Below are 123,894 nucleotides of genomic sequence, written 5' to 3'. Positions count from 1 at the left end.
TATCGGTCGGCGGGTGGTGAGCAATTGCATTGTGCATCACTTGCTTCGTGTATCATTATTATTATTATCATTATTATACTGCTACTATTAGCATTACTATTTTACTTTATTTCAATTATTAAACTGTTCTTATCTCAACCCAGGAGTGTTTCTCACTCTTACTCCTCCGATTCTCTCCCCCATCCCATCGGGGTAGGGGGAGTGAGCGAGCGGCTGCGTGGTGCTGAGTTGCTGGCTGGGGCTAAACCACGACACCGTGATAGTTGTCGTTGAACGCAACCACACGCTTTAAGTGTGGCCGTGGTAGTTCATGCAGCACGACTAGACGAAAGGTGCCTACGTTATTTGTGCATCCGTAATCGTGATAGTTCAGCGCACTGAGTGGGACCGGACTTGTAATGACAAATTAGGTACCTTCCAAAGCCCTCTTGACACAACAGGCCACAAAAATGATCCGAGGGCTGGAGCGCCTCTCCTACGGGGCCGGGCTGAGGGAGTCGGGGTTGTTCAGCCTGGAGAAGAGAAGGCTGCGAGGAGACCTTATTGTGGCCTTTCAGTACTTAAAGGGGGCCTACGGAAAGGATGGGGAGAATCTTTTTAGCAAGGCCTGTTGTGACAGGACAAGGAATAATGGATTTAAACTAAAGGCGGGTAGATTCAGGCTGGATATAAGGAAGAAATTTTTTACAATGAGGGTGGTCAAGCACTGGAACAGGTTGCCCAGAGAGGTCGTGGGGGCCCCATCCCTGGAAACATTCCAGGTCAGGTTGGACGGGGCTCTGAGCAACCTGGTCTGGTTAAAGCTGTCCCTGCTCACTGCAGGGGGTTGGGCTGGGTGGCCTCTAAAGGTCCCTTCCAACCCAAAGTATTCCGTGATTCTATGCAAGGAGGCCAGTCAGACAAATCTTGCCTGCTGGATTTTTCCCTCAAGATTCAGTAATTTGCAGATTCGTCAAAATCCACTGTGGTTCCACTAGTGTGATCTTTGGATGGCCTTGGTATTCTGATTTCTGAGAGAAAGAATCTGTATTCAATAGCCAACTGTAAAAGCCTTTATGTGAACAAATAGAAAAGAACCTTGCAGGTTAGCTTTCACTGTGCACAGCCCTTTGAATCTTCGGATAAAAGGACATTTAAGAGTTTGCACTTCAAAGTTAGATCATGAAGGGGGAAAAAAATAGAGGGTTTGTGCCTTAAATGAAAAAAAATCATTCATTCTGTCATATTAAAGGGAAAGTGCTATTTGTTAAGGTCACTTAGTGAAATTAGCTTCAATTAAGCATCCTTACTGAATGCAGTGGTGACTGCTTATTGTCAGAGCCACTCATCTTGTGGTAATGCCTGACCTACAGAGTTTGTTACGATTATTAATCTTTGTAAAAAAACAATTACACAGATAATAACCTGTTTAAAAGAGCCTCACCACCATACATGATTATTTGTTTTGTGCTCGCAAAAGTGTAACTGTGGGTACAGAGCATTTGTTTAACAGCTCCAGTGCTGAATGACTGTGCTAAGGAAGTAAAGTATTTCCTCTGTAGCAATAAAACAGCGGAGGATGCTCAGGGCTGCGTGCTGTGCTCCTTTGCCGTGGGACTGAGAGTACGGCGCAAAAAATGGGGCAGCGGAAAGAATCGCAAGCTGCCAGAGTGCCTCTGTCCTGTTCAAGGAGCATGATCGATGGAGGAAAACGCAGGTGGAGGGTAGCAGTGAGTGCTCAGCCTTTTCCGTTGCTGAAATCTCTCCAAATGCTCATCTGAAATTTGCAGACTAAATTTCTAAACTACCTTTCTTCCCATTATACGTATTCCTATAAAATGTCTGTGTAGGATATAAACGACCACTGTCATGTATTCCTGTGCTCAGGTTCACGCAGGGTAAAACCAACTCATTCATCAGCTGGCGCTTCCATTTCAGTTTTCTCTGGGTGTAGGTGACCCAGCTGTGCAGCACGATGACAGTAGCTGCTCTTCCTCCCCGCAGGGCTGGGATTCCTCCTCTGCCTTCAGAGGCAGCAGGAACATGAGGCTGATGCTCTCCATCAGCGTGTAGACACTAGGCAATGCTCAACGCACCAGTACAGCGAGTGCTTATGCTGTAATTGGAAGTTTTGGAGAAAATATGGCATGAGTGAGCCTGCAAAATGCGTGTTCCGGTGTTCACATTCATATGCCATCCTTACCTCATTGCAGAGTGAAATAGAGCAGCAATCACAGGCAGATCTCAATGACGTTTATGAATAATTATAAAAATTATACTTCATAAGAGCTTAATTCTGCAAATTCTCAGATGCGTTGGTAAGACGTGAAGTGCTGCCCTTTCACAGTCGGTGGCAGAGGACAGCGCTCAGTGCCCCTGCGGGTGTTCACCAGGATCAGCGTGGAACGGCGCTTGCCTATGCTTTGTGCTTTCATGCTAGCGCTGCTGTGATTTCATATACGTGTAAAAAATGACTGTAGGGGAAGGAAAGGGTGCTGTGCACACTGGGTTTCATTTCATGTGGGAAGCAATTGGATTTAAAAGTTTGCTATTGCATAAATGTTTTTAATATTTATGATGATCTGCAGCAAACAAATAAATGACGGGTCTCAGGGATTGGGAGGGGAGGATGACTTGCTGCAAGACTGGAAGCTTCATGTTCAAGTTGTGCCTCCCAGATAAGATGCCATTGTACTGGGGGATATCCAGGCATGTGGTGTAATGCTATTAGATAAGGAAAGGCCTGTCAGGCTCGAGTGAAGGGCTGTGACATGGTCACAGGGACTTTTCCCTGCCGCGGGCTGGCTACGAGCGCCTTTGCATGTGGCTGCTTCCCCCAGCCCCGCAGCCTGCCCGGCCACCTTGCTCTACCCCCTGCTCCCCTCTGGAGCTGTGTTTGAGCTCAGTTCCTTGCCGTTGGTCCCTGTTTACGCTACGGAGTAGGTGCATGACCATGCCTGGCCTCTGTGTTGATCCTGGCCAGGTCTTACTGATGTGATTTACTCACTCAGCCTCGGTCCTGCCTTGTCTAGCGATTTCTGGCTGTGGCTAACCCTGGCTACTGTTGCTGGACCCGGTTCGGGTGCTGCAGGCCTGCACCCTTGCTGGTGATGGCACGCTCTTGGCTTGCCTTGCAGAGCTGCCACTTCTGCTGCTCCTGGGCGTTGAGCAGCTCAACCTGCCTTGATAACCGTGTGTGCTGGGGGAAGGCGGTGGCTCTGCTACGGATGGAGCTCTGGGCTGATGGGTCCATTCCTGCAACTGTCACAAGGCTACGGACAATCAGACCTCATTTTTTTTTTACCTGCCATGAGCACTTTTTCACCAGGCAAGTGAAGTATTGCTTGGCGTTCATGACTGGGCTCAGGGAAGGGGTTCCCAGCTATAACCTGGGAACTGCTTAGGCAGTTTTATGCACCCCAGTCCAAACTCGGGGGGGAAAAAGTCTCATTCTGCTTTCCAACACCAGCTCACCCCCACCGTGGGTCTGGATTTACTGCAGGATCAAAGCAAAAGATTTCAGTCTGTGAGGGAGCCAGAGGCTGTAGCTACATGTGGCCAGGCGAGGTCAGTAACAAGCCAGGTGAGACACACAGGTGAGCGCTTAAATATGTAGAAGGAAAACAAGGGGATTATTTTTCATATTTAGGAAACTCTGAGTTACAAAATGATGGTATGTTGATAAATAGCGAAAACAAGGGATCAGCAAAGCTCGGGTTCTGATTGTCCATGAAGATGAACCTGCGGGCCAGGCTTGTGCAGAGCACAGAAAGAGCGCTCTGCGTCTGTCTTCCCTGGCTTTTCAACCCGCAGCATGAGGTGCTGTGGTTTGGTTTTACTGTGTGTGTACATGTATCACTTTGAGAGGAATTGAAGGGTCACGTTGCCCTATTAAAAATTAATCTTCTTTTCAAATGGTGATGAAGTCTTAAGGTGGTGGGGGCTTAGGCTACAGAGAAAAGGAGCAGGAATACCCAGGTAAGTACTAAGCAGCTGGAAGAGCAGTTTGGTCAATATTTTCATGAGAGGCTATGTTTAGCAAGAATGATAATGTTCCTGGGTCACTGACTGAAACTTTCAAATGAACTTGTTTGTCTCTGGTGGAATTAAAGGCTTAGGATATCGATAATACTTAGATGTGGAGACTGCTCAATATTTTCTACTGCAAAGTACTGCTGTGAAATACTTGATTTGTTTTTCCTCTGCTACTAAATTCCTCCCCCAAAAAAATTTCATGCAGGAGATAAATATTGCAAAACAGGAGAATTTTGAAACAGAAAGTGAAGTGGTATGCCTAAGGCGACAGGCATCCTCGGTGGTGGAGCTGGGATTAGCAGTTGGTTGCTCCCAGCTAATCCAGTTTGCAAATCCCCAGGGAGCGCTGCTGTCCTGGGAGCTGCTTGTAGCTGTAAACAGCTCTTCCCCCACCTCCCAGGATGTAAAATACTTTCCAAAAACACAAACCTTCCTGCCCGAGGGTTGAGAGGTGGGAAGAGTTACATCTTTATGGGATGATGAACAGGCAGGTTGCAAGTGCTCGAGGGACTCGCTGGTTTGTGAAGCTGTTGAAGGACCTGCAGCAGCGGAGCCTGGGGGAGACGCCAGCTCATCCCTGACTCTCATCCTAGTTTTTTTGGGCTGACTGCTGGTGACAAAGGTGGGCTGATGACAAGGGTGGGCATTCGGCCTGAGCAGAAGAATCTATGCAGTTGGGGGGAGCAGAGGGAAATGGACTGTGTCTGCTCTGCGTTTGGTAGTGCTGTGCAAAAACCTCTGCAGAGAAACACCTTGAAATGGGCTTCTGTGTCCAGGTGCTACGAGACAGAACTTTGGGTCTTGCTGCCTTGACACAGGCTCTCCCAGTGCCGGGTCTGTACGCAAGCGGTGCGTTGCCCTCCAATGCACCCTGCAGAAGGCTTGGGGCACGCCGAGTGCGAAGCAAACGGGCTGGATCCGAGTTAACAGGCAGGAGCTGAGGGAAGCAGCCCAGGGCTCTCTGACCCGAACTCTCCAAATCCAGGGCCTGGCTCTCTGCTCGCACGGCTCCTGTCCACCCCAGCTGCCCCTGTCCTGGCCGCTCTGTGCGGAGCCTCCCCAAGGTGCCCTTCCCAATCTTTCACTCCCAGCGCCAGCAACTGGCTTTCAATTAAATCCAGCTCAGGTCAGCTCTTGACAAGCAGCCTTCCTTGTAACTGGAGGAGGTTACCAGCCAGCAGATTCTTGAAATGCATCTTAAAAAGAGAAAGGCTTAGGCTGGGAGCCAAGGTAATTTTATTTCTTTTTTTTTTTTTCTTTTTTTCCCCCCTTCCTTCTCTGTAGCAACTTTTTCTGCAGAGCTCTGGCTTGGACGGGAGGTTGTGGGCACCAAGAGGTGATAGGATGTGCATGATGCTAACTACCTGTTGTACCTGCAGCAGCATGTAAAATCCTGATAGACCCAGTTGTCGTAATTAATGACCACAGAAATAGCAGAAGGGCTCTTAGACCTTGTGCTGAGGGATTTAAGCCAATTTCTAAGTACCGAAAACCAGGAACAGGCTTGAGTAAGGGCAGGTTGTCCTGTGTGTTTGCAGAAGGTTTTTTGCATCCTCCTGAAGCAGCCAGAACATGATGCTCTGTGGTTCAGGATGTGGGATACAGCTGCTCTCAAATATGAGCTCTTCTGATGGTGTTTCTGTATTCATCTCTGTGTCAATAATTACAATTGTCCTCCATTAACAAGAAGGTGCTCGGTGCTGTACAGCCAAGATGGAAGATGTGGGTTTTTATTTTATAATTGAGGCTTCTGGAGCGTATTCTGTATGGAGCAAAAGGAAAGGAATGATGATGTTTGCTTTGAGGTGCTAAATGTGGGCAGCCCCGATCTCCTGTTGTCACAGGGTGTAAACCAGGAACCACTGATGGGATGGGAGAGGAGCTGGGCCCCCTGTGATGAGCAAACTGGGAATTTTAGTTGCATCAGCACCCAGGTCTAAAGGTAACTCTTTGTTCCAGCTAAGAGTTAGCAGGAGCTGCTGTCCCTGCTTGAAGGCTGTGGAGGCTGCAGGTCCTGTGTTCGGGGTCAGCTCAGCTGGGAAACCGAAGGAGGAACTGGGAGAGGTGTGGGGCTGACCTGTCTACTGGGAAGGCCTGGATTTTGGAGCAAATCCTCCTAGCTGTGGAGGAGAGAGGTTTGGAGAGGCAGGAGGGCAAAAGGGACACAAGAAGGGATAGGGAGATGTTGTGGTATTGGTGGGAAATTCATGGCTGGCTGGTACAGGACTGGTGGATAGGATGCTGGTCTGGATGTTTATTTGAGGATGAGGTTGATCCCTGCTCTTTGTGGGGTGGCAGCTTCATCCTGTTGGTTCAGGAAGGTGATTATGGGCCTCTGAGTATTATCCTCCGAGGATATTGTGTGGAATGGGAGGCAGTTTGTGACACTTTTGCATTTAACGTGATTCGTCAGAAGCCTGGCTGGGGTAGGGGGTTTGTGCATGACTTCAGCAGCGCCTTCACCCTCTCGCTGTGACTGCACAGGCGGCCAGGCTTGGAGCAATGAAGCTGCAGGGTCTGTGCTGGGCCTCGGATGCAGGAGGTGAAGACCCACCTACCTGCCCCACTTTGGGGTGGGGATGTGTCACAACTACACAGTGGGAATCGGTCCTGTGCCTGTGGCTGCTGGCTGACTGTGGGGCACGGTGCCTCTGCAGAGCTCCTAATCTTTGCAAAGCACCTGCAGATGAGTGGGTGGAAATAAGCAGCTGCAAAGAGCCCAAGAGGAGTGGAGGAAGCCTTTTCTAGCTGGCTATAGCTGGCAATAAAGTTCTGAACGTGGCAGCATCTCTCCTCCCCAAGGCATATTCCACCCACCAAGCTGACCTATAGCTGGGGCAGCCCACGGCCGGGGTTAGCTGAGCATGTGGCACTCCTGTCATTCCCTGCTAGGGCTGGTTTGTAGCAGCACTTGCTGGCAGAGTTTATTGCTCTGTTGGGCACGTACAGCTGCTGACCTGCATTTGGCTTCCCCCTTATCTAGTAGAGAGACAATTCCAGCCTCTGTAATTAATGAGTCTCTCCTGCCAGGGTCTTGGGTGAAGCATCAACACAGGAAATTGGCCAGGCTAAGTGGTGTCTGTGCTTGGATCCCGGCTGTAAAGGCAGACCTTAGCCAGCTGAGATGAATTGTGGCTTGGTTGCTGACTTCATTTTTCATCCTTGGGTCTAAAGGCAGATAGGGGAACAGCTCCTGTGCGATCTGAGCTGTGTACTTACCACGCTCCTCCTCTGCCTGGGGTCTTATCTGCTGCAAATATCCCATGTGCAACGTGGATAAGAAAAGAAAGAATAAGGCTTGTTGGTCTGTATCCCTGGAGGTTACCTGTGCTTTGGTTTTGCAATGGCATTCGGGCACCAGACAGTCCAACACCGCTTCCTGGGGAGATGAAGTTACAACATAAGGGGTTAATTCTTGGGGAGCAAGCGGGCTGCTAAAAGACAACAGGACAACAGCTCTCATCTGACCTGGGGTTTGGTTAATCTCCACAGCTCACCCTAGATGTTGGTTTTGAGATGCTGTCAGGCTCCCAGGCACAGTGACGGTGTGCACAGTGGCCATCGTTTCAGAAAAAGCCAATTTATTTAGCTCGTAGTGAAGCATAAGATTAAACATGCAGCAGGCTGCTTATTGTTTAAGGAAGTCTCCTGTTCCTCTACTCCTGTGCTCACTTACTGCATCTTTTTGTATGAATCTAGGTTCTGGCTGAATCCTCACTGCTGCTGTTGGCGTCAACTGTGAAACCCTTCTCCGGGGCTGGCTGCCGCTGTGCAGCGCAGATGTATGGCGCGAGCACCAGGGAGAGATGAATAAATGAGCACTGACTTGAATTGCCAGTTCTTCGGAGCAGTGTCCATACAACCTGGGCCTAGGCTTTCTGAATGCCGTTGCAGTACAAATAATTATGTCAATGTGAAATGGCACGTCCTGTTGTGCAGAGCTGTACTGTGGATCAGTGGGTGGTTTTGTTGGGGAAAATGAATGTGCCCTTTAATGGAAGGGGGAGTTCTACACTCTTCGCTAGCCAAGGGTTTGTAGGTCAGCAGCAAGGTCCAAAAGCATGGAGAAATTGCAGCTGGCACAGAAAATTCAGAATCCATCCAGGTGGGGTGTCTGCTTTATTTTCACCTGTTGTGTTTGCTTTGGAAGGGAGTAGGGGTAAACTGTGCTGGCTGGGATGGGACACATCGGGTAGCAGCAGGCAGCTCAGGACATGGCTCTTAGGCAGAGCAGATGCATGGCCAGTGCTACCTTCCCCTTCCTGCTGCTGCTCCAGGAGGTGCTCTGGGAGATCCTGAGGTTGGGAGTGGGAGGGGGCTAGTTTTGGCCTGCTCTTTTCTCCCCAAAGCCAAATACTCTCCAAAATGCTGTGCACAGTCCAGCCCGAGGTCAGACTCTAGCCTGACTGGCAGCACGGGTTGTGTGTGGCTGCACCGCTCTGCTTGGGTGCGACACCGGTACCAACAGGGCAACCCTGTTCCCTAGCAGCAGAAAGCAGCAGTAAAGACTTGTGCCTGGAGAGAAAACAAGCAAAAACTCCCATGGTGGGCTTGGGGTGAAGAATATGTGGGTTACCTCCCTGCTTTCCTCTCTCTCCTTTACTTTCCCTGCTTCTCACCTGCCTCCCCCATCACTTCATCTCTTTTTTTTCCTTGCTCCTTCCTTCCCCTGTAGCTACTGCTTGGTAGGTAGCTGTGGTCACAGCTATCTCAAAGTTTCAGCAGTGCCACCTCGTGCCATGTCCATGTGTGGTACAAATGAGGCAGTTTAGTGAGCTGAGCTTTGAGCTCTGAATTTCTAATCCTGGCTCCTTTGCTGGCCTTAGGCAAGGTGCCTTAGAGCAGGTCTTGGCTTCCTCAGCTGCAGGATGGGACTGTTGCTAAAATAGCCCACTTCTGGAGCAGCATGAGGTGTGCTTGGTGGATCACATGGAAGGAAAAAAAAACTTGAAAATGAATTGTTCAGACTTGCTGGCCAGCAACACGCAGCTTCAGTAGCTAGCTCTTCCCAGGGCTGCGAGCGATCACTGTAGGAACAGCCCTGCTTCAGGGCTGCAGTCGGACACGCTGGGGGCAGGCAGGGCTTCCATATGTGATGCCTGCCTTCAGGCAGCTCAAATAAGCCACCTTGCCCCCAGGAAGGGACTGGGTGTCTGCTACTTCCTTACAGCTCAAGGGGCAGCCGGGAGCAGGCAATGCTGCTGAAAGCTCTCGGTTATTTTTGGAGGCTGCGTAAGGTAAGTGGGGAGCATCTGCCTTCTCTGCAGAAGCTGAGCTGAGGCTGGCCTGCCAGTCAGACCCTGGTCCTGAAAACCCATGGGTGTTAAAACCAATCCTTCACCTCACTGGGACATCTTTGGAGGTGCTGCCTGTTTCCCCAGCCTGGGGAACAGCTGGGCTCCCACATCCTGTTGCAAGAGCGGTTGAGAGGAGTTTGGCCCCAAGGAAAGTCTGTGACTGTGCTGGGGACACAGGGACACAGCTGCCTCTACCTACAGTTTCTTCTGCCCTGGGTGCCTAACTTTTAAGGTGCTTTCATTTGCCATTGTTGGCAAATAAGGACTTTTTGGAGGCTGTTGGATGGCTGGGCAAGGACTACAGCAGCTTCCCATTGCATCGATGAACCTCTGCCAGCCCACTGCGAGGGAAGGAGCAGATCTGCTAGAGTCCCCCGAGGAGGAAAGATGCTGAGTGCGTTCAAACCGGCGGCGGGTTTAAGCCTGTGCATGCGTGAGAAGGAAAGTGCATTTTGCAGAAGTAGCTTTTCCTGGCATTGCAGTTCATCTTGTTAATAAATCTCTTGTAACACCTCCCTGCAGAGCCCCTCAAGAAATCAGCTAACCAGGAGAAAGTTGAGATCAGAGATAAGCCTCCTAATCCATTATCAGCAAATGCAATCAAACTCTCCATCTGCTATCCAAGGCCCCTGCAACCCAACAACTGGGAGCCAGCCATCCGCTGCCTGCCTGCACAGATGCTTGGTCACCACCGCGCCTTCGCTTGCCTCTCTCTAGATTCAGCCTGGTGTCGTCTTAGATTAGTGGGCTGTCTCTGCCTGCTCTCGGAAGGAGCCAGATAGAGCTGACGGGCTGAAGCACATGCACGCACCTTGGCTGAAAAACAAGCGCCGGGTGGTTTATAGAGCCATGTTCAATTTAGTGCTGTGTGCTCCTGTACAGAAATAAGAGCCCTCTCTTGGCCAGGATTGCTTTGGCGAGCATCTGTGGAAGGAGGAGACAGAGAGAAATTCTTATGATGGGGATTTATTGATGACATGGGTGGGTAGTGCTTGGTTGCCTTTCCCCCTCCCTCTGTGTTTGAGCTCAGACCTGTTCGGCGGGGAGCATGGGCAGTCTGGCAGCGTCTGGGCAGCCCTGCGTTTGTGGCTGCAGCACGCCAGGTCTCTGTAGATGCTCACCAACGGGGACAGTCCTGCCTCGGAGGAATTTGTGGTCTAAGCTGAGGACACTATTTTGCAGGTAGGGCACAAAGATGTTACAGTCCCCTGTCTTGGTGGCGTCTGAGCGCGGAGCTGAGATTTGCAGGTAGGGCTGTGGTGTGCAGCGTTGCCTTTCCTACAAGACGATCTTTCCTGCCCTCCTGCTCCTTGGGTTGGTCATCACAGAATCCCACGCTGCCTGAGGTTGGAAAGGACCTCTGGAGGTCATCTGGTCCAACCCCCTGCTCAAGCAGGGCCACCCACAGCAGGTTGTCCAGGACTATGTCCAGCTGGCTTTTGGATATCTCCAAGGATGGAGACTCCACCGCCTCTCTCAGGTCATCAGCATAGTCTATGGCTGGCTCCATGAACAACATGGCAATCTTGCTCACAGGGCTGACCCACCCTTTGTGCCTGAGCTGCGGAGGCTTTGCCTCCTCTGGTGGTCCTCATTTGTCTCGGTGGTAGTGACAGAGCAGTAGTGGGTCGGTTTGCTGGAGATCTGTCGTCAGTGCACCAGGTGTACGGCCAGGTGGGCACATTTCGGTCCGTTGCAACCACATCACACTTTTCCCACCAGCCACATATTAAGGTTTGGGGACCCACTAATGGTTCCTACTTTTCTTCTTTCTCTATTCCTCTTTCGTTTGAAAGATTCATTATTCAGAATAAAAATCTCTCCCAGGTAATTTCAGGATTCAACTTGCTGCACAAAATGAGCAAGAGAGCAAAAATAACAGTGGGTAAAGAATGGTTTAATTTAGTAACTGATTTTCTATAAAGTAATTATTTCTTTAAAAACCTGGGATTTACTAAAAGTATCACAATTATTTTTTTCATTATGGCTACAGAATGAAGCACTTGTTTAATTAGTAAACATTTGGCATGCCTTTAAATAGGTTTTTAATTACATTAAAAGGACACTGTCAAGGTGTCTTTCATCATTTTAATAGACTGGGATTTTTTTTTTCCCCTCACAGTCAGATGCAACTCTTTGGGTTTGATTGGCTGCTCCAGACAAAAATGGGAGAAGCTTTTTCCCTAAAAAATATTTTTTAAAAAAAAAAAAAGCTCATTTATAGGTTTGGAGTGGAGATGATGTTTCCTGGCCTCCTCTGTTTCTCGACTTGTTGGTAGCAGGGCTCGTAACCTGCTTTGCATCATGCTGCCGGCTGGGCTGTGGGGAGGTGGGGGTGGCCCCGTCCCTAAGCACTGCCACCCATGCCTCATCACCCGGGGACCCTTTCGGCTTGGTGGCAGCTCTCCTGCCCCAGCCAGCCCCAAGGGTCACCCCGTGCTGTACACCCTGTCCTAAACCAGCAGCTTTTTGCCCCATAAATCACCCCACGTTGTTCATGACCCCTCCCTGGTGAAGCAGATGCCTGTACTACAGCCTTACAGCTCGCAGCTGCTCCAAGGAGCAGCTCTCCTAATAAATCACTAGGGCTGTAACTGAGCTTGATGGGAGCTCCTGGAGGAAATTCAGCTGTGGGTGAGTCCTCGGGCTCCTGCTTGCCTTTGGATACGCAGCATGCTCCTTCCTCGGGCTGCAAGATGTGGTTGGCAGGGGCCAAACCTGATTAACCCCTGCCGGTGACGGGGTGCTGCTCGTCCCCTGCCTGGTGCACGGGAGGCTGGGCATGGCCGTGTTGTTGGCGAATGATAAATGAGGCTCTGAGCAGCGGACCCAGGCGTGGCAGAGGCCGTTTGTCTGCGTCTCCCTGCTCTGCCTCACAGGAGCTGAGGTTTCTGGCCCCTTTTCGGGGCAGGCTCTCTAACTGAAATAGATGGAAGTTGCTGCAGGCGGAGGCAGCCTGGCTTGAGTGAAGGCTTCCTGGGGTGCCCCTGAAGGGAGGGAAATAACAGCAGAAATCGGAGCGTGGCGGTGGGGAGGCAGTGCCAGTGGCACCTCCCAGGGATGTATGGCACGGGGGTGGCACTGGGGCCGGCCGGGGACACGTGCCAGTCCGTCCTGCCCACCTCTGACCCGGGTCTCTACTGTGCTCCTCATGCATTTTACAGGCTGAACAACCAGACCGAGATGCCTCTTGTTTAATTTCTGCTTGCGTTTCAGTCATTATTGCTGTCCTCTGAGGAGCAGGAGCCGCAGGGAACTAAAACATCCAGTGTCTTTGCTTTAGTATCATTGACTTTCTGCTCTGCTGGGTGCGGGCAGGCTTCCCCGCAGCCATGTCCTCCTCCAGCATGGTCTGAGCACCTCCCCTTGGGTTCCTCAAGTTTTCCCCTTAATCCCATTATTCTCCTCCACCCCATCCACCACCTGCACCTTCCTCCTCCTGCTCTCTCGGCTCCCCACAAAGTCCTTTGCTTGTCCTGCAGCGACCGTCACCGCCCCATGTGGCCTTGAGTCAAGGCACTGAGTATTCCTGACCCCAAAGCAGATGGAGATGTGGAGCAATAGGGAGATGTGTGAGGATGGCTCATGCCTTCCACAGCCTCGGGGAGCCCCGGGCAGCAGAGGAGCCATGGCCTTTCATCCACCCCCTCGCTGGAAGGAATTGCTGCGCAGCTCCACCGCCTTTCTTTCCTAAAGGGAAGTGATGCCCCTTCCTGCCTCCTGCCTCGGCACTGGCTCCAGTTTCTAGGGAGACAGCCGCTGGGAGAGCAGTGGAAGCACTGGAGCTGGCAGATTGCACAGCTCAACGTATCGGGTACTGGGTGCCCTGGGGTCCCCTCCGCCCCAGCCTGTATCCCACCCACTGGGGGACCGAGGGACCCGCTCCTCCGGGAGCAGCTCCCATCTGTTTGTATTGCTCAGCATCGCTGGGTGGCAGCTTCCTGGGCAGAGGGGACGGTGCTGCAGGATCTGTCCCTTTCCTGGGTCCCTCCTCGGGGTCACAGAGCTTCTTTGCTTCACAGGACCAGGGCCAGAGAGGGCTGCGAGGCGATGGGTGTAGGAGTGGGGTCGTGGGGGGAGCGGTACTGCTGTGCTGTGCCCGTGACTCAGTGTCTCCCGTCCGCTTTGCCCTGGGGTGCATGTCCCCTGGAGGTACGGGGGGGTGGATGCTAGGATGGAGGGGTAAAACCCACCCAGTGCCCCAGGAACGTGGCTGCCCCGGTGCGGTGGGGAGCCGAGGTCCCTGAGGTGTAACCTGCACACCGGCTTCATCCCCGCACCCGCCACTGGTGGATATTTCTGGAAGGGAGCAAATGGTTGTGAATAACCATGATCACGGCTTTGCAAGACTTCCATAAAATATGAATGTATGATAACATCTGCATAAATTATTCAAGATAATCAGCACGGGGGATATTTTGCCGGCAATTTCATACAGGCTCCTGGAGCTTGATTGTCCCACCTGCTGGGTGTGCAGCAGAAAGGAAAGGTCCTCGGAATCCCAGGTCTCCAGCTCCTCCCATCACTCTCCTTAGATTGCAAACTGTTCTCCCTCCTGCCTCGATGTGCTTTCCCCCAGCTCCCAGCACTATTAACACCTCTAATTAGAGCTGCTTATTGATGTACTGCTGTTTGTCTAAGTGCAGCTGATCAAGGCAGAGAAGCCATTGAGCCGAAGTGAATCGCACCTCCCTGCCTTGCAGCAGCCTGCACGCCCAACACGGTGCTTCTCAGCCCCAGGTCTGGCAGAACAAGAAGAAAAGCCAGACAGGAAAGACAGAGGCGAACAAGCGTGTGCTGCCAGCCAGCCACAGACATGCCCTGTCTCTGTGCAAGCAGCTCCAGGTAATAATGGCATTTTCCTCTCTGGCAGTCGTTACACCAGCGTGCTGTGCGTGCAGTATCCCTCCAGAGAAAGGTATCCCTTGAGTGTACGCCTGTATTCAGTGTTGCCCCATCAGGACTGCCTTGTGTCAGGGAAAAACCCATCGGTGAGGTGGGTGCTCCAAGGAGGAGGGGTTTTCCTCTGCGCATTTACAGAAACACCCTCCCCACGGGGTCACCCAGAAAGCACGCCCAGCGCCTGGGGATGGATGGATGGGTGCTCGCTGCAGGAGGGCTATGAGCACAGGGGGCTCATGAGCATGACCATGGGGGCAGGATCCAAACGCCCAAACGCAGTTGGGCATGGGATCTCCCCCCACAGCTGGGGTGCTGGGGGACACAGTCCTGCTCTCTTCTCCCAGCGTAGGTACCTGGGAGTGCCTGCGTGTTTGCGTCTCTGCAATGCCACCCCTAGGGCGAGAGCAATTCCTGGTGCCGAGGCAGTGCTTTGAGGACGTGGTTGCTACTGGTGTAACTGGTGTAGTGAGAGAGAAAGGAAGGATGAACGTAGCGCCATGCAAATGTGCGTTTGGGCTCTGCCTCCTGCCAGCTGCTAGCCAAGAGTCTGTGCAATGACCTGCACGTGCTGAGGCAGCTTTCCTGATCTCATCTTGCTTTGAACCCAGCAATTCCTCCTGGACCGCGTGCGCTGCCGGTGGCACTTGGCTGCAGGGCCAAGCTAACCGGGTGCTGCAGGAGGCAGGATGCTGGCTGCCCCTGAAGCATGGCAACCCCCCGGCATCTCTAACCATCGGCCATCCTGGGGACAAGGCGGATAGGGTGGTGCCCTATAGAAGGAGCGTTTCCCTTCCTTCCTGCCGTCGTGTTTTATTAATTCTTCACGCGGTAAAGTCTTTATTAATAACGGCTCTAGGATCTGGCTGGTAAGCTGGGTAATGAGATTCTCTACCTGCTGTTCCTGTGCTGCTGTGATTGTGTTTGGAGGACAAAATTCTATGTGGATTAATTAAAATGAAAAACAAAAGTAAAAAAAGGAGTTTGTTTGAATTATTTACTAGTTTCCAAGAGACAAAGCAGTAATTGGAAGTGTCTTATTGCAGGTGTTTGGATGGGGGACGCTCGCTCCTCTGAGCAAGGAGTGAAGTCTGGTTATTTACTGGTGTTGGAGGAGATTTATCAATCCTCACGAATGCCAAGGGCAGCTCCAATTGCTCCTCAATTTGCTGATTCTGATTTTCTCCTCTTGGTTTTGGAAATTCAGCAGAGACAGGCTCTGAGACAGCTTTGCCATGGGTAAATGTGGGAACACACACTGCCAGCAGCGCATTCTTCCCTCGGGTGTAAGCAAATACAAGGGAAAAAACCCAAACCATCGTGCCCTGAGGGACTGCCGGTTCTTGGTCGGCTTTCCATCCCTGCTGGGGCCTCTGTAGGTCACGCAAATGCCACAGTGTGTTCCTCGCGGTGTCCCTTTCTGGATCCCTGTTGTGTCGGGAGGATCCTGAGCCTGAAGCAAGGGAATCCCCCCAGGATGGGGATAAGTGCCCTCCGGGGCTGGCTGAGGTCTCGTCCTGAACGGACACGTCTGGGTCCCTAACCCACGGCTGGCTCCAACCCCAGGGAAAAGCCACCGTGTGCTGTGTCACAGCTGTCCCACTGCACTGGGGTCCTGCGGTTGGGGTGGCTTCGGCAGCACGCCCTGGCCAGGCTCTGTCAGCAGGGGGATGGAGGGCTGGTATAAAATCAGGTGTCAAGATCCTTCTTCCTTCACAGACCCTCTCAGCTGATGGATCAGCAGCATTTCAGGGAATTGCTATGTGCTTTTACTGCTCTTTTACTCAACTGCTTCTCCCCCTGATTGCCTCTGTCCGCTTCCTCTCAACCAAGGTCCTTGGGAGCTGCATAATTGACTTCAAAGGGAACAGGACTTGCTTGAAATTGAGTTTTGCATTCCTCTCAGCCTCTGTGACAGAGCGCCTGGTGACCCCATCTCCGTCTTCTGCAGCAGTTCACCTTCATTGGTTTGTCTATAGGAAAAGAATGATAAGAAAGAAAGAAAAATGAAAGAAAAAGGTGCAAAAAATTCCATTTAGCAATATATGGCGTGATCAATATTCCTTTGTCTCCATATTCAAATTGTGAATCCTGCTGAGAAGAAACAAGTGGAGCTGCCTCGTTGGAGATGAGAAGTTAATCTTTAAAACCAATAAAGATTTAGGACGGTGTAATTGCTTTAAGATTTGATACTTTAGACTATTCAAACTTTCAATTTTTAACGCAACGACCTAGATCCTTGGCAATGGAGATGATTCAAGATGAGGAGCAATGACACCTTGGCGTCTGCCCACATTCTGGAGAGAACGCGCGGTGATGCTGTGAGCCCTGGGATGCGGACCCTCGGGGCTGCTCGCGGCTCGGTGGTGGCAGGGGGCACACGGGGGAGATGCAAGAGCTGGATGCTGTCCGTCCCCAAAAGTGTGAGCAGTGAATAGAGAAGGTGAAGAAGAGTAGCATGGGGAAGAATATATGGGGAGCTGAAGGAAAATGCACAACCGGTGTGGCAGGATTTGGCCAGGAGTTGGTGTTCATGAGGATGGTTTTTGGCAGGTCCAGGCTGCAGCTGTGAGGCAGGTGTGGGCAGCTTCGGGACCTCCCCTTGGCCTCTCTCCCGAGCTGGGATGCTGCCCATCCACTGCCCTGTGCATCTGCGCCTGCTGAGCACCCCCGGCTTCGGACCCCGCAATTACGGGTGGTGGGAGCGCGGAGGGTCCTCTCCTCTCGCAGCCTCCATCCGTGACAGCCAGATCCTCCCCAGGGCGTCGAGGCTAGAGGAGCCAGAAACACCCTTCTCTCTTCTCCGTTGTCCCCGCTGGGGCGAAGGGGCAGGAGGCCGTCCTGAAAGCAAGCCACACACCGAAGCAAAGCAAAGGAAGCAGCAAATTGCAGGTGGTTATTCGCCAAGGAGATTGCTGGGCTGGGAGCTTGGGGAGAGGGCTGCAACGGCTCCACGTCCCTCACGGGAAGCTCAGCCCAAGCTCCTGGACATGTGCAAGGACTGGTCCCCTCGGGTGGCAGGGGGAGAGGCGTGCCGGGAGACGTCCCGGCGGATTAGATATCCTCTCCCAACAGCTGTTACCTCCTGGGAACGCAAGCCCTGCCAGGTTGCTGTCTGTGTTGCTGCCCACGGTCCAGGCAGCTGGCGGGGAGGCAGGAGCAGCCCGGCGTGGAGGGCACCCTGTGCCTCCCTGGTCATGCCCACGAGGAGGTTTTTTTGTGACAGGCACCCCCAGATGCTCAGCAGGGGTGAAATCCACCCTGTTTTCAGCCCCGACTGAGGCAGGCATGCTCTTGCTGCCGACGCGAAGGCCTGGATCTTGCTCCAGGCGCTCTCCAGGAGAAGGCGGACCAGCCCTAAGGGGGGTTGGCAAAGCACAGCACCCCTTTCCCTTCCCTGCTCGAGGGGGGCAGAATTACATCCCAATCTTTTCTGCTGTTGTGATTTTACAGTGTTTATATGGGCAGGGAGCACATTAGCAATGAGGTAGATCATTATGTGCTTATATTATCAGCAGTAAAGCAAAGTTGCTTTTAATTCCTAATTCCACCATTGTCTGACACATTTCTCTGTGAGTTTTCTATTCACCCATATTTTTTTTTTCCCTGGGTCTCCACTAATAGAAATTGCTTTGTTGTTAAACTCAATTTCACTCTTGACTGGATTGAAATATGCTTATTTCCCTTCTAAAATAATAATAATAAAAATCTAAAATGATTTCTACTCACTGTATATGAAAAGTGAATATTTTTCTTCATATGGCCTATCAGATTTAAATGTCTGAGAGTTTCAGAGGTTTATTTTTTAATGGTCTAATTGCATGATCTCAGCCCATAGCTGGGGGCTTTCCAATTGTTGCCTTATGAATTTGAACAAGTCAGGACAATATGTGAGTTCTTGGGTGATTTTTGAAGTATTTTGGCAGAGATGGGGCTGCAAAATGAGACTTCTCCCAGTTTCTGCCTCCTGATGTAGCAGCCTTCAGCATAGCTAGGGCTGGTGTGCTCCCAAAGAAATCATCTTAAGCATCCCCCCCGTGCTGGCTGGAGAAGTCTGTGGGTTGATGCCTCCTCCTCAGCCCCCAGCTGCTCCGTGCTCGGATAATCCCTAGCACCAGCAGCTCCTGGGGCTGTGCCTGGAGCTGACCTCACTTTCTGGATGGGGCTGAGAGGGTGAGGAAGGTGCTGGTGGCTCCCAGGGTCTACCAGGTGCTTTGTGTTGAGAGGCTTGGTAACAAAAGCTGCCCGTGGCCAGTATCTGTGTCTGCCTCCACCAGTGCTGGGCTGCTGTGCCTGGTGTGATCCTGCTGCTGTGAGTTTTGGGGCTCTTGGGGTGCAGTAGCTTGGCTGAGCCCCGTGAGAGATGGGTCTGGGCAGCATCCAGAGCCTGGGAGGGGGTCTGTCCCTCTGGTTACTGAAGAGGTGACTGGAAGGAAATCCCAGCAGCAGGTAGGGACTCCCAAACCCAGCTGGAGGCTCCCAATGTCCTTGCTGCAATGGGGGCACCCCAGGAAGCCTCAGCCCACGCTGGGCTCTCCTGCTCTCCCTCTTCCACCAGCCGTGTCCAAAAGAGGACAGCGGAGGACCCTGTTTGGGGTCTGATCCTGCCATGCCCAGACCGCAGTACAGAGGCATCCCAAGCATCCCCAAAATGCAGCTCCCCCAGTGAGATGGGGCTCAGCTCATTACCAGAGTGAAGAACCGGCATTCCTGCCTGGCTCTGGCGTGGTTGGACTGTCATCTCCTCCATCTCCTCCTACCTGCCCCTGGGGACCAAAAGCAGCAGCGGCTGAGCCCTTTTCCCCATTATCTGTGAGAAATGTGAGATAAGGGGAGCGAGATGCCGGGGTCAGTGTTGCAGAGACGCCATGCATGAATGCTCGGTTTGTGGATAATGGACATACATTAATAAGCAACACAGGAGCCTGCGGAGCCCCGGCTGCTGGCAGGGCTGTATCACCTCCCTGGTTATAATGGCTTTGTACGCTCCCAGGCTTCCTCCCTGGGGACAGCCAGGGTGAGAGGAATGGGAGCTGGTGTGGGGCATCCCAGCACTGCATCCCCCGCAGCCTGCTCCGGGGCGCAGCAGCCGAGGCAGCGCTGGTGGAGAGCTGGGGCTTCGTTAGCCAAGGCATAAGCGTGGGAGCAGGACGGGTTTATGAGATATGAAAAGAAGACGTATGGCTGTCATCGCAGAGGGATGCGTTCGCTGCCCTGCTGCAGAGCTGCGCTTGTGTGTCAGCAGGAGAAACGTTTTGCCTGGGGTACGGCAGCATTTGGGGGGCTGCCTTGGCTGAGAAAATGGCGCTTCTCTCCCCTCTGGTGGGATGCAAGGGATGGGGCGCAGGGACACATCCCTGCAGCTCCCCTTTGGGTGCTTGGGGACACCATGCGCATGGGGCAGAGGCAGCAAACTCCTTACAAACCCCAGCAGGAAGGGCTGAGAGTGCCGCTCAGCAGCAGCAACTCTCCTGCAGTAATTAAAAGGCTGGAGAGTTCTTGCTCTCCTAACCCCCGGCTTTATTTTCTTTAATTACACCTGAAGCTTGATATGCCTTGTCCCTCTTAATTTGGCTAATGCTTAGCCTTCCTTGCCAGTGCAGGCCACCGCTAACTGGTGACTCCCACCCAGCTCTGGCACTCCCCAGTTGCATTGCAGGGGCTGTGAGTGTCCTGCCCAGGCTCCCTGGGCTCGCTTTGGGCTGTCAATATGAGCCCTGGGCCCCCGCCTAAGTCCATGCACATGTGGGAGGCTGTTGTGAGGGGGGTGATAAGCTCTCCCTTCTGCCCAGCCCCTTGGTGCACCATTTTGCATCCTCCTTCTTTCCTGAGCTCAAACACCTCTCCAAATTGTGCATGTTGATGCCACCAGGTCAGCAAGCTTGTTTGGCTGAGCCTTGGGGCCATGGGGGATACAAAATCCTCAGCGGGATGGCTGGGGGGGCACTGGTGGCCCCTGGAAACCCCCCATCTGGGGAGGCAGCACCTGCTGCAGGGGCTTGGTGTAACATGCTGATAAGCCCGGGAAGCTCCTCCAGCCTATTTTTCTTGCGGTCTCCCCTGCGCGATGTCCTTTCGATGCTAAGTCAATGGCTGAGCAATGGAGTGTCCTCCCGGGACCGTGCCGGGCTGGAAAACGCTGCTCAGCCAAGTGTGACAGCAAGGCAGAGCGGGAGGCAAACCTGAACTGGCAGCTCTGAGAAGTCTGCCCGGCCAAGGGACAGATCCAGCCCTCAGGTCTGAATTTTTTTTGGAGGTGTCTGGGTCCAACCCACAATGTGCTGCCTTGTCCCCTTCCTCTCTGGAGGGGCTCTCTGGGGGGGGTTAGCCTCAAATAACCTCACCCAGAGGGAGGATGCTCTCTTCCCCTCGGCAGCTGTGGTTCAGCATCTCCTGCCCATTCTCCCCCGATGCTCTCATTTACCCCCGGCTTGGTCCCTTCTTTGTTTCCCCTTCCCTGCCTGGACTTGAGCTGGGCAGAGCTGCCCACTGCTGTCACGACTGCAGGCGTCTCTGTTCCCCGTGGGTGTCAGGAGTTGCCCCGGGGGAACTGCAGCCCTGTTAATGCACTGCAGAGATACAAATACATCTCAGTAATCTGCTGTACAGCTCTCCCTCTCTCTTTAATTTTTAATTGCTGCTTTCGTTTCCTCTGGGCATCTCCCTTTGCAGCAAGGCAGTCAGGAAACCTTTCTGACCGATAAAGCTGGTTCAGGCTTTCCTTTTACCTTTCGCATTTTCTTCTTGGTGGTCAGGGTCATTGCTGGTTTTAATTAACGCTGTAAGAAAAATGCACTAATTTCTTTCTCCAAGAAGAGAAAGGGAAGTTCAGCTTCCCTTCTGCTCTCAAAACACATAATCCTATTGGGAGCTGAGGAGTGATCCTTACCTATATTTTCCTCTGCTGTAAGTGAATTAGCAGCTAATGGAAGTGAAGGATTCACAGCACTGACAGGCTTGCAAGGGCAGAAGCTTCCCAAATTCCCCATACAAGGCTATGCTGATGGGAGCTGTAGCATCCCATATTTTACACCTGACCTGGCTGTGCACCTCCAGCAGGTACCTGAGCACCAGAGCTGTAGGTCCTGTGCTGTGCAACCAGCACCGCGGGCTGCAGCACTCCTTGGCAATTGCAGCCGCAGCCCACTGAGGGTTGCAATGCTCATCCTGCTCCCCAACCAGCACGGAGCAATCTGGTGAGCTGGGAGAGCCCGGCCTGACTGCTGAGGGCTGCAACCAGCCTCTAACCCTGCCTGATCTGTCCCCAGGGGATGCTGCTGGCTCTGATCTTTGAGCAGTGCAGAAGTGCTGTACTTCACCACTGGGCCCCCAGCTGCTGTCCCAGGGAAGGAGGGGGCAGAGATCAGCATCTGCCTGGGGTTACGCTGCACCCCACCGAGACCTCAGCCATGCAGATAGCTCGGGGACTGGCGAACAGCCCTAGGGACCCTCGCAGCGGGTAAAACACCCTCCCAGGGTAGCCAGGGTAGTGTCAGGTGCCCTCTTGCAGCTGCCTTTCAGCTGAGCAGTGCTTCTGGTTTTCAAGCCTTGAAGGGAAACGTTGCATCTTCTGGAGGCTGCAGTCACAGGGACTCTAAGCCAGTGGATGAGTCTTCAACACCTGCGGCTTTGGTGCTCTGGCAGCAGCAAGGCCATCCATGCTGCTTGCTGCTGGAGATGTCCCATCAGCCACGGTCCTTTCCAGTTTCTCTTGGTCCCTTTGAGCAGTCTTGGGGACCTGTGTGGCTTCTGAGCGTCCTGTGCATGAGGATGCAAAGGTGGCTTTAGGACACTGCCATCCCACCCTGCCTGGTGCCCCCTCCAAACACTGACATATAAGCAAATTTGGGGCTGTTTTTGCTGCCCCTGGGAGTAGGCAGAAAGCCTGGATGCACTGCAGGGGTGGAGCAGGGCTGCCTGTACGGGCATCGCAGCCCTACAGTGCCTGCAGGAGCCCCCGGTACAGCGAGAGCACATTGCGGTGCTGGCAGGCAGCTCTGCGCCGGCTGGGCGGCTGGTGATGCTTGCCGGCGCAGGAGATCAGTACCAGGCTCGAAGCCTTTCCGCCTTGTTGCTACAGAGATGGACAGAGGCGTGAATGCAGTAATTGAGGCCAAGCCAGTGATGGAACTAAGTTGTTTTATACCAATAAAGAGTGCCTTGTACCCAGCAGTGTCTCTTGAGGGGGATGGAGAAGTTACTGTGACTAAGTGATCTTATGTCCAAAGCATTTGGGCATTGCAGCTCCTGCAATCAAATTATATTTCTTATCTCAAGGGCAAAATTGTGTGAGGGGAGAACTTGAGAAAGTAGCTTGTCATAGCACATTACTGCTCGGTGGTTTGCTGTGATTCTCCTTCTCTGTGATCATTATTTTTCCATGAAGAGCCAGTAGTTTGAGGCTCGAGAGGAGGCTCCAAGAAAAAACATGGGCAGAGTCTGAGCCCCAGGCTTTGGAAAGCATTGAAGAAGGGTCTTGGGCTGGAACGGGGACTCTCTGGAGGGTCCTGGGGTACCTTTGGAGCCCGAGCAGCACTCAGGCATTGCTCACCAAAAGCTAATATAAACGCTGTCACTGTGACTTGTCTGGAGCTGCCCATGGCTGTGCTGCCCACAGCTGAGCAGCTATGACTGTCAGTCTGCACCCTTTACAATGATATGATATTTTAAACTTTGTCTATGGTGGTTTACAGCCCACCTCACATTTATAACCCCTTTTCTCCAGTTGTGGTGATCTAAACCATCATGTTCTGCCCAGTGATGGCTGGATTAGGGAGCTTTGGGGCTCATGGTAACATGGCTGCTCAAGATCAGTTGAAAATTCCTGAGGTCTTTTGCTGGGCCAGTCCTGGCTGCTGGAGGATGCTCTGGTGTCGGAGCTGGAACCGCGGCTCTGCCCCAGGTTACAGGCAGGGCTGCGGAGGTGGCTGTCTGGAGCCCGTACTGGTGATGCTCCATGTCTACCTCTGGCTGGGCGGGGGCTCTAACTGGTGGAAGACTGGTTTCTTTCGTACCAGCCAGCTGCTGAGCTGGTTCTCTCCATTCTCTGCTGCTGTCTGATTCATAATAATAACAAACATACGTGTGTGTGTGTGTGTGTGTGTGTACGTATAACTTCAGCATATTGATTTTTGGGGCCATTGCTTCTCAGCTGCCAAAGAAGATAATTCACCGCTTTATTACCATCCTTGGATTTTAGATTTATCCCTCTAAACTGGTAGTTAATTAAGCTTTTGTTTCAAGCAGCAGCACAGGGAAGGGACCATCTGCTGCAGCACTTCTCCTCGGGGACAAGGGCCCTGCGGGGCCAGTGAGCGCCACGTTTCTATCCGCAGGGCGAGGAATCCTGCACACGACGGCGCTGGCAGGAGTTGAGAGTGGCAGAGGTAGCTCTGCCTGGCTCCCCGGCCAGCACCGTGCGTGCAATGGCTGCTCCCTGCCAACCCCAGCACCCTCCCAGGCTGCGTGTGTGGGATATGCCTTTCCCCATCTCCGGACAATCCCTCTCCCACACGGACCTGTGGACTCGGGGTGTGGCTGGATGTTCTGCAGCGGGAGGCAGGAGACCTGCAGCAAGGAGAGCAGCGGGCTCTGGTGGCCTCCCTCCCTCCCTCGCCTGGCCGCGGACGTGTCCCTGCACGTCGGGTTTCCCCCGGTAATCGCTGGGTTTATGGGGTTTGGCACGTTGCTAATAGGGCTGTTACAACATCGCTAATGCCTTTGTGCTGCCGTGCAGGGTAATGGACGGTTGCCGTCTAATGTGCTGGTAAAATAAAAGCTTGTTGAATGGGGATTGCCAAGAGCAGGTTTTTGCATTTTATTTTATTTTTTATTTTCCGCTGGCTGGTGCTGCAGCAGGCATCTGGAGGAAGCCAAGGCGGCTGAGCTGCCTTCTGCCTTCCCGAGAAACGGCCAGGCCCTTGGGGGGCTGATGGGGGTCTTATCCAGCCTGGGGTCAGCTCCGGAGGGAGGCATGGGGGGGGGCACCATCTTGTCCCCGGTCCCTTCTCCCCCTCACGACCCTCACCCCTAAGCCTAACAAAATGAATGTGTCATGCCTTATCATACCCCGGCCTTTTCCTGCTGGGATGCTGCTGCCATTGGCCTCAGGGAAGAGATGCCGCTTGGCACGACCCGGAGCTTGTGGGATGCACGGAGGGACCTTGGCACTAACCTTATGGAAGTGAGAGGGGGATCCTATCCCACAGCAAAATTTACCCCACACTGGAACTCTCGTACCCCCTGCTCTGCATGTCCCAGGACAGCGTTTCCTCCCAATCTCTCGGGAAGGCGCAGCCAGCTCCCGGCACGCGGGAGGCAGCGATTTGGCTGCTCCGTTGACCACTTCATGTTGTGTGTTTATGTGCATTAGGAAGGATTCCAGCCCCATCATGCTGAGCTGGGCTCAGAACGAAAGACTCTGCCTCCCGCTGCTGGAACAGCGCTCTCGAGAGCAGCAAGTGGGGAAACACCAAGTTTTCAGGTGGTTTTACAGCTCAGGTGGGGATGGAGGGTCTCCTGTCAGAGATGCAGGGGCTGGGAATGGAGGGAGCAGGCAGGAGCAAGGAGATCAGGGGTGGTAGGATGCCCACAGCACTTTCATTAGTCTGCTGCTTCCCTCCTTTCCCAAAGGCCAGGTTAAGAAAACCAGGTGGTTTTTCCAGAGAAGGCCAGATGCACCAGAAGACTCCCAACTGCACCTAAAATGGCAAGCACTGAGGCACCCCAGCTGGAGTAAGGTGTCTGTCCAGCCCAGTGGGTCTGCGTGGTCATGTCCATAAGGTCCCCACAGGACAGGCTTCGGGGTGGGATGTCCTTACCAAGATGTTGGGCTGCTGGTACTGAAGATCAGGGAGAGCTGACCTAAGGGTTTGAATTTGGCTTGACAGGGCTGACTGCTGCTTCTAAGCTGCCTTTTCTGCAAATCCTCAGCATGTCTGTGTGTCCATCTGCCTCAGCCCAGTATTAACCTGCTCAGACCCAGTGTGGCAATGACTCTTTCCCCATCCCCTGCCCATGAAAAGGGTGGATGAACACAAAAAGCCTTTCGTATTTATGAAACCCTAACAGATATGCTTTTTCTTCTCACTTCTCCGTGGCAAAAAGTGCTGTTTCATGGGGAGAAAGTGCTGTTTTGTGGAAAATTTCCAGCTGTCTTCAGTCTCTGAGCTCGCCTGTGGCTGATGCTGTTGCAGCATATGCTACCTGGAGCTCTGCTGACTGAAGGCACCCCTAGTTTACAGCACGGAGAAGGAAGCAGAGCGAGCGCCTGGGATCCCTATGGAAATCGGAGTTACGGTGCCACAACAGTCATAATATGGCATTTCCTCTTCATCAACCTCATGGGAAAACACTGGGATTCTGCACAAGCAAAGGAGTCCACAATTAGTTTATAAAAGAGGGGGGGGTTGGCTGCTTGGTGCCGGGAGGGCGTTGTAACTGCACAGCACTCGCAGGGTAGATGGTTGAGCGGTGCCGGGTTGTTGGGGTTGGAGGAACATTTCTTGCCCGGGAAGCAAGCAGGATGGAGAAGGGCTGGGAAAGACCATGGGAGGAGAGCGTCCCACCATGGGGAAGGCAAAGGGGCAGCTGTTCCCACATGTCACCCTATGGTTTATGGTGCCCATGGTGGTATCAAGGGCAGAGAGGGATGGCCGGCCACGGGGCCAGCGCAGCACGAGGGGGCCCTGTTTGCACCACAGCCCCCCCAGACAAGAGCCTGGTCCTGTCCCGGAGCCTGGCCAAACACGCACACTGCGGACAACGGTCTCCTTTCAGCTCTCTGTAATTTTGTGCTCACCCTGCGGGGCGATGCATCCCCTCCCTCACCGCTGGTGGGGTGCACCCATGCCAGCTGGGTGCCCTCGAGTCGGGGGCTGGAAACGGTGCCTCCGGGCTCCGTGCACATTCGGCTCCTTTAAGTCCCAAGCTTTGGGAGGGTTTTTGTGCCTGTCACCTTTCACACCTGAGCTGGGAACACCTCTGCTGAGCTCAGCAGCTGCTTCTCCCGCCTCAGCTCTCACGGCCCCTTCTTTGTCTTCCCAAGGACGCTTCTCTGCCTCCCTGCCCCGGCCCCTCCACGCCACCCTGGTCCTTTCGGCAGCACCCAGGGGTGCCCGGGGACATTGGGAAGCCACGTCCCGGGCTGTGACTGTGACCCCCAGACAGACAACAGGGCGATGGGGAAGCAAAGCCGCAGGCCGGTGCTGTCAGAGCTTGACTCCAGCCCCCCATTTTCCCCAGAAGGGGGGCTTGCCCTGCTCCTCGCATCCCCCAAACGCAAACAGCACCCGCGGGGGCTGCAGGGTGGCGTTTCTGATCTGCCCCCCCCCCCCCCCCCCCCGCGCTGCTCCCAGCCAAGGGCCACCCCCTGCTCCCGCAGTCCCCACGCCTGGGCTGCCGCCCTCCCCCCAAAATGCCTCCCCCCCCCAGGAACCCCCCCCCCCGCACCCCCGCACCCGCGCTGCGGGGCCGGGCTGCCGCTAGATGGCAGGCGGTGCCCGGCGCAGCCTGCGCGGGGCGGAGCCGCCTGCGCGGGGCGGCGCGGAGCGGCGCGGAGCGGGGCAGGGCAGGGCAGGGCGCGGCGCCCCGCACGGGCTGCGCGGAGCGGAGCGGAGCGGCCCCGCCATGGGCTCGGCCGGCCGCGGGCAGGGCTAGGGCGGGCGGGGAGTGCTCCGCGCCCGCTCCGCGCCCCGCCATGCGCCCCCGCGGAGCCCCGCGCTCCGCCCGCTGAGCCCCGCTCGCTGCCTCGGTGGGGGGGGGGGGGTGCGGGGGCCGGTCCCTCCCCGCTCCCCCCGCAACTTTGAACGATGATCACAGTCAACGCGGATGGGAAGATAATGGTCAGAAGATGCCTCGTCACCTTGAGACCCTTTAGGTAAAGTTGTTATTTTTCTCGTCCCTCCGCCCGGCTCGGCCCCTGCGGGGTGGGAAGCCGCTGTCGGAACGCATTTTGCGTGGGGGGGGGGCTGCGGCTCGGCGCGGAGGGGGATTGAGCCCAGATTGGGGTGTCAGGGATCCAGGCAAGTTTGCCCGCAGGTCAGCGTGCCGGTCCTGCAGCACTCGCTGTCTGGCGGCTCTCAATTCACCCGTCACGCCGGTGTCTTTTGGGGTTAATTATAGGGCTGTTGGCCGCTGTCTTTTTTAATACATTTCTCGGAGATGTTGGTGCGCACGAGGGAATCGGTTCCTCTGGTTTAAATCTGCTGGTGCTCGTGGGGATTTGGAAACCCACCCTGAACTGGCAGCGGGGCGGGGGTTGATATCCAAGCCTGAAACCCTCTGGCTCCAGCACGCCCGTGCCCACCTATTCCTTTTTTCCTCTTGGTGTAACTCTCCCCATTTTTGCCTCCGTGCATTTGCTTCCCCTCTCCAGCCCTCGCTCTCCAGCTTCCTTGTTTCACCGGAGATGCGCTTTGGTTGCTCCCAGGCTTGAGACACATGGGAGACACTGGTAATTGCTTGGTTTTCCTATGGGGAGAGGAACCAAAAACCCACAGAAGGGGAAAGTGCTGGGGGGCGAAGCACGGGGTGGGGTGAGCCTAGCGCAGCCACCTGCCAGCGCTCCTCGCTGTGTTTTGGGGCTGGGAATCACCTGGGATCACCGGGGGGATCTGCTTGCTGCCTTTTTGCTTAGCCCAGGGTCACTGCCTGGAGCTGGGAAGAGGATGGGGCTGCGCTTGCGCCGCTTGCTTATGCTCAGGTTTGGAGATGTTGTCTGCCTCTCCCCTGGAGTTGCCTGGCTCTGCACTGCTTGCCTGGAGGGATTCCTGCGGCTGGATCCCGCAGCAGTGCCCTGGGGCTGGGGGGTTGGCGAAGGTGATGTCGGAAAGTGGTGGCAGAGCAGGGGCACGAAGGGCCCCCACGGCTCGGGCTTGCTCCAAGCGTGGGGTGGGGAATGACTGTGAGAGAGGTGGGAAGGATACACGCACCCCAGGGGTATGCTCTTTGCTTGGCTCTTTGCTTTCTTAAGTAGGTTTCAAGTCTGTAGCGAGGAATTGACTGGCCTGAGCATCGCTCTCCCCTGTGCCCTGGGCATCGCTCCTGCGGTAGGGGAAGCCCATTTTCAGCAGACCTGGGCTCAGGCTGGGGGAGTGCAGGGAGTGAGTCGCAGGTGGTTACAAAATCCCATTGGAGATGAGGATGTGTGCAGATGAGGGATTTGTGATGGCAGGAGAGCACCTGCACGGTCCTGTCTGTGTGCCCTGGGCTGGCTTCTGCTCTCAAACCAGTGCAGACCAGTATGGGTGCCACAGGAACCAGCAGGGTTAGCCTGTTGTTAACCAGTCAGGCTTTCCTTGTGTAAGAGGAGAAATTCCCAAGACCCTCTCCTGGCTGTCCTGCATTGTCCAGTTCTGCGCCTCCTCCACGTTGGTGTCATGCTGAGCCTGACCCTTCCACGTCACCGTCCTGTGTCATCTTGCCCCCAGCCCAGCGCGAGCAAGCGTTGGCACTGCCCCACTCCAGCTGTAACCCAGTGCAAATCACCACTGCTCCCCTAAAATCAGCACCCCACATTCTCAGCTGATGTGAATCAGGGACGACTTGCAGGAGTGGGAGAAGATACTGGCAATCAGGATGGGTCCTGTAAATCAGGTGCTCATTGCTGGCTGGGCAAAGTCTCGCTGCTCTGTGGAAGCCCATCGTGCGATCCTCTGCCTGGTGTAGACTCCTGGCAGCGGTGCCATCGGCAAACAGCGAACGGGAAACCTGACCCTTTGCACCAAAACATTTCATAAATCATGCTCCAGTCATGCTTAGCAAAGTAATGCAAAGCCCTGATCTGTGAAAGTGCCTGCAGCAAATGGGAAGGGGAGAGAGAGCAAATCAGTGCAGAAACCATTTGTAGAAATGTCGAAGGATGGCTCTGACTTTATCGCGGCACCAAAAGGTGTTTCATTTGTGACAGTGCTGGATTCAGGCAAGAATTCACCGTGGGGCTGGGAGAGCCCTGATCCACCTCACCCAGCTCTTGGTTTTGCAGAACACGGGGAGTTCAGCCAAGTTTGTCAGCTGGAAACCAAAGCCACGCTTTTCATGTGTCTATAACATTGGCCAGTAAGAGAATTCACTCTGGTTCCCTTTGTGGAGGAAGATTCCCGTGGCCGAGCATCATTTTGACAGCGCCGCGATGGTGTTGGGCTCTGAGCGAAACAAGGTTTGCGGGAGAGGGAGCATCTTTTATTAGCCTGGCTGCTGCTGTTAGAAATTGTGGCTCAGCTTTTGGGTTCAAGAGACTCGGGTGTTGAAAACTTGTCTAATAAAAGATATTACCTTTCCCTGTAGCCCTTGGGTTCCTGGTGCACCTGCATAATATTCTCCCTGTAGGTCCCAGCTGGGTGATGCAGGACTGTGGACAGACAGTCCCAGTGTCACAGCCCCGTCCCCCTGGGTGCTGCTGGCCTTCCTCCCCCCATCGCCTCCCAGCTCATCACTCAGACCCTCCTGGCCGCATCCAGCTTTCAGTTCCATGGGCCAAAATCTGCAATGACTGGGGCATCACTTCAGTTTTCACTAAAGACTCAGAGAATTTGGCTTCCTTCTCTTTTGGGCACCAAGCCAGAATCCAGGATTGTGAACCTTTCAGTTTGGGTAGGATGTGGAGAGGGACTTGGCGCCAGAACCATGCCCAGGCGATGAATTAAACGTGATGTGTGATGACAGGGAAAGCCAGCGTGCAGAGTAGATGTTACTTGGTCATTGGAGCTCCATAGTCTTCAGTAAGCGAGACTTGATTTTGGCAGCAGAGGGCCCAGTGCGTTTGATGGTCAGTCTGGAAGATCTGGGCTCTGGTATGTTTTACCTACTTCATGGTATTTGTTTTCTGCGCAAGGAGTTTCCATGAAGTTAAGGCTGAGCCAAGCATTTTTGTTCACCTGGAGAAGATCAACATAAAGTAAAAGACACGGTGTCCTCAGGCTGAGCCCACCTCTGCAGCCTCCTTGCTCCCTGGTGCACTGACTGCTGCTGGGCTAGATCCGCTTCTCTCCTAGGCACATTAATTCTGGTTAGGCTCTGATCCCTCTTTTCTTAGGAAAAAAGCATCCTGCATCTCCCCCATTCTTTCTGTACTCCAGTCAAAATCAAAAAGATTTTGTCTCCTAATGAGATGCTAGAGCACAGATCACTTTTGAATCTTTTTCTTTCCTTCCTCTTTTTTTTTCTTTCCTTCCTCTTTTTTTTTTCTTTCCTTCCTCTTTTTTTTTCCTCTCTCTGTTTCGCTCCTTGCCAGAGTATAATTATGAAGATTAAAATGTGTAAACAAGGTCTTGCATAATGATGAAGATATTGTCAATAGGAGGGGTGAGAATGAAGAGCAGGATCAGCTCTGATTATTTAATCAGGTGATGCTTTGTTAAAATGTCCCTTGGGGGAGGAGGCAGCTGGCAGCAGGATGGGGCCTTTGGGTGGGTTTTGTACCATGACGTGCTCCCAAGGAGGACCCTCGGTTGTGGGACACAGCTGGGCTTTGACCTCCTCCACCTCCTTCAGCTTGTGCCTTCTCCACTGTGCTGTTGTCCTCTCCTGCCAGGGACGTGCCACAGCAGACAGCTTTCCCCCTCTCCTGCTCTAAGGACAAATTCATCCCTCCGAGGCTGAGATGGGTGCTGCAATCCCCTCCGTCATGTTGCTGAGAGCTTCTTCCAGACCCAGCGCTGTGCCACATGGCTGGGCACAGGGTGTGCTAATGGGGATGGACTAATGTCCCCAAATCACCCCTTCCCCGAGCAATTTATGGGACGCTACTTTGCTTTGCAGCATCAGGGATGCTCTGCTGCCTCCGCAATCGCCTCCCTGCTGGAGCTGGACCACGGCTCTCTGGAAACCCTTCTCCGAGGTCTGCTTTGGGAGAGGGGCTGAGGTCTGTAGTCACCTCCACGTGCAAACGCTGCAGCTGGATGGTTCATCAGCCAGGGAGGGGATGGCTGTGCTCTGCTGGCGGCTGCTTGGAGGGCATGGGAGCTGTGCCTGTAGACAGGCCTGCAGGGACAGGAGTCTGGATTAGCTGAGTGCACGATGCTTTTTATAGCTTGTTTAAACTGCTTTCCCCCTGCCAGGGCAGGCTCATTTAGAAATAAAACGGGCTTGAGCTGCTTCGCTCCTGGAGTGCCTGCACAGGGATGTCGGGCAGTTTTACCGATGCACTTGAGCGTCCCCTTTCCCAGGTGGGTCGGCTGTCCCGGCGCCTGGCTGCAGGGCTCCAAAAGGGTTGGTGGGTGCTTGTGTTGGGTTGAGGCTGCTGCTCATAGGGCTTGGCAATGCTAATGAGCCCAGGGTGTTGCTTTTTCTCTTGATTAGGAGGGAGCTAAGAAGGGGATTGGGAGCTGCAGGGTGTTGCTTGTCCAGAGCCTGTGGCCAGGTGACCTGGATCTGCTGGGACCTGGCTGGGGATGGGGCAGGGCTGATCTGTGGGAGTGGGGGGATGGACGGGGGTTAGATGCCTGTCTGCAGTGAACAGGGCTGATCCTCTTTGGAGCAGGCAGAGGAAACCCTTTGCTCTTGAGCTGCCTGATGCTGAGAGCAAAAGCAAAGCTGCCCTGGGTCTGAGATGTGTGTTGGCCGTGTAAGAGCATCATTGGAGCTGGCAGGATGGAGGTAGGGAGCCTGTGGGGTCCCATGAAGGCCCAGTGTCTTGCCCAGGAGCCTCTCCAGGCAGGGGAAGCCTGGCTGTGTATGGCAGTAGGGACCTACCGTGGGAGCTCCTCCAGCAGATCTTGCTGGGGAAGCCCAGCTCTTGAGCTGCTTGACGCTGTACTTCAGCTCTCCACAACATCTCCTGTAGCTAATGAGTGCTTTGAAGCAAGTTACTTTATTTGGTAGCCCGTTCCAGCACCAGATAATTGTAATGCTGGCATGTTGTAGCCCAGACTTAACGGCTAGCTCCTAATTCTCTGCCTTTTAACTACACAATAACGACTAGGTGGAGGGCTGTGGCATTCCTTTGCAAGCCTTTCTCTGGAAAAGCCTGGTTTCGGTGTTGGGTGGCTGCTCTGCGTTTCTGTGTGTGGCTCCTGAGCCCTGCAGATAATGCTGTGAACTTGTAAAGGAGAGTTACTGGTTCCTGTCCTCAGTGATTTGCTTCCCTTCGGCTCAGGGATGCTGAGAGGAGAAATGCCATCGGGCACCCCCAAGGGCTTGCTCAGCTCCCTGTCTCACATAGGATTTATCTATTTGAGGACAAACCCATTGTTTCACAAGGCTGGCTGGCAGTTGTCTTTTCTCCTCCTCCTTGAGATTTTCCTTGGGTTTGGTCAGATGAGATCCCCAGTCGCTGCGGCTCTGGATGCTGTCGTACGCGGTGCCTGGCAGCAGCTCTGCCGGGGCTTTGCCCGTCTGTCTGTTGGAGGATGCTGCACCTCCACGGAGACTCAGAGGTGGCGGCAGCATCTCTGAGCGATGGAAAGAGGCCAGGCGTCCGTCCCTCGGTGCAGTGTGCTCTGCTTGCACGGCGGGGAGACGGGAAGGCTTGGCTTTACGCTCCCTGGTGCACAGTAACCCTCCTTCTTGCACAGAGCTCCTGCCTGCAGCCTTTTCACCCCCCAAAAAAGTTACTGGCCTGAATAGGAGCAGCGCTGAGAGCTCCTGCCTCTCTTGCAGCTGGAGGTGACCACGAGCTCAGCTGGGAGCGACGTGCGGGTCGGCATCCTGCCCGGTGCGTCCCCATGGGAGCCGCTTTCCTGCCAGCACGGGCGAACAAAGTGGTGATGGGATGGTCCCAGGCCACCATGTGTGCCGCCAGCGTGGTCCCTCCTCGTCCTGCTGTGCACAAGGCTGCCGGCGCTGCACAGGCCATGCCGGACACAATGGCAAATGCCGGTGGCCTAGTTACAGGGGGAACAAAAGACCTTTAAAAAAAAAAAAAAAAAAAAAAAAAGGGTTGGTTTTCAGATTCTTTGGGAGGAAGGGAAGGTACAAGGTCTCTCTTTTCTCTGGACTCTCCCGGGAGGAAAATCAGTATTGTTTATTGTAGCAGTTCCTGCAGTCTGGGTTATTGGGCTGGATCTAGTAGAGCATCATAAGGGCAGTCATGGTCTGAGGCAGCTTTCCCACCTAAGGTGCAAGTCCTCTGCTCCCTCTTGAGGGACCTGCCCGTCAGAACAGGCTGCAGGGATTTTGAAGGGTGTTCTCAGGCAAAACCCGCCTGCTCAGTGCCAGTGTTTGGGCAGAAGCATCTTAGGGCTCTTCATGAAGCGTGTGTGGGGCTGGCCATGGTTGGGGTGAGGTACTGGTGTGCTCTGGTGGGGCTGGGGCTGCAGAGATGCTCCTTGCCTGGGCTGGATGGGATGAGCCACAGGGATGGAGCAGTTGGGAAGGAGGCAGGGATTGTCCCGGCTGCCTCTTCCAGACACCCCAAAACAAAGCTGCTGCTGTGCAGAGGGGTCACCCCAGGGGTGTGAAGGGTGGTGGGGCTGTCCCAGGAGTGAGCCGGTTCCTCATCCCACCTTGCTACAGCTCTGCTTTCCCTCCCGCAGGATATTCGTGCTGGGCATTGGATTTTTCACCCTGTGCTTCCTAATGACGTCGCTGGGAGGGCAGTTCTCAGCCAAGCGCCTGGGGGACTCGCCCTTCACCATCCGGACCGAAGGTAAGCACGGGTCTGTGCCTGTCCCGTCCCGCGTGATGCTTGATGACACCCACGTGCATGGTCCAGCCAAGCTGATGAGTGCCGGGGATGCAGGGAGGATGGTGCTTGGATGCCTCCATTCCCAAGGCTCCCTCCTGACCTGTTTCAGGGACTTCAGGACAGCTCAGGGTCCTTTTGGCCCTTCTTGCTGTGGCGTGGGGCACTTTGCAGCCATGTGGCTGAAACCTGGCGGTGTTCGCATCCAGAGGTGTACAGGCACGGTGGGGACCTGTGTGTGCTGGAGTGTGGATGCTGACCCTGGCTCGCAGCAGAGGGATGGGAAAACCCCGGTGACTGGGGCTGATGGGATTAGACCTTCAACTGCTGGCGGTGGTGTGCGTTGCATGGGCTGCACCCAGTCTGATGTGCTGAGGATTTGGCTCAGGTGCTTGGAGGGCTCAGTGGTTTTGGTCGGTTTTGGTCTGCAGTGACTGGAAATTGTTCCCATCTAGCGATGGGAAAATAAAAGGCCTTTTGCAGTTTTGTGGAGGTACTGAAATGTAGAAGAGAATATTCTGATTTTTAGCAAGTGTGCTTTCTGTGACATTTTCTAAAAGATTTATTTTGGCAAGATGTGCAGTCAGCTCAGGAGACAGCTTCCATGGTGGGACAGTTGTGTCCTGCCCTTGCTCTGGGAGGATGCTGCTGCACTGAATTGAGCTTCACCCTGACTTTTCCTCTGTGGTCCCAGCCTGGAATAGCACGACTGAATTGTGCAGAGGGAAGTGCCCAGCTTGGACTCCGGTGAGCAGGGTGAGATAGGCTTGGTCAGGCCACTGTGGTCTTCTCCTCCATACCAAAGGCATGGAAGGATTTGAGCTCCCCAGCCTCACCTGGAATGTGATTTTTGGGCATTAAATCCTTTCCTTGCAGTGCTGGAAGAAGTGCTGGTTGCTTTCCTTCAGAAGGAGAGGACTAAAGCAGTGGTTTCTGGAAGTCGGATGGTGTTTGTAAACTGCTTAGCTGACTTCCAGGGAGATTAATGTGCAGCCTGCAGCAGCTGGCTTTGTTTTCTCCCCCACGGACGGAGCACACAGCGGCTGGCGTTTCTCCCCCTGTGCTCCCCTAATTGCTCCCATCACCAGCTCCATTAAGCACCTTCTCCAAGGGATTGATGTTTGCCTGGCTGACCTCAGCCTGAGCCAGAGCAGGTTGCAGGATCAGTGCTTTTTTGGTATTTTCTGCATGTTTTACCATGATCAGGATACCTGCCCCTGCAAGCAGGGTAGGCGCTGTGTTCATGCCCCTGTCCCCATGCCAAGTGCAGCTCCCAGCACAGCTGGTGAGTGAAGCCTGGTTATAGGGGATTTCTTCCTCCTCAGGATGAGAAGCAGCATGTGAGGAGGGTGGGCAGAAGCCCCTGGACCACCACCTTCTCCAAACTTGGCTTTTGAGGGGATGGGTCCTGAAAAGATTCCCAAGTTTGGAATAAAAGGTGTCACTTATTACAGCTGCCATCTGTCCCAGGAGAGCCCCAGCATCCCCAGGGAGCATGCAGAGAACTGGAAGAAAGGCAAAGAGGGACTGGTGAACTGTGGGACCAGCCTAAGCTGAGGGGTGGCACAGGTTGTGCTGCAAACAGCAGCAGAGGTTTCCAGAAACCTGCAGAAGCCCCTGGTCCCACCCCAGAGGACTCTAAAGTTGTGGTGAAATGATGGCAAAAAGACAATTATTCAGCTTCTTTATCCCCTTTCTGGATACCTTGGAGGGGAATAGCTTTTCCCATCCTTATTCTTGTTATCAATTTAACCCAGATCTTTTGAGTCCACTGAGTCCCATCCTTGCGTGTCTCTTGTTTACTGGGTGCAATGTCAGCACAGTCCTGGAGCGGATCAAAAGAAACCTCCTTTTTCAGGCTGTCACACCTCTGAGTCCTCCACGCTTGCTACTTTAGATGATTAAATTCAGGTGTGTAAATGGGTTCACCTTCTTGCATCTGAGCTCCTGGTTGCAGTGGGCCCCCTTGGCTCTGCTAAGGGATGTGCTACAAGCACCTGCCTTGCCAGCTGGGGGAGATGCCCGCTGCTTTGCTCCGAGGCTGCGTGGGTCTGGATGTCACTTCTGGTAATGGCAGGTTGATCTCATTTAAAGAAGAAGAAAACCAAAAAAAATTATGACCTAGGTCCTCTAATTTTTTTAAAGCTTTTGGTCTCAGGTCTGTAACTGGCTAAGGCAAGTCCTGCTTTGTTAGGAAGCTCAGAAATTCAATGTAAAGCCACTTTTTTTTCCTTTATGATGGATTTGCCCAGCAAGGTATTGCTTCCAGATGAATTGCTGCAAACGTGGCTGTTGCTGTGTTTCTTGTTGGGGAAGATTTGGTTCATTCATGGTCTTGCACACTGTTTTGAAACACTAAGCATCCGTCGTGTCTCTGGAGGAAGGATGCCGTTTTGGAAGAGGACTACATTCTTTGTCCCCAGGACGTGGCAGGCAAAACCTGAGAGGCTTTTTCTGGCTCTTCAACACTGGGTTCAGGCTGTTGGGGTTCGGCCTTCCCTGTGATACTGGTATGCAGGGACTGGCCATCCCACATGGTGATGTAGCTGTTCTCAGCACGGCTCCCTGCACGCAGCTACACAGGGTGAGGAACCCTGAAGGCAGAGTGGGACCAAGACCTCAGGGCATGTGCAAGACTGGAGCTGGACAGGAGCCAGCCGATGCCACTGCAGACCCCTCTCTGTCGCCTTTGAAAGGTTGTGGCTGTTGGGGGAGGCTCTGATGGCTGGAAAAAACAACTATTGCACCCATGGAAAAAGGCAGGAGGGACGATGCACACTGGGCAACCTCATCAGTGCCACTGGGAAATGGGGAGTCAAAGCCTCTGGGAAGCTGGTGAGGTGGGGAAACTCCATCCTTGGAGGACTTTCAAAAGACATCTGGCTGATGTGAGGCTGTGGGCAACTCGGTCTGACCTCCAGGTCTGCTCTGCTTGGAGCAGGAGGTCAGGGAAGGGACTCCAGAGGTCCCTCGCGGCTGGGGTGATGCTGAGCTCATGTAGAGGAGCGCTGAATGCACGTCGAAGTCACTGCGGGTTGGTGGGAGTAGAAATGGATATGCTTCTTATTAGTGCTGCGTAGTCTCAATAGCTCCGTTTGAATAATAAACTGGCATTTAATTAACATGCGTTACGGATCCCAAGGAAACCAAAGAAATAGTGCTGGTTGTTGTCATTGCTGTTAAGCGCACGGTGCTGGTCTGAAAACGAGCTCAAAGGGGCAGGTTGATTTTGCTGGGCTGATTAGCCCTGGCTGTGAATAATGGTAGGAATCGGGCCAGTATTCGCACAAACCTCGACAGGTTCAGGGCTGCTGGCTTTGGAGGAGTTACTGGGTGCGTGGCATCAGGTCTGCCATGTGTCAAAGCCCGGGCTTGAGTATTTCCCAGGACTGGGCTCCCAGTTTGAAACCCTCTGGAATGCACTGGTTGCCCTGCCTGGGGAAGGAGCCTGATCCCTGCTGCTGCTCTCCTCTCCACACAGGCTCATCGAAACGTTGGATTTAACAGGCCTTTTTGAGCATTATTGATTAATTTTGCATTGCAAGCTGGCAGCATCCCCTCCCCGTATGCTCTGGGTGTGGGCTGCTTTACCAGCATAGCTGGTGTATTTAGTTGGGTGTGTTTGTAGCTAGCAAGTGTCTGCTCCTGCGGTCCTTCCTGGGGCCGATCCTGGCTTTTGTGGCTGTTCTGGTCCTTGTTTCCACATGTCCTGCCAGGCTCAGCAGCAATGCTCTGCAAGTGAAGCTGCCCATGCGCGTAAATCCCCGCAGGGTTGGGGTGGCTGCAAAGAGCCACGGGGTCAAGCCCAGCACCTGAGCACTTAATCATTTGCATTGGAGAAATCCTCTTTGGTTGTGGATAAGTGGTAAAATCCATGGATCATGGTCCAAGCTAGGCTGGGGCTGTTCCTGTTTTCTCCCTGAGTGTCCTGACCAGCCCAGCACTGAACCTTGGATATTGCAATCCAAGAGGAAGCTTGTGAAAATGCCCCAGGCTTGCCCACACCTTTCTTGGCTTCTGAACTGTGCGAGCAGCCGATCAAAACTAAAATGAAGATAGATGTGAGGCAGGAACATGAAAAGGAGAAATGGATAATGTCACAGTCCAAAAGTTAATCCCATTTTTAATTTTATTTTTATACGTGAATCCCCTTCTTGGAGGCTCTCTCCAAAAGCCAAGTTTCTCGGTGTGTGCCAGAAATCGTTCCTCAGATGGATTCTCTGCCTGGTGATTCGATGCAGCAGAGGCTTTGTGTCTTAATAATAAATAAAAACTCCTTCTGAAATACAAGTTATTTTATCCTAATCCGCTGCTGTCAAGTAAACACAGACAAAGGTTCCTTTGTTTTGAAATGGCCACCGAGAGAATTTGTTCTACAAACAAAGATCTAGATAAAAAAAGAGAACAGACAAGTCTATAAATTTTGAATGTGCGAGATGCTTTGGGAACGACTCTAGACTTGAGAGATTGAGTTTTCTGTGCCCTCTTTTCTCCTCCTCTTTAGAATTTAAAATGTTTGGGTTGTTTTTTTTTCCGAGTGTCTATCTTTTGAGCTGTCTTGGGGCAGGGGACTGGTCCTGAAAATGCACCAAAATCTTTAATTGTGGTGCTTGTGGTGCAGCTGGGGAGGGATTTGGCGATAGTCCCTCTGCCCATGGCTATGCCCCACTCTGGTTTTGGCGGTGATGCACATCCCACTGGTGGACCTTGCTGCTGCAGGGGATTAGCTGAGGAAAATAGGTTAAATAGGTTATTAAGTGTTAAAACGTGATTAGATGTGGCTGGAATATTGCCTGCAACTGCTGTAGCTAGTTTAAAAAATGGAAAGACTTCTGATTTCTCCTGCTGTTGATTCCTGTATGGTAGGGTACAAGGTGCTACAGGAATTTGCTGCAGGCCCAGGGGATGTGTACAACAGGTCCTGATGTCCTGAAATGGCCGGAGCTGAGCTCTGCCCTCACTGTGGGCTGCTGGCTCTTGCAAGAGGGCACTGATTTAATTTCAGCTGACCTTGGTGGTACTTTGATACAAGTGCTTTGCGTGGTTCATATATCTATAGCTGTCTCGGTGCTTGGGGTCTGTGCGGTGCAACGGCAGTTCTCGTACTGACTGAGGTCCTTGAATCTCGATGCCTTTGGGAAGTGGTAGTTTGCTGAGCACTGGAGTTGTGTGTTTACTGTTCCCATAAGTGCCTTTTCAACCCTTTTTCAAGTGTTTCCTGTCTGGATTGGTGCTCAGCTTGAGAGCTCAACACCTGCCTTTTTCTACCCCAAAACGAGCTCCCAGCAGCATCTCCAGGTGGTTTCCTGTTGGTGACCACAATCGGGCTCCTGTGTTGTGTTTCCTCAACCACTTTGGGAACAGGATCAGTGGGGACAGGGGATGAAGGAAGGACAGGGTGGGGAAGAGCTGATTTTAGAGTGCAAGCTGGAAAATGCAAGTGAGCAGGGGTGAAGCATATCCTCTGCAAGGCTGTTGCACCTTGTCCTAGGTTGCCAAGATGTGCTTTGGGGTGTGATCTCCTCGGGACTGCAGGATACGGACCCTGATGGGATATTAAACAGCTTGTGGACTGGGGCAGGGGGTTTCCCAGTCCTACACCACTGGGACTTTCTGCAGCTGGGCGATGCTAACTTCCTTGGCCTGCAAATCTGTCTGGAGGTGGGCAGTGCACCAGCACCTGTGGGGACTTTCCCTGGTCTGTGGCACAGCAGAAGTGCAGGTGGCCAGAGAACAGCTTCTGCTGCAAGAGCCTCTGAGATTTGGTCATTCACTTTCATTTTGCAGGGAAAGAAAAATAAATGTGGAAAAGCTATGGAGAAAGCCTGCTGGGGAGGCCCCCCTTGCTGGGTTGGGGCATCCTGTCCTGGATGCAGGCTGTGGGTGATGCTGAGCTGTGCTGCTTTCTTGGGACATCAGAATGGCTCTGGCTTGCTGTGTTGGAGTATGGGACTCTTGGGAGAGGTCCAGCAGACGACAGCCAAGGCATGTTGCACTGGAAATGGTGTTTAACATCACTTGGCAGAAATCCTGCCTTGCTCTCCCCAAACCCAGTACCCCTCCTGTGTTCTAGCTACTGGAGTGCTCTGCCTCTCCCGCGGCTGTCGCTTGCTCCAGTTCCTGGAGTCTCACCTGCTTAAAGCAATTTCTTCCATCAATGAACACAGAAGAGGAGAGAGAGGGAGATTGTTTTGGGCTGTGTAGCACAGCTGAATACTTTGGTGTTTGTGGCTTCTGTTTCTCTCCAGAGCAGGGATGACGGTGGAGGGGGGTAGAAGAGTGGGAATTGTGCTGCAGAAGATAATGTTGAAGGTTGCTCGGGGTTTTGTAGGGCATCTTCACTATTCCAGAGTCATAATTCCGTGAAGTGGTGGGATCTCGTGTTAGTTCAATCCCTTGAATGGCTGCCTGAAGAGCGGCGCAAAGAGGTCAAATAGAAATGTGAGAACCTACATGATCTCCTTGGAGGGGTCCTTTGCTCCTGCTCCTGTCTCTGCTGGGTTTCCTTCTGCTCCAGCAGCATCCCAGCTGGGCTAGTGTGGCCGGGTACCATCGCTCTTTGTTCTCACGGAGGATGCAGAAAGGTCAAGCTCAGATTTGCTAACGATCAGAGTGAGCTTGAATAACTCTGTCGTCCTCCCTTGCAGTCGGCCGTGCTGGGAGGGGAGGAGGAGGTCTGTGTGCATGATCCTGACCTACCAGGTACCCTCTGCATACAGCTGATAGCAAGGGAGGACAGCAGAGGAGCGGACGGCTGGGCTCTGCCTGCAAGGTCCTGGCTGCAGTGAGATGCTGCTCAGCCCAAAGGAGCTTTAAAGCAAAACGCAGATGTGTTCATCCTTCCATCCCAGTTCCCTCTCTCTTGGGAAAGGTAATTTCTGGACCCATTTGCAAACTTGGGTTGCTGCCACTTGTGACAGATCCCAATCTGGTCCTCAGCTATTTCTCCTTGGCAGAGCACACAGTTCTTCTGACGGGAGCCTGAGTTGGGCAAAATACCCAAAAGTTGCTTTATGGCTTTGACAGCTGCTTTTCTTACCTGAACTTGCTGGAGAGAGCACCCGGGAGCGAGAGCTGCTGCCTCCTTGAGATGTCATGCACAGATGTGCGGTTCTGGGGATGCTTGCGTTCCCTTTGCTCGCAAAAAGTCATGCGAGTTATAAATTTATCTTGTTGCCTTCAATGCACGGTGAAGGCAACAGGAGAACCAGTTGCAAAGTCTTGTGTAACCAAGTGACAGTGATGGGGGGGAGCCAGGCAGACTCTGCTGTGCAAACTCAGCACTAATTATTCACGGTTTCTTCCCAAGTGAGTTATAACCCTCTCCCAGGCTGCTTGTGTTTATGTTTTGATGTTGTCTGCTGAGCAGCTCTGGATAACTGTCTGCAGCGACTTGCAAGCCGCTTGTCAGGATCCGCTGCTTGAGTGTGTCTCGCTGGATGGTGCAGGCAGCGTCTGGGATGCTGGTCCAGGTGGAGGGATGGGGCTGTTCTCACGCTCTGAATCCAGAATTTGCTTATGCAAAACACTCTCAAAAGACAGCGGGAGTTTTCTCTCTTGATCCCCCTCTTTCCGCAGCGCCTGTGGGGCTGTTAGCCGGAGTGTTTCCCCAGGTCCCCATGGAGGGGGTGTGGGTAAGCGGGCGCGTGTCACCTCCTTGGCACCAGCTGGGATGTGCAGATCCTGCACGTCCCCAACACTTAATTTTTCTGCTGCTGCATCCAGAGCTGGGTTTGAGTCTCCTGGAGCCTGTGGGCCGCTGGAGGGGTGCCAGTCAGGGGAGACCTGTGGGGAGGAGCGTGCTGTGCAGCTCTTCAGTGCCTGGGGCTCGTTTCCAGCCTCACTGCATCTGTCCCATCCAGAGCTGCTCCAAGCGGCCTCGAGGGCTGGAGCAGCCAGCTGATGCTGTAAGAAGTTGCCTGGTCGGTGCCAAGCCGAGCTGGCCGGTACTGGGAGCACCTCCTTGGTGAGGAGCTGTGCTGGGGAAGATGGGCTTTTGCTTTTTCCTCCTCCAGAAAAATGCTGGGGCAGTGCGGTGGGCTGTCTGGCTTGCCCAGAGATGCTGTGCTCTGGCAGCTCCTGCAGCTCGGGGCTGTTCTCTCTCTTCCTCCTTGTCCGAGCGTTGGTGGGGAGAAGGGAGTTAATGGAGACCCCAAAGCAAGGCAGAGCCCAGCTGCAGGGTGGGGGCTCTCCACCTCAAACAGTGCCTCCCCCCTGCCCCGCTCCCTGCCGGCTCCTGCCAGGTGCTGGGTTGCTCCAGGGGCCCTTTTAAGCGGATAACGCTGCACACGGCAGCAGTAACAACTTACTCAGCTCTTCCTGTTGAGTATGGGGAGGCTTCTTTAATTACGGGTTAAAGCGGTGCTCTGTGCTGAGGAATGGCTGTTGACAACGGTGATGGGTGCTGCTGGGATGGCTGCGGGTGTCAGCTGCCCCCCTGCACCCTGCGCAGCACCCTGGGGTGCGAATGCCATCAGCTGCGCTGCAGTGAGAGGCTGCTGCTGGGGTCGCACCCCCATGGGCAACAGGGGGGTGTCCTTAATCTGCATGTTTTTTGAGCAGACCAGTGCTTTGCCCGGGTGGAGAAAGTGGTGGTTTATTAAAAGCACATGTCCTCTCCTGTGCCTGCTCCCCATGGCCGTCCTGCTTCAGTCCCGGAGCGCTGCATCCCCCATTGGGTTTGTGAACGTGCACCCGTCTCCAACCCACGTTTGGAAAAGGAGTTTAAAGTGGAAGTGTAAAACTTGACTGCTCTTACTAAATTGCTATTGCAGGCAGGGAAACAAGTGCTGTTAAAATGAGGCAAATAAAGGAGTCTGTGGGGGCTCCATGTGACACCAGGGGTTACTGCCCACTTTGGTGGGATGTGCTGGGGGAGTGAAATGCAAATTGGTGCTTTGCAGGGCAAAGAGGGGTAATAAGAATTATAAGGGCTACCATAGTAGTGGTTAAGGCTTAATCCACCCTGGGGACACGTCTCGTACTGAAGAAGTGCCCGTTTGATACAGTTGCTGTTCAGAATTGGATGTCTGCAGGCTTAAAAAACCCAAAAAGCCACCAAACTTACTGGAAGATGGAAGTGTGAATTCATGGGTCTTAAACTGGTGGAGCAGAGATGAAGATCTGGTGCAGTGACCGTGCTGGCCCCGTCCCTGCTGCTGCCGTGTAGGAGGAGGGAAGAGCAGCATCCCGCTGGCCCTGGTACTGTTAACTCCGTAAGCAGCAACTCCCAGGGAATGATTAAATCAATTAATTGATTTTCTATAGCTCATAAGGAAGTCAAATGGCATTTCTATCAACCTGTGATGAGCAAACACCCCACCATGGCCAGGAGGAACGTTAATGGCTCTTTATGCTTTTATTACCCCTTTTCACTCCTAAATCAAAATTCATCCTGAGCCTGGGAGGCAGCAGGTACTTCAGAAAATAAAACTAGCACAGTGGGAATCATAGCAGCTTCTGTAAAAGCTAGTTTTTCCCACTGATTTATTTGTTGCTTTGGCCTAAACGAGAGACCAGGGCTCGGTTCAGCTCAGGCAGAGATTAGCTGAGGCTCGTGCCGCGGCTCTGCCAATGCCCCCAGCTCCTGTGGGCTCCGCTTTGGGCTGCTGCCCCACGCTGCTGCTGCTGCTGGAAGGATCTGGCCGCCGGGCTTGGCAGAGACTGATGGTTTTGGAGGAAGGGGATGATTTATTCACCCCTGGAAACAGAGTGGCAGGATGCCCGGCACTGTTTGGCCAATATTTTTGGCTGAAGGAAACATGGTAATCATTTTGGAAATGTTAAATTAGTGAGTTCTGCTGTTCCTGAAACATAACGTTTTGGGGCAGCTGTAAATAAGGCTGCAAGCTCGAGCGCTGGATGTGCGGGGCCGGAGGAGTGATGGTGGTGCCGAGCCTCCCGAAGCCTTCCTCCGGCTGATCTTGGGGTGTGCAAATGCTGGCTCAAATCCTTGCTCTGCCCGAGGGGTTTGCACTGATTTTCTGCAATCCTTGGGGCATCCTGATAATACAGTTTTCCCCAGGTCAGCAACAGGGGCCGTTAGGAGAAGAACTACTTGAGTGAAATGCCGATGTCCTTGGAGCGATGCCTCTCTTGTAAAGACCAAGAACTGAAGCGAGGGTTGGTGATGGAGGGGGGTCCCTGGCTCCCCGGGTCTGTGGAGCCGTTCTGGGGCTGCCCCTCCACTGTGGGACCTGTGTGTGCTGCTCATTGCTCGGAGCTGGGGGTCCCGGCTGCAAAACAAGGGCCCAGCTTCGCCCCCGGTGCCGACAGCATCCAGCCTGGCATGGGGTGCGGCCGTGCCCGGGAGCCCCCGTGTCCTCTGGGCTTTGCGACTGGCAACTGCCCTTGAGCGTGCCCTGCACTGGAGCCCTTATGTTTTAGGAAGCAATTTAAAATCGATGTTAATCTTGTAGTTTGAAAGCCTCACCTGCAGCATGAGGTGTTTGGAGCACTGCAGAACAGCTTAAAATGCAATTTAAAATAGTGCTGGCTGGCAATAGAGGAGCAGCTAAAAATACCCTGCTGGTACTTTTTAAAAAAAAGTGAAAGGGGGATGGATGAGAAGGGGGAAAAAGATGGGGTTACAAAAATAAAATAAATAAAAGCTGAACTGCAGCTTGTGCTGGAGTTGTGCATATTAGTCTCCTCTTCCCCAGCTACTCGCCTCCCCCAGCCCATCTCCTGGGGCTGCTGGGGAGAGGAGACAACGGAGCTCTTTTTGCCTGGGGAGTGATGGCTTGTGGCAGGACTTGTGGGACTGTCCCCATGTCTCACAGGGACCATCAGGTCTCTGGAGTGTGTTTTTGGGGTAAGGAGTAAGAAAAGTTTGGGGGAACAGCCCTGCACTCTCCCTTGTGGTAATGAAATGCTCCTGTCTGTGAATGCAAGTGTCTATTTGTATTGCTCAGCTTCCTGCCTTTTCTTATTTATATGGAAATAGGGAGCAAACACGTGTTAGGGTGGAGATGCAGAGCTGTAGTCTGCTCTTACAGGTGTTTCCTTTTGGGTGAGGGGACAGGGGGAGCTGGATGGGGTGGAGAAGTGGCAGGAGCCCCTTCTGCAGGCTTAGCTCGGGGTTCTGCAGCCGAAGGGCTGCCCTGAGGGAGGGAGGGAGGGAGGGAGCGAGACCCTGGAGCCGGTGGGGTTGGTACGGGGACACCGGGCTGGCCCCCCCGCCATGCTGAGTGCAGCAGCAGGCTGGAGGAGGACGGCTGGGACCTTGGCTGGAGGCTGAAGTTTGCTCAGGACCTCTCTGTGGCCTCTCTCTAACCATCCTCCGCTGTGAAACCTAGTGCAGCATCACCCTCCCGGAGGGGCATCACCCTCCCGGGGGAGGACCTGCAGCCTGCTGGGGTGCGGGGCTGCAGAAGGAAAGCAGCAGTACGGCTCATCGCTCGGGAGACCCTTGGCAGCGTGGGAGAGCGGAGCCCAGGGATGTGGCTTTGCCATGGCTGTCCAGGAGCGGGGTGGGCAGAGCGGTGCCTGGCTGTAGAGGTGGCATGGTACTTGTGGAAGCAATTTATGGGGCTGAATGGGGTTGCTTCCCGTCTGCGGGTGCTGTTTCGGGCAACATGCGTGCCACGGCACGGCCGGCTCTCACTGTCAGCCGGGTAACTTCCGCAGCGCATCAGTCCCCCCACTGTGGTGTCTTGCCCCCAGGCAGCACCAGCGTGCAGGGGGCTGTAGGAAAGCTGGGGGCTCTCCTGAGCCTGCGGCAGGGTTGCGGTCGCTGCTATCACACAGCTACGTTAGCAGAGCCCCGGGGCGGCTCCTGCCTGGCTCGGTCATGGTATGTGGGTGCCAGTCCCGCAGTGCCGGAGCCAGCTGCGCAGGGTGTAGCGGGGCCTGATGGGCTCTGCCTGCCTATGAATGCGGTGAGAGGGAGTGAAAGCATCCCTGAGGCTGCACATTTGCCGCTGATTGCACAGCACTGGACGAGGGGATGGATAAATCCAGGGGGTAGATGATAGCAGGCAGGCAGGACATAATCTACTTTACCAGCCTGTGACTTAAGGCTGCTTAATTTGGCTGATTACCAGGGAACCACTTCGTTGCCGGCTGTTTCCAGCAGCTTAGCAGCAGATCGATAGTGCAGCCGGAGCCATACCGAAGCGTCCGCTTCACTGGCAGCCCTCAAGCTGCTTCATGGGCACCTCCAGGTGCAAATTGCTGCTGCTGGCATGGAGCTCCCTCTGCGGCTCCTTGTGCTTTTTGCTTGGGGCACTGGCTAAGCAGGTCCATATTTTCTCTGTATAACTCAAAATAATAAATCCGTAGCAGTTTAATGGCAAATGTGGGTGGGTTTGCTGGAGGCGACAACTGGCTGGGTGCCCATGCTGGTGAGTGGGTGCCCTCGAGGCGTGCAGCCACCCAGCGGGACCTCATCCATCCCTGGAGCAGCTTCCCCCCGGGGTGGGTGCCGAAGGGATGGAGACAGGAGGTGGCCATTGCTGCCAGCCTGAGCCCAGCCTTGGGCTTTCTTGTTGCCAGTCAGTGTAACAGGGTCTCTGGGCTGTGACTGTAATGGATTATGTGTCAGCGTTAGCTGGAGCCCTTGGCTAGTCGCCTCTTTGGTCTTTTAATCTGCTTGAGTCAAAATCAACAGTGAAAGTAAATAGAGGAGCGTGGGAGAAGGAGAAAAGCGAAGGGCTGGTGCTTTGCTCCCTGGGAATCAGGGAGGTGCTAGGGTGGGTGCCCTCCTGGGAGGATGGGGTCCCCCGGACAGCCCAGGGGCACCAGCCACCCAGAGAGCCAGGCGGTGAGGTCTGGGTCCGGCTGCACCACGGTGGGGATCCTCTGGCTGCTTCTCCAAGAAATCCTTCAAGAGCTCGTTGTCCTTTTGAGGGGTTTAAGAAGCCTGGAGTTGTCCTTTAAAGGAGAAAAACAAAGCAAAGCAAATGATGCTTTAGCTTGAAATTAATTCAGCTGGTATTTTCAATGGACGTAAGTAATATCTTGCCATCTCTGAGCAAATTCCCTTCTTGTACTGGAGCTTTCAGCTGTTGTGAGACAGCCAGGCAGGGATATGACTTATGCCTGAGAAGGGGTGGGGGGAAATCAACAACAAATCAGCCATGTTATGAACAGCAGAGATATATTGTGGAATTGCGTTTTAAATGTCAGGGGGATGTTTTGGCGCCGTTCTCACTGGTCTGTGGAGACGGGGGTTGAGGCTGGTCTTCCCCCAGCATGGTTGGGGCTGGGCTCTTGTGGCCACTGGTTGAGGGAGGCTTTTGCTGCCCTTGAAACTGGACTGGGTTTTGGGTGGAAAAGCTCCCTGTAAGTGACAGAGGTGGGTGCCACCTCGGCACCCGTGGGGTGGCACCAGGGTGCTGCACCCACTAGGAGGAAAACACAAGGGATGCATTGGACTGGGCACCAGTGTGCAGCTCAAACACCATTTCCCCTGCGTGTTTCTCTTTCCCCATCTTTGTAGCATGAAGCTGATGCTGAGCAGTGTGAGACTGCCCCGAGCAGGATGGGGCCAAGTGACCCAGGGGTAGGGAGATGTCATCTGGATCCAGGAGCTATGCAGGGCAAGGAAGTTTTGAATGAGTCCGAGTGGCTAAAGGGAATGTGCCCCCCAAATGCAAATTTTTTCTCCCAAAGGGTTTCAGCTCCTTTTGAAAACCTCAGCCCAAGCGTCGCAGAGCCACACGCAAACCCATGTGATGGGGTGACAGCCCACACATTCCCTCTATGCTTGTGAAGTGCTGGGTGGAGACGGCTCCCAGCGTGAGCAGCGGTGTGGTGGCATGGGGAGGATGCTCAGGACCCCTAAACGTGATGCCTGAGCAAGGAAACTCCTTCCCATCTGCTCCTTCCCCTGTGGCACAACCTGGGCTTTGCCAGCACCTCTCCACATCATCGCCACTGGTCCCAGCCCTGCACTGGACTGCCTGGCAGGGAGTCCCCTGCACCATGGCAGCGCTGGAGATGCTCCGTGAAATGCTGCTTTCTCAGCTGCTCTCCACTCTTGCGTGGTGGCCCCAAGGCATCTGGCGTTGAACTTCACCCTTGCATCCAGGGCAGTCTGCACACACAGCAAAACTCACCCACACGTCCGTCCTGGCTCCCGTTCCTGGAGGTTTCGGTGGCAGGTAATAGCACGGGATGGGACACCTGCCCAGGGATGTATTCACTCCAAGAAGGTATTTTAAAGACAAGTGTATCATTAGTGAATTCCCCAGGGTTTCGACCCATCCAAATTTGAGCATATTGGCTGTTGGCTATTCCACTGGTTTCGCAGAGAAACTATTTCTTTTTTTCACTAGCCATCACCCTTAGGGGATGCTTTCTTTTTTTTTCCCCTGATTTCATCCAATTACTTAGCTGTATGCTCTTCTGAAGCACCATAAATAATTCTCCTCCCTCTGCTGTGTTTACCAGCATGTCTCATGAAATCCAGTAAGATATGATTGATTGCAATCATTATTTCCTAGTGCTGCTATGAAAACCTCTGTCAGGTTCAGTGATTGCCTTTAAAGAGTGGCTGCCGCTCAGGAAAACTGTCAAAAACCTGTCATACTTTAGCAAACTCCAGTTAATCTGTTGAGTAGTTTTACTTGTGTTTTCTTTCCCATCATTGCTGATTATCAAGGGTAATTAGAATATTTCTCCTTTGTAATTAGCAGCTTGCTTGCTTTTTTAAAAAGAAAGTGGCTTGTAGGACTATTTTACTGGGGTTTTGTGCTATCAAGTTGGGTTTCAGTTTGTCCTGTCTGCCTGCAGTGCTGTTTGCAAGTCTCCTGGGGATCTTCATCACTGGCTTAAGGGGAGAAGCTGGGGGTACCGGCCGGGCTCACCTCTGTCCTCCAAATCCCCATCACTGGCACGCGCTGTCAGGCAGCCGAGCAGCCGTTCGGCGGGTGTCTGGGTCTCTGCTTCAGGTTAACAAATTAATCCTGGCTCTTGCATTTTTAAAAGAGTCACTTCAGCACTTTTCCTCCTTTCTTTTGGTTTTAATGAGACACACTTTCCAAGAGATGTAATAATCATTGCCAAAAATGTCAAATCGTTCTTGTTATCCTCCTTAAGCTTCTGGAACAACAACAACAACAACAAAAGACCAAGAACAGAAAAAGAGAGGTGCTGATGAGGAAGGACTTCGACTTCATCTCCAAGAGCCAGCAGAGGGCTGGGGGGAGATGTGGCCCACGACAACACTGCTTTCTGGCAGGGTGCCTGAAAAGATAACCCAGTGAAGGCTGAGAATGTTTGGTTTTTTTTTTTATTACTATTTTTACTTGGGATTTGGGGTGGTTTCTATTTATTTATTGGAGGAGGAATAGCTCTGCTCACTGTTGACAGCAAAGAGCTTTGCTGTTGAAAAGCGTCTTGGAATCGCTCAAAACCAGCTGGGAAATTGGATGGTGGCAGCAACACGAGGGGAAATTGCAGCGAAGCCAGCGGGAGAGGCGGCACGGCCGGGCTGGCGCTGGGGGCTCAGCTGCCAGGCCAGGGCTTGCGGCTCCACTTGCTGCCGGCTTCTCTGGGATCTAGGGGGAAACAGTTTCATTCCCCAGTGGGAATATCCTCGTCCCTCCGTAGCGATTTGGGAGTGGAGCTCTCTTGTCAGCTGTGCTCCTGCAGTGAGGACTCAGAGCAGGCATCCTCGGCTGGATTGCCTGGCCTGTGGATGTAGCCCGAGCAGCAGGACATCTCCAGCTCCTGCTCCTGCTTGAGCATGGGGCAATCCCTGGGGAGCTTTGCCCAGGCGGCAGGGACATGGTGCTGAGCACCCCTGGGTGCCCGGCACGGACATCAGCGCGCTGCTGCCTGCTGGAATCACGAGCCCTGTGTAGCTCCGTGCCTCAGTTTCCCTTGTTCCCCTGCCCAGGGCAGGATTAGGCTCCCTTAGCGGGGCTCGAGAGGCTTCCGGGACCCACCCCAAACCCCTCGGGAAAGGGCTTTTCCCACGTCTCTTCTGCGGCGACAACTCTGTGTGCGTGTCTGGGTTTTAGTCAGGGGCCAGAGCTGTTTCTCTGCCCCGGCTTTGCGAGCAGCCATTTACATTTCAAATGAGCTGCACCACTAAACAGGCCTTCGTAATTAAATGAATGCAGTCTGGCTACAAATTGGGGCAGCAGCCCAGCCCTGAGAGGCAAAGGCAGCAGTGGCTCTCGGTCATCTCCGTTGCCTTCCCAGACATGATCCTTGCATCTTCCTGGTGAACCAGCACGACCTGACCCCCCCAAAACAAGCTGGGATCCAAATCCTTGGGCCAGGGGTACCACTCCATCCATGGAAATGTGGTGGTTGTGGTTTAAGCCCTTCTGGCCAGCTGCAGGGGTCGTATTGGATCCTTTTCCTGAGCTCCAGACTCACCCGTCGGCACAGGAGCATGCAAGAAGGATGCCCAGTCTCTGCCTCACTCAAAAACTGAGTTTGTTAGGTTAATGGTTGGACTGGATGGTCTTAAAGGTCTTTTTCAACCTAAACAATTCTATGATTCAAGGTCTAAGCTCTGACCTGCTGGCAGTGCCGGGATGTCGGAGCAGGAGCAAATCCTGATCAGAAATCCCCGTCAGGGGGGCAGTCGGTCCTGGAAGCTGCCTGGGGCAGGCGGGTGGAGAGTGCCGGGGGCTGCGAGCCGTGAACACAGCCCAGCCATGGTAGGGATGTCACCAGAGCGGGCTCAGTCCTGTGGGGAAATAACTAATGTGGATTTTCTGACTTAAGCCTATCTCAAAGCTTTTCTATTTTTCTTGGCCGTGTCTTTGGCCAGCGTGCTCAGCTGTGTTTGGGGAGGCCCCTGTACAAACTGAGGTCCAGGGTCCAAGTTTCTACTTTTTTCCCCCATAGTGTCTTTTAATTGTGAGCTCGTTAGCACTTCTGCCCTTTAATGGGACAGGCTGTGACTTGTGTCCCACCCAGGGGATCGGGAGACCTTCCTGGTGGGATGGGCAAAGGTGGCTCCTGTGCTCCCAGACCCATTCAGGGAGGTCTGGGGCTGCACAGGACCTTGGGCACCCACTGATTCAAGCAGAAGTCACCAACTTCTTGCCATAGGGGTGCCAGGAGTGTTTGGGGAAGAGCCTGGTTTCAATCTCCATGCGTGGTTTGGGGTTTTTTGGGGTTTGGGGTGTTTTTTTTTTTTTTTTGAGGAATTGCTTTTGCTCTAAATTTTTCTCCCTTTTTGTTAGATAGCGTCAGGAAAAGTAATGTGTTGCTGATAATCTCAGCCAAGCCTGGAAGACAGCCTTTGGCGAGGTCTGGCTGCCCCAGTGTCAGCTTCTTGGAGGGGTTAAGGCTTGTACCCCTGTGTTCGTGTGCCGTGTGTCTGACAGCGGCAGGCAGCCGCAGCGATGTGGCGCTTTCACAGCGCTCGCTGGGGCGAGAGCCTGGCAGTGGGGTGTTCGAAAGCTGAAGCCCCTGGTTCCGTGGCGGCACCGATGCAGCCCTCCTCCGTCAGAGCTGCAGAACTGACCCCTGGCCCCCACCGCTCCAGTGCCACAGCATCTGGAGCTGGAGTTAGCAGGTGATTTACTGAGGGAGTGGGGAGGGAGCCCGGGCTGCACCTCTGCAGCAGCAGCAGCCATCGCGGTGAGCCGGTTCCCACCACGGCCATATGCACCGCTCTCATCTGAATACCAAAACAATCTAGACCTTGCGTTCAGGCCGGCCTCTGTGCTGTTTGACATGCGCAGTGGCTTGAGTCAGCTCCTGCGGCAAGGAGAAGCCCGTGCCGGGGCTGTCCCCAGCACACGATGCCATTGGGACGCCCCACTCCATCCCACCCCCGGGGCTGAGCTGGGTGCAGGGTGCTGTGCTGGGGTGGGGGAGCCAGGTATGCACCAGCACAGCCACCCTCCAGCGTTGCAAGACCTGGTTTTACATCTGTTCAGAGATGCATGAAATGTCCGTAAGTCCTGATAGCCACCCAGGGGGTCCGGCAGCCGCTCGCCTGGCTCCTGCTGCTCCCTAAATTAAATATGTGCTGCCTCTTGAAAAGCACATGTGAGTGGAACGGAGGAGATAAGCTAAACAGGAGAAGTTCAGGGGATTATGCACTGATTAAGTTATTACTAACGTGAAATGAGCCGCGCTGAGATGAAACAGGAGCTTTATTTTCTGTTCCCTGGCTTCGGGCTCAGGGCTGCCTGTCACTAGACAGCAGATCAAACTGGGAGCCAGGAGCTTGTGTATCCCCCGGCGCTTTCAACACAGCAGCAGGTCGGTGCTGTGCGAACCCGTAGGAAGCAGAATGTTAAACGGGGCTGGGAATTGGGGGCCTTCCCTGCTCGGGGGGGTTGCTGAGATGCAGCGCTTGAGACAGAGCTATTTCCAGTGCTGGGGCACCCACCCTGTAACAAATTTGGGTAGAAAAGAAATTCTTCTCTGCAACAGGAAAATCTGGTGCTGCTGGGAGGATATGCTGGGGGAGGACCACGTTTCCCATGCTTTTTCTTAAGCATCCGCTGTAGGCTGCTGTCAAAGGCAGGATGCTGGGCTAGGTGGGTCTTGGAGAGTGAATAATAGAAGTGCAAAATGAAAGGCCATTTGGTTTGTGTTTGAGAATAAAGCTGGTTTCCCGTAAGCACTCAGGACAGGCTGGATTGGGTGGACAAGGCAGGACTTTATGCCCAGAGAGGCAGGCAAGGAGGCTGGATGCAGGGCTGGTGTAACTGCCGGCTGTCGGAGCTGCAGCAGCCCAGCTGGATTTGGGCACAGGCAGGGATTAGCCCATGCTCAGGCAGGACGATGTGTATGCGGCTGTGGGTCTGTTGGCAAAGGCAGGGAGGGTGATATCCAGGGATAGCGCGGCACCGAGACGGTCCATAAACCACCAAGCCCATCAGCGGGGCTGGGGAGCACAGGACCGCGGGCAGCTTTGGGGTTGAAGCCGTGGGGAGGGGGATTTTCTCGGTCCGACACGGCAGCACCCAGCCCATGACCGTGTCTTGCTTGCTCTTTGTGTGCCTGCAGTGATGGGCGCGCTGGAGTCCCGAGGGGTGCTGCGGCGAATGAGCGACATGCTGGAGATGCTGATGAAGAGGATGGACATCCTGGCCAGGCTGGAGAATAGCACTGACTTCCACAAAGGGGATGAAGCACGATTCCCCCTAGACAGGTCAGTTGGCTGTGCCGATGCCCCGTGCAGACCCTGTGGAGTGGCACCGGGCTCGGGGGGTTTGCGGGAGCAAAAAACCCCAACACGCTCTGTGGTGTCGGGCTGAGCTGCTGCCTGGGGATGGTGGAGCCCACCAGGGCATGGGGCTTGGGCAGGTCTTTTGCAGTCTTATCGTTTGCCGTTTCTGGAAACCTTTTGGGATTTCTGAAATGACTGTGAATTTGGGGGTTACCTGTAGCACCTGTCCCAGCTGCTCGTGTTGCTGTGTGGGAGGGTGTCTCTTCACTGCCATGCTCTGGTGGAGCTCGAGGTGGGACTCGCCGACGGCTGGAGCAGTACCTGGTGCGTGGGCTGTGCTCCCTCTGCCATTAAATTCCGGAGCGAGCTTAGGCCGGTTTCTTTGTGCCCATGTTCCTCAGGCAGCTGTGGAAGTGATTGTTGTTTGAAATCCCGGGCAGATATATTCAACCTTGGAATTGAGCAAGGCTTAAAATGAAAGAGGAGGAAACTGTTGGGCTCCAAAACGCTTGCTGCACAGAGCTGGCATCCTGGCTCCCCATGATGCACGCGCTGTATCCATCCTGGCTGGCAGCTTGAGTGATGCCATCAGACCTTCCCATCATGACATACTGATTTGCTAGAGAGACATTTGCCTTTGCTTCGAGAGCCTTTAAACATTTATTAATACTAATTTGGCTGTCATGCCAAGGCCTGCAAAAATCGTAACTAAAGCGACTTGAATGTGGAGGGGCAGAGATGAAAAAACTGAGGGGGCAGCACTTGGGACAAACTTTGCAATGCAAAAAAAATGCCAGCATAGATTTTTCTCAGGTGGAGTCACAGGTGACACGTGAGTGGTGGGTGGCAGGGATGTGACATGCAACAGGCTCCTCTGCCCTGTGCTGTGCCACCGGAGCTGGCACGGGAGCTGTGGTGCATCCCGGTGGCTCCTGCCTGGCATTCCCACCTCTGCCTCCTGCCGTGGCCATGCTTGAGAGCCGGCAGGGGTTCCTGTGCCTCCCTGTTTCCATCTTCGTTTCCATTTCTCCCCCCTGGCTTTCCTTATGAGTCTCTTTTGCGCCTATAATGGAAAATAGAGTAAGTGAGCCTGTAATTAAAGGCTGTGCTGTGCCGTACTGCGTGCACACATGAATTAAAGCTACACAGGCAGCCTTGGAGTGCACGGTCTTGCCTTTTAAGTAACATAATTTCAACCACTGAAAAATGTAATTTACCTCGGTAATGGCAGGTGCTGGGGATTTTGTCGTTACGAGGCTGGCTGGTACCCAAGCATACAAGGAGGACAACAGTAATCCTGGAGAGGAATGGACAGGACTATTACAGCCAGCGACTGGAAGGTGCTCGCTCACATTTGATGATTTTCTTGGCCAATCTCGTTTTAAAAGAACCAATAATTTCAGGCGATGGTAATTTCTGTACACCAGCAGCCAAGAGATAAACTTAAAAGCATTTAATGTGAACTGGCAGCAATCGCTGCAGATGGGGATCTTGCATTTCGGATTTGCTGTGCGGCTGGTGACTCTGGGGCCATCACTTAGAGAGACCAGAGAGGATGGGAGCTTGTGGACCCAGCGCATCAAAACAGCCTCGGGTTTTGCGTATGCGCTGGGATGGGCTTGAGCAGTTGAGATTACAGATGTCTTAATTTGCACAAATAGAAAATCAGGGACAACTAGTTTAGTACCTTTTGCTCCTTATAAATTACCCTTTAAGTGCATTCAAGTCCCCTCACTTGATCCTGCATCAAGACCGATCTGTGTCATCTCTTTGTTCTCACCTAGCCTCTGAAAATCGGGTTTTGGTCATGGGGCAGAACATCCCTAGATGAAGCAACCATCGTGGGGGGGATTTCTTGTGGATGGATTTTTGCTGTGGTGGTCTGTAACGAAGGACTGGCAGCATTTGCAAACACTTGTGAAGCATTTCCTGAGCGCTACCCTCCTTTCCTGCAGCCCCCACGTCTCACTGAGGTCTGTGGTCAGAGGAGATGTGTTGGAAGTGTCACAGCTGTGCTGGGTCTCAGCAGGTTTGAGCAGCTCTGTCTCTGCTGCCAGACGTGCTCCCTCGTCCGTAATGACCTTTCTTGGCTTGTCCCGGTCCCTGCCCTCCTTTGTAGGGTGCATGAGGCAGCTGGAAGGGTGCAGAGCCAATGCACCCTGTCTGCTGCCCTGCTCTGGGCTGACCTCGCTGCTCTGATGTTCTCCAGAGCTACGTGGAGCATCTTGGGGGGAATCGAATAGCAGCTGGTGCAAAACCTGGGCTGAGACCCCACAGAGCTGGGGAGAGGTGTGCTGAGATCCCCGTCCCTTGGGGGGTAACTGGTTGCAGCCCCCAGGGACCCCCTGTGCCAAGGAGGAATGGGCACCACCAACCGCGCTGGGACCCAGCTGTGTCTCCTGAACCCAGGTCCGCCCCGGGGCCGCGGACATGCCCTGGTGCCGTTCATTGTTAGGACTCCTGGATTCCATGCAGGGTTTGTTTCTGCCCTCCCTCTCTGTCTCTGTCTCTTTGATCACCAGTGACTGACTAGAAGCTGTCAGCGAAAGATAATGCAATTAAAGGGTGCTAATTTCAAAGGGATTTTATTCTTTAAAGTGTCTCTAGTTAACACGGTGGCCGCCTTCGTCTCCTTCCCTGCTCAGCAAAGCCGTGAGCACAGGCTTTGCAATTCCACCTGTGCAAAAGCGGATTAATTCTTGTTTTTACAAAGCGCTTTCCTGCTTAACGCTGGATCTCTGATGAAATCGGGAGCCCAGATGAAGAGGTGAAGGCTTTGGTGGGCTTTATGGAATAGCCCATGAGCATGGCTCCAGCAGAGGGCAGGGGTAGCTTTTCCATTTGGAAAATACAAGGAGGAATTTAAATATACAGAGTGTAATTAATGATCTTCTTTGGAAAGCCTGTCAGCTGCCAGGGCAGGCAGCTTTACTCGGCTGGAAGTTACTCCAAGCTCTTTCACGGCAAAAGTCATCTGAAGCTTTTGCGGTTGCTCTGTAGGTGCTGTCTGATTGAATACTCCATAGGTGCCTCTATGTGTAGCCCACCAGCCTCTTGCAATGCTTTACGTAAAGCTCTTAGAAGACCCAAATATCCAACATCCTCCTTAGAAGAGCTGCCCAGGGGTTTTGTGGGATGTCACGCTGGGGTAAGGGAACACGGGCTGTGCCCGTGAACCAGCCTGCTGTGCCCCCGGGCATTGCTGGATCCCTTCTCCTGCCTTCCCCAGGCTCCCCCCTGCCTGCACCCTGCCCGTGCTGGAAGGTAAGTGATGGGTTCCCTAACAAGGGCGAGCAGCCTGCCAGTCAGCTGCAGAAAAATCAATACTGCTGTTAATTGAAAGCAGCCCTCGTAAATCATCAGAGGGGAAGGAAATTAGAAGTACTTATGGAAGCCTCCTGGAGAGCTATTTACTGGGCAAGGGAAATATTAGTTTGCAGTGGAAGCGTTGGTCCCCTGCTAGAAAGCACTTGGGAGGGAAGGAAGGAGTCTGAAACGGCTGACCCAAGCCAGCACCATAACCCAACGGTGCTGGGGCTCAGAGAAGCCCTTCTCCTGTGGCCGGGCTGCCCCCGACCTGCCCCACGCCCATGGGGAGGTGGCAGTGGGGAAGACTGGGGTCTGCAGCGCCGGCATCCCTGGTTGTCCCTCTCCCCCACATAGTGGTTAGCCTGTAAAGTGTGTTATTTGCTAACGACTGATTCATCTTCAAGCTTAATTACTGCCAAGGCTCAGTTAATTTCCACACACTTTAAGTATTTGTTCTTGTAATCATTACATGACTCCATATTCCCCCAGTAATTAAAAGTCTCACAATATGACACTAAATGGGTGATGTTCCTGCATCCTGCCAGCCTGGCTCTATTAATTCCTGAATTGTTGCTGTTGATAAGCTGGCTTTAGAGAAATTGCTGCCAGATGCCACGGTCCCCTGCTATCCAGGTGAGCTCGGAGGGGTCTTTGACCCCTCCATGCATCGTCTCCCCATCTCCTCGGCGTGCTGTGGGGCTTGGCGAGGGCATCTGCAAGGCGAGGCTGGTGCTACGTGGTGTGAAAGCTGTCCAGAGCGCACAGAGCCCTGAAGCAGCCCCGAGGGAAGGTAAGACCTGTCTTGCAATCCAGCCCAGCTTTACTGGGTTGTAGTTTTTCTGAGCAGAGCTTGGCCACGGGAGCAGCATCTTGTCTTTGATGCTCCCGTGGGTGGGAATGGGAGGGGGCTACTGCTGGCAGGGGAGCCTGGCAGCCAGTGTCACGGGAGCCTTCCTCCCCAGTGCTCTCCTTCCTCATGGGTTCTGCAACCTGTTTCATCCTGGCTGAGGCAGCAAGTTCTTTCTTGCCAGCTCCTGAGGATGTTTGCAGCCCAGTCCTGGATGCTTTCGGTGTTAGCTTGGAGAGGATGGGCACAGCGCAGGGGGTCATGAGGACCCCTCGCTTCTGGGGTCTTCATCAGGGTCAGGGGAGAAGATGCATGGGGAGATTCTTGCCTCGCAGCTGAGATAAATTGCTTTTCCCTCTAAGGCAGAGTGGGGAGGTGGCTGTGTACCACTAGCAGGGCAGCCAGGGGAGCAGGATCTGTCCGTGTCCCCTCACCTTGCCCGAGGGGCTCCGGGCTCGTTGGGAGAGACCTGCAGCCAGAGGGTGATGGGCATCGCCCGTGCAGCCGGGGTATAGGTGCCCATGTGTGCCCAGGTCACGCACACCCTCCCCTCCTGCTCCCAGGCTTGCACCTCCCCCCGCACCTCCAGCTCAATTTGCTGAACCTAATTCCACGACAGACTTTGCTTTCTGTTTATTTTCTGCCTTTCCAGCCCAAAGTATTGATATGCCAGGGGCTGCTTTATCGCAGAGCTTTGCAAATGAGTCGTCTTGATCCGTTAACACGTGGCGGCAAAGTGCTGTCGCTGGTGTGTTTGTGCCGCGGTTGCTTGTGTTGTCTCAGGTGGCTTGCGCAGGGAAAGCCCTCGGCACCCGGTGCCCTGGGGCAAGCAGAGCCCAGGGCTTTGGGGGGCTGGGCTGGTGATGGCGCTGTGGGGTGGGCAGGAGCATGACACCAGCGTGCCTTTGCCTGGGCTGTGCGTCTGATTTACCCTACAAGGAAAATCAGATCCCGTTAACCCTCCGTCAGATGTCCCTGATTTGGGAGCAGCCAGGAGCAAGCAGCTCCCTCCGGAGGGATGGGCTTGGGGGCTTCCCAGCTGGGGGGCACGGGTGCAATGGAGGGGGCCATCTGGGGAGGCTGTAGTACTGATGGTGGAAACACAGGCTGCCAAAATAACCCTTCCAAAATGAAGTGGAGCGTGCCCACAAACACCCAGCCGGCAAAGACAACGTGAGGCTGAGGGCTGTAGAAAAGCACAGGCTTGGGAGAGCATCTCGTCCAGGGGATTGCCTGCCCCAGGGATTGTGGTCAAAACTGGGTATTTTTGGCCTAAATTTTTTGGCATGTCTCTCTTAGTCGAGACTGCTGAGGCTGGCAATGTCTTCACAGCTCACTGAAGGCAGTGTCTCGCAGCCTGCATCAGGCGACTCAAGTACATAGGCAAATATATCTGATTTATGCCCCAATTAAGCAAAGATTAACATACATCAAAGTCACGATCCCATAACTCTTCTGTCTGTGACCCTTCATGTTCACATAAATAAAACCCACTGCTGCCCGGGCATACGGGTTGGCTCAATGCTGCTCTGGGAGTCAGGAGGAAAGCAAAGGTTTGGGCTTGTGGCTTCAGCTTCGTGTTCTGCTTGGGAAGGATCTCAGAGCACTTTGGTAGCATTCATAAAATATTTTAATTACTGATCTTGGTTATACTTTGCTGGTGAGTTGTCCCTATGTTGGTGAGATCTTGGCTTTGATTGGAAAGTTGGTTTTCATCTTTTTTTTCATGAAATTTCTTGCCAGCTTGCTCAAATGGCAGCGTCCTCCCCTGGGGTGTGCAGCTGTGGGGTTTGGGTTAGCTCAGTGTCTGGTCCTCTAAATGCATTTGTGTGAGAAACTTCACCCCCAGTAGACTGAAATTAAAATAAATGGAAATACTTTAGTGAGTAAAATGCTCTCATATTTATTATGTGATTTATTACATAATTTGGAGCTGGAGGAGTTCGGGCAGGGCTCTGCCCGTGCATCATCCGATATTTGCTTCAGTTGAGTTTCCAAGGAATGTTCCTGTCCCGAAACATGTTCTCTGGGATATTTGCCCACGATGAATTCCCAGTGAGCGCAAACGTGACCAGAGTGAACTCAGGCCTTTATTCAGGTGTTCCCGGAGGGGAGACCAAGCTGTTTGTCTCAGCCCTGAGATGTAATGGAAAAGATTGCAGTATACAGAGATACCAGAAATTGTATTGGAAGCATATGCTGTTGTAGGATTTTTATAATATTTTAATTTATTTTTAAATTTTTATCCAGTTGACTGGCTGGAGCTTCCTGTGAGGCATAAACCCACTTATCAGTGGTATGGGCCTTCTTGTATGTGGCTCTTGGGGAGGTTGCAAAGCCGGGTGCAGCATCCCTGTCCTTGTTTGATGTCAGGAAAGGCACGGAGGAGCTGAACGACCTGGCAGAGCCCGTGCTGGGGGTAGCAAAGCAGCGAGTCCCATGCCTCAGCCCCAGCACCTTTTTTTTTTTTTTTTTTCCTCCCCTAATGTTGCTATAATTTTCTGTCAAGCTGATAGCAACCAGGGCTTTGGGCTTTTGCTCTGCTCCCTGGGGGTCTGAGCCTTTCCCAAGTGGAGCAGGGCACGGGACCCTCCCCGCACTCCCCATCACTGCACCCTGGGGGGCTCGGCTGTTCTCCTGCCTCCCCACCACTGCGCAGACCATGAGCTCAAACCAAGCCAAGATTATTTATCCAGGCTCAGGGTAATAGTTTTGGCACCAGAGTTATGGGGATTAAAACCAGGATTACAAGTCAAATAAACGCAAAGCATGCAGCTGAGCCTGATGAACAGGGCACCCGCCCGGCCACCGCTGTCTCAACTGCTACACCCCCCGTGGGAGCATCAGTGTCAGGGGACCGTGACCCAAATTTTAGGGAGAGCATCAGCCACCTGGTAACCCCCTTGTGTCCGTGTTCCTGTCCTTGCTCTCTCCCCCGTGGGCAGCCCTGGCTCCCAGCCTTTTGGGTGCAAGCCACCTTGGAGACAGTGCAGAGATGCGCACAAGGACATGGATCCCCGAAAAAAAGTTTTGCCTCCAGCATTGATGAGGTTTACTTGGATTCTCTTATGCCAGAGGAGCAAAGCTTGTAATTGCTCCATCTTCTTGGAGATTTAAATCACCTTTTTTAGTTATCCAGTGCTTGGATGAGGGCTTTTCCCCGCATCCCTGGGGACCCCTCAGTTTTCCTCGGCTTGTCCCCCACCGGCTGTTGGGTGACTCTGAGCTTGCCCCACTGGGGTGGATGGGGAGAGGAGCCTGAGCCCATGGGGTGACCTGCTGGAGATGCCCTAGGGGTTCATTTCTTCAGGAGCTACCCCAGCTATTTTAACGGGCAGCACCTTGAATGTTGCGGCAGGAGCCAGGAGGATGGGAAGGCCCTTTTCCCCTTGCCGGGAAGGGTTATCCATCAGTTCCAAATCCAGGATTTTGTCTCCCTGTCCTGGAGAGCGAGGCTGTCATGGGGCTAGACGTTGGGGGATGATTTGTGTCCCTGGAGTGGGCAAGCAGCAAGAGCCTGGCACCAGCCCTGGGCACCCTTCCCAGCTGCTTTCTGCTCTGCTTTGGGTCTTTGGGAATAAAAAAAATACCTTTAAAGAGGCAAACAGAACTGCAGACATGGTAATGAGCAAGTTGAAATCCTTTGGTAAACTGCTCTGTGCGAATGTTGCATTTGTCGATGTATTATCTTCAAAACATCTGCTTTTCTCTGTCTGTATTGGTCTTCCCAAAGTCACTGCTTTCAGCAGTTAATAGCAAGAAATATCAGATGAGCAAGCAAATATGTTTAGGACTTGTATTATGAAGACAACACACAAATAGAAAGAGATTCATCTTTTCATAATGCCACTTTTATAAAAGGCAATAAAAATACAGTGCCTTGTAAAGGGATAAACAGGCTGAATCTGAGCTGCTGCTGCAGGGTGGGACAAGAGACAATGTGAAGGGAACCAAATTAATGCATGAAAAAGTAAAGGAAAACTCAACCTCCGGCTATATTATATGGCAAATGATCTGCCAGTGGGGAAAGATACATCTTAATAGCAGTTTTTGAAACAAGATGAATACTGTATACAGTGCATTATAAGGCATAGTGTGATCTGAATCTTAATCAACGTGGGGAAATATAAATCTGAAAATAATAAAGATGAAATCAATATTGATGGTTAGAAGTAAAAGTACTGTATTTGCTGTAGTAAACGGTTTTAAGGTCCCAGGGAAAAATTTGTTCTAGAAAAACCATAGTAATTTACTATAGTTTCAATAGCTGGCACAGCCCCAGCGCATTTTGGTGGCATTTATATTGTCACTCTAGAAAAATTTTAAAAGCAACAAGGAAAAAAAAAAGTCTGTTGCTGCTCCCTGTGCAGTGGTAGTGCTGGAAGTGAGCTCTTTCTGCTGGGCTGGCAGAGGCTGTGTTGGCATCCCAGCTCAGATGGAGACATGTGGTGGGATATTCCCCTTCTGCTTAGCTGCCACTGAGCAGAATAAGCCACTTTACCTTGTCCTTCCCAGTGTCTCCAGTTACTAAGAATAAAGAAAGCATCAAATTCTGATGACCTACAGAAAACCTTTTTGCATTTAAGGTTTTGCTTTAAATGTCTTATTTTCTTGTCCTCTGCCCAGGTGACAAATCACTGTAATGATAGGTGATGCAACTTATGTTTAACCTTCTTGTCATCTCTTTAATACGTTAAATGAAATTTGCTGCTCAAGTGATAGCCTTCTTGCTCAGCAGATAAAAACACTGAGGTGGCTGACCCGGTGCTGCCCGTGTTAGTGCTAACACCGAGGCCCATCAGCGCTCTTGATGTGGGAGCACGGCTCTTCACCCCAAGCATGAAATCCCACACTCAAAGTCATGGGGATTTAGAGAAAACTGGTCTGACAAATAAGGGTGATGAGTGTGCAAGTGGTGGGAGATTTGAGCCTGGTTGCTTGTTTTGCAGGGATGTTTTCTGCAGTTTTTCTGTCTTCTTAATATAAGCCAAGAACCGTGGTGGACACTGAACCGTGTGTCACTTTTCAGTAACCCTCTGCGTTTTGGGGAAAGCCTCACAGAGCCCATGCGACGCAGCTGTCTTGTTTGCGAGAACTGGAAGTGCTGTCTGAGTGTCGTGATCAAACATACATTTTACATCAAAGGGCTCCGAGTTGAAATCTTTGTCTTTGGGGAGCAGCTGTAGCTTACAAGAGATGGGTAAGCTGGCATAGATGACGGGCCAGATCCATCACCAGGTGGAAAAAGCCACCATGGCCAGAGCTCTGGCAGAACTTAGGCTGGCTGCGAGGCTGAGCCTGGAAGACAGCCATTTATTTAGGATAACGATCCTGGTCTTTGTTTGAATGTGTTCATGGGTGCCCAGTGCTCAGTCCTGGCTGAGCTGAGGTCTGGAGGTCATCAGAGAGGAGATGGGGACCGAGGTTGCTGTTGACTTTTAAGATTCACCTAATTACTTGGGTGTTTGGGAGCAGGTTCAGACCCAAGTGAGAATTGGGATAGCTTCTGGGAGGAGGCAGAAGTTGGACTGTGGGCTAATCTAGGTGCTCTGAAGCACAGGAGCAGGGCTGCCATGGCTGTGCTCATCCTCTCTCTTTTCCATGAGTGGTGGAGAAACCCGAGGAGCATCTCCACCAAGCTGATGTCCCTCTTCTCTTGTTGGAGCAGGAGGTTGGGCTCGCTGGCTCTAAATTCACTGCATTCTTGGGACGTTTGCTCCTAAACCGCCCATCCCAGCTATTCCCTGCTTACTGAGTGCATGTGCATCACCTGCATGGTCTGATGGCTGCTTGCTGGTGGAAAAAGGGGTGCAGAAACAGGGTCAGTTGGGGGCTTTTAGGGCTGGCTGAGCTGTGCAGTCCTCTGACCAGGAGCATGTTATCTCCTCGGAGCCACTCTCACAAGCAGAGCTCATCGCAGGTCATTTTTGTGCCTGTATTTTGCCAGAGCCTCATGAGCAACCTCCCTGTTGCAGCGGTTACAGTAGCTGGCAGGAGACCTGGGGTTTATTCTCTGCAAAAGGTTGGAAGTTACTTGGGGGCAATGGTGTCCTCTGCGTTTAATTATTATTTCTTAAAAGCCTAAGATATGTGGCTCCCTGTGGAGGTATGTGGGTTGAGTATTGATGGTCATAAACCACGCCAGAAGGAAAAATGTGGGCTGCTCACTGCTAGCGAATGGACTTTAAATCAACAACCGAAGCAGTATCGGTTCATAAAACCAGGATTTTTTTAGCCTTGAGGATAGAGGTACTTTAAATCCCGGCCTTCAGGTTCACTGATCTGCTGGAGAACAAACATAAAACTTCACTGAGAAGGACCTGACATCAGCACATATTTTTTGTGCCAAGAGTATTCAAGGTTGCCCTTTTGGTTTTGCTCACTGCTTATGGCATTTCCTTGTATTATAATGATCTCAGCGGCAGCAGGAGGAAAAACTTATGACCCAGATGCTGCAGAAGGGGAAATTATTTATTGCGATAACCATGCTCATCAAGATGTGGTTGTTGTTTGTGGTGGAAATGGCAGGCGAGGTGTTGGAGGTGAAGAGCTTGCTCCTTGTCAAGCCTGGCAGGACACCGCTGCTGATGGATTGAGTTCTCTTGACCTTTTATATATTATACCAGTTTTTAATTGACACACGGCCTCTTTACAGTGCTCTGTCGCTCTGTCTACACAATGTGTTATGTAGATGAGTTTAATGGTGCTGTTTACCCAGGATGGTATTGATTGCGAGGTTTAATTCACTAGACGGCATATGCAGCTATTCAAACCAGTGGAATCTGATCTCAAGCCTTGGTGGGAAGGTGCCTGCACGCTTTGCTGGAGCTGCAACACCCAGCTCAACCCTGGCTCCTGCTGTGCTGCCGACGCTCACCCTGGTACCCTGTCCCTGCACAGCCCTTACCACTGCTTCTTGACGGGGGACCTGGAAATTCACTCACCTAAATCTTTGGTGGACGGGCTGGCTCAGGCCATCCATGTGTCCTGCGTGTTTTGCATCTGTCTGCAGTCCGCTCCAGGCCTGCAAGCTTCCTCAACACCCCTCCAGTTTTCCCTTCCTTTCTCTGTATTTTTGGTTTTTTTCTCCCTTTTTTTCCCAGCATGGCTTCCTACATGCTCCGCCAGGCCAATAATCACAGCAGAGGATTTTCAAACATAGCACATCTGAAATAAGAAAGACAATTTTTTCCAGCCTAGTTAATATTTCCCCATGTAAAATGCACAGATGTATCCATGTTTATCAGCACACTGCAAAAAATGGCAGAATACTGATTTACATAGGTTTTTAATCAAACCTCTTGGAAGGCAATCAACTCTTTGCCCAGTACACACTGGACCAGGCGTTCTCATGTTGCAACCTGGAGCTGAGTTCAACCTGTTGGCAGCTTCTAAGGATGGCAAGTTTGCTGTAAGCACCCCTGGGTGCCACCACTGGGAGACATCAAGTTTTCCGGGTTTATCTGGTTTTTTTCCAGGTTCCAGCCAGCAGCCGGGTTGATGGAGAGGATCCAAGCTATAGCTCAAAATGTCTCCGACATCGCAATAAAAGTAGATCAGATTCTCCGAAACAGCCTCCTGAATGGGAAGGGTGAGTGTCCCCAGGGGTCTCCATGCTCCAAACCTCCTACGTGTTATGCAGTTGCAATACAGAGATCCAGCCAAGCCTAGCATGAAAAGTTTGGTAAAAATGCAGGGGAATGGATGCTGATCTGAGGTTACCCAACTCACTGCTGTCTGCAGGACTAAGTAGGGCACCTGAAGCTCTTCAGCAGACTTCCTAGGGCTGTTTGTGTCCACCTCTGTGCAGACGCAGCATATGGTCAGACCATCTCTTTGAGGGAGAGGAGGTGCTGAGTATGGTCTGAGCCTTCTCAGGGTTTTCTAGGGTTCTCACCTTGCTGTTACAGCCAGGAAGAGGAGGCTGCGTAGAGAACCACCCTCTGTGGCCTCTGACAGCAGTAATCTTCTCTTAAAAGTGTTGCCTCACTTGGCCCAGGAGGGCTTGAGAGCAGGAGAGATCAATCTGCAGAGCAGCAAGACCTGGGAAACTCATGTCTGCAAGGGGGAGGAATGGTGACAAATCTGAATTGCTGTCAGAAATAAATGCTACAGAATTAAATGCAGAATTAAAGACCAGGAGCAGTGCCAGCACAAACACCTGCATAGAAGAATGTGATGGTTTGGATCCAAAGCCCAGGGGCTGGGATCCAGCACCAGGAGAGGTGTTCCCATCCCAATCCCACAGTGCTGTGAGGGCAGCTGGGCTTTCCAGATGTTTCTCCACACGCTGCGTGTTTCCTGAGGTTTGTGCTGGCATCATCAGGTAGAAGATGCTTCTGTTGCCTTTTCCACCTCGTGCTTTTTCGGTTATAGGCAAAGGAGGACTTATAGGAGGAGTGTTGTCTTTTATTAATCCAACCACAGAGGAAGAAAAGATCCTGTTACCATTTCTAGCGACTTTTGTGCCTTATTCTGGGGCTGGCCCTGGGGGCTGAGTCTTCCCTCGACAGCTCAGCAGGACAATTTTTTTTGCAAGTTTACGGCGTAAAGGCTGTCAAGGGCTTCCTTAGATACTGTAGCCTGCTTATGGATGAGTGTGGATAGGTGGGACCTGGGGTCTGGACCAGGCTGAGAGCAACAGGGATGTGCTATGAAGAGACCTGCTGAGATTTAGGAAAGGGGAAAGCTCTCTCGGTGTTGAAGCAGGGCTGGGGGGTTTTCTTCTGTTTCCTCCCTGACCTTGGGGAAGATGCTTCACATCTTGGTGTCCTGCTCCATCAAGTGGGATGGGGCTGTCTGCTGGCCCAGCTGCGGTGCCGATGAATGTGCTCGGGAGCTGGCAGCCCCCTCCCCTCCCCTCCCATCCCATCCCCTCCCAGCATTTCCAGCTGCTCTGCTGGCACATCCCAGATCTCCCCATGCCCAAATTGTCTTTCTGCAGTGGTGGAAGGCCGGAGGGACCAGTGTGAGGTGCCCAGGGACCCCAAGTACCCTGACTGTGCTGGGAAAGTGGAGGTGAGTTGGGGTTCCCTGTCTGGGAGAGGGTCTTGACCTGGGGTGGAAGCTGCTGGGAAAGGCACAAAGCAACAACCCCAGGGATTAAACTGGGAAGGACAGTGGGGAGGGGGATGCTTTCCAGAATAAAACTGTTTCCTTTAAAATGGGAAAAGTGCAGCCTGTTGCAGAAGGAGGAGCAGAGCCAAAGATGTGGAAAGCAACACGTGGCTGTGCTGTGAGGAGAAAACACAAGGGAGGTGTCTGACCTCCTCTGGGAGCCTTTGCTATAAGAATGAAACTGTTTTCCCCCAGTAATAAGGCATATACCTTCAGTTTTAGTCATACAAAGCACTGAAGCCATGGTACCCAGAGATGTGCATGCAGCAGCAGAATCAGCTCTGTGAGACCACCTCTGCCTGCAGCCCTCCCTGCCTGTAGTTTCTGTGTTTAATGACAGAAGCACAGTGAGGAGAAAGCATTGTCACATCATCTTTAAATATCTGGAGCGTTAGCTAGCGTCTGGGGAATAACCTCAGCGTTGCACAGAAGAGCATCTCGTTAAGGTGGCCGGGACCTCCATCTCAAATAGGATGTCCTGCCTGACCCAACCTGCTCTTTACACCTGAATGCAGCCTGGCATTTGGCCCGGAGCATGATTGCTTTGTCAGAGAGCATATTTACATGAACTAATTAAAAGCATCTCCCTCTTCCCTCCCCTTCCCAACCTCCTGCTACAATCTCAGGCTTCTGCAGGGCTGAGTCTCCCTGAAAAGATGCTGAAGGATATATTAAAATGATACCGGGGGGTTGTATTTTCCTCTTTCCCGGGTGCTAGGCATCCTTTTCTTCCATGATTTGAATAAATTTGGAATGTAATTTAATTGCGGAAGCCTGTAATTCGATCTCCTGTCCGGGTGATTGCTGTGTTTTACATACTGGGCGCAGCGACTTGTCTCTCGAGTAGATTTGTTTTTGTAGTTGAATTAGGAAGAGGCTTGCAGGAGCCTTTGCGGGGGCTGATAAATGGCTGCTCTGGTCGCTGGTTATTCTCCTTCATGTGAAATCATCGTCGGGGGCCACCGGTGGATCTGTCTCCTTGCCTCACTGCACCCAGGGCGATGAGATCAGCAGCTCCGCTTGCTCCCCAGCGGAGCTAATGAGAAGAAAACCCTGTGGTGTATTATTTCCTAGGGATTAATGGCTGTGCCCCTAGGGAAGGCACATGTTGGTGCTGGAACCAGCGCTAGAAACCCAGGGGGCCCCCAGCAAACCCTCTTGGCTCTTCCTCTGCCCCGTGTGCCCTGGAGGCACCGGGCAGGCAAATGTCGCCACCGCAGCACTGGTGCTGGGTGCGTGCTGGTTTGCAGCCCTTTATCCACCCTCTGCCCTTCATTTCTAGCTCCCAGCTAGAGAAAGGTGACAGAGAATAGAGGTTGCCCATAGCAGGGGCAGCTTGCAGAGCGGCTGCGTCCCCTCCCAGCTGGAGGATCAGCCCCATGTGTTTCTTTGCCCCCCTGCAGTGGATGAGGGCCAGGTGGACCTCCGACCCCTGCTATGCGTTTTTTGGCGTGGACGGCACCGAATGCTCATTCCTCATCTACCTCAGTGAAGTCGAGTGGTTCTGCCCTCCCCTGCCGTGGCGAAACCGGACGGCGGCTTTGCCTTCCCCCCCGCCGCTGCCCCGGGTGCAGGTAAGGTGGGGGCAGCCTGGGTCCTGCTGGTCCTGGGGGGCTGAGGGGAGACAACAGCTTCGAGGCTGCTGGAGATAAATATTCCCAGAGTCAGTGGCGTCAGCAGGGCCACGATGCCGTGTGTGGGTTTTCGTAGAATGACAGAATGGTTTGGGTTGGGAGGGACCTTTAAAGGTCATCTAGTCCAGCCCCCACCCTGCAGTGAGCAGGGGCATCTTCAACCAGACCAGGTTGCTCAGAGCCCCGTCCAACCTGACCTTGAATGTTTCCAGGGTTGGGGCATCTACCACCTCCCTGGGCAACCTGTGTCGGTGTCTCACCACCCTCATTGTAACAAATTTCTTCCTTATATCTAGTCTGAACCTACCCTCTTTTAGTAAAAAACCATTACCCCTTGTCCTGTTGCTACAGGCCCTACTAAAAAAAGCCTGTCCCCGTCTTTCTTATCAACCCCCTTTAAGAACTGCAAGGCCGCAATAAAATCTGCCCAGGGCCTTCTCTTCTCCAGGCTGAACAACCCCAACTCTCTCAGCCTGGCCTCACAGGAGAGGTTCCAGAGGGTTCCATCCCTCTGACCATCTTTGTGGCCCTCCTCTGGACCCGCTCCAACAGGTCCATGTCTTTCCTGTGCTGAGGAATCTGGGATGTCACAAGATGCTGTGGGTGCAACAGGGCCCCTGGGATTTGGTGTGTTAAGTGGAGGAGCGCTGGTGTCAGGTGTGGTGGCTCCAGGGGAAGCTGTCCATCCGGGAAGGACCCACGGCACCTCAGCCGTGATGGGCAAACCTCCACCAGTCCCCATGGCAGCCCAGGGGCTTCTCTCATGGCTGCGTTCCCTACACTCCAAACGCAAAGCGTGCTCCTTTCCTAGGCAGCTTTCCGGAGCGACCTGGCTCACCTCCTGGAGCTGATCGGCACGGGCAAGGAGTCCCTCAGCTTCATGAAGAAGAGGATCCGGCACTTGGCCCAGCAGTGGCTGCGGGCGGCTCGGCGCCTCAAGCAGAAGCTGAAGGGCCGGCAAAGGGACCAGAAACATGTACGAGCAAATTGCATGGGGGGGCTGATGGGGGGGCGGTGGAAAAGCTGAGCCCTTGGGGACAGGGGGGAGTGGAGACAGCTGGGATGTGAGTGGGCTAGGAGGAAAACTCATCTATGGAAGCACATGGGTCTGCAGGGTTGGGTCTGCGGTCCATGGGCACTACTCTGCACGCGTTCAGGACATTGCAGGACCAGCGTTGCTGAGCGATGGGGTGAATTGTGGAGACGGGTCCTGGTGGGTGGGAGACCATGTCCAGCCAGCAGACTGCTGTCGGCAGCGGGCAGGGAGGTTGGCAGATCTCTTCCACAGAGGTGCCGAGGCTGCTGGCCTTCCTGTTTGTGTTTTTGTGGTGCCCTGCCCTTCGGTCCCTGTGTGCCGGGAGATCTGGCTGCAGTCTGTGGGATGGACTGTGATGTACATCAGGAACATGGGCCTGGTCCCAAGATAAAGAGTGCCAGTCGATGGGAGCTGGTAGCCTCTGACTATTGAGTCTTTGCTAATTGGACATAGATCACTTGTCTTTACACCCAAATGATTTCCTTGAGTAATTACAGCCTGCAAAAGCAGCTGGAGGGAATCAGGGACCATAAGTCATTTTGGGCTGGAAAACCCAACTTGTCCCTTTCCTTAGCACCATGCCTTCCAACACTGACCCCTCTCCTTGTTTCTGCAGATCTTGATCCATATTGGTTTCCTGACAGAGGAGTCGGGGGATGTTTTCAGTCCACGGGTGCTGAAGGGGGGCCCGCTGGGCGAGATGGTGCAGTGGGCTGATATCCTGGCTGCCCTCTTCCTCCTGGGACACAGCCTGAGGGTCACAGTCTCCCTGAAGGAGCTGCAGAGGTGGGTGCTGTGGTGCTGCGGGTGCACGGTTCCCCCCAAGAGGGTCTGCCTCCCACACGTGTGTGGGTTGCATCGAGGTTTTGTGTGAAAGCACGAGGTCTACAGAGGCTTGGGGGTGGCTTTTCCCCACCTGCATCTCAGGCAGCGCTGGTGCTGTGCTGGTGCAGGTGTTGGGTGGGTGCAAACCCATGGGATTGATCCCATCCCTTCTGCATCCCAGGAAAGTGAGGAGGACTGGTGTGAACTAAGGCTTTGCAGCAGGGCTTTGCATGGGGCTGATGTGGAGATGTCTGGGGCAGGGCTCTGCCCTGTGGTCCTGGCACTGGATCTGAGCAGCGTTAATCCCTTGCTGTCAGCACCCAGCATTGCTCGTGTCCCCTGATGCCTGCCTAGGGCTGGGTGTGGGAAAGGCTCCCTTTTACCCCTCTGTCACCCAGGGATGCTCTCTGCAGGGCTGGTGGTTGTGTGACTGCAGGATGCAGGTGTCCTGCAGGTTGCTGGCTTTTCCTACCGTGCATGGCTGCGCTCAACCCCTGTGGCTTTGCCAGCGTGGTTTGAGCAGTGACTGTGCTCTCTTCCTTCCTTCCTTCCCTCCCTCCCTTCCTGCTCTGCTGTGAGGCGGGCAGCTGGGGTGGCTGCCAAAAATAACCTGCATCCCTTGCAGGGGGATGGCAGCCACCAAGGAGTCCCTCCTCAGGAGATGCTGATGGTGGCTTTGAGACCTGCAGGGGAATTTGCCACTGCTCGGGCACTTCCCGCAGAGGGATGGGCTTTTTCTGCCATGGGATATGGGGCGATGCAGGGAGAGAGTGTGCAAACAGCTGCACTGGGCCACCCTACAAGTGTCTCTAGACAGCACCCTGTCTCCAAGAGGGACCAATATTAGGTGGAAAAGGTAAGAGGGAGAAGATAACCATGTGCTGTGTTCCTCTCTGCTGATGCAGTTCTATTATTACCGGGCTGATGCTGTTGCCTCCTGTAACCTCGCAAGGTTTCCTCGCCTCCTGTGAGACATCTTGAGTGGAGGGCAAGTGCCAGGGAAAATGCAAATTAGGATGGGTTATAAATCAAGAAAAGCCTGAAGCTGCCTCGGGGACTGGGCAGGTTTTGGGCGACGCTAAGCCAGCATTGGCCGCATAATGAGCCATGCTGAAAAGGGAGTGAAAAAACCCAACAATCCTGGAAAAAAAACAAGAAAAAATCCAACCCAGCCCCTGCGGCATTCAGAATTAATGAATGGAATTAGCTCCCAACCAATTAACTAAAAAAAAAAAAATCCTGGTCCTAGTGCAAAAGGCAGCAGCTTCTCAAAGAGGCGGGCATGCATCATGGTGATCTCCGTGTGGCGTGCTGAGCTAAATTGACGTGCTAAATAATATCCGTGTACTCAAGGATGAAAGAAGTTAATGGCTGGGAGGGTTGTGTTGTTGTGTGGTTCTTGTTTGTGTTTTTTAATGAAGAGCCTCGCGGTGGTTGTTTAACGAGGGGAAGGAGCTGGCTGAGTTTTACGGGGGTTTTGCAGCATCCGTTTCCCTCTGTGAGTGACTCTGGAGAGAGCTGCATTGCTGCTTGTAGTATTTCACCTTTCTCAGAAGCACAGGAGCTTTGATATTGGTTGGCGCTGATGAGACCTCTTCTGAGGTGGATTTGGACATGTCCCATGGGATGCCTGGGAACAGCAGCTCTGTCTCTCCCCCTTCGTAGCTGTGATGGGGAGCCAGCGAGCTGGGCTGGGACTGCACATCTTGCACTTCTGTCTGTCCCAGTAATAGAAACCATCCCCACCTCCCCAAGTGTGTGTCCTGTGCCTGGCTTCGATGACATTTTAAGTGCCAGACACCTCCGTTGTGGGTCCACCCCCATGTTGATGAGTGAGTGGAGGCAGGACCTGGGGCTGTAGCCAGGTCCCTTCTGTCCCTTTGGAGACTGAGCCCAGTGTTCTCTGGGACCCTCCTGCAGCCCATCAAGAGATGGGTAATGCATGTGTCAGAGGGGGAGCAGAGGTCCCCCCCGAGGGGAGGACTGAGCGGTGCCAGCAATCCTGCTCCATGCTTGCAGACCTCTCAGCAACATCCCTGCTATCGGGCTGGTACAGCATTAGCGGTGGCTCTGAGGAGTGCGGAGATGAGCCTTCACCCGACCACAAGCAAGTGGTGCGCTTAGCAGAACACGTGTAATTAATCCTGAGCTGTGCTAATAGTTAATCTTGGGTACTTCATTAAAGCCTGGAGGGGACTTTACCTGTAGCCGCAGCTTTGGGCAGGGGTTGGTACACAGAGAACCGGGGGATGCGCGAGGGGCTGGAGTTGGAGTGCGGGGATGAAGCAAAGCTAAAGCCGTGTCGCTGTGGAAGGGTCAGCCCAAGTGATTTCTTATCCCTCCTGCCCCCATGTAACCTCCTGAAGCAGCAAAGCTTTGCTCCGCTGTAGACCGCAACTAAATTTGTCCTCTCCCATCCCAGGTATCTCTTGCTGAGCTTGCAGCAGGGCAGGCAGCAGCATCAGGGTGTGTTTGGGGATATTTTGCTCCAGCAGTGTGAAATGTTGAGTCCACTTCTTGTTTATTTTTCCCTGGCATGCCCTGCTCCTTTCACGGCTCAGAGCTCCTGCCCAGCACGGCCTTCATGGGGCAAAAGGCTGACGCCCGTAAATTATTCAGCATGGAATAATCTCTCTCCTGGTTTGTTTTTTGTCTCTTCAAATTTCTGAGCTGATTTTTCTACGCATATTGATTATTGGCAAGGGATCACTGGAAGATCTGCATGCATACGCTTCAGCTGGTAGTTATCTAAGAGCTGTTCATTATTAGCATCTATATTGATTGCAATGCAGCAGTGCCCAGAGGCGGTGGTCAGGATTGGGTCTGAAATGTTGGGGATGAGGCAAATGAGAAGGAAAAGTAAGTCCCTGGTCCAAAAAGCTGGTGATGGAGGGCTGGGCGTGAAAACAGGTCGGGAGTGTGACCGTATTGTGTTGGGCACCTCTCTGTGCCGGGGGGCTCCAGTGGGGAGAGCAACAGATGCCACGCGGTGAATGGCAGGGGTGTTAAATGGTTCCTCCCCCGGTTTGGGGAACCAATGCTGATCTGGAGCAAAGCCAGGGAGCTCTGGGGATCTGCAGGGTTGCTCCATGACTTGGCTAGGCACTGTCCAAATGCCCCTGTGAGGTCTCAGATCGGTGCCACTGAGCTCAGCCTTGGTTTTCCAGGGCTAGCTTCTCTAGCTTAACTTTTGCCCGCTGTAGACCTTAAAGACCTGTGAATTCTGCTGCTGTGTCCTACCAGAGGCTAATTTTTCTCCTGTAGTTGAACTAAGTACAGGTTTTTGTCCTCTTTTGCGTTTCCCAGTGAATTTGTGAGCTGCTTCTGATGCATCTTGACAGGCAAGAGGTGAAACACGGGATTATCTGGGGGCTGGTGCAAAGCATCGCTGGGCATGTGCAGCTCCCCGGGCGGAAAGCAAAGCACCGAGTGGGAGCGGGGAGTCAGGAACCGTTTTCCATCAGAGGTTTGTGCTGGGTGGATAGGGGCAGCGGAGGAAGCCAGCAGCATTTTGAGCCCTGCCTTGAAGCAGGGAGAGAGGAAAGATCCCAAATCTGCATGCAAACGCTTTCTTCTTACTGCAGGCTCCTTATGTTGCTTTGGTAGCCAAAATGTGCTTTCACAGAAGTGGGAATCAAGGCCGGAGTGTGTGTGTGTGTTGCTTGGTAGGGGAGGAGTGGGAAGTGCCTGAAAGACCTGAGCTGGGTTGTTAATGAAGCAGCTTAGAAGTAGATGTTGGAAAATTACAAGCAGTGGCTTCGGAGCGATGGCTGCGCCAGTGCAAAAGCCGCAATAAGCCGAGCCTCCTTCCTCCCCCGGGGCAGGCGGGGAGAGATGCGCTCAGCCTTTCCCCCCAGGAGAAGGGGCACAACGGGCGCTGTGGGGACCTCCAGCTCCTACCCCTGTCCTTAGGTCATAGGAATGGTCATGTCGGCATCTCCAGCTGCTTTTGCGGGGCTACGGGAGAGGCTCAGGGAGGTGGGGGTGCGGTGCTATGAGCTACTGGAGCGGCGGGACTATCGATCTTGGTGACGCTGAAAGGTGCTTTTTGCAACGGCCCCCTTGAAATTAACTGCTCATAAGGCAGGACAGAAAGTCGAAGAAAACAGGATTTGATGCCTCGTGGGGTCAGAGCTTTACAAAGTGTTCTCGGAGCTTAATTGCTCTGGTGTCAAGTTCTGGACTCCTAATACTGGCCCTGGCAAGGCACTTAATTTTCAGCACATGCTTGTATCCCGTGTTGGCAGCCCTTTCCCTGCCGAGTGGTAGCTGTGGCCAGCCTGTGGTTTGGGTGATGAGCCGCTCTCCGTGTGCCGGGGTGGCATGGATGGGCTGCAGTGGGGCCAGCACCACGGCAGGGCTGGCACTGCAGCAGGACGAGGCTCAGCTCCTGCTGCTGCTGATGCTCTCATTGCCTGGCACATACTTAATTATAGCTGCTATTTTCCTGCACTTTCTACAGTCACTGAGGTGTATTCAGGCTGCAAAAAGGGCTGTTCAGATGGAAACACGATGTCCAGACGAAGGCATTTCTAATTATTTTCTGGCAGATAAAAGCCATCTTTCTGTCTTGCATCTGTTCACATGAAAACTCCTGCAATGCCCAGGCTCCAGGCTTCACCTTCCCTCGCCAGTTGGCAAATACAGTCCTGACATTGTGCAGACGAGACAGGAATTGCTCTTGAAAATAGCCAGAAGTGACCAGTTGCATGCAGTCCTGATGGAGCTGTGTGGCGTGGCCATGGGATTTATCAGCTCCGCACTGGTGAGGAGGAAACCTCAGCCTTTAATGCAGCATAAGATGTTCCTGTTACTTGAGACCAAGTGTTTCTGTAAGCTGTTAGGGTTACTGGGTTGTTCTTTTTCTGGCCAGGCTTTGATGTTTGTGCTGGGACACAGTTGCGTACGGGATGCTCCAGGCTTCGGAAAGGCTGGATGTTTGATTACGGGTCTCGGTGGGAGCTGAAGATGATGCCCCAATTGTGGACCACTGCAAACCCTTGCAAAGATAGAGGTGATGAAGACTTCACCGACGGGTTACACAAATGCTGGACACACCACAGTGTGTCTGAGCTTTATTGGATTCTCCAGTCCATAGTTTAATCGGGACAAGTTTCCAGCAGACGTATCTTAGGTGATGGGGTAGGCAGGGGTCTGAGAGGTTAGTAAGTACAAATCGGCTTTGCTCTAGTGGTGCCCATGAAGATTTGGCTAAAACTGTCCCTTCGTTTTGAGCTGCTGGAGCAGTTGGGACAGCAGGGGACAACCTGTCTGTCCAAGAGTCTGTCCAGGTGCTGTGAGCACACAAGTGCTCAGCTTCTGCTGCTTCCTGGAGGAGCCCAAGTATTTACTTCCCTTTCCTGGGAAGTTTCTTCATTGTTTGCTGAATTGCTGACTAGAAAGACCTGTTTGCTCTGGCACCCTCCTGTGCTTCCCCAGGGTCTGACTCTGCCCGGCTGGAGGGGACAGAGGACTCTGTCCTCTCACCGGAGGACAGTAGATCCCATCACCTCCCTGGCTCCTCCTTCCCTCTTCAGCTGGGTACAGCTGCTTGCAGAGTTGCAGCCGTGTAGCTCTGCGATTAAAAGCCAGGTACATTGAAATGAGACTGCAAAAGCTGCTCCTTTTAATTACAGCAGCTTCCCGGTGCCTCCGAGGAGGCGGCTTGGAGCTTTGCTGGCAGCAGCCACGTGAGGAGCAGGGATGAGCTGCCCTGCCATGGCAAGGAGCGGTGGGCTGGGATTTCTTCTGCCTTTGAGGGCTTCATTTTGTAGGATAGGAAGGTGCATAAATTAGCAGGAATTACTGAGCTGTTAAATTGCGCTCCTTTGTGAAATACGTTTATTTTGTAGCCAAATGACAACTTGCTCGCTGGCTTCTCTGCCATCGCAGAAACCTCTGCTTTGTCACATAAAGTTTATCACAACTTTATTAATTGCTGGATAATTTATGTAGGTGAGAGGAGGTTATGCCTGGCACATGGGGAGGGTTGATCCTCCCTGCAGGGGTCCAGACCCCCTTTGGGCTGGTGAGGTTGGGGAGGACAGAGGTTTCAGCATACCCAGAGATGGTCCAACCGGGAGCCCCTGGATCAAACCCAGCCTCCAGCCCTGCAGAACTCTTGACTCCCCATTTCTGGAGGCTTTCAATCGCCTTATAAGATGCAAAGCATCCAGCAGTCTTCACTCCTCATAGCTTATCTTTGCAGCCCAGAAAAAATGCCTTTCTGGGGAGCTCCTGGTGGAGCCTTGCCTGGACCCGCTGGAGCTGCTGCTGCTCAGATGAGCAGCAAAATCTCGGCATTAGCTGTCTTCTGGGGACGTGCTGCAAAGGTTTCCAGCAAGTGCTGTGTCCTGCCATGATGGGAAAACAGGGTTTTGTTGAACCTTGGAAATAAATAAATTGATTGTTGAACATCACCCCTGGCTAGGTAGGGCTCTGTCACACAAGATCAATGATGGGCCAGACAAACAGTCCAGACGCCTGTTGCAAAAGTAAAGCCATTGCAAGTGCCTTAAAAACCATACTGTCATTGCTTGAAAAACCTCACTTTTGAGGTCATCCTGTCCCTTCTAGCAGGAGGAAGAGCTGGGAGCAGAGGCCAGGCAGTGGGGTGTTCATCTCATGGGCTCTGATTTGCACTTTAAATTGCTCATGATGGGCTTGTCACAGACTGCTGGGAGCCGCTCGGGCTCAGCTTTGGCACCCCTCATCCCCTGGACAAAGGCCTTGTGCTCGCTGGGCTCTTGTAGACAGGGAGAAGCCGAGGGAGCAGAAAGGACAGAAGCCCTCCTCCATTTCCCCTGCTGCAGTCTGCCTTGCTGATGACACCAGATGCAGGCAGAGAAGATGTAATTAAACAAAATATAGGATATTGCCCCAGCCTGCCAGCATGTGCCCGTGGGATCCATTTAGTGCTGGACTTTTCAGCCCCAGGAGTGATAACGTGGAAGGAAATGTAGGGTTAATTTGAAAATAGGTCAATGGGGTGTAAAGATAACCCCGCAGTCATCTGATTTCAGAGAGCCTGCACCACGCTCGGGAAGGGAATGCGTCCCCTGGTTGATTAAAGTACCTATAAGGGGAAAATAGGAGGACAAGAAGCTGCTGTAGATTTATTCTGGAGTAGGCACAGCTGGTGGAGGCAGCTGGCAGAGAGGCAAGCTAGGCGCTTGCATCCGCTTGGATCGAAGCTGCTTCGGCTGCTCTCTCCCAGAGAGGAGCAGAGGGCTGAGCTGATGCACTAATCCTGGATGTCGGGATGGGACAAGCCACTGGGTTGCCTGCCAGGGCTCTGGAGCTGCTGAGCCGGGGCACGAGCCAGTGGCCATCCTTGGCTGGTCTGTGAGGGGAGGTTTCTCCAGGAGCTGGGATCGAGTGGTTTTCAAAAACAAATCTCTTGGCTGTGCTGGCTGAGAAGGCGGCATTTGTGCTCATCAATTTTATTTGCGTAATTTCAAGCGCCATTAATAGTACATGGCACGAGGAAAAATCAGGGAAATTTCGCTCCAACCATGAGTGAAATTGGGTTTAGTAGAAAATTAGTTGACTTAACTGGCAAATGATGAAAGCTTGAATAAAGAATGTTTAAATAAGGAGGAATGAAAAAAAATCCCCCCCACCTCGGAGGTGCAGCCTGGATTTGCATGATTGCAATATTAAAAGCAGTGGTTATAAGGTGTTTAGGAAGGATAAGGGGGGGGTAAATGAGAGAGATGCTCTGCTTCAAAGACACCGGTCCTGCTTTTAGATCTATTCCTGCCTCACAGCCTTGGTGCTGGGAGTATAAATGGACATGGCAAGTCCTGAACACCCGGAGAGGGAATGTGTGGCAGATCGTGGTGATGAGGGGGAGCCAGAGGAGCCAGACTTGCTCTACCTAACCAGTGGAAAGTTTTTTGGAGGCTTCAGTATGAGATACATTAATTGCCGTTTCCTGCAGCCCCTTGTCAAGCTTGGTTATGGCTTTTTAAAATTATGGATGATTTTGTAACCAGCGGCTTGTGTGATGCCTGCCAGCAAGAGGGTGGGGTATGCTGGAAGAGAAGCATTATGATTTGGAGATTTTTAGTTAAATACAAAGTTTATGGATCAGCTTTAGTCAAAATTCAGGGGTGGTTTTAGGAGCACCCAGAGGAGCAGAGCATGAGGTGCTGCCCAGCTCGGGGGGTCAGCAGAGGTGCACAGTAACTAGCGATAGGACAAGAGGAAATGGCCTCAAGCTGTGTCAGGGGAGGGTTAGATTGGATATTAGGAAAAATTTCTTCACGGAAAGTGTGGTCAAGAATTGGAACAGGCTGCCCAGAGAGGTGGTGGAGTCACCATCCCTGGGAGGTGTTCAAAAAGTGTGTAGACGTGGCACTTTGGGACATGGTTTAGTAGGCATGGTGGTGTTGGGTTGACGCTTGGACTGATGATCTTAGAGGTCCTTTCCAACCTTAATGATTCTATTCTAGTTTTACTTTCATTAAAAAATAATCCAGCCACCAAGCCAGGAAACATGAAATTCCTTATTACTCTACCCTTAATTGTTTTAGTGGTGGACTTAGTGTTAGGTTAACATTGATGATCTTAAAGGTCTTTTCCAACCTAAACGATTCTGTGATTCTATGATTCTGTTCATCTTCCAGCAGCAAAGTAATGGTAGCTGTTGAATACACGTTCCTGATGACTGAGGAAAAATCAGTACATGTGCTAGAAAATGTGATATTTAGCACTGCATGTCTATAAAATTTTACTGGCTTAAAAATTTCCTTTCTGCTTCAGCCTCCCTGGGAGGGGTGGGTCTCCTTGTTGCCCTATTAATTGTACTGAGGTGGCTGTTGGAGGTGAGAGCCTTTCTATTCCTGCCATCTTCCCAATCAGCCATGTTGTGTAAAATTGTGCATAAAAGTGGTAAAAGTGCCGCCTGTTTCCCCTGCGGCTGACCCGGCTGGCCTGCCCTGAGCTGACACTTAGATTCCTTGTGACAAGAGCAATGAAGCAGCTGCAAACGCAGCTCTTTGCCTTAAATTGACATTCTGTGTTTTTCCTGGCTTTGGTAAGTGGTGTGGTTCCACGTTTACTTGCTCTTAGGAGTCACGGTCATGGTCAGGAGTTTGGGATGACCCTTCACCAGTCTCAGGTTGGAGGAGGATCTTGGTACCCAACGCTCAAGGGCTTGCAAGCCATATCAGAAGAAGAGGGAGATATGGCCAGGAGCAGACCAAGAGCCCTTTATCGTAGCTGTAATGGCCAACCAATTTCACTGGCTACATATGACCCTTCTGATGTTGTTGGTGAAGGCTAGTGAGAGATTGGAGAGCAAATGCTTGTGATAAACTGTATAACTTGGCTGTTCCCTGGGTGGGAGAGCCATCAATTTCCTCCACAAACAGCTGTGGGATTGATAGATGAAATGCTGTGTGTAGTTGTAGCTCTGGGCAAGGGATGGGGACCTTATGGAAGTGCTCCTTGGAGGATGGACCCTTGGACTGCGGGTCCATTCGAGCCTCACCTGAGTGACAGAGAAAATCCAGCTAGGGCTGGAAAGAGTATTCTCAAATTCAGAAGGGGAAATGCAGAGAAATTAGGAGAACCATTAAGAGAGGTCACAGAGTGAAGGCTTCAAAGCCTGGGAATTTAAAACCTGGCTGGACCTTTTATTCCTAAGAAAAGGGAAAATACTCATAGGGATGGCTGGGATAAATTCCCATCTCCAAATAGGTGCTAGGAGTAAGTGAAGAGCCCAGAAGAAAACAAAGACAGACATCTTGGCAGGCAGGAGCTAAGGGTGAGATTTCACACTGTCTGAGCTCAGACTTGCAAAATAAAACATAAATTCCTCAGCCCTGTTAGAGGGACTGAGAACGAAATGGGGTAACTGCGTGGTGGGAGTGGGGCAGAGCCCGAGTGGACCAAATCAGCTCAACATTTTGGTTTTCCATGAGGATGTTGCTGCTGCTCTTTGGGTGTGAGTGGGGCTGTGGGGGTGAGGATGAGGAATTACTGTCTTTTAGGAAGACAAAAAAATAGAAGAACACTGAAACTGAGGGGTGGATCATTTGTATTTCTGAGCAAACTGGCACTCAGAAATCACAAGTACATGTAACAAGGATTTTTGAGAAACCTGCTGAAGCTGGAAGGTGTCACAGGTTTTTTTTTCTGAGAAGGCGGAAACGTGGTCCAGATGAGCAGATGGGCTGTCAGGCTGACATCAGTGGTACACTTAGTGGAACAGCTTTGGAGAGAGGGATTCATCAGTTCACAGAGGTAATTGAAAATGGAAGGAGACATGCTGCAGGTTTACCAGCCTTGTATCATGCCAGATTAATCACATATCACCTTGGCAGCAAGGTAACTGATGACCTTGATAAAGAGATTGCAGTCCATCTAGTTTATCTGGATTTTCATAATGCCTTTTATCCACTGGAGGAGGGAAGAGGGGCTGAATACAGCCGTTGGAAGGAACTAGCTGAAAACCCACTGAGCAAGACCCAGGGTCTGGCTGCCCCAGCTTTATTGAACCATTTCATAAATGGGACGAAAAGTCAGAAATATTAATGAAATGTGCACAACATCGAAGGACAGGCAGTGCCACCAGCACTGAGGAGAATCTGAGGGTGCTCAGGGATGCGATGGGTACCTGTAAGGACTGGAGTAAGAGAAGGGATGCATGGTGTTTGCACTGGGAGGGATAGGGGACTGGGAACAGGGAGATTTAGGCTAAGCTGGGAGCCTTACAGGCAGGGAGGAGGGGAAAGACGTGGCTTTGCAAATCTGTCACTGATGTGATTGCAATGAAAGCAAACAAAATCTGGTGTCCTCGAGGAGAGAGGTCCAGGGGAATGTGTGTTGAATGAGATGCTGGTGAGTCCTGGCTGGGAATGCTGTGCAAAAGCCTCATCATCCCTGTGTGAGGAGCAGGGACTTGGCTGGAGCAGGTGCAAAGATGGCGAGGGACCAGGACTCCCCAAAACCTCAGATTTTTGGCCCAAGAAATAAAGGCTGGGGAGAGGAGAATGATCTTCCTCCCCCTCCATCAACTGGGTAGCTGGTTGATGGCCCCTGTTAAAGATTGGGCGGGGAAATGAGTGTTTGTGTTGCAGGGCTTTCATGGTTCTGGGGGGGCTGATCAGTCCCTCCTGCTTCTCCCCAGTCATTTAGGGGTGCCTCCAGGACGGGGAAACTGCCCCTTGACCAATCCTTTGCCTTTCGACCTGATTTACACCGACTACCATGGTCTCCAACAGATGAAGCAGCACATGGGGCTCTCATTTAAGAAATACAGGTAAGCAAAGCCACTCCCTTCTCTTACTCTCTATTTCATTAATTAGCAAGCAAAGACTAATACTAGTGACCTCCAAGGGTAGCCCCGTCATCCAAGGAGCCGGACCCTTTGATTGCACCTTTGATTTTTGCCTGGCCCAGCCAGCTGCTGCCATGTGGTGTCCCCTGCTGCCACGGCATGAGGAGGTCTGCTCACTCCAGAGCCTCATGTGTTTAAGATAAAACCTCATTAGAAGAGACTGAACTGGGAAGAAAACCTGTGTGTGCCTGTGGTGCGTGTTTGCTTCCAAGTACCATGCCTGCAGACAGGGGTGGCCACGCCACAGAGGGAAGCGTGAGCCTTTTCTGTTTGCAGGAAGCAGAGCCCCATCCATGGCTCCTTCAGCATCAAGACAAATGTCATCATCCCCTGGTACATCACCAGCCAGGAAAATACGCAATTTAATTTAGTGCTGTTAGTCCTGCTATTTATTATGTTTTCTCCCATCTCCTCCTCTATCCTACACAATTTTATTAGAGAGAAAAATGACAAGCGTTGTTATTGCTTTTATTATAAATGCATTTGCTCTCGCATTCAGCGTGTATTGCTTTTCCCTTGCTTGATGCTTCCCTTCTCTCCTCAGTCTTGTGTTGGTAATGCCTGCCTCAGCATTCCCGGGATATTGGGAAAAGCATTAACAAGTCTTCAGGAGACACATCATTCTCACAAACGTCAGGGAGATGAAAGCGCTGCAAGGGGAAATTGCTTGTTACGGGAGAGAGCAGTGGGTTGGGAAGGGCTGCTTGGGATGTTCCTGCACCCCTGCTTGGGGAGCAGACAAGGGACGAGCTGCCCAGGGACACAAGATGTCCCTGTGGTGGGACTTTCTTGAACTGAGGTCCTTGAGGTGTGACCGCGGTCCTGTCTCCTCTCCCAGGTGCCGCGTCCGGGTCATTGATACCTTTGGGACGGAGCCGGCTTACAACCATGAGGAGTATGCCACGCTGCGTGGCTACCGCACCAACTGGGGCTACTGGAACCTGCAGCCCACCCAGTTCATGACTATGTTCCGTAAGTGAGGGACGGGGGCACGGTGGGGCAGTTTTGGGGGCTCACCTCCTTTAGGAGGTGATGCATGGGCAATGCTGTCCTCCCCAGCTCCACTCCTGCTTCCTCCTGCCTGCTCGCTGCCTGCAAGGAGCTCCTGAATCTGCTTGGCCATCTCTTGGGCTATAGAAGTGCACTGGAAAGAGACACCTGGCTCCTTCCTCCATGATGGGTTGCTGGCTCCAGCACAGCCAGGGCCAAACACAGGGCACAGTGAGGAGCTTTCAGCTCTTGGGGGGCGGGAAATGCAAGGCGGTTTTGGTTGCAAAGCCTGGTTTTATTTCAGCTGGAGTTTTAGAGGCGAGAGGCAGCTCAGTGGTTCAGACTTGCCTGTGGCATGGAAAGGAGATGTGCTTGTCTGAAAGGAGTCTGGTGACCCACTGGGTGCTGGGTGACTCAAACGTTGCTTTTTCCTGGCTGGATAAAGCCCGCTTTTAAATGCCTTTTTAAAGAGTTGCTCAAGCGAGTTCCAAAGCCTGTATTTTATGAGCTGCTTGGATGGGGATTCATGCCATTTTTCCTCCAAGCTGCAGCAAGGCTCTGGAGCCAAGCTCCTCTCAGTCCCTGTGCTGCAATGGGGCTGCATCCTCAACCCTGATGAGGTCCCAGAAAACATCTGTCCAGCCATGTGTCTTCTCCCTTTGGTGTCCACAGCTCACACCCCCGACAACTCCTTCATGGGCTTTGTGTCGGAAGAGCTCAACAAGACAGAGAGGCAATTCATCAAGTCCAACAAAGTGAGCAGCATGGCGGTGGTGTATGGGAAGGAGGCCAGCATCTGGAAGGTGGGTGTCCTCGGCACTGTGGGGAGCAGCCAGGCGAGCAGGGGCAGTCGTAGGCAGAGCTGTGGGGTAGCAGCAGCCTCTGGCTCTTACCGGAGCTTTCGAGGCATGGATCTGGGTGTGTTCCTAGAGAAGCATCCTTGTCCCATTCATAGGGGGGAAGCTGAGGCTGCTGCAGTGATGTGACATGTCCAGCGCCTCTGAGCAAACCAGGCAGAGGCTGGCGAAACCCTGTCCCCTGCTCTTTGTTTTAGGTGATGCTTCCTCCCAACAGGCTGCTTAGACTGAGGGTTTCATATCAATGATTTTATATATTAATTGCATTGATTGCCATTAGGTGATTTCCTGTGTTGCGATGGGGATGGTTTGTCTCTGCTTTCAAGTACCCTGTGAAAGGGGGTTGTGCTGCCCTCCCATGCCTGTAGTGCCCGGGGCAGAGGGGTGGGCAGCAGCGCAGGGGCTCTTGCTCCATCCTCGGTGGTGGCCGGTTCTGGTCCTTGCTGGGACCCCACCCTCGGCCACATTTGGTGCATCCTGGCTGAGGCCACCTCTAAGCCAGCAGACGCGGGGTAAAGCCCTTCACTCTCTTCCCCCAGCCTCAAACTCCTCTGCCAGTGAGCAAAAAGACCAACAATACCCCCAGCCCCCCCGAAACATCTCCCCTGCATCTCCTATAGCGGCCAGGCGATGTGTGTACTCCCTTCTATCTTATCCAGAGCCAGCCAGTTGCTTTTCCTTCCAGAGCTTAAAAAAAGGAGCTAATTCTCACTGTCTCTTGATTTGTTTCTAATTTTTTCCCTTTGTGCACCACCTGGGGCTGTTCCAGTTGCAGGTACTGTACCACACCAGCCGCTGCTGGGCTTTACCTCTGTGCATCTTCTCGCGAGAGAAAAGGTTTTGCTGGAGTCAACTTTGCCTCATCATGGGCTTGGTCCTCCTGAGCTGCCGGGATGGATGCAGGTGGATGCAGCTGGGGGCTGTATCCCCTCCCCATCCCCACCTTTCCTGATGAGCGGCTCTGCCCTCACAGGGGTGCCTGCGGTGGGCCAGGATCCAGCCACGCCATTTCCTGTTCACTGGTGTTTGTGGCTTTTCCATCACCTCCCATGTCTGAGAGCAAGTCCCCCCAGCATCTGCCTAGCTTGGGGGCTCCCTAAAAAACCTACTGAAACCCACTAAATGTCATTTTAGGGGAACTGTAACATCTTGTCTCTTTTTCTACTGTTGCCCCACCCTTTCTTATCCAGAAGTTTAATTTGAGCTTAGTTAGATTAATTTGGGAAGGCATTAAAGAGAGTTAAAACCTCAGAACGGACATTTCCCTCCACCCTTAGGGCTATGAACGTTTGCTCCTTTTAGCCAGAATTCACAAACAACATCAGTTTCCCCAAAACTGCATATTTGGGGTAATTTATTACTGGGTGAAGGGGCTGGGTGTGGTTCTTGCTGGTGGCTGTTCCTCAAGACCAGGCTGCCTGGGCATTGCTTCACATCTTGTGCCACCCCATGTAATAAAATAAGGGGGAAGAAGAGCTTTCCCTTATTTTGAGTGATTTGAGTTCTAGGAAGGAAAAGAGTGCCTCTGTCTTCTGGAGCTGGGTGCTTATTTACAAGCTGTGGACCAAACACCATCTCCAGAGCAGGATCTTTTTGACATTTAGAAACATTTCATTAAACCTAGCTTCCCGTTATTTCTCATTTCCTACCCCTCTGAACTTCCCGCATCCAGCTTGCAACAGGAGCCGAAGTTTTAATAAGCTGGGAAAGGCCGATTTAATCAGGCTGCTGCCCAACTTCCAGGGCTCGAAGCGGCTCGTGGTGCTCGGATGGAGCGGTGGAGGGGTCTCCCATGCCAGCCCCCCCACCACGCAGGGGGCTTTGGGGATCGGTGTCCCTCCACGATGATGCTGGGTGATGCCAGGCGCTACCCAGGGACCTTAAGATGTGTTTCACTTCCACCTCCCCAAGCCCTTTGCATCAGGGAATTGATATCAAAACGGTGCTGGTTTGGGTGTTAGTGGCACCATGGCCAGGATTTCACCCTGCAGCCTCATCCCACCAAAAGCACTTGTTTTTAGCCTTAGAGAAGACCAGGGATACGTGGCTGAGGGCAGACATACAGTGTTCAGAGATGCTTTAAGGCAACATACGGAGTTTTCTCAAATTCCCCATTTATACCTCCTTTTTTATCTCCCGGTCTCTGCTCTTTTGGGGCCTATTGCAGCACCGGAACAAGCTGAAAATACAGCATCCAAAGGATGGTCCCTTTGTGGTTTTTCCAAGCAAAATAATTCTGCAATAGAGAAATTGTTAAAATGGAAGTCTGCTTTGGAGAGCAAAAGGAGGAAAGCCTCCAAAAGAAGAAAACTGATGACCCCCTTGATTTTTCCAGGTAGTAAAACAGGATTAAACCTGAGTGACAAAATCCTGGGGACTTGTTTCTTGGACTAAGAGGCCATTAGTGAGCTCTAGTCTTTGCAAACTTCCCCCTGAATCCCCTGAAACCTTTAATTCAGCAGTTCCAGAGTGGAAGTTGCCCGCAGAGGCGGCAGGGAAGGCAGGGTCTCAAGGTGCCGATGTTCAGGGTGCGGGATCCTGCAGCCATCCAGGCTTGCTGGGAGCCTGGCGTGGTCCAGGATGTGTGTCCAAGGGATGTGGAAGGGAGGGTGCAGGTTTTGAACTGCTGTGGGTTGGGCTGAAGCATCGCAGGTGCTCCGGGACAGCTGTTTGAGAGTTAAATCTCCCCCTATAACCGTGAGGGGGTCAGCCCCATCTTTTGGTGCCGTTCACACCTCTGCCTTCCTGCCCAGGGCAAGGAGAAGTTCCTGGCCATCCTCAACAAGTACATGGAGATTCACGGCACAGTTTATTACGAGACGCAGCGGCCGCCCGAGGTCCCGGCGTTTGTGAAGAACCACGGGCTGCTGCCACAGCACGAGTTTCAGCAGCTGCTGAGGAAGGCGAAGGTGGGCGAGAGCCAGCCGGGGCATCTGCGGGACCCTGCTCACCGTCCCCCGTTAACCAGCCAGCAGTGAGGACTCAGTTGCCTTGAGAAATAAAGCCTAATTAAAGGAGGGGGCGGGAGGGAGAGGCTGTTATCTGTGTTCCTCCCAGGCTTGCAGGCGCTATCAGCAGAGCTAATTAGCCAGGGGCCAAGCGGAGCACATCATTTCAAATCAAGATGTGTCTGATGAGTTTCTCCTTGCAGACTGTCCGCAGATGGAGCACAAAGTTTCCTGATTAATTCATTTATTGCTAAGTGGGGTGGGTTTTTTTTTCTTCCCACGGCTGTGATAAAAATAAACGGGATTCTCAGAGTGAGTGTGTGGGGTGCAGTCACATCCCGGTTGCCTTCAGCCGGTGTCTGGGGGAAATCCTGTTGGATCACCAGCCCGAATGGCTTTGGCACACCAGTATTTCTCCGTACAGGACTGATGCGATGGTTGTAGCCACCACGGGGGAACTTGCAGCTCCTGAACACCCCATTGCTTTGCACAAGTGGGCTGTGAGCCATGGAGCAGGGGGAGTTTTTAGCACATTTAAGCTATGGGGTGTTGAAATGCATGGAGCTGCCTTTAGAGGCTTGGTGTGCAGGACCAGAGCAGCAGAGAGGGATGCTGGTGGGTTATTCGGGAGACTTTCCTATGAGGTTGGCTGTGTTTGCTCACCAGCATGTGGGTTTGCTCCCTTGCAGCTCTTCATTGGCTTTGGGTTCCCCTACGAGGGTCCTGCCCCACTGGAGGCGATCGCCAACGGCTGCGTTTTTCTGCAGGCCCGTTTCAACCCCCCGCACAGCTCCCTCAACCACGAGTTCTTCCGCGGGAAGCCGACGTCGAGAGAGGCGAGTCTGGCAGGAGGCGAGCGGATGGGCTAGATGGAGCCACCCCCTTTACACTGGGGTTCGGGCCGGCCCGGGGAAGAACAGTTGCTAAACTGTGATTTTTTTTTTTTATTTTTTTTTTGGGTGAGACTTCCTCCAAATGTAGAAGTGCAGATACCTGCAGATGGGATCCCCTCTCCCATCTTCGCATCACCTCCATCCAGAGTGCTTTGGTGCAAGGGGCCCTGCCGTGGGTTTGGGGTTGCAAAGGAGAAGGTGGTGCAGGAGACTTCTGCAGACCACAGACGTCAGCTCCTTCCCCATCAGCACAGATCCACGCACACCCTGTACCCTGCTCCCAAACTGGGGCTGGTGCTCCTCTGTTCATCCTTTCGTACACCCAGGGGGACGCCGGGACCTCCACGGTGTGGCAGGGCTGTGAAATCCCTCCCAGGCTTGCCCATCACTGGGAATTCAATCTAAGTGAAGCAGGAAGTCTTTAAAAGTTAAAGGCTTGAGAAAATTGCCTCTTCTATTATTAATAAAGTGGATAATGCAGTGCAACACTCGCTCCTGCCGAGAAGGGCTTTGTTGGGGGGCCGTGCGGCTCAGCCCTGCCGCAGCCCAGCTCAGTGGCGCCCATCCTGGGTTTCAGGGGTAGGGCTGTCCTGCACCCCTGTGTCTGTCCCATGCATCCCCCCCTAATTAGCTGCTGGTGTTAGCACCCATCCCAGGTGGGTGCTGTGGTTGTGCTTCAGCCCGGAGCCGGGAGGGCAGCCAGGGGTGAGGGCTGTGAAATGCCCCAGGGTGTTTATACGCTGGAGGGGAAAGAGGTGAGCAATCTATCAGCAAAAAATTAGAAAGGACAGCAAGCTGCAGAATAAAATACAGAGCGTGCACTGCTCTCCTCCTGCAGCTGGCAGGTTTTCAGGCCCCTCACTTCACAGTGCCCCCAGAAACACCTCCTCTGCTCAGCATCCTCTCTCTTCCCTTCCTGAGAGGAGGTCTGGGGCTCTGGCTGCCTTGCAGCAATGTGGGGCTGAAAAGGCAGCTGAGGGGCTGAAACAAATGAGGTATGTCCCCAAAAATTGCCTGGTGAGAGGCAGGTGGCTGTGGGGTACTGGTGCATGGGGCTGCCTGTGGCATTGGGGTGATGCAGCTGCCAGCACTGCTCTCTCCCAGTGCCAGACTTCCCCAGTCTTCGGTGGTGATGGCTTTTCTCTCTGCCTTGTTTCTGGAGCTGGCAAACCCCAGAGACACGGTGCCTTCCTGGAGCTTTGCTGCTTTGGTCTATTTCTGCCACTCCAGACCCACAAATGGCTCAGGTCAAGGTTAGATACTCAGGGCTGCGGAGGCGATTTCAGTATTGATGGGAATGGGGCATCCCAACCCAGCAGGAATTTTAGAGCATCAGCCTGATGTCAGGGGGCAGCTGGGTTCAGAGGAAACCTTTTTCCAGAACATCTCTATGTGCAGTGGTTTAAAACCCGACGTGTCTGTGCCTGAGCCTGCTGCTCCTCTCTGCTGCGAGCAGTAGGCAGCAGCCGTTCTGGCAGGGATTGCAAAAACCAGCTCACGCTGCTGTGTTTTAGGTGTCCTCCCAACACCCATATGCCGAAGACTTCATTGGGAAGCCACATGTGTGGACTGTCGACTACAATAACTCCGAGGAGTTTGAAGCTGCTATCAAAACCATCATGAGGACCCAGGTACGGCTCAGAAGAGGTGGCTGGGCGATCTCCCCACTGCTGGGTTTGCGGGGACAGATATCAGCAGCAGTTGCTGGTGCCTGGCTCTCCCTTTTGAGCATTAATTGCTTTTCCTTCCTTGCTTCCCCTTGGAAATTATATACACGTGCAGAGCAGAAATCCTCCTCTCCCGCAGCTTCAGTGGGACTCGTTCTTTCATCTTGCTTTGGTAGCGAGCATCGTAGGTGTTTCCCCAGGGCAGCGCCGTGCCTTTGAGGGATCCCCTGGGAATCCTCCAGGCAGAGCCAGAGCAAGGGAAAGCTGAGATAAGAGGGATGAGATTTGGGACCAGGAGGTTGAGGTAGCTGGAGATGCATGGCAGTGCTGGGACCTGGTGTGAAGCAGAGATAAACCCAGAGAGCATCTCCCTGCAAGTACCCCGAGAGCTACTGACCTCTGCGCCTGCCGTTTCCCTATTTCACTGTTTATCGTTATCATCGAGCAAATCAATAGGAATAGCCCCGGGAATTGCTTCTGTGAAGGATGAAGGGAAGTATGGAGGGGCGGGGGAGGTGGCCCCCCACCCCGGGAAGGCAGCACTCCAGCTGCGTTGCCCTGGAAATGCTCCCTCATGAATATTTACCTCCTGCCCTGTGGCAGGAGCCTTTCAAGTTGTCCAAATTATTACAGTCAATTTTCCTGGAGGGGAGAAAAGTGCTGATCTCCGTTTTGCTTGCAATTTGCTTCACTCAGGATGAGCCATACCCTCATGAGGACAGCAATATGCTGTGAAACCAGGGCTCTGCCTTGGGCTGCAGGGGGCCGGGGTTTGCGGTGCCGGGTGGGATTTTGGGGGGGACAGGGGAAATAGTGGCTGGAGAGGTGTCATCTTTGCTTTTCTCCATGTTAGAGGCTGCAGAGGTGAGTGTCTGCGGCAGTCTGGGGACTTTATTCAGCTGATGTCACCGTGCTGTCTGCCCGGGTCTCGCACCTTATTGTGGGTGATTGCTGCAGCTCTTCACCTCACATTGATTTTCTCTACGAGTTTGCAAAGACTGAACAAACCCGACTTACAAAACCAGTTGTTGTTTTGCACATTCATTCCGGTATCTCGATTAAAATTAAATTAAAAATAATTACATCCCTGCTGCTGTGCTGCTGGGCCAGCTGTCAGCGCTTGACCCTCCACCATCTGGGCTGAAGAGACAGCCCCGAAGCAAAGACAGTGCCATGGGCAGCCTGCCGGGAGCTGCCGGTCTCTGTTTCAGGAGAGAGAAGGAAATTTTCAGTTTTTCCAGAAAGGAGAAAGAAAATAGTGAAGGCTGGTGCTGCCGTGCCATTAAAATAATTTTTATAAGATTGGAGAATTAAGGCAGGGGAAAGGGCTCTGCTGGCTCCTGAGCAGCTGTGTTGCACTGCGGTGTCAACTGGATGTGCACCATGTCATTTAGATGCTTGATGATAATTATGGGTTAAAAAAAAAAAAAAAAAAGAAGAAAAAAGGATTTTAGGAAAGGATTTGGTGGTGTGATGGGCACCGGGCAGGAGGAACCGATGTGGGGACCCGCTGTCTCCAGCACCGGGAACTCACCAGGAGTGTGCTGCTGCTGTGCCGATCCCTGTTTTGCCCAAAAACGAGCCCCCGTCTCCGCTCTGCTCCCCATTCCCACTCTTCACGTAAATGCAGCTGTGGTGCAGTCACAACACGTCCTGCCTCCCTCCCTTAATTAACATTTCTGCAGTTGCTAAACAGCTGACGGAGGGCAGGGGAAGCAGAGCTGGAACAAGGGTGTCTGTAGCACCGGCACGGCGTGCGGGCAGTGTCGGCAGCTGCCTGGGTGGCCAGGCATCCCAGGGCGGCTGCTCTCTGTTTTCCATCCCTGCGTGACACCACGTAGAGTCGTATAAACTCTGTCTCCTATGGGACCACGGGGCAGCTAAAGCTGCCACCCATCGCTGCGGGACCAGGGACCCCTACCCTGAGGTCTCCTCCTACGAAGCATCCCAGCCGCTGTAATTACCCTCGGCTGCCGGGAGGTTGAAGTCCTAAATTTGCCTCCACTGGATAAAACCAGGCGCTGACGTCCTGCTTGCACTGCAAACATGCAGTCTGGAGAGAAGTTATTCCTTCCCACCAAGAAGCAGGCTGGGTTAATCACACAGCTCGCCTCTCTGGGTTTTTTTAAAGATACTGTATAAATCCTCCTGGAGCAGAGCAGGGAGTGAGTGTGAATAACTTAGAGCAACTTCTTTTTTCTCTCCTTTTTTTCCCTTTTTGTCTTTTAAATAGAAACGTCTGCTTTTTTAGAGATGCTGTCAAGGCAATTAAGCCTAAAAATTGACCTACCTTACAGGTTTAAAAGCCTTATTATGGGCTTTGGCTTCAGGAATCCCTTGGTATCTTGTCTTTAAAATACTGTTTGTTACAGCAGGAATTGAAAACAAGGGTGTTAGCAGGAGGAGGCAGAAAGCCGGTGGCCGGGCAGTTTAGTGTTGCTGTTCCCAGCCAGGTACTGGAGCTCTGAGAAACTATTTTACTGACTCCTGTCTTTCCTGAAGGAAAAAAGGGGTATTTTAGTATCAGAATATCTAACAAATTTGTCTGTGTTTCAGAATAACCACCATCAATTTATTTTTTCAGTCAAAACATTTCATTTCAACATTACTGGAATGAAATAATATGTTTTTGTTTCCCATCTGCCTGCCTTTGAAAATACCCTGCCAGTTTATTGAAAGAAAAGCTTGTATCTGAAATGATGCATTTCCCTTTGCTTCGCCAACCCAAACAGATTGCCAAACCTGAAACACAGCATTTTTCCCCTCCTTGATGGGTGGAAACATTGGAAATTGAAAACTGACCTGAAACAGATTCTTTTTTTTTTTGTTGTTATATGAGTGAAAAATCATTTATCCCACAGCTTTAGTTTTGCATCTTCCAGGCAAAACTCGGTAAAACGTTTTGGGGGATATGGGATGTTCTGAGAAGCTGTGAGAAGTCTCCTTTGCTCTGCCTCTGCCATCCGCTTTTCCCGGCAGCAGCCATGCTGTGCCGGGTGCTGGGAACCAGGGTGCCAGGGACTGGGACCCAGGGTGCTGGGACCCCTCAAGGGCTTTGGGAGCTGGTTTCATGAACCTGATAGTAATTCTGATATGGTCAAGCTGACAAACAAGCTTGCCCTGGTTTAGAGCATTATGGCTCAGGGGGATTTGCTGATGCTTCAGCAATATTTGAGCATTGCTTTGTGGCTGCCCCAGCCTGCCCATGGGTCTCCGGCCAGGTTGCTGCTGGCGTGGCTTCACAGCCAGCCCGATTTATATCGCAGACACCCAGAGCTGCAGCTCGGGGCGGGATGTGCCATCCTTGCACCTATGGCCCTGCCCTTGCTCCGGCTGGGCTGGCAGAGCATCCTTTGGTGTGTTTGGAGCCAGCCAGGTCCGCTGGCAGGGCTGGCTGCTGTATTTGTGCAAATAAAGGAGTTGAGATGCAGCTGGCGTCCTTCACCAACCTAGATTTGCTTGAAAGAAACTGCTTCCTTCTGGAGAGAGATCTGAATCCTGGCTTGGATGTGGCTTGGATTTGCAGTATCCCCCCCCACCTCCCCCCCAAAGAAAAGCCCTTGTGCTTCCCTCCCTTGTCCTTTTGGAGGTGGCACCTGCTCCAGGTCACCCTGCAACTGCCGGGGGAGGTTTTCGGCAAGCCATGCCTCTGCCATTCATCCACCCTTGGAACAGTTTTGGGTATCCCTGATGGCTCCCTGACCCATTTATAAGGGAAATGGAAATCATGGAAGCACCAAACTCCTCTACCCCAGAGATCAAATCCCAGCACAGTCGCATGGGGCCAAGAGACAAATTGCATCCCCCTGGGAGGGGTGATGCTGGGAGGCTTGTCCCGGTGATGGATTACAGCCATTAGCCAGGGGATAGAGGCTGGAAAAGGAGAGAGGTTTGCAGGCACCACCATTTTCTTGGCCTTCAGCTTTTTCCATTGTCAAAAATAGTCCTTGCACAAGCAATTTAATAGACCCAATATTCTGGTGTAGTGAAGGGAGAAGGTTTCATTATATTAAAGTCAAACATACAGGAATATAATGGAAAATTATACATTTCAGACTATGCTTGAAAGAGTGGCGTATTAAACATCACAGCGAAAATAGCTGGTTAAAGTGTTCCCAGCCTGCTGTTACATGCCGGCAGAGAATTGCATTATTTTTCTACTTATTTGTCTGATGACGTTTGGATTTTTTTCTTTCTTTCTTTTCCTTTTGAATGAGGGAGACTTCTTGCTCTCTTCAGCTCCAGGACTCTTGCTGAAGACTATAAAACCAGCGCTCTTGTGGCGGTATCCCCGTGGGGCACTAGTAATTCCCCATTTGGCTGATGGAGAGCGCTGGGGCTGGAGAGCTCTGGCCCTGTGTTCCCCACCGATGCCTGGGGCAAAGGATGGCAAAGTTGATCTTCACCAACCCCTTCATCTCCCTCCTGTGGCATCCCATGCATCGCTCCACCGGGCAGTGGGATGCAGTGGTCCCCACCTCGGAGCCCCCCCGCTCCTCCCTCTCAGGTCTCCGGGGAGAGCCTGAGCTCCTGATGTGGGGAGCAGCATTAACAATGTGGCTGTCCAGAGGAGGCCAAGGCTGTCAGATAATAATTAAACAATTATCTTCCTGAAATTGGCATTTTCTGTCAGATCTGGGTACACGAGCTGAATCCTAACAAGACCAGGAGAGGGGAGTAGCGGGGAACAAGAGCCTTTGGGGGAGCCCCATGGAGGAGAGGGGCACATGGGGGTGTCAGGGCTGGAGGAGTGGGGGCTGTAGTGGGCTCCGGCCACAGCCTTCTGATGCCCTTGGACCTGACCTGGGAGCCAGTGGGCAGGTGGGATTGCACCCGGAGCATCACCTCCAGGTACACGTGCAGGTGCAGGGAGGCTTTCTGCCTCTGCCCCGCTATGGATGTGCTGCACCCCACCAGGTACCACGGTGGTGTTTTGGAGGAAAGAGACTGTTTTCCAGAATTTTGTCTGCACCATGCCTGGCACAACAGGGTCCTGGGAAAAGCCCCCCAGGATCGCGGCCGTGAAAGCAGTGGTAAGATGAGACCGAGGACTGGTGATGCTGAGCAAGGGGAGGTTTGTCTCCCCCGAATAGGTGCCAGGCAGCACCCAGCACCCGGCCTGGCACAGGCGTTGTGTGACTGAGGCAGGCAGTTTTGCTTTGCGGAGGACTGCCCCGGTTAACTAACTGCCCATCAGCAATTCAGAGGCAGGATCAGTGCCTGTCATCGTGTCAGCCCTGATTAGCGTGCACTTCTGTAATTAGATGGAGCAGCTGTGATTTCCAGCCCTGCTGAGATCTCAGGTGGGATATTTATGGCAGGGAGGTGCTTAGAGGGAATCTTCTTGGCAGACTGAGTCTTTAAGCTTGGGTTTGACAGGTACTTCAAAAGGAGATAGCTATTTTGGAGGGGGAGAGATCAGAAAACAGAAGAAACAGTGTTTTCCGGATGAATTATCATTGGGGTGTTTTTGCTTATAATCCTTCTTTTGCATGAAGCTCTGCAGAGATGCATGGGGGAAAGGGGGGTTCCAGGACCAGCCCCTTCCATGCACTGATGTCCTGTGGCTCATGTAACATCTCTCTGGAAAAATAAGGGAGTGTGGAAAAATCTGTCTTCCCAGAGCAGAAAATTCCTTAAAAAATAATTTGTTCTGGAGGGAAGGGGTGCATCAGTGACACAGCCCTTGAGGCAATGCTCTTCCCACAGGGAAAATCACTGCTGACCCCCATCACAGCCGTCAGCGCTGGGCAGCAAACCCTCGGAGAAGTGGCAGTGGGGAAAGAGATTTCTTTTTCCTCTACTGTGCACAGCTGGTCCCAGCCCCGGGCTTTTCACGGGTCAGGGGGTTTGGTGGGTTGTAGTGCTGGGGCAGCAAAGCCTGGACCTTCTTCTCTGAGCAGAGCCGTGCCCAGGTCAGAGCAGGCGGGAGCAGAGGAACAGGGGTACTCGACCAGACCCAGGGCACCACCAGCGTGCTCTTGCTCGGGATTAGCTTGGCATCTTTACCAGTCCTGACTCCTCCTCTGTATTTTAAAATCACCACCACCCCTTGCCCGCAGCTGCGGAGTGTTTCTTGGGCTGAAACAATTATTTAATTGGAAGTGACCTATTGCTTGAAAACTGATTTTATTTTATAACTTACCAACAATGAAGAAAAGTGAGACAAAAATGGAACAGGGTGACTTTGTTTTCACCAGTACGTGGGTTGAACCCAAATTAATCCTTCATCCTCTTTCTCTCAAGTGCTCTGTGGCTTGTGAAGTTTTTCCAGTCCTAGTTTTCTGCCCTGCTTGCTTTGGTGGACAGCCACAAGCCGTTGGCTTCAGTGGGTGGGGAGAGCCGTCGCCCAGGGCACTGCTGTCCCCAGCCTAGGGGGAGGGCACGGCTGTCCCCTCTTGCTGCCTGTGCTCTGCTCTTCCCCCTTCACAGGTGGACCCTTACCTGCCTTACGAGTACACATGCGAGGGGATGCTGGAGCGGATCCACGCCTACATTCAGCACCAGGTTGGGGAGCACCCCTGTTCTCCAGGGGCATCATTCCCGTTCTCCCATGAGTCAGTCCCTATTCCCCTGGGCAAAAGAAACCATTGACCCAATGCGGCTCCCCAGCGAGGGACCCCAGGTCCCAGCCCTGTGCAGCCAGTGGCCTGATCGCAGAGACCGCCAGGAGATGGGGGCTGGGGGAGATTTGTCATGAACCAAAGATGTGGGGGGCTGGTGGAGCATGGCTGGGGGTGCTGGGGCTGGGTCAAGGCCTTTCTGCTGCAGAGAATAAGGCAGCACTAGAAGAAGAGGTGGCTGGTGCCTTCATCTCCCACAGCAGGAGATGCCATCCATGCGTGCAGGTGACCTCAACCTGAGGAGCAAACTCAGCAGCGCAAGTGTCCTTCAGTCCTACCAGCAGCCTCCCTTCCCCATCCCCAACATCTTGCCCTGTCCTACCAGGCACTGACCTGTTGTCTTCTCTCCCACTAGGATTTCTGCACCACGTCGTCTCCTCCTCTGCCTCCCAAGGCCAAGAGTCCTGCTATGCAAAGCCCTCCAAGCCTGCTGGCCCTGTCCCCCAATGCCACTCACCTGGTGTGGTCCCCCAGCGCCAGCCGGGACCCCCACACCTGGCCCCCGGTGGACTCGCTGCAGGTGTGGGTGTCAGAGACCCAGCATGCCTGCACCGAGACGTGCCGCCGGCACGGGCTGGTCTGCGAGCCCACCTTCTTCAGGTTCCTCAACAAGAAGGAGGTGTTTCTCCAGTGAGTTGTGCTCTTCTCAGCAAGGTGGTGGTGGGGGCCATCAGCCAGACGATGCTCCCCCTGCTCCCCCCATCCCTGTCACCCATTTTCCTCCTGTTCTCCCTCCTGAAATCCCATCAAGCTACCTTCATGCCCAAGGTGATGTAGGCAGGGCGCTGCCTGCAAAGCAGCCCGTTGCTTGCATGTGTTGGCCTTGACCAGCTTCACGCTTCAGAAGGCAATGATAGCCTTTCCAGGCACGTTTCCACCTCTCTACCACCCTGTTCCTGCTGCTCTGCCACCCCGTTCCTCTCCACCTCCTCCATGCTTTTTCCCTTTCTCTCTTTTTTAATGTCTCTCTCTATAAAACTGCATTTTGAACACACAGCAGTGAAGTTTTAATAGAGTATAAATCTGCCACTGGGCTCCGTGCTGCTCTGTGGACAATTAAAATGCGAGCATTACCATTGCTGTCACGCTGGTCAGGCAGGCACTGTGAGTCCCACTGACATTTTTATATGATAAATTAGAGCTGGGGCTTGGATTTCACTCTCTCCCCTCCATGCCCCCCTCCAGACCTTAAAACAAGCTGGCTCAGGGACTCACTAGTTGAGAGCAGTTGGTAGGAGGGCGATGCGTCTCCATCTGCCAGTGCGGGCACAGGGGTGGGAGGAGAGGGATGCTGAGATCCGCACTGGGCATTTCTGCTGCTCCTCAGGGCATTTGCTGATGCCCATCCTGCTTTTGCTGGCTAATCCCGGCTAGTAGGGGACACGTGAGCATCCATTGAACTCATGTGCCCTTCAAGGGGACATTAGCTGCTGTGGGAGGTGCCCACAGAGAGTGGACAGACCTCTTGGTCAGCAGGGGGTTATAAAAGATTTGGGTGGATTTTTGTGCCTGATTTCCTGAGCCATCCATGGCCCACGCAAGGGTTGGGGTGGTCTCTGGGCTGCAGGGTTGAATGGCAAGTGTCACCCCTCAGCCCCCTGAACCGACCCACCTTTGTCTTTGTTCCCAGGCTCAGCATCACCTGCGACAGCACCGAGTATGAGATGAACCATCTCTACCCAGCGGTGGCTGAGAATGTCCACGAGTGCTACCTCCAGAAGGAGCCACTGCTCTTCAGCTGTGCAGGCTACAACACCAAGTACCGGCGCCTCTGCCCCTGCCGCGACTACCGCAAAGGACAAGTGGCTCTGTGCAGGGACTGCTTGTGACTTGGTGCGTCCCCTCCCTGCGTTTGCGACACGCAACGTGCAACGAGTGGCTTTTTCTCAAAGCTTCTGCAATAGCCGAGGGAGGTGGGACAGGTCCCTCCCGGCGGGTGAGCCGGGGGTGTCAGACCCTGGGGGTTGTTTTGTCCACCAGTCAACTGTGAATGACCACGTCCTGACCTTCGGTTTCATTTTCTTCTCGAGGAGCATCGTCCAACTGCATCCGAACCCACCTGGACCTGGTGGTGCTGGGATGGGATGATGGGGAGAGGGGGGCCAGGGACACCTTTCCCCTCCTCTGGCAATGGGACAAGCCACCAGCAGACTGCAGTTTCAGGGTTTTCATCCTCTTCAAGCATCCTAGGTTGTTTTATTTATTGATTTTTTTTTTTTTAACCCTTCCCCCGACAAGTGGTAAATTAAAGGGGAAGCAACACCCAGCCCTTCTGTGGGAGTTATTGGGCAGAGCGCTGTTGGGGGGTGTGGAGGGGCTGCCGGTGCCTGCCTTGGCTGCGGAGCTGGGGGAGGACAAAGCCCAAGGACAGTGGTGGGGCTGGATGGACACAGCGGGGTCTGCACCCACGGTGCCCCCAGGAAGAGCCAGCGGGGGCTGGATGGCCCTCAGGCTGTCCCTGGGAAGTGAGGGGCAGGATGGGGCCGGGGAGGCCCCCAGGAAGGATGCTGGTCCCTGGGGCAATGCTGCCGGCAGGGCAGAGGTGCCCAAAGCAGGTCCCCCCACAGCCCCCGGGCTGCTCTCCGCCCCGCTGGGCTGTGCATGGAGCTGCACGCCCCTCCAGGGACCGAGGCATCGGAGCTGGCGGCGGGGGCACAGGGGCTGCTCGGGGTTTGAATGAGGAGCCAGGAGGGAGGACGTGGTGCAGCAGCCGAAATGAATTGCCAGCGGGCACAGACCAAGGCCAGGGGAGAGGGGGGCAACTCAGCAGCTGTGAAAGCAACATCGTGTCTCTGCGTGCCCCAGATGTTGCAGCCATGGGAAGAGGTGAGATCCAAGCAAGCATCTTCCTTGCATGGTCTTCGCTTCTTTAACTTTTCTTCATGCAATTCATCTCCCTTCAGGGGAGTTTTCACTGCTGCCGGTATTTCCCCTCCTGGCATGTCCCCTTGCTGCGTTAGTGCTGGCTGGGGAGACCTGGTTTGTTTGTGTAGGGTCGCTCACCAGAGCAAGGCTGTGACTGTGTTGCTGTGAGGTCGGTGCTCAGCCATCCTGTTGCTCGGAGCGCTCAATGGTGAGACTCATGCACCCCTAAAACGTGTGGCTGGAAAGTTATGGACTGGAAACTCCCTCCCAGCCCTTGCATGGAAGAGCTCCTGGCCCAGCCAGCGAGGGAGGCTGGTGGGGTGGCAGCCTGTCCTGGCAGTGTCACCACAGGGTCCCAGGCCCTGGCAGGCTTGTCCCCTCCAGCTCGAGGTGACTGAAGGAGACCAGTAGCATGGCAGGATGAGTGCATGAAATCACCCCCCCCCCACCGCGACCCAGCTGCTCGCTGGAGCTGTGCTACACAGCCCCGGCACCTCCAGCCCGTCCTCCCCACGGCTCGGTGGCTTGCAGCCAGGTTTTGGGAGAAAAATCCCATTCCTTCAGCTTTGTGACAGCATCAGGCAGACCCCAGCTCCCCCCTGCCCCAGCTCCCCTCGCCATCTCCCCAGTCTGGCCCTGGGAAGGGGGACACCGCACGGCACTCGTGTCTCCGGGCATCCCTTTGGCTGAGCCAGCAAGCCCACTGCGGTGAGACTGGCTGCACCCTGTGCTGGATGAGGCGGGAGCTGGAGACATTGCTGTTATCCTGGAGCAATTTGTCATCTTCAGCACCAAATTGTGTAGGCAAATCCCGCCTGCGATGCCAGACAAGGGGAAGGATTGATTAAGTAATTTTTGTGTCTTGCAGCCAGCATGTGTATAAATAAAAGCGGCGCAAACCTCTCTTTGCAGAGCTGAACAACAATACCTTGTGCCTTTCTACGGCACCTTTCATCTCGGTCTCAAAGCATTGCCTGGCAAAGGCTCCCACGCTGCTCGCCCCGACTGCTGGGAGCGCTGGGTGGGCAGGAGCCAGCCCGGTAGAGGCATGGGGGATTTGCAAGTAGGAACCACCAGTGATTCACTTCCCAGGGTTCTAAGGACCACATAAAACCTGGTTTTATAGGGGATCTAAGTGAGCTTTAAAGGCTGAGGGGCTCAGGGTGCCTCTCAAGGCAGCGCTTGTTGCACATCAGCTGCCCGGGCAGCTTTCTCCACTGGTTCTGCTCAGCTGCTTTTAAAATAGCCTTCACCTTTCGGCAGCCCAGCGCCTGCCTCACGCCACAGAGAGTCCCAATTATCCCTGGGCAGGAGCATTTTTCTCCAAGCTGAAATAAAAGGCGGCTGGCTCAACTTTGCCACTGTCATGGGAAATAATGATCTGTCTGGAACCTTGTTGGATTTCGAGCCAGCCCGTAAATTTGGGCGACGGGGCTGAGTAATTCTCTGGTATTACCTGTCATGTCTCTGCCCCATCAGCTGGCACCGAGTCCTGCTCTCGGTGCTGCCTGGGGAAAAAAAACCTCTCTTGTTGGCCCATCGGGGGCTGCACATGGCTCGCAGCTGCTGGATGTAACGGGGACTGGAGCACGGGTGCTCGGGGCAGCCACTCCTGCTTCGTCCCGTGTGAAGCCCCAGCTGCTGGGAGCCGGGGGGTGCCTTGGTCTGTAAAATCCAATGTAGGGGCAAGCTGGGGGCTTGGCTGGTTTGGTGATGCCAACTCTGGGCATTAATGGCAGCGTTGGGTGCAGAATTGGCACCAAATTGGTTGTTACATGGGGGTGCATGCGGCATATTGAGTCCTGCAGTGCTGCTGGTCCCGGGCACCCCAACATGGAGGTGGCAGCAAGGGATGGAGCTGCTGGGTCAGCAGCAGCTCCCGGAGGAGTTGGCATAAAAGAGTGATCAAACATGACTTTGTCACATGCAAATGCTTTTTCTCTGCCTGTTTCTGGCCCCAGCCGTGCCTGCGTGATCGCTGGAGCATCCCGCTGCCTTCCCGACCTCTTGCCCGAGCAGGTCTCCAGTGCTTGTCCCCGTCTCCCCGGCCAGGACACGCTTCCATCTGGAAGGGAGATGGGAGGATGATACAGACATTAAGTTCACATTTGATTAAGTAGGCGCACGGAAGAGATTTAAAGGGAAGCTGAAGTGCTGCCATATGAAAGAGATTCTAATTATTGCAGCTAATTACCAAGAATAAATCCCCAGTTGGGAGGGGGAAGAGAAGGGGAAACAGTGTCAAAACTATGAATAAAATCAAACAAAAATCAAATGAGGAGCTTTCAGCTTCACGGACAGGCCAGTTTATTTAACAACCAGAGCATGTGCATGGGGAGCCTGTGGGGTCTGCTCAGGGGGGACATGAACCTTCTGATGGTATCTCTGGTGGCATCGCAGCAGGCAGAGCCTCCTAGAAGGTTGGGTTTTTTTTTTTTTTTTTAAGCTGTTTTCTTCTTCTGGCAGCTGTGAAACCAGGACAGGCGTGTCGAAAGAATGATACTGTTCTGGAAATCCATTTTCCGTACCTAGAAATGGAGCCAGAGGTGATTTTTGTTCCTGAGCCTTGCTCTTCTTAGAAATTCCACTCAGAACTTTCTTCATGGTGGTTGTTTTTTCCTCTGGTTTTAATGTTGATGGCATCAAAACCTTCCCTTGCCAATGCAGCTGGGGCAGTGGGGGGGGTCTGGCGAGAGGGTGGGTGCTCCCTGCCCCGGCATCTCCTCGCAGCATCCCGCTGCCGGTGGGCACCTCTCCCCGCACCAGCATCTTCCCCTGCAGAGGCTCAGCCGCTCTTGGCTCCCGGAACAGCAGTCCGGGTTGTAAATCACAACTGGAGGGAGGTAATAGCGCTGCTCCGCTCTTATCTGGGGCTTTATTAGGAAATCGTTAAGCGGCTTTTCCCTCCTGATCCCCTGCTTAGCAGCAGCTGGGTAAAATGGCAAATCTCATCCATGATGTGGACAGTCCAGGCAAGAGAAACCCATTTATTTCCCCTAACGGGTTTATCGCTAGATCAAGGAGCTGCTGAAGATGTAAGCACCGGTGGTTATTTCCCCAGGTGATGGATCTAGCTGCCACACAGCCTCCGGTAACCAAAGCACACCGCCTGACAGGGATGTCTAATGGACCCGTGGTCGGGACTACTGGCTCATGTATTTCAAGGTTTTGCTTTAATTGAGTCCTGTCTCCCTGTTGTCATGCTTTTTTTCTTTTTTTTTTTTTATTATTATTTTTTCCACCTTCAGAAAGGCTTCCCAAAATAAACTAATGCATTTAATCTCCTGTCCCCTTCCCTCATCTCTTGCTCCCTTTGGCAAAGCCAGAGCCATTGAAAAAGTTAGCAAATTGAAAATCTGTCCTCAGACTTATTGAGTGAAAAGAACAGTGAAATCTTTTGCCTTTTCTTTCTGTTTCTTTTTTCTTCTTTCTTCTTCTTTTTTCCAGTAGAAAGGACTTGGGTGGGGGCAGGGCAAAAACCCCTTTTGAAGCTATGGGGCTAAGTGTTCCTTTCTTATCAGCTCAAGCAGTGATGCCCAGTGACAGTCATTGTGGCTCCTTAGAGGAAAGCCATTAAAACTCTGGATCGATACTTTCTCAGGAGAGATAGGGCCCATTCAATATTATTCCCTAGGCAGGGGGAGAAATACCAACATCCCATCCACAAAGCAGAGCAATACTGCTGAGGATGCAGCTTCTCCTGCCAGCACCCAGGGGCTGGGACGTGCCCTAGCCCAGGCAGCGTGGGAGCCGAGCCAAGATCTGTCCCTCGGCATCCAGGTCATTTGGAAAGGGGAAAAAATTAAAGGCTGGGAGGATGGGGGGTGGGAGGAGTGTTTTGGGGGGGACTAGGTGCCCCTGCAGGGCTGGACCCCCAGCCAGGGCCCCTGGGGGCTGGTGCCACCACAGCCTGCAAAGGGCCTCAGGAGGGCAAAAATACATAAATAATGTGGCCATTCCCAACACCTGGCTGCAGGCTTTGGAAAGCCAGGAGGAAAGGGGCTGGCAGGGTGTGCAGCCCCTCTCGTTGCCATCTTTCAGAGGGCTCCCACTGCCTCTCCCGCTCTGGAACCCAGCTCTCGGTAAGGAGCAGTTGGAAACAGGACAGAGATTTGCTTTTAGTCTTAGAGCGAGCTACCAGACATACCAGCTTTTCTATAAATATAAACCAGAAAACAGGAAATAACGATCTGCCCTAATTTAGTTCCTTTCATCTAAGGATTCAAAGCATCTGACAGCATCTCTAAGAAATCAAGAAAGACTTTGCAACCTGCATGGAAATGCAACTGTTTCAGGGGTGCGCGTGCAACTTTTTGCTGAGCGTTGCATTGCAGCGCCTCATTTGCCAGCCCCAATTCCTTCCCAAATTACCGCAATTTCATGTCACTGAGACCTGGACCCCTCACTTCTTCTTAGCAAGTCATCCCGGGAATGAGTGATGTTCTTGCAGCTGGATGCGATGCACAGCTGGCTCAGCGCCATCAAGCGTGGAGGATTGTTTATTTATTCAATTAATTGAATTAATTAATTTTCAGGAGAGTGTTGAGAAAAATAATGGGAAGTGCCAGCAGCTCTGCCAGCTGTCTCGCTGCGGCGGGAGCAGGGGCATGATCCGTACATGTGGCTCAGGGGAGCGAGGCGAGCCCGGCTGTGCAGCGCTGCGGCAGATGTGAATCGTAGAATCACAGAATGGTTTGGGTTGGGAGGGACTTTTGAAGGACATCTAGTCCAACCCCCTGCAGTGAGCAGGGACATCTTCAACCAGACCAGGTTGCTCAGAGCCCCATCCAACCTGACCTTGAATGTTTCCAGGGTTGGGGCATCTACCACCTCCCTGGGCAACCTGTGCTGTGTTTCACCACCCTCATTGTAACAAATTTCTTCCTTATACCTAGTCTGAACCTACCCTCTTTTAGTATAAAACCATTACCCCTTGTCCTGTTGCTACAGGCCCTACTAAAAAGCCTGTCCCCATCTTTCTTATCAGCCCCCTTTAAGTACTGCAAGGCCGCAATAAAGTCTGCCCAGGGCCTTCTCTTCTCCAGGCTGAACAACCCCAGCTCTCTCAGCCTGGCCTCACAGGAGAGGTTCCAGAGGGTTCCATCCCTCTAACCATTGTTGTGGCCCTCCTCTGGACCTGCTCCAACAGGTCCATGTCTGTCTTGTACAGCAGCTGCAGGCGGAGAGAGCCTGGTCCGCGCCCTTCCAGCAATGCTTTCCTCAGGGAAAGGTACACCCAGCTGCCCTGGCTACTGCACAGAGCCCAGGCACTCAAACCGCTGCGTCTCCCCTTTCCTGGCATTGCCAATCCCACGCTTTTGCTGTCCACGGAGCCCCCTGTGTGTGCTTCACCCCATTTCCTTTGCTCTCACCAAGCTAGGATTTCCTTGCACGGTTTGCTCTGGGAAGAAGGGAGGGTGTTGCACCAGTTCTACCTGCAAGGAGCCTCTGTCACCAGCCCCTCGGTGCATCAGCTCTGATGCAGCTGCAACGAAGATGTTCCTTGGCCCCAGGCTCTTGCAACATTTCTGTCCCTCTGCAAAGGCTTGTTCAGGTTTGGCACTGAGGTTTGAGCCACCTTGGTTCCTGTCCCCAAATCTTGCCATCTCTCCCATCTAAGTCAAAGGAAGAGCAGCGACTGGGCACTAAAGTGGAGCCTAGCTGGCTGTCACCGGTGGTGGCAGTGCCACAGCAATCTCTACATCATCACATAGTAGCGACCAGTCCTCTGCCCTTCCAGCTGTGTCCAGGTGTGGACAGACAGGGACTGGGTGTGGGAGCAAGAAGTTCATAAATCTGGGAGGCAACAGATTTCCACACTTAATTAACTCAACAAATTAATCCCAATTAGAAGCTGTAATTGGGTTTATAGTGGTTAATCATCTTTCCCCCCCAAGCAACAACCTCACTATCTGCCTTAATATTATTATAAAAGCAGAGGATGCAGAGTTACGTGTCCCCGACACCAGAGATGCCACCGCTGCCACCCAGGCACACCCTGGGGGGGATCGGATCAGGTCTGGTCCCCTCAACAGGCTGGGGGACAGGCAGGGGGACAGCACTGTGTGACCCAGTGACCCCCCCGCAACTGCCAGGGCGTGATGCACTGGATTGCATCATTGCTGCTTTTCCAAGAATACAGCAAATTCGGCTGCTCATGCTCCTGTTTGAGCAGTTTCCTACCAGAAAACTAAACTGCCGGGAGATTTCATTGACTTTTTTTGTCCTTCTCCACTGGTGTTTTATGCTAAAAAGAGCCTGAATGAAAACATCTGCTTGCTCTTCTTTTTCTGAGCTCATTAATTAAGCAGTGTCCTCCTGTGACCAGTGGGTCTCAGCAGGAATACGGAGCAGTCCTCTCGTCCTGCACTGCTCTTGGTTGCATTTGTTGTCCCATGGGTGCCGGTGGGCTCTGGATCCCTTGGAGCCCTGGCAGCAGTTCAGGACTGAGCCCAGCCCCGGCTCCAAACCCACCCTGCTTCTCCGCACTGCTCCCTAAAGCCCACCCAGCAAACCCCCCTGACACCTCCTCTCTGCACCCTCTCCGGCTCGTGGGAGCTGCCGTGGAAGCATCGCAGCATGGCTTTGCTATTACCTTGGGGAATTTGCTTTTGGGGCCGCAGGGAGAGAGTTGTGCCTGGCAGCCACAACGTGCCCATCCGCCTGCCTCCTGCCCAGAAACTGGGAAAGATGCTGCCAGTGCCGGTTTGGTTTCGGGTCCTTTCCTGGGCTACTGAGGGCTGGCTGGGGTGCTGAAAGGGGAACTCTTGGAGGGCTTCACCCCAAGGGCTGGCTCCCAGCATGGTCCCAAAGGAAATTCTGGGTGCAGGACGCATCAAAGCAGTTGGGGAAAGCTCTGCTAAATGCCCCAGAGAGGACAAATTTGCTGCAGCAGCCCCCAGAATCATTCCTGCTAATATTTAACAGCACAGAAAATACAGAATTATGCTCCTTCTTACATTTGGCTCAGCTTTATCCAAATCTGCGGGGAACTTGTCCACCACAGGTCTCGGGGTTTATCTTCAATGAAAGCGTGTTTTGCCGCAGAGGAAGGGTGATGCTGTTCGCATCCTCCTCCAGCCGCCCTGTGCGCAGACGGTGCCTTTGCACCTCCCCACCTGCAGCTCCTGCCATCGCCCCCGAGGGGCTTGGTCTGGTTTTGTAGATGCTATTTTGGTTGGGTGTTTTTGTTGTAAGTGTTGTTGAATAGGAAAAATAAAAACTCGAGGACCCTCGTGGTATTTTTAGTCCCGTATCGGTGACTAGCTCGAAATCCTCAACAGGACTGTAAAATAAAATTAATCTGCATCTGCCGTGCATGATTTTTACAAAGCTTGTCTCCTTCTCCTACCAGAGGGATGGTTTACAACCCTGCTTGTTTCAGTTTGAGAGAGCACCAAGTGCCTGCTGGGTGGCCCCAGCTACAACAGACAGCAGCAGGCACTGGGGGGGCGGGTGCAGAAGGAGGAAAAACTGATGTGGTCTCTCGTTGAGTTTGGGAACCATCCCTGGTGCTCACAGCAGGTTTATGCCCCTTGGGTACCCAGGCAGTGCTGCCCATGCAGGTGTAGTGAGCTGCACTGGTTGTACTGGTTTGCTTGCAGGGCAGAGATGCTGGGGGGCTGGGGGAGCTGCTGGGTTCTGGCAGGATGTTCTCAAGCTGGGAGAAGCAGGGGTGGGAACCCCTGAGCAACACCCCACCAGCCTGGATGGGGAGGGTGAAGTCTTATTGCCATGGAGACTGATGAGACGGTTGAAAATTGGCTGCCATGGAAACCAGTTTTGGAGTCTGTGGAGCCATCCGGCCGGGCTGGTCCCCGGGTCGTGGGGACAGTGCTGGTCCATGTGGCACAGGATGGCTGCGACGGTCAGATGCTCCAGAGCAGGGCTGAGGCCCACTGCAGCCCCCAAAGTGGGCTATTAGGGGGCCACACTGTAGTAACGCAGCCCCAAACTGGGGAACTGAGCAGCCCAAACTGCAGTAATGCGGGCTGGTGGGGAAAGAGCTGATGGATATTTCTGCGCTTTCGGTCACACCACCTGCCAACACTCAGGACTGCGAATTGTGCAGAAACACGAACGTTAAAGTGGCTGAGGGTGGCAATGCGGCACAAGCCACATATCCTGAGAGAAATTACATGGAGGCTGGGAGAGAAGAGCAGGACTGGGATGAGGGGCCGGCGGGAGCAGCAGGAGGGACAGGGGATGCTCTCGGCTTGGCAGCAGTGAGGTGATGTGAATAGCGCTGAATGGCTCTTCCTCCCCACCCAGAACCAATAAAGCATCTCCTGTTTGCGTTTTATGTTTGTTTTCCTTCCTAAAATAGGACTTTGGGAAAACAAGGGAGGCCCCCTCAGCGCTGGGCTGAGCCTCTTCTTTGCAAGAGAGAGGTGTGTTCTGTGGGGACCGAGGTGGCTTTTGTCACCCTTCCCATGGGCCGTGCTCACTGTGCCATGCAGCAGTGTTTTAAACATCCCGGGGCGCCTCTGTGCCCTTCCAGCCTTGCTCCTGGCACAGACCAGGCTGGCATGCGTGGGCTGGCGGGGTCTGAGGGTCACCTCCCTGACACACACGGCAGAGAAGCAGCTCTGCCTTCTCCCACCATGTCCCCTCACCACCTTTCCCCTCATCCAGCAGCATCTCCCCGCTGGCAGCTGGCAGAGGGATCCTCCGCGTGCGGGTGATGAACACCTTGCCACAAGCTGGTAATTCTCCAACCCTCCCGCTCACCTTTTTGCATGCATGAAAACATCTGCTGACATTTCCAGCCATTTATTGTCTGCCGTGAAGCTGCCCAGTTGGACACAGCACTCCGGCTGTGCTGCCTTGCTCCGGGGGGGAAGCCACCCCACGTCAGGACATCCTCCCACCCCAGACATGCCCTGACCCTGCAGGGCCAGTGGATGCTCTGGCTGCAAATTTCAAGACTGAATATCTCCACTTGTGATGGGATGAAGTGATGGCAAAGGGATGGGAGCACACAAGACCTTGGGTGGGGGGAGATGAGGGTTCCTTGCAGCTGTCATCCTAAAAGCACCTTTCTGCCCTCGTTACCTGTTCCCAGGGATCCATACGCAGCAGCCTGGAGCCAGGCCCACCCCGTGGTGCAGGGAGGGTGGGAGCAGCTGGAGCCTATAAAGGGCTGTTAGAGGTGATTTGGGCTGTGCCACTGCAGGTGGGGGGCTCTGGGTTGGTCCTGGAGCCTGGCTGCGGGAGGAGGGATGGTTTGGGGCTGTGAGGGGTCCCCCCCATCCTGAGATAGGCAGCCTGAGTCTCAGGAACCAGGCTGAGCTGGGCAGGGTTTGTGGCTGGGACCTGCAGGTTTGGGGCGGTTGCTCCTCCTGTAATGGCTGATCCCCAAAACCTGCTCTCAGTGGCAGGCAGAGGGATGGAGAGGCTGCCCCCCCCCCCCACTGGCTGGTGCCCAAGAGCTTGGCTTCCTCTTACCCAGGGCTGAATGCAGCTCTTGCACTAACTGCAACCTCAGGATGCCCTTTAATTTTTAATGCTTCAATAAAACAGTAATTACAAACACTGCAATTTGAGTTTTTAAGCAGAAAGTATTAACTTCCCAGGGTTTAATTATTCAACAGAAATTAATGAATGCGGGGCTGGATCCTGCTGGCTGTCTTAGCTTTTCCTAGTGGGGCTGGCATCGATCCGCTTTGCAGGGAGGAGGGCTGGGGAAGGATGAAGCCCGTCCCCGGTGCCTCAGGGCTGTTAGCAGCCAGGGCAGAGGCTGGCTGGGGGGGGGGACACCGATGTGCTGGGCTGGGTGGGGCTGAGGAGAGGTCTTAGGGGGGCAGTGGGACCCCCCACAAATGGCTCCTTCTCTGCTCCCTGCAGGATTTCCAGCCAAGGCGGTGCAGGATCCTGGCCGTGCGGTGCAGCTGCCTCCTGAAGGCCACTGACTGCTGTGATCTGAATCAACGCCGCAGGAGACCGTGCATTAACCAGAGTGGGGAAACTGAGGCAGGTGCTACCCCAGGAGGTAGCATGATCCCACGGCTGCTCTGTCGTGTCCCCCACCCAGCGCCTGCACCCGTCCCCTGCCTGAGAGGGGGCTCAGGAGCTTTGAGTCTGTTTTATGGAGCTTTCTCAGCCTTAATTGTGTTCTGAGTTCCCTGGGAAGATTTCAGGCTTGTTTTAATCACTCTGCAATGGCACAGTGTAGTTCAAAAGCGCCTTTTCCGGGGAATGGGTCTGTTGAGACCAAGAGTGCTCTCAGAGCTGTTTAAATATAGCAAAACAGTCAGTGTCTTGGCAAAGCTCATGGATTCAGGCTGGCTGATGTTGGACCTGAATGGGGTAGCAGTGGGGTTGGGAAAGACTTGATGGAGGAGGGCGAGGCATGGGGAAACGGGGATAAAATGCTCCCTGCCAGGAGTGAGCAGTGGGGCTGCAGGGGTGGGGGCTCATGGGGAGCATTGTGCTGAGATGGGACCTGTTGGGGTTCTCCAGCTCTTTGCACCCACATCTCAGACCTCAGCACTCCTCCTGCATCCACAAAGCCCCTTTTCCACGTGGGCACCAGCCCGCTGCAGTATCCCATCCTAAGCAGCATATCCATATGGCGATGGCATTCAGCAATTGGCATTGGATAAGGTCTGAGGGAACCATGTTTGCTAGAAAAGCAAGTTGTTGTTGTTATTATTAATAGTTAACTGTCATAACTTCATTAATAAGCAAACCTGCCTGATCAACTGTCTGCGACAAGATGGTAATAACAGTGATGGCCAGGGCTCTTCACGAGATGGAAATGGCTGTTTGTTGGGGCTGGCTGAACAAATTGAAGTGAGTGGAGGAGGCGGCGAAGGCTGGTGGGGAGCAGGGTGGAGATGACGGCTCTGCTGATGAGGTGCTGGGGACGGGGAAGGAATGGGGCCTCATTTGCAAGGGAAATGAAATTATCACCCGCTCCGTCTGCTGTCCTCCTGCCGCAGAGACTGATGAGCTGCACAGGGAGGGTGCTGGAGCGGGTGGCTCTGGGAGCACCCAGCACCCCAGTTCGGGAGCGCAGCCTGGTCGAGCCTGGGTGCCCTCCCTGCGGGAGCAGGTCCTCATGCAGGTGGGGCTGTTGCAGCCCCCTGAGGGGTCTGGGGGTGATCTGCTGCCCATGGGGTGGGCTTGTACCTCCTTTGCCACTTCTCTACTTGTCAAAGCCTCGTCTTGCATGTTTTGGGCTTTTTTTAGGGAAGGTCACAGCAATAAGTGTTGGTCAGTCACTCCTGAAATAGGAGTGGTGGGGTAAGGAGAGCAGATGATGCTCATCAGGACGAAATCTCTGCTGAAGCAGGTGAATCCTGGTGCGGCGGCACGCAGGGCGCTCGCGCTGTGATGCTGCTGTCACCCAGATTCATGTCCCTAACTGGGTCTCATCACATGTGGGGTGGCAGTTTTGGTTCACCCGCATGTGATGAGAAGGTGCGGGGCTTTGCAGGCAGCTTCTGCCTGCAGCTGGGCAGCGAGCCTGTCCCTTGGGTCATGGGGCAACGCCTGCAGCCTGTGTTAAGGACAGGGTATAACCAGCTCCCTCCCCACGCTAGGGATGCTCTTCTCTAATGTGAGTATTTTCTCATTCCCATCCCATAAACAGGGCATCAGTGGTTCCCGGATGGGAACACAACTCCCAGGTCTCTGTCCCTCAGGGTTATGTCTGCTGGGCTGCAAATATACGGGAATTGGGCTTAAATGAGTAGCATTGGTGAGACAAGGAGTGATTTAACTGACTCAGTTAATATGTTGTGGCAGCGCTGGTCTGGGTGAGAGACCTGGCTGCTCCCCGCCGGCTCCACGGGGAGAGTTCACGGAGCTCTGTCGCCAATCATTCCAGGCATTTTATTTGGGTCTTAACTTTGACTTAACTTCAGTAGATTATAGAGACAAAAAGTCATTCCAAGGCACTTTATTTGCAGGGTGGGGGGGAGCCAAAACGGGGTAGTTTGAAGTTGTCAAAATGATTTTCCACTCCTTCAAAATAATCTCACAAAACTGACCCAGATTTTACAAGGCACTCTGGCTTTCAAAGAGCTGCCTGTCTGTGCAGAAGATGGGTCTGTAAAAAAATATATTATTATTTTTTCTCTTACTAGTTTTACAAAACCTGTCCCTTGCCTCATTACTGTGGGATCTGTAAGGGCAAGATGTTCTTTGGGAAAACTGATCCAGCCTTGCAGCTCATCCCGGAGCAGTAAAGCGGCTGTGATGCTCCTAGAGAGCGGGCGAGGTGTTTTGGTGAGAGGCTGCAGCATGTATCTACGTGCAGGAAGAACGGAGGACCCCAGCTCTGCCCTGATGCCACTAGTGATGGGCAAGCTGGAGGTGTGTCAGGGATGGAGCAGACATCCAGATAACGGGGTTGAGCTATAAGATCAGGGACAGAGACTGCTGAAACACTGATGAATTTGGCTGAAGAGGGACCTGGCTCTGCCCCAGGGGTGTCAGACCCGGGGGGGTGCCGAGGGCCGCCCATGCAGCCCCTCATGGGCCACGTGTCACGGGGGCTCGGCCGGCTCTTGAGACGCACCCATAGGCACTTGCATCTGCAAATCTTCCCAGGCCAAGCGGCTGAGAGGCAGTGGGCCAAGCAAAGCTCTTTGGGTCTGATTTCACTTAAAAGGCATCCGCTGGGTGCGTGTTGGCGAGGGCAGCAGGCTGGAGGGGCTGGGAACTGCAGAACAGACGGGATGCTGGAGGGGGGCAGAGGATGAAAAACTATGGCTGATTTCATGCCCTCAAGCTGTCTGGAGTGGCAGGGAAATCTGTTAGCTTTCATTCAAGGGAGGATTGCTAGCAGGGTGCTGGAGAGGCCAATGGCAGGTTAATTGCTGTTTCCTTGTTTATTTAGTTAGTTGGTTGGGTGCTGGAGAATAAGAAAAAGGCAACCCTGGGTTCTGCATCTGGAGAAAGAGCAGGGCTGGCTGGCGCTGCACTCCTGGCCGTCAGCCGAGGGACTTGTGCTGCCCACTGGCTTGGCTTGGCTTGCCACGCCACGGTTCTCCCTGTTTTCTGAGAGCGCCCATGAGTTAATGATTGACCATGAATGAATCTTGCTGATCGTCCAGGGGTCCTACCAGCTGCAGGGCCTGGAGGCAGGGAGAGCTACGGGAGCAATTGCGATAGCTCCACTACTTGGATGCCCAGGGGTAGATGAGCAGGGAGGAGAGCTCTTGGATTGGCACAATCCAGTGGCCGTGGGGAGCCTGGGGGACTGCTCAGGGCTGTTCCTGCCAGATTTGGGTTTGCATCTGGCAAAGGGCAATTCTGGGTTTAAATCCTGGTTGTGGGATGCTCGTGGTCCCCACAGGAAAGGACCAGCTATGGTGGCCGATGGGTTTGCTCAGACAAAGCCCAGCCATGAACGTCCGCCCCAGGACATGCACCAGGAGCTGGTCCTGTGCTGAGCAGAGGGGAGCAGGACCCAGACGGGTCTCTTCATGATCTGCAGAGTCCTTGTCCTCTCTTCTTGCTCATTCTCCGGAGCTGAGCCACTCATGAACTGTCGATGGGAGAAACTAGATTTGAATCTGGGATTTTTTTTTTTAAACTTAATTTTTCATCTGACCTGATTAAAGTGCTGCTCATGCTGGCTGCCTTGCATTTTATTTATTCATTTCATCATATTCTGCCAGGGCACTGTGTTGTCTTCATTTAGTAGCAGAGCAGTTCGCTCGTGAGCCGGGCATCCTGGCTGCAGGGGAGCAGCATCCCAGCACTGGTCCCATCCTTTGTGAGGGTCAGACCCTGCTCTCATTTTCTTTAAAACCTATGAAGATCTGAGCCCTGTTTTTATTACAAGTATGGATGAGGGAATAGCATGTTAGTGCCTTGCAGAAAGCGCCGAGCTTGGGACAGGGTCTGCAAAGGTGCTGGGGGCCAAAAGCTTCATGGAGGAATGGCACGTTTGTTGGTTTATTATGGGGGGCGGAAGGAAAGAAAGATCAGGTTCAGGCAGGATAAATGCCAGTCCCAGGCGATACTGGCTTGCAGCTGTGGCAGGGAGCTGAAGGAAGATGCTCACAGCGCTGCCTGCTTCTGCCTGCCAAGAGGCAACAGCAAAAGGGAAGCACTGTGAAATCTCTCCAGGACCGTTCTGATCCTCCTTCTCTGTAGCTCTTGGGGTAGGATGCCCTGAACAATGCAGCCATGTCAGGGCCCGCTCAGGGGAGCATGAGCAGCACTCACCTTCTGACCATCAAAAAAACCCAGGAGAGAGAAATAGGGTGACAGGCGATCTTCATGGCATGCGGCAATATCTCCCCAAATCCACAGGTGCCCTGTCCAGAACCTGTGCAACTGGGAAGAGGCAAGAGGTCTGGTTTAGCTGCTGTTTTGGGGTGTTAGAGCTTATTCTATCAATTTTTTTTTTCTTTCCACTGAAGCATAATGCAGAAAAATATTTGCTGCTTCCTTAGATGGATGATTAATGACAAGGCAAAACGGGTCCATCAGAGGGAAGGACCCTGCACTGCCTGGCTGCTCCTTGTGTCACAGTGCTGACAACTGGGGCTTTGGTCCAAGCAAGAGCCTGCGTGAAGCGAGCTGGTAGAGCTGCTCCAAAGGCGTGGGGAAAAAAAAGAACATTTTCAATTTGCATTAGTTCCTCATTTGTGTCCTTCTCAAAGCTTAGCAGCTTTGTAATCTACTAAATATAAAAGCATCCCTACAGTTTCCTTAGCTGGCCAGGCAAAGAAAATGGCCCAAGGAACAAGATGGCTAGTCTCGGTGTCTGTCTGTCTGTCTAGCGTAGCCCAGGGGGTACCAGGCACCCTTCCAAGGCTGGGCCAGCTCTTAGAGCATCCCATGCTGCTGCTTCAGGGTGGCATTTCTAAAACCAAAGACAAGGAGGGGTTTTCTTCATGGAGTTTTGCTCAGGCACTTTTGTTGTAAGATGCTGTAATACCTGCCTGCACTGCTGCAAGAAGAAACCCATAGCCCTGCCTGTGGGAAGGCTTGGGAGGCTGGAGAGCAGGGGAAAGATTGTTGCAAAAGCCTTTAGATTCCTGATCCTGTTTCCAAATGGTTTCTTGGGGGTTTGTGCTTCTGCAGAAGTGCACCCACGCATGCAGGCATTTCAAGAGTCCATAAAAGAGGGTTGAGGGCATATTCAGAGCAAAATTTGATGTTGCAGGTGTCTTTAAGAGTACAATGACTTAACCACCGAGCTCATTTGTTATGGACATATACACTTCGTTTGACCCTCTGCAACTAAACAGCACAGTTTGATCTGGGCACATGACACCTGTGGGTGCATGGTGAAAAAAACTTAGCCACAAGAATTCGCTAAACGAGTGTGGTAAGGACTTTGGATGCATCTCGCAGGCTGCCGCGGCTCCGTGCACCGCGCTCGCCCGCCTTGGCCGTGCCCTGCTGATGCTAACCCGAGCACTGACTGGGTGCGTGCCCCCAGCAGGAGATGGAGCTCAGGAGCATCAAGGGGCTCTTCTGCCTTTAGCAAAAAAAGATGCATTGCTATTTCCAAGTGAGGATGCTCTAGGCAGGCTGCCTGCAAAGTAGGCAGCTACCTTCCAAAAATGGGGAGGTGGGAGAGAGAGGAAGAGAAAAATAAGCCAGATGAAAGCAGGGACTGTGCCAAAAGTACCTTCTATTTATGATTTCACAAGGTCAACAATAATCCCCACAGCTACAAGCACATAAAAATTGATTCTTTCCTGAAGAGATTGATGGATTCGTGGTCAGGGTATTTTCTCTGATCCTGCTGCCCTCTGGACATTGCTGAAATTTATGGAGACGCTGTGCATTTCTCTGTAGAGGACTAAATAGCTTCTCGAAAAGCAAGCAAATGCTTTCAATTCAGACATAGGATCCTGGGAAGTTGCTGTAAATAAGGGAAACGCTTCATCCAGCTGCTGGGCTGTATTTCCACAGGTGAGTGGCTTTCGCTTTGCAGCCTGCCTGCCGTGGATCACAGGCTCGTCGTCTTGCCCCATCCCTCGGTGTGGGGTGAGCCGGGCTGATGCTCACCCCATGGTACACACCTCTGCTCCTGCAAGAAACCTCACCTCCCGGCCCCCCGACGGTAATTTCCCACCCAAGCCCAGTGCAGTGCTGAGAAGCGAGGCAGTGCGATGCAGACCCTGTGAGGCTGAAGGCTCTTTCAGTTTGTCCTAATGCTTTCATGGGAGGGAAGAAGGGATGAGCATTTCTGAAGCATCCAGCTCCTTCCCCAACACTTGCCAAACAAGCTCATCTCACCGCTCAGATGTCGGCTGGAAATGTCCCTCGATTTTTTATTTTAAAAATACCCAGCTTTAAAGTCCCAACGTTTGAAACCATTTTGTTTTCCATAAGTGGCAGGAAGCTACCAAAGAAAGCCCATTTATTTTTCACAGCTTCATCCCCGCAGCTATTAAATCCTCGGCACTATTGAATTCCTGAGAAGTTTGCTGGGTAGCGATGGGGCTTGTGCACAAGCAGCACACGCGAGCCATAATATCCCAGTAAGTAGTTTGCGCTCTTTGTATCTCCCTTCTGGTTAACAAGCAGCTTTAGGTGCGCTCAAAAGACATTTCTGCGAGTCCTACTGCATAGCTTCATCATATTGAGTGCATTATATAAAATGCTGCCATACAAAGGGATCCTAGCGCTGGAGAAGCGGCAGGTTTGGGAGGTTGGGGAGGGATGGGCCAGCGGGGACGTGCAGGGAGAATCGATGCCGGGCTTTTTAACAACCACGCGTGTATCGAACAAAGCTTTTTAAAAGCCTTTCAGACAGCAGTGGGCTCCCTCCTTATAATGTGCTGGGGTTTATTGTGCCAGAAATAGGGACGTGTGGAAATGCTGCCTGCCGTGCTCAGAAAGCACTTGGTGTTCATCCTTTCTGTGTCGGTGTTCTCCAAATTGCAGCGTGAGGTTGGCTTGTGGCACTGGCGAAGCTGCTCTTAGCTGGGGCTGTACAGCCTGCGGTCCTGCACACCCTTTCCCGCTGATGGCTCTGCCGTGGCCATGGAGGGCAGAGGGATCCGGTGGGTTTCCTTCATCTCTTGGTGTCCATGCTGCCTCCAGCCACCCCCTTGCGTTGGTGGAGAGAGGCGCGTCCACCTCTGTGGTAAAAGGATGGGGCAGGCACTACATAGGAAGGGGAGCCCAAGATCAGTTGGAAAGGAGCGGACAGCTCACAGCCAGGAGAGAAGAAGAATGAAGTAGCCTGGGTATAGGCAGAAATTTCACGTTCAGAAATCTTGGTGGGAAACATCGGTGTTGCTTTGACGTAGGTTGCTGACAGCGCTGGAGCGGTGCCACTCGCCTGCCAGCTCAGCGCAGGCTCCCTGGCTCCGCTCATCTGGAGCTCGACGTGTTGCATGGGAGCAGCCCCCATGACGTCCCCCAGGCTGCCCTGGAGCAAGGGTCCCTTCCCATGGCCAAGGACCCTGCAAGCACGCCTTCAGGTGGAGGGAAGGGAGATGGGGTTGACTCAACCCCTTCCTTGACCCAAATTTCAGCCTCTGGAGCAGTGCCAAGATTCCTCTGTGAGGACCTTGGAGCAACGCTTGCTCTGCAACTCGCATGCAAACACTTGCTTCGAAGCCGTTACCTTTTTGCAAGTTTTCCCAGCTGGCAAACGCTGTTGTGGGGTTTGCTGCTGCCTCCTTCCTTGCAGCAGTGCTGAGCAGTCCCACGGTGCTGAGCCCTGCAGAGCATCCCTTGCAAGCGGACCACCTCCTCCATGCAACAGACTGCCCTTTTGCTTCATGCTTTTGGTCCCCAGCTTGTGACCCGCTGGGAGGCTGGGAAGCACAAACCAGGATCACAAAGCAGCAGCTAGAGGGAAATGCCACCAAGCCCCAGCCAGTCTTGGGCATTAAAATGCAGTGTTTTTTTTCATCCTCTGGTATCCTCCCCGCAGCGCCTTTGCTCATAACAAACCCTTCCGCTGCTGAACAGCAATCCCACACAAATCCTTTTGTATAAAGCTGCTTCCCAGAGGGGTTTTGATCAACATTGGACGAAGCCTGGTGATGTCTGCTCTGGTTTCCAGGGCATCCCAGCACCAAAAAAACCTGTATTTTCATCTGCCTGCAGGGAGAAGCCCTTGCAGCAGTGAGCAGAGGTCGCGAATGTGGCTCTGCGCTCCCTGCCAGGCTTGCAAACTGGCTCTTGGTCCCAATTTAACCTCCCCCTCCTTCCTACAAGCAGGTAAACAGAAAAGCTATTTTCTCCTTCACCTCTAGCCCCGGCTCCCTGGGCTCCGGCTGCCAGATGGTAGTGAGCAAAGGTGTTTCTGCCCATCTCTTCTGCCAGTGTGTCATGACCGCGTGGCTGCAGATGGAGGAGAAGCTATTTCCCATCCATCTCTCGAGTGCTTTGTACTGTCTGCAGCAGGAACCCACGGGGCTTGGCCAGTCGCTCAAGGCGCTGTCTGAATAAGCAGCATCCTTTGCAAGTGTAAAATCAGAAACAAGGAGTGCCGGATCAAAGTCGATAGGTGTGTGTAAATGCACTGTCTCCCGTGTGATGCAGCCAGGGTACTTCTCCATAGCATTGCTGCTTTTGTTCATCCCCTTCACTTTTTTTTCAGTGCCTTTTGATGGGTGTTAAAAACAGCCTGGCCTCGGAAGACATGCTGCATGTAGCTTTTATAGGTGGCTATAAGTTATCTGCTGTAGGAGCCCTCATATGAATCTTTGCTGACTGCAAATGCTCTTTTCATTTTCTTTGAGGCTGTTGCAGCTTCGTGGTATTTTGCTTGGCCCGTGAAAGCTCAGCCTGGGCCAAAGAGTGGCCAGGAGTCCTTGCGGGGGCAGCTTCTGGCCCTGACACCGCTGCCCTCGGTGGGGAAGGGGGCACCTGGGTGCCCCTGCCCCGCTCCACCGCGAGTCCTGCCAGTCACGTCCCCCTCGGGGCTGAGCCCTGCGGCCGTGGCCAGCTCTGCGGGGACGCTCGTGTGCGCTGTCAGCCTGACCCACACGGGGACATCGGGTCAGGAACTGCAGTGCACACCCAGCATGGGGAAATCTGTAGCCCCCTTGGGTTATTTCCTTCTGGAATAGCGCCTGCTCTAGTTTTATTTGCTTTAGTTTTGAACATTTGTTTTCAAACTGGGAAATGGGGGAAAAGCTTCCTGCTGCGTGATGGGGGTGACAAATAGACCCAAGGACAGCGGACGCTTAGGAAATACAGTGTATAACGTGGTGACACCTGAGAACTGTCACACCCAGAGCCCAGCTCACGCTCTGCAAGCACCAGAGGAGCCGGTGCCCACGCTGCAGAGAGAATGAGGGGCCCTTCCATGCTGTTTTCCCAGTTTGTAACGAAAGCTGGGATGCTACAGGAGACAGGGATGGTGCCTGTGACTGTATGCAAGGTGGTGGTCAGGCAACACCCACAGGATCCCCAGCATGGGGGCAGGGACCCATCACAGGAGGAAAAACAAAATCCTGCCTGTGTCAAAAGCAAGAGCTGAATCTACTCCACTGATTTCCCAGGTGAGATCTCTGCCAACGCTTAAAAAGGATAAATGAGATGACCTGGATAATTACAGGCCTGTCAGCTCCACTTCGATCCCGGGCAAACTGATGGAGTGGCTGATGTGGGAATTGATTAATAAAGAATTAAAAGAGAATAACATCAGTAAATGAAAGTAAAGGCATTAATGTCTATCAACAGGTTAAAGGCAGTAGATTTTGCAGAAGCAACTTTTTCTTGCAAAGACGACTGGTTTGGAGAGAGTGGGTTTGGGCAAGGTATTTTACTTGGAGGACAGAGTAAGAAACCAGAGCAAGACCAGCCCAGCAGGGCACAGGATTTTGTGCCACCCGGCTGGACATCATCGTGGGGTGCGAGGTCCCTGCGCTGCCCTGGCTGTGCTCGCTGTGCTCCCTTAGGCAGCGGGTGGGCTTTGGATGGGCAGCACTGCGGGAACCCAGGTGACCTGGGGCTGACATCCGTGTCCCTGCGGTTAAATCCACATCCCACTGCCCACCAAATGCCTGTTGTCTCCATCCCACCCTAGCTTCAAGCACAGCACACTGTGCCCCTCTGCAACAAGCAAAGCACCGAGCACCCATCCAGCACCCCAGCAGAGCCGTGTCCTCCTGGTCACGTGCAGATCCAGCACAGAGCTGCTACACGGTGACCGGGGAAAAGCTCACACCAGGAAGATGTGTTTCTGCTCCACTCATCCCAGCATTGCATATGCCCCCACGTTCTTCTGGCCTCCTCGCAGCCTCCCAGCTGGGAGGGGTGTCAGCATCCGCGCAGGATCCGTCCCCGCGCTGGCTGCAGTGCTTGCCTCTTTTTCCAGTTGCCATAGGAACAGACAAAGGCCTCTAAAGCATCGCAGTGGGGTGCGCGTCTAGGTCATGCTGTGGAGCAGGCAACCATTTTATAGTGATAATAAATTCAGGGAATTGGGAATTTGGCCGAAGTAGCACACAAGAAAAGGACTTGAAAAGGCAGAATTGAGATAAATGAACAAAAATAATTTTATGACAAATGACCATACGTTGTGCTAGACCTAACTGAAATCCTTCTCCGGAGTTCAGGCGAAAGGGTCCGGGAACACAGATCGTAAGGAATGATTTGTCCCTGAAGCATGAAGACAGAAAGGCAAAGGCAGCACCTGAAAGTGTTTAGGGACTATTGGATTTCAAAAACCTTCATTATCTTCAGTCCCCACGATGTCTAGATGTGAATTACTGCTGGCCGAAGATTTACCATCCCTCCATTTGCATGACAGGAACTGGAGAGGCACCAAATCATTGGAGATGAGAGCCGGCCAAGCAGAGACAACCCTTTGAAGGTCATTGCAAATCTGCTGGAAATGTCTGTACAGGGGAATGGAGGTGGATGGCTTGGTGGAGCTCTGCAGATCTATGCCGACATGGAGACTCCGGAGGTCTCCCAAAGCAGCACAGGGCTGGGGGGGCTGAGAGGTCCCCTGGGATCTTGGAGGGGCTCCTGTCTTGGCTGGTGTTGGCAGAAGGTTGATTTCTGGAGCTCTCATGTGTTCATGTTTGGCTGATCCTCTCCTGCATCATGGTGTGGAGGTGCTCGCCTGCTCCAGCAGCTGAGGACACCAACCTCCATCTACTGCCCAACGTATGCACCGTGCAGCATCTTCCCTGCTCATTTTCCCCTATCTGGAGAAGCAAAAGCAAACTCTTTGCCGAAACACTCTTTGCTAACAGAGGCCATCCCAGGGGAGTCCATCTGTGTTAACACCAGCTTTAACGCATCGAGTTTCTACAGCAAGAGTTTGGCGGCAGGAAAACACATGGACTGTAAGTGTGGGAGATGGTGGCAAGTCATTGACTAGAGCTGGCACCCATTGCAGCTGTGTCCTCGCATGCCCTCATGTGTTTGAGGGGGCTGGAAAATGGGTGAAATCAGGCATGTTAGGCAATCTTTGTGTTTTCCCAGCCCTCAGAGCACTAACAAAGCAGGTAGTGCTGTGGGTCGATGCAGACTCCCTGTTTGCCCCAGCCTGGAGCTGCTGGCACAGCACAGCAAGCCCAATGAAGCCCACGCTGACGTCCCCCCCCAAAACCATGCTCTGTCCTTTCCCTAATTGTGCTGAGACTTGAAACACAATTTATCTCACTGTGTCCTGTTGGCTTCAAGAAACAGAATTTCTCATGCTGATTTAATCACCTCATTATGTCAAACAAGTTAGAGTTATTTTGAGGGTGGCTAATAGGTGCCAATTTATACCCCTTGGCAGCGCAAGACCCGTGCTTTGCCTTAGCGCTTGTTTTTTGGCGAGACAAAGAAAGCCTCGAGCTGGTGCTTTTTACGGTAGACAAGGCTCACCTGGGACCTGGGACATCTGGTGCCTGTGCTTTGCAAAACACTTTCCTTGCCACGGCTTGCTTTCAGCTTACGCCTAGTTTGGTTTAACAAGGCAGTGGTAGGAACTCGGAAATTACTGAGCTGGGATGTGGCCAGAGCTCAAGTCAGGTAGGCACCAAAAATCGTGGCAGCTCGGTCCCTGCTGCCTGCTCCTCGGGCAGGGAACTGGCTGCAGGGTCTGCACCATCTTGGGCCTGAGCCCTTCTCAAAGTTGGGTGGTGCAAAGGCGCCTCTCACCCCTCCCAGAGACCAAATCTCTGCTTGCATGTTCCAGCAGAAGGAATTACACTCCCCCGGTCCTTCCATCATCCCATTCCCAGCAAAGAGCAGCTCGTGCAGCCCTGGCTACAGGGCAGCTTCCCTCGTGCTTCTTGAGGCATCTCTTCTCTCTTCTGGGGGCAGGAGGATGATGGGGAGAGGGGATGAAGGCTTGCAGTGTTTGATGAAGAGTGCAAAGCTCAGATGCTCAGGTCTCATTTTGGAGGCATGGCAGAGGACCGACAGCGGGGACTGGGCAGGTGCAGCTCGGCACGGTCCCATTTGCAGGCAATGGGCTTCAAATGGGGGCTTCAAATGGGGGCTTCAAATGGGGGCTTCAAACTGGCCGTGCCTTTGCTGCCTCCCCTGCACCCTGGTAGTCAGCGCAGCACCCTGCGGGCATGCGGTGGCTCCCATGGGGATGGGTGGCCCTGTCCCTCCTGCGGCCCCAAGGCAAGGAGGGTCTGATGTGGTGCAGCCTGGTGCGCTCCTCCTGTGCCAGCCACGACAGCAGGTGCTCATCTCCTGGAGCCAACGTGGCTATTGGCCTGTGGGTGCTCCTCCCAGAGGAGACAGTGGCATTTTTAACATTTCCCCCTCTGGCAAGACCTTGGAGGGAGCCCTGGGTGACATGCTCTTGGATTGCCTCTCCTTCAGACCCAGCACTCTGCCAATGCCCTTTTTGGTCTCAATCCAAAACCATCAGCTGCCGGCGTGTTCCAAGTGCAGGTGGGACCATGGGGCCACAGCGAGCCCCTGCCAAGGCCAGAGGTGCCTGTTCCATGGACAGAGTAATCAATGCCAAGACATGAGGCTGCCCAACATGTTGGTAGGGGAGCAGAAGCGAGCCCAGCTTCCAAAGCAGATGTGCTGGGGAGTCCCAGCCCTGGGGTATCACAGCTGGCTGATGATGGCAGATGCCCCTTTGAAGCCTCCCACCTCTTCCAAGTAGGTCCTACTAGCTATTCCCAATCAAGCAAATACATAGGGCATTTCATGCCACTTGCGCCCAAGCCCTTTCCTTGGGATAGAAATGGGGAAGGGGAATGTTTGGTCTGTTCCAGGTTTTTCTTTGTTCCAGAAATCTTCTCCGGCTGCACAGAAAGTCTGCCGCTATTTTGAGGTCCCTTTCCTTCCTCACCATCCCCAGAGGCTCCTCGCTGAGCAGTGGAATAGAAAACGACAGATTATTGCTACATCTTGCTGAGCCTCTCTCTTTCATATGAAAGAAAGATGGTCTGGTTTGCTCAGGAGCGGGGGTGTGCTTTGGAAGCGAGTCAGAGCGAGAGATGCCAGGAAGGAATTGTATTTTTTTCTAACTCAATATCTTTCCAGGATGCTGCCTAGCCAGCGAGAAGCTGCACCACCATGTCCCTGCACGTCCCCTGGGCTGCCCCAGGCGCTGCTAAAATCCCAAACCAGCTCCTCAGACATGTCCCCATCCACTCCAAAAAGACTATGCTTCCTCGAGAACAGTGCAAAGGACCAGAGGAGCCCGGCATGGAGGGATGTGAAGCCCTTGCTGTTCCCCAGTGCCGGGGAACCCATGGGTGGTGGCATGGCCACACATGGCGGGGGGGCAGTCCTGGCGTGGGTGCTGCCGTAGGGCTTTGCGAACACAGCACATCCCGGGGCTCCCCGCAGCACCCTGCAGCAATGGCAGCAGCAAGGTGGTTCCTGTCTCCCGCCAAGGTGGGATGGGTTAGCAGATGGGACACTGCCATGGGGCTGGCACACATCTGCTGCCCCTTCTTACCCCATCCGGCTTGTAGGATGCCTACCTGGGAGAATCCCTGTTCATGCTTTCCTATAAAAATTGCATATCCTACTCATATAAAACTTGGGAGGGGATGGATTCAGTGGCTGCTGGGTGCTGGGACCCCACCTCCCCTCTCCGCAACTCTGGGCCATCCATCATTTCCTGGACACCATGGGACGTGCATCAGAACTGAGCATCAACCATCACACCACTTCTTTCCTAATACTCCTGGCTTTCCCTGAATCGCTTGCTTATTTTCTTCACCCGTGCAGGCAGGGACCATTCCGTGCAGTGGAACAAGCATCTGTCCAAGTGTGCAGCATTTGACAGAGCTAGGGCTGGGAAGCTCTTGACGCTTGTAATTTAGCTTTTTTAATCCATGAGAGCTCAGCACCAGCCTGACAGTTGCAGGTGCAGTGAAACTCGGCAGATCCCCTGCCACCATCCCAGCATCTCCCACCACATCCCGCTGCATCCCCCGGCATGCCAGGGCTGCCCCCACCCTCCCCAGCCCTTCCCAGGGTGGAAAGAGCTTTAAAGCTGAAGACTTTGTAGATGATTGATTTCAGCCACCCATTTTAATCATGATTTAAATTAGAAAGCAGAAAGCTTGGTTTAAATGATCAGCTTTAATCTTGTTTCTCATTTGTATGTTTTATTTATTTTCTTAACTTGATTATTCTTGGTTAGTAACCACTAATCTGCAGGTTTACTTCTTTTACAACTCCTATTTTTGCTAAACAGAAGAAAACGCTTAATGTATGTGAGGTTACTTAAGCAATTATGTAGCTTAATGTATATTTATGGCAATTCTTCGTGTTTGTATTTTATTACGTTATAATATAGGGAATGATGCATTTCTTTTTTATGAGATGGTTATTAATCTTGGACTCACAACATATGCCATGGTCTATTCAGATGGAAATTGGTTTTCAATTTCAGATGCCCAAAAACCAGCATCAAAAATGGTTTTTATTAGTTAAATAAAACCATTTAAAATGTGCTAGCTACAGATGAAAAAATAAGCTTATCTAAGCATGCATTTAAAACTGATCTCCTAAACAAGATAAGTACTATCTGCAATGAGGGAGCTGAGCGCTTTGTTCCCAATTTTCATATTCTTTATGTTTTTAAAATTAATATATTACTTAGGTTTTATTCACAGGCAGGAAAAGGCAAATGAGCTTTTCCATTTTTTTCTCATCCCAAATTCCTTGGTTTCGCAATGACTAAATCAGTGGAAAATGTCAATGCAGAGACGTATTTATTTTGCCTGCATTTTCGGAGGGTAGTGATGCTGGCAGGCGCTGGATCCGGCCCTTCAGCCAGAGCCTTCTAATGCTTCAGTGGTTTTAGAGCTTCTTTATAGAGCTGACAGCAACCATGTGCTGCTGAGCATTTTTATACAAGCTACTTAAATTACAGTAGGTTAGGTCTTAACAATACACTTCTCTATTTTTAATAGAAAAGTGTACTTAAGGTAAAGAGAAACCGGGCTGAAACTCGAACCGCTCCAAAAATAAAGGTAGAAACCCAACACGGCAGAGCAGGCAGGGAGCATTTCAGCCCCTAATCTTTCCAGACACAGAAATTATCATTATTATTATTACTATTATTATTATTATTATTATTTGCCTTGCTGCAGCACCAAGTCCAGTCCATAACTTCTCTCTCTCCTTCCCAGGAAAGGGAATTTTTCCTTATTTGCAGGTAGGAGCTGACAGTAATTGGCCACTGTTGCCTGGCTGGTGTTTTCACTTTAACAATACCACACAAAATAAATGGCCCCGTGTTGTTATCAACAGTTTTCTGCACACTGGGTCCAGGGTGGGTTATATTATCTTGTGGAAAAGAATTCTGCAGATTGCACATAAAGAGGGACAGCACCACCCTAATAAAAATAACAAATTATTAGCATCATGCTAATAAAAATGTCCTCTGGGTGAGTAAGCTCTCTTCTTTTTGGAGGCTGGACCAGTTTTCAGGGCACATCCTGTAGCTTCGCTCCTACAGGGCAGTGATGCTGGAAGGGAGCTCCCAGCACTGCGGCCGCATCAGGCACCTTGGGTACGGAGGAATTATTTGGCATTTCCAGGGACTGCGTCTCCTGCAAGCTTAGGGATGCCAGGGGACCATCCCTGGTCCCCATCTCAACCTGGGAATGTTTTGGGAGCTCCTCGTG

General features: G+C 52.9%; 1 protein-coding gene across 2 annotated transcripts; it reads left to right on the top strand.

Annotated features, from left to right (window-relative positions):
- Positions 1 to 27,019: 27,019 nt before the first annotated feature.
- MGAT5B (alpha-1,6-mannosylglycoprotein 6-beta-N-acetylglucosaminyltransferase B) lies at positions 27,020 to 96,849 on the top strand. Of its 2 annotated transcripts, none has more exons than XM_075719878.1 (17): positions 27,020 to 27,087; positions 33,683 to 33,795; positions 52,765 to 52,909; positions 64,562 to 64,674; positions 66,028 to 66,101; positions 67,604 to 67,774; positions 68,646 to 68,810; positions 69,487 to 69,656; positions 80,833 to 80,964; positions 81,881 to 82,014; positions 82,705 to 82,835; positions 85,643 to 85,798; positions 86,527 to 86,673; positions 88,245 to 88,361; positions 94,830 to 94,904; positions 95,376 to 95,650; positions 96,651 to 96,849. In XM_075719878.1, exons 1-17 carry the CDS (start codon positions 27,020 to 27,022, stop codon positions 96,847 to 96,849), a joined length of 2,385 nt encoding a protein of 794 aa, XP_075575993.1. The 2 variants fall into 2 exon arrangements, with proteins under 2 accessions (XP_075575993.1, XP_075575992.1); XM_075719877.1 differs by having other exon boundaries at positions 82,705 to 82,841.
- The last annotated feature ends 27,045 nt before the right edge of the window (positions 96,850 to 123,894 follow it).

Source organism: Pelecanus crispus, chromosome 12 (genome assembly GCF_030463565.1).
Source record: "Pelecanus crispus isolate bPelCri1 chromosome 12, bPelCri1.pri, whole genome shotgun sequence".
Lineage (NCBI taxonomy): Eukaryota > Metazoa > Chordata > Aves > Pelecaniformes > Pelecanidae > Pelecanus > Pelecanus crispus.
Note: the sequence above shows the minus strand (reverse complement) of the source record. Positions and strands in the feature narration are given on the sequence as shown.

Bases quoted from the DNA above. Each gene is read 5' to 3' on its own strand.
- MGAT5B (XM_075719877.1), top strand. From the start codon at position 27,020: ATGATCACAGTCAACGCGGATGGGAAGATAATGGTCAGAAGATGCCTC. The intron at 64,675-66,027 runs GTGAGTGTCCCC...GTCTTTCTGCAG, and splicing joins CAGCCTCCTGAATGGGAAGG to TGGTGGAAGGCCGGAGGGAC. The intron at 82,015-82,704 runs GTAAGTGAGGGA...TGGTGTCCACAG, and splicing joins CCAGTTCATGACTATGTTCC to CTCACACCCCCGACAACTCC.